Source organism: Microtus oregoni, unplaced genomic scaffold (assembly GCF_018167655.1).
Source record: "Microtus oregoni isolate MIOR12 unplaced genomic scaffold, Mior012 000026F_ref0000081, whole genome shotgun sequence".
Classification (NCBI taxonomy): Eukaryota; Metazoa; Chordata; class Mammalia; order Rodentia; family Cricetidae; genus Microtus; species Microtus oregoni.
Genome location: NW_024543085.1, coordinates 30,603,264 through 30,725,866, shown reverse-complemented (window position 1 = coordinate 30,725,866; position 122,603 = coordinate 30,603,264). Strand labels below are relative to the sequence as shown.

General features: G+C 41.8%; 2 protein-coding genes and 1 pseudogene across 4 annotated transcripts; all 3 read right to left on the bottom strand.

Annotated features, from left to right (window-relative positions):
* Nucleotides 1-5,180: 5,180 nt before the first annotated feature.
* Nucleotides 5,181-18,687, bottom strand: Stmp1 (short transmembrane mitochondrial protein 1). Of its 2 annotated transcripts, none has more exons than XR_005976440.1 (3): nucleotides 18,562-18,687; nucleotides 6,726-6,779; nucleotides 5,181-5,642 (listed from the first exon to the last, which is right to left on the bottom strand). XR_005976440.1 is itself a non-coding variant. In XM_041675659.1 (3 exons), exons 1-3 carry the CDS (start codon nucleotides 18,574-18,576, stop codon nucleotides 5,568-5,570), a joined length of 177 nt encoding a protein of 58 aa, XP_041531593.1. In that variant the 5' UTR covers nucleotides 18,577-18,687; the 3' UTR covers nucleotides 5,181-5,567. The 2 variants fall into 2 exon arrangements, 1 of the variants encoding a protein (XP_041531593.1); XM_041675659.1 differs by having other exon boundaries at nucleotides 5,181-5,658; nucleotides 6,709-6,779.
* A 6,842-nt stretch (nucleotides 18,688-25,529) lies between these two features.
* Nucleotides 25,530-98,695, bottom strand: Nup205 (nucleoporin 205). Of its 2 annotated transcripts, none has more exons than XM_041675657.1 (43): nucleotides 98,494-98,695; nucleotides 92,727-92,869; nucleotides 89,758-89,929; nucleotides 87,758-87,902; nucleotides 87,276-87,435; nucleotides 85,766-85,994; nucleotides 85,257-85,421; nucleotides 75,982-76,157; nucleotides 72,568-72,684; nucleotides 72,257-72,394; nucleotides 71,827-71,977; nucleotides 69,859-70,064; nucleotides 68,418-68,600; nucleotides 64,735-64,785; nucleotides 64,002-64,211; nucleotides 61,499-61,598; nucleotides 60,810-60,947; nucleotides 59,784-59,973; nucleotides 58,116-58,236; nucleotides 55,872-55,953; nucleotides 55,446-55,610; nucleotides 55,019-55,143; nucleotides 52,687-52,801; nucleotides 48,641-48,790; nucleotides 47,647-47,718; nucleotides 47,179-47,336; nucleotides 46,618-46,698; nucleotides 45,958-46,149; nucleotides 45,051-45,318; nucleotides 44,857-44,955; nucleotides 42,356-42,504; nucleotides 40,825-41,016; nucleotides 39,943-40,064; nucleotides 38,241-38,379; nucleotides 36,240-36,402; nucleotides 34,130-34,206; nucleotides 31,256-31,384; nucleotides 30,954-31,080; nucleotides 28,757-28,923; nucleotides 27,949-28,072; nucleotides 27,413-27,541; nucleotides 26,844-26,917; nucleotides 25,530-25,873 (listed from the first exon to the last, which is right to left on the bottom strand). In XM_041675657.1, exons 1-43 carry the CDS (start codon nucleotides 98,519-98,521, stop codon nucleotides 25,721-25,723), a joined length of 6,075 nt encoding a protein of 2,024 aa, XP_041531591.1. In that variant the 5' UTR covers nucleotides 98,522-98,695; the 3' UTR covers nucleotides 25,530-25,720. The 2 variants fall into 2 exon arrangements, with proteins under 2 accessions (XP_041531591.1, XP_041531592.1); XM_041675658.1 differs by having other exon boundaries at nucleotides 36,240-36,366.
* Nucleotides 28,992-29,140, bottom strand: LOC121463538 (annotated as a pseudogene).
* Nucleotides 98,696-122,603: the final 23,908 nt, after the last annotated feature.

Genomic DNA, 122,603 nt, shown 5'->3' with positions numbered 1-122,603 from the left:
AAGCACACATGTAGCTTACCACGTGTCTGAGTTGTGAAGTCCCTTGTGTGTCAGCCGATGCTTCCAGACGCCACAGAATGTGACCGACCAGGTTTAACCAGGAAGACGACCAGTTAGTTCTACCTTACTAATTAGCACAGCCAGTATTTGGCCAATCACAACAGTGAAGATTTCACAAGCCTATCCACCATGCCAATAGTATAGCTGGCTTGAGAGCAGTGGCATCCCAAAGCAATTTGCTTCAAAGTGTTTTTGAGTCAGGGTGTTTCTCCTATTGCTGGGACGGCTCATCACAGTTCTGAACCATTACAGAACTCCTAGACCCTGGGTTAGACAAGAAAAGTACTGGTGACGTGATTCAGGGAGTAGAGGAGGTAAAAAGACAGAGAAAAGTTGGCTCAAGCAAGCGCAATTGGAATTGCTGGCCACCTTCCATGATCTGAGTCTTCCTCGGGGAAAGCAATGGGTGCTCCCGCAGCAGCTGCTGCCAGGGTCTCCATTAGCAGATGCCCTCAACCATCACGGTCCAACATAACAGTGCTCAGAACAGCACCTTCTTCCCTAACCCAGATTCGGGCCAAACATGACTGCCCACCTCGACAATGGAGCGGCAGATGTGGTTAACTTCCAGGCGTCTAAAAGCACTTCACTTGCAGTCCATCTCTTTGTAATATCACATAGTAGCTGTGAAAACACAATCATCTTCCAGCTGGTGAAACAGAGACAAGGATATTAAGTACGGCTGAATCTTATTCTTAAGTTGCATATCAAGTTGCTCAAAACTGCCTTTGAAATCCCTTTAAGTCACCCATGTCACGGTTATCTTCGGTTATCAACTTAACACATCTGAAGTGAAGCATTGTCCGCATCGATTGGCTAGTGGGCATGTCTATGCAGTGTTTCCTTAATCACTAATTGGCATAGGGGGGCCTACCCCTCTGTAGGCTGTGCCTTCCCTGGGCAGATGAACCAGGGCTGTGAAGGCGGCTGAGCAAGCCATGGGAAGGGAGCCAGTGAGCAGCACTCCTCCTTGGCCTCTGCTTCAGTTTCTGCCTCTAGGTTCCTACCTTGAGCTCCGGGGTCCCCTTGGTGACGGACTGTAACCTGCGAGCAAAATAAACTCCTGGCTCCACCAGTTGCTTTTGCTCAGTGTTTCCTCACAGGCACGGAAGGGAAACTAGGACCCAGCAGCAGAGAGCAGGAGGATGATCTCCCACACTCGGCATTTACATGTCACGAAGACTTAAATCCATTGCCGTGGTTTGCAAAAACCTCCACTCAGCCTTCCACGGAGGGTTATGTGTCAGCTACATACAGATGCATCCATGGGACAAGGGACTGGAGCATCTCAGATCTTGCTATCTACAGGGGGCCTGGAGCTGATCCCCTGTGAACACCAAAGACGGCACAGTTAATTTCGCATGCAGAGATGCTACTGTTGGTATCTTAAATGCTAGAATCACTGTCAGTACCGCAAGTTGCTTGACCCCAGTGACACGAAGGGGCCAAAGCTCAGTGAGCACTGAGTGAACGCTGTATCTTATACTGTACTTTCTGTCCCCGCCCTGTGCGTCTGTACATGTGAGACAACACAGCTCACCAGACCTTTTCCACTATCCAGCCACTGTGGCAGTGACTCAGCCAGTGCTCCACCCTGGGCTCTTTTCCATAAGATCCCTCCCAGGTCTTTTTTTGCTCCCACTGTGCCTTATAAAACTGTCATCCATTAAGCACATCCCCTTACTTGGCTGAGTATGTTGCGACCAGACTCAGGAGAAGTATATACTGAACCCCTAGAATTCTAAGTACCACAAACTCCCATAAAGAACAAGCAAGATCTTAAAATATTTTCCCTTCACTGCCCTGTTCCTTTCCAGAAGGCAAGGCTCTAAGAGCAGGGAAAGAAAGAATTGATTGATAGGTGTCAGGAGCAAACCCAAGGCTGGGAGCTTAAGAAAGGCTTCATTTGCTACAGTACAGTGTAGTGTTCTTTCACAGGGAGAACCTTTAAAGTAAGTTTTAAAATGTAAGAGAGCTCAAGAAAACAAACACCAGCACAGTATCCAGGGCGTGATTTCCCCGGTGGAAATGAAAACATTACACACGCGGACGTGTGCACCATGACCAGCAGGACAGACGACGAGGAAAAGCACACATCTCACTTTTCTCTGCAGCTGTGGGAATGAAAATCGAGTTAGAGAAAAAGAAATGAGATTTCTCCTCCTTTCCATCAGAAGTCGGTATCTGCTTAACTCCATAAAGCAATTCGGAAGTCTAAAGATACCACTCCAATGACTCAGAAAACGGCACCCTTCGCGAATATTAAACATTGGGTGGCTTTTTTCTCTAGGTTTACAGTCTGAGGATGAGTCTTTCAAGTTTAGTGTACCGATTACATTTCTAACAATCACGCCAGGTGGTGGTGGCACACACCTTCAATCCCAGCACTCTGGAGGCAGAAGCAGAGGCAGGCGGATCTCCAAGGCCAGCCTGGTCCAGGACAGCCAGGGCTACAGAGAGAAACCCTGTCTCGAGAAAAATAAATCAATACATACATACACAATACATACATACATACATAAAATAATTGCAACAATCCCGAAGTCTTCCATCTCGTGTCAGAGGAAGCTGCGGTAGTATTTTCAGTGGCTCTCTTGCACTCACCCAAGGCAGTTTTCTTAAAATATATCCCCAGAATTTTCAAGTGCTTTTTTAGATGGAGACAGGGGGGAGCCATCTCCTGGCGATGGGTCTTCACAATCACAACCCCACTCACATGACCAATCTCTAATCCCTGCCCCTTACAACTCAGAAGAGTTCCAGACTCTCAGCATTTATGACATTGGCAAATGTCATACCCAAGAGCTGAGCTGCCTTTCACTGCTACAGAAGGGAAAGCCAGGGCTGGGGCTGTGACTCTGCAGCAGAGCACTGCCCAGCATGTGCACAATCACAACAACACACCGGGAGACTGCACCTGAAGAGTAAACCTGCAACTAGCCGGTATTTACTGCGTGCCGATTTCTATGGTGGAGCAGAAATTAAGGCAGGGCCCCGTATAGAAACAACCCTATCAGTACAGCTAAGTGTCACTCCTGAGGGAAGCTCTTGAACCCCCAAGAGTTTGACTATGTAATATAATGTAAGAAGACCTTGGGACTGAAGAGATGGCCCAGCAGTTAAGAGTACTTGCTGCTTGTCCAGAGGTCCAGGGTTTGGCTCCCAGGAGCTGGAGAGATGGCTCAGCAGTTAAGAGCACTGTCTGCTCTTCCAGAGGTCCTGAGTTCAGTTCCCAACAACTACATGGTGGCTCACAACCATCTATAGTGGGATCTGATGCCCTTCTTCTGGCATAAAGTCATACATGCGGCCAGAGTATTCATACATATAAATAAATCTTTAAAAGAATAATATGGGAGCTGGAGAGATGGTTTAGAGGTTAAGAATACCAGCACAGCATAACAGAGCACATACATCATCTCAACTGCTTCCCATGAAACCCTCATGAGGTAGGTGTTACAAAGTTTCAGAAGAAAACACCACTTGCCCACTCCCCACTGCTAGGGAGAAGTCAGTGACTTGCTCATCCTCTGTCTCCCATCAAAGGATGGCTTTTACAGGGATAAAATGCACCTCCAAGTAGGAGCACCGTGTTCTGACTCCCATATGGAGTCAGTGTCACCCCTTATGCAAACAGGTATCTCTTAAGTAATCCTTGTACCTGCTGTCCACTAAAATATCTTCAGAAAAGCACTGTCAGAGAGGCTGCCCAAAGAGCCCTCTGAAGCAAGACACTGTCTTTATGCAAACTTGACTTCTAGGGCTTTATCTTATAGCTTTACTTGGGTGGATATGGCCAGCAGGTTCATTGCTATCACCACGACAGCAAAAGAACAATCTAAACATTCATCTGGAATGTCCATTCAATAGAATCTTACATAGCGAACAGAGGAGTTAGGTTCCCTGTTCTCTTAATTTATTTATTCATTTATTTATTTATTATTCACACAATATTCTGTGTGTATGTCTGCAGGCCAGAAGAGGGCACCAGACCTCATTACAGATGGTTGTGAGCCACCATGTGGTTGCCGGGAATTGAACTCAGGACCTTTGGAAGAGTAGGCAATGCTCTTAACCACTGAGCCATCTCTCCAGCCCCAGGTTCCCTGTTCTTAACATACTGACATGGAATGCATTCCACTAAGCATAAAAAAGCAAGTCAGGCAGTGGTGCACACCTTTAATCCCAGCAATCGGGAGGCAGAGGCTGGAGGATCAGAAGTTCAAAGTCATCCCTGACATATAAAGCACAGGCTTGGCACTGTGTGTCAAACAAACAAACAAACAAAAAAAAACAAACAAACAAAAGGAAGAGCCAAAAGGCAAAGAGTAGCATGTACAAGAAAAGAAAAAACAAAGCCACAATGTGCTTAGACACGCTCGAGGGTACCCAGGAACCTGACAATGAGGATCGCCTGAGGAACTGTATCTGGGAACAAGACGGACTCTGGAAAGGGCCTTCGTGGGAAATCACTTTCATGTCATCTCCTGGGGAAAAGTTAGGTACCTGTTAGAATATTCTTTACTTAAAAAGCTATGGACTAGACAGACACCGTGGTGCACACCTGCAGTCCCAGCACCCGGAGGTTAAGGAAGGAGGACTGCTTGAGCCCAGGAGTTCAAGACCACCCTGGGTAACTTAGGGAGACTGTTTAAAAAAAAAAAAAAGATGACGATGCTTGATGATCCATTCTGATGGGGGCAGGGGAGCTCCAACTGTGCCACGGTCCCATCTTATTGCATACTCGGACCATGCAGAATGTCCCCACGGTTTCATTTTTATCACACATCCGGACCTCATTTCTCTGTGAGGGAATCACTATAAAGTTAATACATAATTTAAAAAATTAACAGTCCTTTACCAACAGCTTCTCACCTATCCGCCTGCCATACAATGTCAAATGGGTCTTTGGACAGCAGAGTCAGAGCAAACACATCATCAAGGAAAAACACCCAGACTACATAGACTTTACTCAGACAACAGTAAGGTTGCATGTTTTAAAATTTCCAAGTTCTTACAGAATTCAGTTTCTTGGTTAATGATAAGCAAATGATTTATTGGTTAAATTACCAACCATGGAGCTCCTTGATAACAAAATAAATGGATAATTCACCAGAAACTGGCTTGAACGTATTGATTTTAATTACTTTGACAACAAAATTTAGTAACAAACATGTAACACACTCCTATTGTAACTGCTAGAGGGTGAAATCAGCTATCCGAATCCATTCATCCTTCTCTTGACAGCAGGGGGTAGCTCCCAGAGGACAGGTGGGTGAACACTAATGAAGATTGTGATTGCTAACCCAGCACCATATTCCAGTCTTAGGACTCAGAAGCAGCTGGACGGAAGTTACAGGAGGAAGGGAAGCTGCTGGTAACCTTGACTTCTGGCCCCATGTTGGTTCTAAGGCAACAGGCAAGGTCTGAGGCTGAGGAGGAACACAGCTTTGGGATGCGGCTATGAAGGAGGGAACTTGGGTCCAGAGTGCAGTGCTGGGCAGACATCAGGAACTAGGGGGTTTCTTCTTGGCTTCCAGGTCCTTTTTAATCTCTTCAAGTTTTTTGGCCAGGTTTGGCATCTTAATAAAAAAAAAAAAAAAACAAAAAAAAACCAGGAGCATTTAGTTTAGCATCTACCTATCCAATATTCCTTCACATCTCTTCCTTTAACAATGGCTTTGCAAGGTTTAGGCTTCCCCTGGAGGAGACCAGCTCAATAGTGGTTATTTCTTTGCTTTATACCTGCATACAAAAGCTATCAGTGTTAAGTTTATGTTCCCTCCCTGAAAGCCAGGCCCACCTTCTCCCTTTAGATACACACTCAGCCCTTCAACCCAGTATCAACTAAAAGATATACATCTGTATGCAACAAATGATAAAGTAATAAAGTCCCTTGGTGTGGGAAGTCCTTCTGCATATGTGATGCTTTTATTGGTTAACGAATAAAGCTGTTTCACCGAATGGCCTAGCAGATTAGAGTAAGGCAGGAATTCCAAGCAGATAAGGGAGGAAAGAAGGCGGAGTCAGAGAGAAAGATGCCCACATACTGGTACCGGTAAACCATGAGCCTTGTGGTAAAATATAAAATAACAGAAATGGGCTAATTTAAGATGTAAGAACTAGCTAGAAATACACTTAAGCTAATAGGCCAAGTGGTGTTTTAATTAATACAGTTTTTGTGTGATTATTTCAGGTCTGGGTGGCCGGGAATAAACAAGCGGCCTCGTCTACAGTCCCTGACTAGAGAACTAGATTCTAAAAGTAGGAATCCTTCTGTCACACTAAGATCTCTAGTACAGAAGAAGATATAATCCCATGTCTTCTAAAACACCTTTCAGGATTCCCATCCAGTTGTGACACCCAGTTTTCCACTCCTCATCCCTACAGGAAGGCTGATGTAACTCCCTACCCCATCAAACTCTCTTCCTTACATGAGCCACACTCCAATAAACCCACATCTACTATTCTCTTGTGATGATACGGGGACATACATGCTTCTGTGATCTCAATTATTTTTTCAAAAAACAGAAAAACTTTCTATAAAATTAAGGATTCATTCTTATGGACTTCATTTATGCTAGTAGGCAAACTTCACCTTGAGAGAGAAAAATAACAATGAAACAGGTACAGGGAGCAAGAAAGATGTAAATATGGCTACTTACGTCATAATTCTGAGCCAGATACATTCCAACCACGTTGCCCAAAGTAAATCCAAGCTGAAACAATAGAACAGGAGAATTATACTGCAGACAAAATCCATCGTGAGTCTGCGACCAATGCGAACACATGGGCTACATCTCCCCAAGATACATGGCAGGTGGATGCTCAGGTGCTTGGTGTAGGGCTGCATACTATGAACACAGGAGTCACATCTTTTCTCTATGAAACAATCCCACACATATATGCCACGCACCAAAGTTAGAAAGCCCAGAACAGAATAAATGGTGGCTATGAGTTAGTTTCCTTATCTGAAGAAGCCTCCATAAAGTCCTGAATGGAGGTCTAGAAACCCCAGCTAGGTTCTGATTCTGTTACCGAATGCCACTTGGGTCCTGCTAGGCCTCCTTAGCTTTATTCCCTGGGGAAAGGTGAGTGCACTATCTGCCTGTTCCGCAGCCCACAATGCAGGACTCAACAATCAGATGCAATAGGGAGTCAAGTCAAAGCAGGAACTCAGTTTATTACTGTGAGTGTTAGCTTATATAGGTTAAAGACATCATATGGGCTGATGTGATGTGGGGGTACCTCCAGCCAATGAGAGACAGCCAATGAGAGACTGGCTGGAGGGGTGTCTACCTAGATTTTGCTGTCTCGTCCTCACTGGGTAGCTTTGACTATCCTTCAAACTCAAGCCAGGCTTTTCTCTGTCCTACTGGCCTTGAGGTACAAGTCCTGAGATAATTTTGGCCCAACATCTCCCCCTTTTTGTTTTCTATCCCACACCCTCACCTCAGTCACCAAGCCTGAATAGCCCACAGATCAGGGCTACCCCCATCCGGAGTTTCAACCTGAATACCCTCAAATTGAGAGTTCATCTGTGGGGTGAGATGTACCAAGCCTATCATAATGTTCTTGAAGGGCCATGAGTTGTACCTGTTGTAACATGAGGGCCTGCTTGTTGGGGTTTCTGTCCCGCCCAGTTCCCACAGCTGGTAAGCCCCAAAGAAAATCACAGAGTCTGCATTAGTTATAAACTGATTGGGCCATTAGCTCAGGCTTCTTATTAGCCCATTATTCTAGTACATGTTAGCCACATGGCTCGGTACCTTTTTCAGTGGGGCAGGTCACATCTTCCTTCTTTGGTGTCTGGACAGGACTAGGGAGGAATGAGCTTCCTCCTTCCCAGAATTCCGTTCTCACTGACCCGCCTCTACTTCCTGTCTGGTTGTCCTGCCTATACTTCCTGCCTGACTACTGGCCAATCAGCATTTATTTATAACATAATTGACAGAATATAGACAATCATCCTGCACCAGTATCTGCTTTTGGAATGGTTGTTTCAGCCTTTGGAGAATGCATGGGACAAAAAAGACTATCAATAAACAAATACCTATCAGCCCAATTAGGGACGAGATGAGTGTGGTAAGTCATAGGGACCAATTAAACCAGGTCTCATAGGGAGTCCTTGACTTAAATGAATCAATATCTTTTCTTAACTCATTTAGGGTTCTTGTAACTATCCTGGAAAGGTCCTCATAGAAGTGACATTCTTCCCCAAGTGCCCTGCCAATTCCTCCTTGTTCCATAAACAGCAAGTCCAAGCCTCTCCTATTTTGTAAGGTTACCCTTGCTAAGGAATCCAAAGACTTTTGTAAATAATATAATGCAGTCTCTGTCTTTTCTAAGATCACTGTCAACTGTGAGCGAATTATTCCCATTTCCTGTTGTAAAAGCACCAGGGATGAGGTGTCCAGGGCAGTCCTGGCCACCCCTAGCCCTATCAATATGGTGATGGCCAGGGCCATTAGGGACTCTCTCTTATGCTTTTGGGCCAGGAATTTTTCTTGTGTGTGGTAAAGCACATGAGGTAAAATTAATGCAAGCAGGCAAGTATCATTATACTGAATGATCAGTGGGTCAGACAGGCAGGGAGTAACCTCCATCTCTTGACAGATCCAAAATTACCATGATCTTTGGGCACCCTCCATGAAGCTATAGACCCATTATCCACATCACAAGTGAGGTTAAGAAGAAAGTGTCTGGTGTATGAGACACAAGCTGCATGTGACATCTGCCAAAGGGGGAGTCAATCAGACATCTCCATTTCAGGTTTTCCCATCTACAAATATCAGCTGTATCTAGTATTTCTTAGGAGCCATTTACCCCAAAGGCTTCAAAGTAGCGGAGTAGTGACTGTAAGCAAAGCCAACAGGCCTCAGTGGCTTCAGGGTGGGTAAGGTTTAAAGCCATAAAGGTGAGGCTTCTAATCCCCCTACACCTCTAGGTGGTTTGGTGAAGGATACCTTAGGGGTAGATGGGGGGGGGGGGTTGAGGTATGTAAAGTTGAGGTATATATATAGGCATGTTCCCCATGGGCATTAGCTTGGAAGCAGGCCCCAGCATCCGAGGAGGGTCCTCAGGAAGTATCTCCATTCAAAGCATGAAGATAAGGCCATGATCATATCCCTTTTGGTATAGCCTTACTCCCTACATCTTCCCAGATAACCAGGATAGATCCCTCTTCTTCCCCTGATCTGTAAACCTTAGTATCGGAGGGTTACATCTAAATCGAGTGCATCTTCCACATAGGGGGTTCCAGGACAGGGGTACCTGGGAGACCCTGGAGATCATTATATCTCCATGCTGTTTTATCCAATGTCCAGTTCCAGTCTGCTCACATCTCCAAGGAAGAACAATAGTAAACAGAAGAGCCTCCCCTCCCCTGCAGTTTCTAATAGCTGAGGCTCAACTATGTTCATAGCAGCATTGTTTGTCATAGCCAGAACCTGGATACAGCCTAAATGCCCCTCAACCGATAAGGATAATGTGGTACATTTCCACAATGGAGTACTACACAGCAGAAAAAATAATGACATCTTGAAACTTGCAGGCAAATGGATGGAGCTAGAAAACACCATATTGAGTGAGGTAACCTAGACCAGAAAGACAAATATCAATGTACTCACTCATAAATGGTTTTTAAACATAAAGCAAAGAAAACCAGCCTACAAATCACAATCCCAGAGAACCTAGACAACAATGAGGACCCTAAGAGAGACACACATGAATCTAATCTACATGGGTAGTAGAAAATGACAAGATCTCCTAAATAGATTGGGAGCATGGGGACCATGGGAAAGGGTAGAAGGGGAGGGCAGAGACAGGAAAAGGAGCAGAGAAAAATGTATAGATCAATAAAATAAAATGAAAATAAGGGGACTCTCAAAGTTGAGTGTCTCCATATTTCAAAAGAACGAAAGTGGCCTGCCCATGGTTATTCACAAAAGCAGCACAGGACAGCTTGAGTTGCTTGGAAACTCAGATCACAAGGGCAGAAAGAACAGGAGCCTCTGACACATGGCTGAGCAGAGCGCAATGCCAAGGGCGGACTAGCGGGCAGAACACTACAGGTCTGTGGGGAACATGGCTCCCACTCAATGACAAAGGGGACAAGAACAACTTTTAGAGAACTGGAAAAGCTTATCCCACTGGGTGAGTATTTTCCTGAGAATTTAGAGTACTCTCTATACACAAATGAGAAAGTTTCTCAGCGCTTGCATTTTAGTGATGGTAATTCTGTTTTTCCCAGTGACTTTTTACTTCAGAGTTCCCAAGTGCAGGCTAATTTCTAACTTAATACTTTCAAAGTGGCATCTACCTTTCCCCCATCATTTTGTTTAAACAGCGTTGCTTCAGCTCCATCTCAATAGAGAAGTCAAAACAGAAGTCAAAGAGCACTTATTATGTCATCAATCACACACGAGGTCCCTGTCTAATCTCTACCTAGACGCAGATGGGGTCCTGGAGAGATGGCTCAGCAGCTGAGAGCACATACTCTTGCAGAGGACCAGGGTTCAGTTGCCATCACTCATGTTAGGCAGCTCACAACTGAGTCCAGCTCCAGGGAACCAATCTCATTCCGCCGTCTGCAGGCACGCACACCTCAGTGTACATGCTGCCACCTCCAATAAAAACCGTAAAATAAACCCTACAGGGGAAAACACAACTGGGTCTCTCCTCTACTTAACCTTTAAATTCCAAGGGCAATTTTAAATTGGTTTGTTGTTGGCAAGAAGCATAACAAGGCTATCTAGTTTCTAATCGCTGACCATTTTCTGAGGCTTTTTAAAAACCATTACCAAGGTGGCACCAAGAAGCAGAATTATTTCTTTTTTTCACTCTAGTAGATTCAAACCATAAGTTCTTGAAAATCAGAAAGATCGTTAAATTTGAGACAAAATTTAAAAGAGCAAAGATGTAAAAAATAAAAAAAATCCTTGAGGATACTAATCCTAATATCTTAACAACAGGAAAATGGGGCCGAGAAGATGTCAAGAAACGACAGAACGAGAACTCTGGTTGTCTGAGCCATCTGTGCCTTCAGGTGAGCCACTCACCCTGCCCCAGCTTTGCTGAGCCTCCTGGACTCTTAAAATAGCCTGATACTGAATTGTTCCAGCTCAGACTTAAAAGTCTTGGTTCTTACTACGCATGTCTCAAAATAAACACAGGCTATCTAGTGTGGCTCTATCTTGGCAACATCACCAAGCACTGGAGCACACGAGAAGGGAACAGTTATTTTAAAACACAAAACAAAACCAAATCATGGGCCTCTATAAACAACACCCTGTTCCAGCTTCAGAATACTACCAGATTCTACACTGACTATAAGGCATTTCAAACATGGTACGTACACAGCACAATCTGAGAGGGGTCACCCTGTCAGAGAAATGATGGGGAAACCAGGAGGGTCAGGAAAACATGCATGCTGTTCAGTAGCTGTCAACAGGCAGGAAAAGTAAAATCTAAACGTGACCTCTGGCCTCTCATATGTACAGGCAAGCAGACCTATATATATTCATGTGTACACACACTACACACACAAAATAAATAATTTTAAATGTCTGCCTTTCAAATAATACCATCAAAAAGAAAGCACAAACCACAGAATAGATTTGCAAATCATATATCTGTTAGCATTTGTCATTTTATCTAATATCGGCGTAAATAAATGCAATGCAGATATTAAAGAATATTTACAACTTTAATGATAAACTTACAGAACCTAGGTTCCCGCATTGCCCAGGAGGTAGGAAAGAAAAAAGGGAGGAGCCGCCTCCCAAGTGCCCATTTATCGGTATGCAAACCCTCCTCCTCAAGGGGCTGGCTTAACCCTACAATCTAAAATAAAGATCTTTCACAATTAAATGACAGAGAAACATAATTCAATAAAAACAAAAATGGACAAAAGCTTTGAGTGGTTTTCTCCAAAGAAGGTACACAGTCAACAAGCCCATGAGATGTCTGGCATCAGTTAGTTGTTGAGGAAAAGTACATTAAAACCATGAAGAACCATGACACACCCACTAAGATGGCTTTATTGAAAAGAAAAACAAAAACAGAGGACACCCAGCCCCCACCCTGTAGCACAGAACCAATGTGGGAGGGATGGGAAGACAGAGTACACAGCGGAGCGATGTCCGCCTGCTGGGGAACTGGAGCAGGCAGATGAAGTGGGGCCTGCGCAGCCACTGACGGCCATGCCTAGGTCCCTGGCCCTACTGCAGCCGGTGTTGATGTCTGTGGCCCATGCTGCCACCTGAAGCCATGGTCCTACTGCAGCTAGGGTCTATGTTGATGCCCGTGGCCAGTATTAACACCAAAGGTCATGCGGATGTCTGGAGTCTTGGGCTGCCTCCAGTGGCCATACTGATCTGAGTAACCTGTGCTACCACCTGAGTCCATGGTGATGTCCGGACCTGTGTTGCCACTGGGGGCCATGTCTGGGTTGGTCTGAGGCCATTCCGATATCTGTGGTCTGGGCTACTGCCTGAAGCTATGTAGCATTGTGCTGGCTGGCCCGGGCCTTCACCAGTCATGGAGGGCTAGCCCTACCCCTCACAGGCTACACATGGGAGAGCTGGCCACAGCAGCAGTGTAGGCAGTAGTGGGAATGCAGGGAAGCTCCCTGGGGGAGGGAAGGGTCAGCAGAGACCCAGGTTGACCAGATCAGCCACCACCCAAGCCCAGACGCAGGGCCACCCCAACACCTACCCCATCTGTGAGCTACTAGAGCACAAGAAGGGGCAGGTCCTACAGAACCACAGCTACAGGATCTCCGTGAAGGCCGTAACAGCAGGACACCCGCGGACACGGTGACAGGAGATAGACCAGTGACTGTCTGGGTTGGAGAAGGGGTGAGAAATGAATCCTAACATGATACAGCTCCGTTTTTACATAAAACAAGACAGATGATGGCTACACAATCTCTAGGCACACTAAAACCTCCAAATTACAGACATTAGACGGGAATTTTTGTCTCAAAGCCATAAAACAAAACAGGGGGGGGGGAGCGCAAGTACTAATATTTGGTGAAATGATGTCAGCTACCTGGGATGAAACGGAAGAGACCAAAGACAACTTCATGGCTTCCACACTGGACTTTGTTAGAAAGAATGAAATGCCAGAGGAGCAAAGGAAAGTCAGTCAGATAGACGGTACAGCCTGCACACAAGAAATCTAAAAATTTCTCAATGTACTTTTTTATTAACACATGAACAGATCGGCCAACAATACTTTATCGCACCGAGTGTATAAAGGAACTCTTCCAAATCAGAGGCGGCTGATCTCCCCCTTCAGAAAGCTGCTGTGTCTGGAGGTCAGCAAAGGAAGCTACAGCATTTATCTGGGGAGGGCTCCTGGCATGAGCCCAAAGTGGCTGACAAGTCCAAACTATGACTCATCAAATTATATTTTCAAAAATAACATAGCCAAGCTCACAGTTACTGACAAGGGTTTAAGGATCTAAAAAGAAGGTTCAGCAGCTCGGAGCACGTACCTATTCTTGCAGAGGATGAGAGTTCAGTTCCTAGCACATCGGGCAGCTCACAACTGCCTATAACTCACCAGGGAATCTAACACCTCTACACACACACGCACACACAAAACAAACACACACACTTACAATAATAAAAATCTTTAAAAAAAATATTAAGTGTCTGGGCGGTGGTGGCGCACACCTTTAATCCCAGCACTCGGGAGGCATAGACAGGCACATCTCTGTGAGTTCGAGGCCAGCCTGGTCTACAAGAGCTAGCTCCAGGACAGGCTCCAAAGCTACAGAGAAACCCTGTCTCAAAAAACAAACAAAAAATATTATGCAAATATAGCTACACGCTATCATTGAAAAGGAAGCCTAAAAATATTTGGTCTACGGTGAAAACATCTATATCTCAAAACTAGACGTTAACTGACTAGAATAAAAAGCTAAGTTGATAACAGTATTTAAAGGTTATTTATTTTTATCTGAATGGGTGTTCTGCCTACATTTATAATGTACACCACTTTCGGGCGGTGCCCACAGAAGCCAAAAGAGGACAAGCATCCCCTCGAATTAGAGTTAGTGATGTTGAGAACCACTGTGTGTGCAGCAAATCAAACACACACCCTTTGGAAGAGCAGCCAGTGCTCTCCAGCCAAGGTGTCTCTCCAGTCCTGTTAACAGGACTCAAAAGAAGACATGAGAAGGCCTTCCAAGGAGGCATGGACCCACGCCACCATTTCTGTGTCTTACTGTTCTAACTTGATGTGAAGACTATCACAAGAAGTTTAGCGGCTTCTTCAAGCAGTGAAAATATCCATATTCTATGCATCCGAACAAAAGCCTGCTAGGGATAAAAACTAAAACCCTTCTGTGCTTCCTAGAAAAGCATTTCCTTAAGAGGTGAGCTATGGCTGGGTGCGGTGGCACATGTCTTTAGTTCCAGCATTCAGGAGGCAGAGGCAGGCGGATCTCTGTGAGTCGGAAGCCAGTCTGGTCTACAGAGGGAGCTCCAGAACAGAGAAACCCTGTCTTGGAAAATCAAAAGAGGTAAGTTGTGCTTTATATTCAGTAATACTGCTTAGATTATAAATGAAGAAATAAAAACAAAATTAGAAAAATCATTAACTCCTTAAGTGTGCCAACATTCATCGGGGGCTCATGAAAATCCTCTGGGAAGGGTGTACTGGTCTCCCGGCTCTCAAAGAAGCTGGTGCAACTATTTAACTATCTTATAACCAAAAGTAATAATGAAGTGAAAAGGGAAGACCTAAAATTAATGAGGGAACCCATTCCAAGGCACCCCACACACTAACATCTGTAGCTGTTCAAGTTAGTTATTCAACTGCACAGAAACCCCCACCCATGCCCCTGACACCCTAACCCTCTAGACTACTCAGAGCCTACTGCCATGTAAGGCCACAGACAGTCCACCCCACTGTACTGCTTAAGAATGTCAAGGAAAAATGGTACACACGCAATACATACGCAATTATTTCCAGTATTTCCCATCCACAGATGGGCCCAGCAATATGAAGAACTGACTGTAGCTGTCTTAGTCACTAAGTATTATATGTTCCCACACTAAATCCCTTAGCAGTGAGGGAGGATAAGCAGCAGCATGTCGGTCAGGCTGGAGGGTCCGTCTAGCTCACAACCTGAAGTCCACAGCAGCCAGCTGAAGGACGCAAGCTTCGCTGATCAGCACGCAGACCTTACGGCCTACGTGAGAGGAAGCGCCTGCCTCTTTCATTAACTCTTACAACCTTATAAAACTATTATTGCCCAGATCTACGCTGGGAAAACTGAAGCACGGAGCAGTGAAAGATCCTGGGCAAGATTACACAGCAGGTCTGGCCTGGAAAATGGCTCCACAGGTAAAACGCCCTTGCCACCAAGCCTGGCAACCTGAGTTCAATCCCCAGAACCCATATGGGGAAGAAGAAGCAATTCCTAAAAGCTGCCCTCTGACCTCTTCATGTGCATGCCCCACAGTAGAGACATGTGCAGAGACAGATGAAGACATATGCAGAGACAGATAGACAGACAGATGTGATTTAAGAAAGAAATTTACTATAAGGAAGATACATCTACTATATCACATGATTTTAAGAAAAGATTACGTAAACAAGTGACTATACACGCCAAGCATATGACACCAACAATGAAACAGTTTTAATGACTAAAATAAATAAAAGAAAAAAATCAAAGATTATGTCAATGTTTCAAACGTGGGAGTTAAATGTGGGGACAGGATTGGGAACACAGGAAGGAACAGTCAATCCAGATGAGTAGGGTCTGAGAGAAAGGTGAAGAAGAGAAGCTGACAGTTGACAGAAGGATCTGGAACACACAGAAAAGGCCTCAAGGTTGTCAAGGAAGCTGTCAGTGAAGACTTGAATGGTGACAGCTCCATAAAAAATGCATTCCCTAAGGGTAATGGAGAGAGCACAGTGGCTCAAGGCCCAGGCTTGAGCCATCCACAGCAACCAAGAGCAGAGGGAGGCAGCCAGGAGAAACAGGAAAGATTAGAGAGGCAGGGAGTGGCCCATCTGCTGCACCCAGATAAGTCCACTCTCCGAACAGTGGCCAGTCGCCCTCGCTCTGCAATTCTGAGTTTTAACACGACAGAGCCCAAGCAGTACAGTACACAGGCCCCAAAGCTGAAAGGACACAGGTGAGGAAGATGTGAGTGAATGGCTGCTGGGGGCTCACGAGGTAAGAGGGCCAGACACTGTAGCAGGTGCCGAGAACCGGTACGAGGGACAGACACTGTAGCAGGACCACAGGTGCCGTGAGCCGCCGCCGCAGGGCTTGCAGTAGACTGCCCATCTAAGTGTTCCCTGAGATAACTCAGCCAAGCTGAGGGCAAGGTGTGGATGAAGTGTGGAAAGAGGGATGATGAGTGCCCATTTTTTTTTAAAAAGATTTATTTATTTATTATATATACAACATTCCGTCCATGTATGCTTGTGTGCCAGAAGAGGGCACCAGATCTCATTACAGATGGTTGTGAGCCACCATGTGGTTGCTGGGAATTGAACTCAGGACCTCTGGAAGAGCAGTCAGTGCTCTTAACCACTGAGCCATCTCTCCAGCCCCGATGAGTGCCCATTTTAACCCGAACACAATCATATACACAAGTTTTTCGATAGCCCCCTAGGCAACAACCGAGGACACATTTCAGAGGGTTACAAAGTGTGCCGCGGCGGGTCACAAACTGAGACTGGGATCATTCCTTCCCACCCAACCCTCTCCTAATTCCCATTTCTGATACCTGACACAAGAGGGGGCAGTATCTCTATCTTTAGTAAGTGCCATCATTAAAGTGTTTATGTATTGGCTCCTTTTGAAACCTCACAAAGAGCAAACTGAACCACCGAAAATTTAAATGATTTGCCCAACCTCCGCTGCTTAAGAGTAACAAGAATAGGGTACAAATTCAAGTGTGATTCTTAAGTCTAAACTTTTTTTCCCCCCTCAAGACAGGGTTTCTCTGTGTAGCCCTGGCTGTTCTGGAACTCACTCTGTAGACCAGGCTGACCCTGAAGTCAGAGATCAGCCAGACTCTGCCTTCTGAGTGCTGGGACTAAAGGCCAGCGCCACCACAACCCTGTGATGGAATCTAAACTCTTAAGCATTAGGCCATAATGGCCAGTGTTTCCTAGATGAAAGGGTTAACGTAGAGACCAAGACCTGCAGAAGTTAACAGTGTTTCACCAAGTCTACAACATGAAAGTGGATTCCACCTCTGCCCACCATCTTTCCCCAACAGAAGCAATGAAGAGGAGACAGACCCAGGGCAAGAGAACACCAGTGATTGGGTGCCCAGTTACACCTGTGCTAAGCATCTAACGGTCGGCTTCAACATCTTTCCTTAAAGGTTGAAAGTTTTGAATTCTCAAATCAAAACTCCACGTTAGTACAGAGCAATTTAGTCCCGCACAAAATACACCACCCATTCAGCAAAAGCACGGAAAATGTGGTGGAAATTGAATTAATGTTCTCCCTAGTTACCAAGGAGCATCAGATGCAGTGGAAGGGCAAGTCATATCATCTTACACCAGCTGATACTGCTTTTAAAAGTGATTCCTAACAAGTGAACGACAGTTAAGGACTCCTAGCTCCTAAGCTAGCGCACAGTTAGGACACTGGAGAAACCCCCAGAGGCATGAGAGACGCAGGCTTGTCTGTGGGCCAGTTTGTGTCAACAATCCGGTTTGGGCTAACTGGATTAGGAGCAACTCCTTCCCCGAGCACCAGGTGGCCACTGACCATGGGAAAGAGAGAGGACATCTGCTTTATTAGAAGTAGAGGATGAAACATCAAGTTGGAAAACTTGCGTGTGAAAACTGGTCTGGCAACTTCTCCTGCAATCCTCAACGGGCAATTTTTGAAAGACCTGATGTTTGCCAGAAAACGTGCTAATTCAAAACAGAGAACTGGGATAATTTGTTTTTGATTTTCATTTTACACTCCCCTCCCCAAAAAGAGGAATTCTATTATGAGCTACTTGTGGGTCAATCTGTCTCATTCCTCAAAGCGTGCAAACTGTTAAGGTCTGAAGAGGGCTCCGTGAGTCTCTCGCTCCAGCCTCGTGAGGTGGCTGACTAACGTATGACTTGTGAAAGGCACTCTTGGGGCTTCAAAACTGCCAACTATCAGGCTGAGTATGAGTATGGGATGGGGGTCGGGAGGGGGAGGGGGGAGGGGGGCAGGAGACAAATCATTAAGGACCTCTCTGACCAAACTTTTACGAACTGGGATTACACAATAAACTCACAGCAAGTGGCTTTGAAAACTTATCAATCTCCCCGACACCTCAAAGTTTTCAGAACTTGAATGACGGCAAAGAAACCCACGCAAAGGATCAAAAGACTTGGGAGAAGGCAGGAGAAGAGCCGCGCGAGCTACCCCGAGGGGGCGAACACCGGCTCGAGCCCCAAGTTCAGAGCCGTGCACCGCCGACCCGGGACCCCGAGAGAATGAGGCGACCCATCCTCGGAGGCTCCACTCACCAGGAACTGGAGCATGTTGTCGGTAGGGAGGGCGAGAAGGGTGTGAAAGGGGCTTCAGTTTGCTCCCGGACTCCTCCCCAGCGCGAGGGCGGAACCCGCCGTCAGGTTCCGGTTTACGCCCCGCCCCACCCTCTCCATGCCCGGAAACGACTTGCGGTGCTGCAGCGCCCCCTGACAGTCATCGCGGGAAGCAGTACAAGCTTAGTCTTAGAACCAAGGCCTCTGTAAAGCTGAGGCCCGGGAATTTAAGTTCTTTTAATTACGCTGGCAATTGTGATAACACAGTCCGACTTGGGGCTTCCTGGCCTACTCAACCAGGATGAGGGTGAGGTGGCAGGTCCCATGCCAGGTGAGCAGCTGACTCTTTGCAAAGAATCACGCTAGTCGCCCCCACAGTGGACTCTCAGACTGAGAGGGGGGAAAGGGCCCATTTTTCAAAAGCCTAAGTCAGCACAGTCCTCAGACCCATGATAGAGGACGGAGAGAGATCTTCGAAGTCTGGCACAGCTGGATCGAAGTAGTGATTGTTGGCAGCCACCAGCAACTGCCTAATCTATCTGAAGTTCACTAAAGGCCTAAGTGGAGCTTGCATCTGGCCCTGTCTTACTGCTGGTTGCCTCCTTCGTACACAGTCACAAGGAGAGCACTCTTTGCACTGCCCTCAGTCTTCAAATTCAATTTCATCTGCCTAAGTGAAACTCTGCTTTCAAGTAACAGAAAAACAAATCTGTAGCTGGGTCTACCAGCACTCCAAAGGCAGAGCAGGTGGATCTCTGTGAGTTCGAGGCCAGCCTGGTCTACAGCATGAGTTCCAGGTCAGCCAGGACAACACAGAGAAACTGTCTTGAAAGAAAAAAAAAATGCAGCTATAGGGCATTTTCTTAATAAGCAACTGATGGAGGAGAACCCAGCCCACTGTGGGTGGTGCCATCCCAGAGCTGGTGGTCCTGGGTTCTATAAGAAAGCAGATTGAGCAAACCATGAGGAGTGTGTAGTAAGCAGTATTCCTTCATAGTCTCTGCATCAGCTCCTGACTACAGGTTCCTGCCCTGTTTGAGTTCCTGCACTGACTTCCTTAGATGATGAACAGTTGTGTGGAAGTATAAGCCATATAAATCTTTTCTTCCCAATGTCCCTTTTTGTCATGGTGTTTTATCACAGCAATAGAAGCCTAAGTAAGACAAGTTGGTACCAGGATAATGGGGTATTGCTGTGACAGACCGAGTATGAGTTTTGAGAATTGTGGAAGGACTTGGGAACTTTGTGCAAGAAAAGTCATTGAGTCTTCAGTGCTCAGTTCTGTATGGCTTGGAAGATAAGAATGTTGAGGGCAATACAGACAATGGAGGCCTGGCTTGTGAAGTTTCAGAGGGAAGTTTAAAGATTCTATCGGGGCTGTTTGTTATTTTGAATTAAGATGCTGTGGTTCTGGTCAGTAGAGACTGAAAATTATCCATGATTAACAAGACAGCACCATTGAAGTGAAACCTTTCCTTTACTGGGACAATTGATGCTAGTTAACTGGAGCTGAGAAGTTAGCAGTGATTGAAAATAGACCAGCATCAGCTGGGCTTGGTGGTGCATGCCTCTAATCCCAGCACTCAGGAGGCAGAGGTAGGCTGTGAGTTTGAGGCCAGCCTGGTCTACAGTGTGAGTTCCAGGACAGCCAGAGCTATAGAGAGAAACTCTATCTCAAAAACCAAAAGTAAATAAATAAGTAAATAAACAAATAAAATTTAAAAAATAAAAAATATACCAGGATCAATCTGAGCTTGAGGGAGTTCACAGTCTCTGGACCGACATCTAGGGGACTTGCATGGGACCAAGCCATGTGGGTGACAGTTGTGTAGCTTGGTCTGTTTGTGGAGCTCCTAGCAGTGGGATCAGGACCTGTCCCTGGCGCTTGAGATGGCTTTTGGGAACATCATGCTGGGATGCTTTGCCCAGCCTTGAATCTGGGGGATTAATTTTGATTTTTATAGGAGGCCACAGGAATTGAGAGACTTTGAACTTTTAAAAGAGATTTTGGATTTTTAAAGAGATTGGATTATTCTAAGCTGGGTGTGGTGGCGTATGCCTTCAATCCCAGCACTCAGGAGTCAGAGGCAGGTGGATCTCCAAGTTCGAGGCCAGTCTTCTCTACAGATTGAGCTCCAGGACAGCTAAGGCTACATGGAGAGACAAAGGGAGAGAGAAAGGAGAGATTGGATATTTTAAAGAGACTAAACTTTTTAATGTAATTAAAATTGTAAGGACTATTGGACATTAAAGCTATTTATATTTTATATTATAGTATTAATATTAACAGTCCATCCTGGGGCTAAATGAAAAAGGAAAAGTTCTAACTGAAAAGCGATATGTTTGTGTGTCAGGTTGACAAGGGTTCAGTTGTACTGGCTAGTTCTATGTCAAATTGACACAAGCTAGTCATCAGAGAGGGGGGAATCTTGATTGAGAAAATGCTTTCATAAGATTCAGGAGTAAGGAATTTTCTTAATCAGTGATCAATAGGAAGGGCTCAGCCCAGCCCATTGTGGGCAGTGCCACTCCTGGGCTGGTGGTCCTGAGTTCTATAAGAAAGCAGGTTGAGCAAGCCAAGCTGAGCAATCAGTCAGTAAGCAGCGCCCCTCCATGGCCTATGCATCAGCTCCTGCCTCCTGCTTGAGTTCCTGTCCTAACTTCCTTCGATGATGAAAAATGATATGGAAATATAAGTCAACTAAACCATTTCCTACCCAACTTGCCTTTTGTCATGGTGTTTCATCGCAGCAATAGAAACCCTAATACATCCAACAAAGGGGGAAAAATTAAACATACAAGCAGAAAGAATAGCTATAATAATGCACAACCCAAACCAACCGAGACACCACTTTACATCCACCAGCGATTGGTTTTTTCATTTATTTTTTAAGTGCAGCAATTAGGGCTGGGGAGACGGCTCAGTCAGCAAAGTGCTTGCCACACAAGCATGAGGCCGAGTTCCGGTGCGGGGAAGATAGACTGAAAACTCTGGGGTTTGCTAGCCAGCCTAGCCTAAACCTGTGGGTTCCGGGCCAGTGAGACTCCGTTTCAAAACGGATGACATCTAAGACTAATCTTCGCTCTCCACTCACACAGACGCACACATTATTGGTAACAATCAGAGGTGTGGAAATACTAGACCTCTTACCCTGCAGGTGAGAGTATAGTGGGGAAACACTAAGAAAAAGAGCAATGTCTAGCAAAAACAGGGCTCTTAACCTCTCAAGCAGGATTTCCACTTCTGGCTACATAATGTGCAGAAACCCTCTTACATGGCATACGTCTCACCAAGGAGATGTGTATATATAATCAGCACTCCAGTTCACAAACTATTGGGACCTAAATGTCTGCGAATCCCATTACAGCATAAGGCAGAAATTAGAGTGTTTGCACAACGGGATACTGTAACCATTCTATTATAAAAATGCAAAACTATCAGAAAGCATGCTGCATGAAAAGCAATTTATATAGTTGTTTCATAATGTGCCAAAACAGATAACTGCATTTTACTCTGCAAAGTAATACTACTTAATGCCTGTGAACATACACTCAGAAGTAACAAGCATGGGTCAGAAGAAGCAATGAATTAAGAAGTGACTTCCGGGAGGGAAGCAAGGAAGTAGGCTCACTGGATCATGGGAGCCTAACCCTGCCCACCATACTTTTGTCACACAGGGCCTGGAGCAAATGACTCACTACAATTCACTGTAAGCATCTATCTGTGTAGGTGTGTGCCTGTGTAAGCAGAAGCCACAGGAGGGCATCGGGAGTCCAGTGCTATTTGTTACCTGCCAACTTCTTCCCACCAGGAACTAGGATGATGAAAGACTAGCAAGCCCCGGGAAGCCTCCTTCCTATCTCTGCCCCCACAGCACTGGGGTTATTGGCACCTATGTGCAGCGGTTCCTGGGTCCAAACTGCAGCGGTCATGCTTGTAGAGCAAGGGCCATTCTCCAGCCTGAACTGAGTTAAGGTATAAAATTAGGTGTATGACGTCAAAGACCGGATATCCAGGTTTGTTGTCCTTTAAGCATTTTTAATTGAAATGGCATGCAGTTTTTAAATATTCTAATTGGAAGGATTCATGAAATGATTAAAGGTTTCCCTGGACACAGATATTCAGTCTGAAAGTATCACCCCACCAATTACTTACTCCAATGGGAAATGACCTTCATCTCACTAAATGATCACAGGCCACACTGTTGAGATACGCCACCGGCATAATATCACCTGTGAAGCTGATTCTGGTGGAAAATATTCAACATGAATCTAATCAAAAGACAAGAACAGATGCTCTTTCCAAACAGCCAAAACCTGTCAACTTCTCCTCTTAGCAAAAGGGGAGAGGCAAGGTGTGATTAGATGAGGAAGATACATGTACCATGTGATTCTCTTTCTCTCTCTCTCTTTTTCAAGACAGTTTTCTGTGTCCTAGAACTCGCACCTAACTTCCTGTGGTTCCTAATTTGATCTTAGGGTCTTTTTTAAAAAAAGTTTTGGGGGCTGGAGAGATGGCTCGGCGGTTAAGAGCATTGCCTGCTCTTCCAAAGGTCCTGAGTTCAATTCCCAGCAGCCACATGGTGGCTCACAACCATCTGTAATGAGGTCTGGTGCCCTCTTCTGGCCTTCAGGCATACACGCAGAAAGATTGTAATTGTATATTGTAATATTGTAATTGTAATATTGTAATAAATAAATATTTTTTAAAAAGTTTTAAAGACAACTGAGGAAATTTGGATATGGAACGCATGTAACGTTTTGCATTTTATAGTAAAAGGTCTGAAACATGGAAATGTTACTGGTTAGGAATCATCTGGGCACGGGTAACAACTGAAGAAAAAACCCAGAATGCATACACATTAAAGAGAAAGCAAATGTGCACACCGTTCACAACTAGTGGTCTAAGTTAAAGGGAGGCACTTGCCACACTCTGCTCCCAACTCTTCAGAAGGTCCAAATTTTTCACAATAACTTGGGGAAAGTGGTATTTAGAAAAGACTAAATTCATGCCTTGTACCGAACAAACAGTTTGTCAAAGCTACAATAGTAGTAATTATGAAGAGAACATGCCTTTTTTAATTACCAGCTCCAGTATACTGATTAACACAGGGAGAATGAATTAAAAGCCCTACATTAGCTTAGTCCTTTCTAAGGAATAGAAAGCCTTTCCTATAAATGCTAAAACTTTAAGTCAAAGTACCTAAAACCTGCTTCTTTTCCCTTTGCTTTGCAGAGGACCCAGATAACCTTTCTCTCCAAGCCTCATGCACCATCAGGCCCTCCAATTCATGAAGAAGCAATTCTGGTCAGCCGTACTGCTGATGCTAACGGCATCACTCCCTCCCACACACTTTCCCACAGCCCTGCTGACCTCTGAGTCAGCCCCCTGCACTCCTGGAAGAACTGAAGAGAACAAAAAGGGCCAGTAAGGGGGCTCAGTGTGTAAAGTCTCTTGCCACCAAGCTCACTAACCTGAGACCCTCAAGGTGAAAAGAAAACCAACTCTCCAAGCTGTTCTCTGAACCCTGTGCAAGCTATCCTTTCCTTCGGAAGCTTCTTAGGTATGGATGGTCAGTAGGTTCACATCTACTTATCTGTATGTGGGTACTCTCGTGCCACCATGCACACAAGGACAACATGCTAGCGTGAGTTCCCTACCTCCACCAAGTATGTTCCAAAACTCAAACTCAGGCAATCATCAGTCTTGGCAGAAAACACTTTTATGCATGGAGCCATCTTGCTGCTGGCCCAATGCTGTGTTCTTGGTGACAGACAATGGGCTGGAGGGAGAGGTCAGTGGCAGATCATTTGCTACCAAGAGTGAGACCCTAGGTTCACCCTAGGATCGTAAAAGACAGAAGAGGCCCAGTGCAGCGGCAGGCAGGAGGCTGGCATTCTGCACCCAATTATATGCTCCCTCATCGCCCTAGACTTGTGCCTACTAACAGGACATTTCCTAGTTATTGCTAGTGTGCAGCTGGTGGGCAGACAACCACTTTCAACATCTAACAGTGATGTGGGAGTGTCATATATCAATCTGTTGATTTCATTGGTTAAGCAATAAACTGCTTGGCCCTCATAGGTTAAAACATAGGTGGGTGGAGTAAACAGAACAGAATGCTGGGAGAAAGAAGCTGAGTCAAGGAGTCGCTATGATTCTCCCACTCCAGACAGACGTAGGCTAGAATCTCCCTGGTAAGTGTACCTCGTGGTGTTACATAGATTAATAGAAATGGGTTAAGAGGCTGAAACTAAGGGGCCAAGCAGTGTTTAAAAGAATACAGTTTCCGTGTAATTATTTTGGGGCATAAGCTAAAGCTAGCTGTGCAGGCGGCGGGGGTGCCGGGGACGCAGCCCCGCCGCTCCAATTATTACAACATAACAATGACCAAGTCTTTTAATGAAAATGCTTAAAGCTGGAGAAATTATATTGTAAGATTTCAAAACAAAAGACATCAACTCTAACACCATGGACTGACAGCAATGCTCTGCACCCATGTGAGAGCCTCAGCCCTCCTGCAGCCTCTTGTGTAGAAGGCTAAAAGTGTAGGGGGAAGGGAAACTGCACCTCCAGTGGTGGACACGGGAGAGCAGTGATTATGCAATCTTTTCCTCGGTGCTAACCACACTAATGAGAATAGATGTGGATGATTAATTTGGAAACTGTCACACTCCTTTCAAAGAAACCAAGATGGATTGTGCTGCCATTTGAAATGCAGGAAAGAAAGGCAAAAGCTAACTTCGGGAGATAGCGCAATGTTTTTGAGGCATTTCTGTTTGCACAGCATGAACGTGGCTGTAGTTCACGATCCACTCTGCTGCGGAGACCTGAACATCACAAAGGCTCAAAACAAACTGCTTTAACTGTGTGTTCAGAATCTCTCCAGGGGAAAACCATGAATATCAAAACGTTTTTATGTCAAAAGGCTGACCATACATTTGTTTTGTTATTTTTTAAAAAGTATTTTATTGTTCACAAGTAAGGGTGAAATAAGGCAGGTTTACAGAAAAGATGTCCATATATCAAGAAAGAAATAGCAAAATATCTTTTGGTCATAATTTAGAAATAAAGTCATCTATAAAAAGGAGATGGTTTTCCTCAGTTCATCTCTTCCACAGAAGAGCATAAACATGGCTCTCAACTCCTCGATATCCTCAGCAGGCCACGGATGCGTCTGACAAGGGCCTGGATGAAACTGTAGCGGGAGCGAACTTTGGAATATAACCCTTCAATGTCCAGCAGCTTCTTTTGTAGTGATTCTCCAAAAGCATTGATGGCATCAGACTGAAGCTGGAGGTAACACAGACACCTTTTATTATTATGTTGCTTTCTCTGGTATATCATTCTGTGTCTTTCCACTTAAAACACTGACATACTACTCTAATGTGGTCTTTCGTATATAAAAAAAAGGTGGGCATATACTTCAGGGGCAGACTAGCATGTGCAAGGATGCCCACCTCACCCACACATAAATTCAGAAAAGGCACTTCCCTAATGTAAAACACTATCAGATTTTTGTAATGGGGTACCAAATTAATTAAAAATTTACATTCCTATCTTAGAATGTTTTTGTGGTTTTTATTCCTGTACAAATATATATAAGTTAAAGGTATATCTTAAATAGCAACAATTGTTGATGCTGATAAACAGACAAGACATATAAAAAATGGCTCCTAAAAGTCATACTAAAAGTTATTAAGGGACTAGAGAGATGGCTCAATGGTCAGGAGCATTCACTGGCTGCTCTTCCAGGGGACCTAAGTTCAATTCCCCAGCACCAGCATGGCAGCTCACAACCATCTGAAACTTCAGTTCTAGGGGACTTGATGCCCTTTTGTAACCTCTGTGGGTATCAGGAGCACACATGGTACACAGACACACGTGCAAACAAGACACCCACAAGTAAAATAAAAATAAGTATTTTAAGTTGTTGAGCAAGTGCCAGGCTAGTGATGGGTAAGCTGTTAAGAGCACTTGCTACATTTACAGAGAAACAAAGCTCAATTTCCAGCACCCATATCAGGTAGCTCACAGTCACGTCCTCTAACTCCAGTTCCAGGGGATCTGAAGCCTTCTTCTGGCCTACTCGGGTACCAGGCATGCACACGGTGCACATACATATACCCAGACAAAGAATTCTTTAAAACAAAAAAGGAGTGAAGTGTCTTTAGGGAATAAAAAGAAACTTTTACTTTCTATTTTTATCAACAAACTAGATTTCCCTTTTACAGAGAAAAGTATATGAGGACAAAAACCTTACCTGGTCTATATCATGTTGGCTCACTACAGCCAGCCCGCTTCTGAAGTCCAGGTTGGGTTCTGAAGAAAAGGAATCTGGAGAGGAGAGGCAGAGTGAGGAGCTCGGCAAGCACGCGTCTACTGCACAGCAGAGTGACCCGCCAGCAGTGGAACATGGCTCAGCTTTAAGCACTGGACGCCTGGCGGGCACATCCCAGTCCAGGACAGGTCTCAGCCTTCCTTTAGGAGTCTAATGTGTGTTCATCCATTCCAGAGCCATTATGCTCCAGAATAATTTCCCAAGGGCAAAAAGTAAAACACAAAAACAGCTGTGTTGATTATTTAGCTCTCCAGCCCCCGATTCCAAGTACTCTGAAACATAAAACTTAAGGTCGCTTGGAGTAGTTAGTGGTGTGCATCCACCATCTAGTTACTCAGGAGTCTGGATCAACTGAGCCCTGACTGGGAAATAAAACAAGATCTTGCTGCAAACAAACAAACAAACGAACAAAAATAGAAAGAAGTAGCTGGCTTTTCAGGGCTGAAAACTGTAGATGCATTCCTGGCTCATTTCTTTTGAGAGCAGCTTACCTTGTAGTCTTCTGCTTTTAAATAAAGTTCTAGAGGCAAACAGCGAATCTTGGGAATCCGTTGGAGTGCAGTGTAACAAGTAGTACTCCAGATGGCGCCAAAGAATAAACAGGCAGGTCTCTATGATAACTGGAGTCAGATTAAAGAAGAATCTCATCACGTGCATTTTACAAACCAGTTTCCAAGGGGGAGGAAAGAAGAGCCTGTGCTTGATTATGCACCATGAACGCTCTCACAGACAGGGATGAAGTTCCACTGAACATGGTCCAGAAAGAGCTCCAATGTGAACTGTGGCAGGCGAGGCCTACAGGCTACTGTGCCAGCAGCCTCTTGCCACACAGAAAGCATCTGCAGATTTATAGCACTCTAGAAAGTGAGAATAAAAATAGCAATATGGAACTACCTCAGGTGTTCACTGGGCAAAAGAGAGGCCACAAAACAGGAATTATGTCCTTTCCAAAATGGTTTTGGTAACTCAGAGGAAGCACCGCCACCCTTTAAGGTTTGCACTTTGGGCTGTGGCTGCAGAAGGATACAGGAGCAGAGGGACAGCAGCTTGGCACGATTATTGATCAGTTTCACCAGACGGCGCCTCGCTAAGACACACTTCTGCGCACTAGAGATTTTATCGAGACCAGCAGGCATCACAGACTGGCACAGCTAAGTAAGAGAAAGAGTATAAATGATAACAACTTAAACAAAATAATATACTATCAACAGGTCATTATAGTAAGAACTGTGAAAACACTCAAATGTATTTATATAGCTTTGTGGACAAGTTTATCATCCAAAAACTGGGAGTTAAAGAAGCAGTCAATTCCCACATGAATGTTTACTTGCTGTCTTTGAAAATCTGTTTGACAGACAGACACTGCCAACCCACAAGTGTCCCACCAGCCCTTAGTGTCCTATTAGATGAAAACAAACAGCCCTTTCAAAGCAGTAGATAAAAAGACTGCATGGATTGTCAGTTAGCTTCAGGAGAAAATAGAATGGTGGATCAGGACTGACATGGAAATTCAGTACAACATGAAGATGCTGAACAGACCAAGTTCTACTGCAAAAACATATGCAATAGGAAGCCCCATTTCTCTGCGGCTTTGAAGAGATTATTGGAAGCTCTTTACAGGGGCAGCCACCCTCCCATTTTCTTAAGAAGGAGATACTTGGCTGGTTCTGAAATCAAGAGGTCCATGCTTCTGAGGTGCATACAAAGGAAAGTAAGTGCAGATCCTTTAGTAGCACTGAGTCTATCTTCTTTACTCCCGAGCCCAAGCCTCATACCTGGGCCCTTGTTGGTACAGCAACAACTTCAAGTCCCACAGCTCATTACAAGGTTCATACCTCTTTTATCTCATCTGGGGGAAGTTGCTCTACATTCTGTAGCTTGTTGAGACTGCGTCGGTGGCTGTCATAATAGCTAAAGAAATCACTGGCACTCTGTTTCAGCAGGTAGACAATAATGCCCAAGCCAGGCAGGCGCCAATATGGAACCACTGGAACCTGGGTATCTAATAGGTAAGAGAAAACAGTGTTCCACTTACACACATTTTCTATGGATTCCGTTTGTTTGTGTTAAAAGGGGAGAACATGAATGCAGTCCTCTACTACCACAAATTACACAGTGAGTTGGGGAACTCACAGGGGTCAGCATACCTAGAGATCAATGGATGAGCCTCACCCTGGAAAAACAACCTTCTATGAGTTTAAGTCATCTGTAAAAATTACAGATGCTCTATAATTTAGGTCATGTAGACTATAATTAATAACCCAAGACCACAGTTAAACACTACTGCTGGAGCCGGAGAGATGGTTCAGTAGCGAAAAGCACTGGCTGCTACTCGCAGGGGTATCCAGTTCAGTTCCCAGCACCCACATAGTGGCTCACAACTGCCTTCGGATGCAGAAGATCTGATGTCTCTCCTGGCCTCCAAAGGCAGTGCACACAAATGGTACAGGCAAAACACCCATGCACACAAAATAAAAAGCGATCTCAAAGTTAATAAATAAACACCCCTGCTAAAACACAAGTAATTAAGGGCTTCTGTAGTCACATGATTACCACTGGACTCCTTGACAAGGTAAAGAAAACAGCTAGTGAGCACCCTTTATTAGGTGGAAATCAAGGCTTTATAAAAATTACACACCCACCCAACCACATGTGCTTTTCAAAGGCTTATGTATATGAGTGTTTTGCCTTCATGTATGAATGTGCACATGGCATGCCTATGGATGGTGCGAGCCACCATGTAGGTGCTGTGAACTGAACCTGAGTCCTCTTCAAGAACAGTGGTATCTGCTCAGCCCCAGTCCCAAACCATAAACACACACACACACACACACACACACACACACACACACTTTTAGGTGTTCTTGACCGAAAGTGAAACAACTTACACCTCATTCAATGGTTGCAGTTACAAGTATTTACCTCTAATCTGCACTGTTCTGGTTGCTGAACTGACAGCTTTAAGTCATTCTTCCTAAGAAATACCTGAAAAATTAACTGGATTCCATTTTAACCTGTCTCACTACAACAGCTCCCTCTGGTAGCAAAACACAGCAACTTACCTTTTACTTGGCTGCTTTTTAGTGAGGGTACTAAGAAACAGTTTAGGAATAGCCTGAGCTACAAATTAGTTTTAAGAATAGCCTAGGGTACATAGGAAACACTGTCTCAAAGAACAGAAATAAAGTCACTGGTGGGTGACTTTAAATCAAAAGGGGACAGGATTCCTAAATATTCTATACCCAAACTAGTTAAGCAACCTGGACTTCTTGAAGCAAGTAAGACTCCTTGGAAATCACCAACTTCCATTATCGCTAAACCAGTATTCAACAGCTTTATCTTTTGTGTGATCCACAGGATGGTAACCTTACCTTCACTACTGGCTTGTGAAGACAACAGAGGCTAAGTCAGCCTACCTAGCACCTACAAGTTTATTATCATGTGACAAAAATGTGGAGCATACACGACCCACTTAGACACTGAATCACTGAATTCAGCATGAACTGGTTTAGCACACAAAGCTAACTTACTGAGTGAGCATACATTCCACCCAGCTAGCTTCCTCTCAATACTAAGGGCTTTCTTTGGGGTCTCTGGTATTATTTAAAACTACACTCTCTTACATGGCTTTTCTAGTTTTAGGCTTAAAAATCCAAGACTTTCCTTATTCTCTGTGCTTCCGGCCTCACAGACAGATCTAAAATGGTACCCCCGACACTTTCTTTAAAAAGTCATTTTAAACCAAGTGGTGGTTTCACATGCCAGCACACAGGAGGAAAAAGCAGGTGGGTCTCTGAGTTTGAGGCCAGCATGGTCCACAGAGTGAGTTCCAGGACAGTCGGGGCTACACAGAGAAACCCAGTCTCAAAAAAACCAAAAACACAGGGGGGAAAGTTTTAAAAATTTTTAAAAATTTCCCATTAGTAATTCATCAAGAATAAACCGTGTCTCATTGGAGGCAAGATGCAGAGCTGCATCCTACTCCTAACGATGCTGTTCCTCAGATATGGTAAACAAAAACCCCCGGCTCACCTTGCCGTGGCCCATCTCTGTTAATGGTCTCTGAGAGGCTAGGGGTGAAGAGACACACAGCATTCTGGAAGGTAGGGGAGCTCTGTAGCATGAGTGATTGGCAATATTCCATTACATTGGCACAAATCTACAATGGAAGAAAAGGAATGACTAAAATGTTAGCCTAAAAATTCCCCAAAGTCACAAAAATTTAGAGTACAGAACAAGGTCATAAATCAATATGTAAAATTACATACAACTGTTATTTTTATCAAAATTTCCAAAACCATAAAAACTCCAGGTGCCATTTTTTCCCTTCTTACCTGCTGCATGGCCAGCTCTATCTCATCTTTCTTGTTTACCCGATCTCCCTCCACATTATCGTCCTGAAATTTAAACTGCCGCAGTCGGTCAGAGCCACCAAAGCGGCTCAGCAGTCCTAAGCACTGGCGCTAAGGAAGAAAGACACGCTGTTCACTCCGGGATGAAGGAATTTAACATCAGTTACCCCATTTTACTTGAGGTAGAAGGGGGAAAAATTCAGTGGGGAGCAGAATTATTCTTGAAATCATCTGATAGCTTATTTCCTACTAAGACAACTAAGGTAAGCGTGCTAAAATTCACCGCTTTTCAAAGGGAATTTTTTTCCCCACAAAATATCCCCAATATAACCTAAATGTCTCTTGAAGAAAATTTATGTCCTATATAAAAATATTCACTAATCCTTTCTGAGACAGTTATAAAAAGAAATACAAGTTAATGAACAAATGCAAACTGCAATAAGAAGGCAATGACAAGACGGTCAGTAACAAACCCCACACATAGTCTTACCAGGACTAAAGACGGTCAGTAACAAACCCCACACATAGTCTTACCAGGACTAAAGACGGTCAGTAACAAACCCCACACATAGTCTTACCAGGACTAAAGACGGTCAGTAACAAACCCCACACATAGTCTTACCAGGACTAAAGACGGTCAGTAACAAACCCCATACATAGTCTTACCAGGACTAAAGATGGTCGGTAACAAACCCCACACATAGTCTTACCAGGACTAAAGACGGTCAGTAACAAACCCCACACATAGTCTTACCAGGACTAAAGAGGGTCAGTAACAAACCCTACACATAGTCTTACCAGGACTAAAGACGGTCAGTAACAAACCCCACACATAGTCTTACCAGAACTCAAACTTAAAGACGGTCAGTAACAAACCCCATACATAGTCTTACCAGGACTAAAGACGGTCAGTAACAAACCCCACACATAGTCTTACCAGGACTAAAGACGGTCAGTAACAAACCCCACACATAGTCTTACCAGGACTAAAGACGGTCAGTAACAAACCCCACACATAGTCTTACCAGGACGCAAACTTAAAGACGGTCAGTAACAAACCCCACACATAGTCTTACCAGGACTAAAGACGGTCAGTAACAAACCCCATACTCTTACCAGGACTAAAGACGGTCAGTAACAAACCCCATACTCTTACCAGGACTAAAGACGGTCAGTAACAAACCCCATACTCTTACCAGGACTCAAACTTAAAGGTGAGACTCCATTTTCTGGGGACTCCCTGAGAGGTTAGGAATTTACAGGCAGACAACATGCAAGTGTAAGGGCCTGGATGGCTCCTCAGTAGGTAAAGGCCAAGCCTGACAACCTGGGCTTGACCCCTGGGGCCTATGTATAGGAGGACAGACTCCCTCCCATAAGTTGTCCTCCGACATCCAGGTGTACACAATGGCACATGTGTGTGCATATACAAACACAATAAACAAAGTAATAATTTTAAGAATTCAATGTAAATATTGCCAGCTTAAGTACTTTCCCCTGTGTTTTCTGCTTTTACAGATAAAACAGACCTGTTCCAATATTCCCAGAGGCTACCTAAAAGGTCTTTTTCTCCCTTTTGATGAAAAAAAGTACAAAAGGTGAAAACTGGGTGTGTGTGTGTGTGTGTGTGTGTGTGTGTGTGTGTGTGTTATGTCCTTCTGGAAAGTTATTTAATAATATGATGTCAAAACATACCATGTGTATGTACTTGAACCTAACTACATGTAATTTGAACAGGTACATGAGTTAGGACTAGGACTTCAAATTCAGTGCCTTGCACAAGCTAGAAAAGCACTCTTTTATTGAGCCCTGACATTTTTTTTTTAAAAAAAACTTGGAAAAATAGATTATGAAAAGGTAACTGGTTAAGAAGATTATTATATAAAAACAGAATGTAAAGTCTTACATGTAATTATTTTATAGCTAGTAAGAGGGGACAATGTTTAGGTCAAAGCAGACCAGTAGGCTCTTAAAAAGTCTTTCATAAAATATCTAATTGATGAACTAATACATTTCAATATGCTAAAAGAAGATTATATGCATGAAGAATTTCGGGATAAACTAGTAATAATAAACACACACACACACACACACAAAACAACACTTTCTTTTTTTTTTTTTGAGACAGGGTTTCTCTGTAGCTTTGGAGCCTGTCCTGGAACTAGCTCTTATAGACCAGGTTGGCCTCGAACTCACAGAGATCGGCCTGCCTCTGCCTCCCAAGTGCTGGGCTTAAAGGCATGTGTAGCAACTTTTAAAAAGGCAAAGCATTTAGTAGGTGAAGGCAGGAAGAACAACAGTTTAAGGCCTGACTGCCTCAAAAAGTCTGCCCCAGAGCAGGAGGGTAGGGTCAGCTGTCAACTGTAGAAAAACAAAACGCTGCAAAAAAACCTGACACAGCTTTGTAGATCCAGGGCTGGAAGCAAAGGAATGAGGACTGCTACAAGTTCAAGGCCAGCCTCATCCACATAGAAAGTCCCAGGCCAGCCAGGGCCACACAGCAAAAACCAACCAAACAAACAAACAAGATAGTAAAATTAACAGTTGCTCATAGCTTACTCATCAACAACATTTAATCATAATAGCAAAACACTGAACATTAATATAAAAACCCTGTGATACAGTTGTGTTAAAGCTTTAGCAGTGTGTTCCAGGAAATGCTGGAAGAAGAGCAGGGCTAAAGAACTAAATCTTCACCTGCAGTAGAAAAGTCAGAAGGTGATTCTGGGAACATCAAGTAATTGAATGGCACAGGTCATTCAGAGTCATCAAAGGACCCATGAAACAGCGGAAAGGGCAGCTCTAGTCTAGGGGACAGCATCTTAAAATGACTATTTCAAGAAATAAGTCAGTTACCTGAAATCTTCCAATATGTCCCTGGAGCTCCATTAAGGATCCTTCATTTACGTCAACATCGAGTTCACTTAACATACCTGTAAAACATGGCCTATGTGTAAGGTAGCTAGTGTTATAATAAAAACACTATAGAGTGCTTCTGGAATTTATATCCTCTACATGCACAAGCAGACTCCTGCCATCAAAGTTGGGAGAAACAGAATTTTCCAAAGGCTGAGCATCTTTCATAGATTAGCAACACTAGCACAAGGGCATTCACACTACCTAAAACCTACGAAGGTACTTTCAAAGGTGTTTTTAACAGTTTAAGAAAAACCTTTATTTAAAACTTTCAGGAGGAGAAGAAGGAGGGGAAACTGTGGTCAGTATGTAAAATAAATGAAAAGAATCCAAAAAGAAAAAAACCTTCAAACTTTCTAAAATCAGCAATCAGTACTTCCTATTAAGCAGTGAGAGCTTAGACTTACAAGATGAATGAACTTTAACCCTCCTCCTAACAATGAAGTGGAGGAGGAGCTAACTTACGCCGTAAACACAAAGGAGAATAAGCTGCAGGACAAGCTCTGAGCCTCAGCTCAGGACCTGGCTGCTCCCTGGGAAGCAGCATGGAGGAATGAGGATAAATTCATGGAACACGTGCGGACCCTAAGCATACTGAGGAGTTAAGACTGGGGAAAATCAGGAGGAGGCCCTTGCAATACCTGCACTACACCATGGGATGTGGTAGAGGCAGGAAGGGGGACTGTCCTGGAGTCAAACTCTGACCTCCACTACTGAGAAGACCCCAATCCCCTCAGAGCAGCAAGGCTCCAAGTATTCTGAGAGGAACTGCACCCAGTCTTAATCAACTCTCCCACCCAGAGGGCTCAAATACAGACACAGCCACAAAGAGGCAAAGTGCTAGAGACAGCAGACCAGGGGCTGTCTCACAGAAATAGAGGAAGTGTAGTTAAGTGTACAGGCTCCGAATGCACACTGCCTGGGACTCTGTAACAGTCCCGTGCTTCAAATCCCTCACCTATAAATAACGACAGCCCAACCTCTCAAGAGCCTTGCATACTCGAGCTGACCACCATGCTGGGGAAAGCAGCGCCAGCACGTACCTAAGGAACATGTTACAGGGTCCCAGGCATTGCATGTGCTGAGGGGACAAGCCTCATCACCTGCGCTATCATTCAAGATCACTGGCAGCACCAAGCAACCTTAAACACAAGGGGACCCAGTGAATATACCTTCTCCTTCAGAGAAGAGGCCTGCAGTGAAAATTTAAAACACCAAGACTGACTTTAGGGTGCTGGCTTTAGAATTTACATAGTATAGAAATTATACTTAAGAACAAAAGTGACAAAAAATTCATCATTTCCTAGCATTTTTCTTAATCATGGCAACCTCTTAATAACTAGTTTTCCTATACTCTTTATTTTATTTTTGGTTTTTCAAGACAGGGTTTCTCTGTAGCTTTGGTGCCTATCCTGGAACTAGCTCCTGTAGACCAGGCCTGCCTCTGCCTCCCAAGTGCTAAGATTAAAGGTGTGCACCGCCACAGCCCGACTTAATTTTTTTCTACACTCGTGAAATATTTCTAGAATTAAAAGAAATTCCTCTTATTTCTCTTTAATAAGCAGCCCTGGCTTTCCTGGAACTCGCTCTGTAGACTAGACTGGCCTCAAACTCACAAAGATCCTCCTGTCTCTGCCTCCCGAGTACTGAGATTAAAGGTGTGCACTACCACCACCCAGCTTTCAATAAGCTTTTAATCCATTAAATGCATGTAAAATTCTTCTAAACCAGCAAATTGAAGGGTAATACTGCGCTCGTCTATCACCTCTGCATGCTGCGATCCCAATACATGCAGTGCAGTGTCTGCAAAGCTATTTACCAAATGCAGGTAATGAGACCCTGATGCTTTTTAATTATCTCCTTGAACTTTTTGATTATTTTGAGTATATGGTTGGTATAAGTATAAACTTATTACTTAATAAAGGTAGTCGAATGTCTCCGGTACCAAGTTCAAGTCAGTTGCATGGTAACTGCAGAGTAATAGAAACGTCTCTCCTCAGTCTGTGCCAGTCTGTAGAGAATTAACTTGCGCTCAACATAACCAACTCACCAGGAAGTGCTGCTTTACTTATGATTCCTGTCAGCAGAGCTAATTCCTGCAAGGAGCCGGCGCTAACATCATGACAGCGCAGGATCGCCTGGATGGTGTCGGAATGCGAAATGAGAAACTGCAGCACCTGAGCGGCCCAAGATGGAGGAGGAAGAGAAGAAAACTACATCATATGTATAATTCATCTTTTCAGCAAGGAACTGTATGCAATGAAGAACGAGAGAAGCAGCTGCTTTCTCAACTTAAACAGCTCATTCCCTCACAAAGCAAAATATAACCACACCTTACCACAAAGCTCAACTAGTCAAAGTTTGCATATTAACACAGCAGAGCTATCTGTAGAAGACCATGACTTAGAAACACTGCGTGAAAACACCTATTTTACTTCTTTTGCTTTATTTAAAAGGAATCAAGAGAATTTCATATGAATGGGCATAAAATGGTCACTAAACTCAAAGAAGTCACTCTTTGTAAGCCTGACTCGGGTAGCATGCTTCAACCATGAAAGCTCTTGTTACATTGATAAAGCAAGAACGAAAGCGACAGATTCTTCCGTCCTTCTTCTGCCTTTGTTATTGTCTGCAACACTCCCGAGGAAAAGTGGAGGTGCGGGAGTGTGCGGGTAGAAGTGGGGAAGGATCACTTAATCTAGTAAGGAAGCAGTCCAGGAAACCCCGAGTTTAAAGCATGAGCTCAAAGCCATTCTGAGTACCAAAGGATGTCCCTTGGGCTGCTGCAGGGCAAATAAGGCATCGCTGTAGAAACCACAACCACTACCTGGGGAGCCAACTCTGACTGCAATGTAGGAAAACACAAAATATCAGAAGCAAAAGCAACTCATTACCTCATGCTGTTAAAAAAAAATCACGTGTAAATATGATACTTTATTTTATACTTTTTATTTTTGTTGGAAACAGGGTCTCATAGAGTCCAAGAAGGCCTTGAACTAGCCACCTAGCTGTGGAAGACCTTGAACTCTTGATCCTCCTGCCTTACTTCCTAAGTGTTTGGATGACAGGAATGTATAGCCATACCCAGTTTTAGGGGCTTTGTTTTCATTATTTTGAGACAGAATTTCACTGCATAGCCAGGCTAATTCATTTTATGGCCTCAGCCTCCCTAGCACTGGACTTATAAATACACACTACTACACAAGGTTCCTCTTTTGTATTTTCTATAGACCTTGTGGTGGTTTGGATGAAAATGACCCCATAAGCTTATATGTTTGAATACTTGGCCCCAGTTGGGGTAACTGTTTAGAAAGAATGGCCTTGTAGGAAGAGGTGTGTCACTGAGGGAGGGTCTGGAGGCTTGAAAAGATACACACCATTCCCAGTGTGCTCTCTCTCTCTCTCTGCCTCCTACAAGATGTGAGTTCTCAGCTGCCCCTGTGGCCATGCCTTTGCTCTGCCATCGTGGACTCTAACCCCCTGAAACTGCAAGCTCAATTAAACCCTCTTTTTTAAGTTGCCTTGGCCTTGGTCATGTGTTTGCCAAAGCAATAGAGGTGGTGCAGACCTTTAATCCCAGCACTCAGGAGGCAGAGGCAGGTGGATCTGAGAGTTCGAGGCTAGTCTGGTCTACAAGAGCTAGTTCCAGGACAGCTAGGGCTGTTCACAGAGAAACTCTTGTCTCAAAAAAACAAATAAAAAAATAAGAAAGAAAAGAAAAAGAAAAATGAAAAGCAACTAAGACAGGCCTACTATACCCTCTCTAAATCCCTGGCTAAAATACATCTTAAATGTCATCTTATTCCTATCAGGATAACTGCTTACTTTTCTACAGAAATAAATTTCAATCTCTTGTTTTCCATCTCAGGATTCTACTAAGCAGCTACAATGTTCACTCACACAAGATTACAAAAACTGGTCAGATGCTTTATACTCTGCTTTGCCACTAACAGGATGGACATGACTTCACGTGAGCTTTCCATCTACAGAATCTCTGCATTTCTAAATGTAGGCTCTGCATTAGTGACTTCTGTACAAGTGTTCACCTTACCTGTCCTGCTGCCTGCAAGTGCTGGGCTATACTCGACGTGAGGATGACCTGGCATAGCTGGAGGGCTGGAAGAAGAATTTGTCGGTATCGATCCACGGGCGTTGGGATGAACATCGGGGGGTCTCTCATACCAAACATGCTTGATTCATTTCAAACAACAAGGAGAGAGCAATACTGCATTTAAGATAGGGTCCTAAAAATTCACTATTATTTACATGCTAAATTATAAACACTTATATGTTAAAATCTTTAAACAAAATAAAATGAGTGGAACAGAAGCAGAACACAAAAAGATGCTTTATGTAGACAAGGGATTCTATGTCAGGATCTAAAAGTATTTAACTCAAAACTCTCTTTACAGACAAAGAAATAGTTAACTTTCGTGTTTAAAACTTGTAGTTTAGGGGGCTGGAGTGATGGCTCAGCGGTTAAGAGCATTGCCTGCTCTTCCAAAGTACCCAAGTTCTATTCCCAGCAACCACATGGTGGCTCACAACCATCTGTAATGAGGTCTGGTGTCCTCTTCTGGCCTGCAGGCACATATGCAAACAGAATATTGTATCCATAATAAATAAGTAAATATTAAAAAAAAAGATTTAAAAGAAACCCTTGTAGTTTAGTATGAGAATATCCTTTCTCCTGAGTAAAACAGTTCTGTATTTAGCCTAAATAAGCTTAGACACTAATTTGCCAATGGCTTTTCTTTGAGTTTAAGCAATAACTAAGCTCACCTTAAGTAACTGTTATTGCTAGGAAGATATGCTGATTGCCTATCAATGCTGCCATCCTGTACACTGTGGGAGGGGGAACCAGAGCTCATGGGAAGATTCAGCTCTAAAAGTGTTTGTGTGACTTACAAACCTGACAACCAGATCTCAATCCCTAGATCCCACACTGAAAGGAGAGAAGCAACTTCCAAAAGTTGTTCTCAGACCTCCACACACACTGTAGTGCCTGCAAGCCACACACACCCCAAATAAATAAAATTAAATTTAAAAAACCAAATTTAAAAATTAAATTTAAAAAACTGAATGACTAAACTGACATCTGCTGAAAAACTTGAAACTTAAGGCTGGGCAGTAGTAGTGCACGCCTTTAATCCCAACACTCAGGAGGTAGAGTTTAGGGGGATCTCTGTGAGTTCAAGGCCTATAGATTGGTCTATAATGGGAATTTCAGGACAGGTAGAGATGTTACACAGAGAAACCCTGTCTTAAAAAAACCAACCAACCAAACAAACAAAAAAAAAACCATCCTGAAACTTTTCTTCTCCGTGATTTTGTTCCTTATACAACCCAGGCTAGCCTCAAGCTCACAATCCTCCTGCCTCAGTCTCCCAAGTGCTAGTCTTACAAGCAGACGTGTACTACCACACCTACCAACAAGGTTTAAGTGTACTATTATTTTAGAAGGCCCCTGACTAGAAACAAGTATCTATAGAACTCATATAAAATAAGGCTGGCAAGGTAACACGGGCTAACAGAATTTTCACCCTCTCTCTCACACACAGCACACTACTCCTCTGAAATGGAAAGAATTGGTCCCACCTACTTTTTACTATCTTGGGAACTTCCACTTACAAGAAAATGACAAAGGCATGCAACACTCCCTAACCCTTAGGAAAATTATCTTTGTGATTTCCATTATTCCTTTACAATCCTTTGCTAGGAGTGTAAACAAGCTGGTTCGTGTGGACACTTACCCATGTGGGTCCATCTCTGGGCGCATGTCATATACCTGGCACTGTGCTAGCCTCACAACCACCCCAGACCTTAGGAGCTCCAGTGCACCTTGCTGTAACTTAGCCACTCTTGTGAGAAACGCCTGCAAAGTTAAGAAAGGACGCATCAGTGCTGAAATCATGGCCAAGGGCCTCACAGCAACACAAGACACTCATACACATTCCTTATTAATCACTAATGAGGGGGAAATCCTGATTTGTCTATAAAAATACATCATATCTTTCTCCTAAGATATTTTATGGTAACTCAGAGGTAAATATTGTACATTTATACTACTGTACATGTATTATTGTTGCAAATCGTACATTATTATTGTGAATTATTCAATTCAAATATAGTTTACATCAACAGGTCTGTTGAGTTTGCTGTGCTCACTTCTAGTGTGGCTTTAGTATATTAAATATTTAGCAAATATCTAGGAATAAATGGGTGAAAAGAAAAAGACTCTAAGACTTCCACGATTGTGACAGACATAAAATATTTAACATGGGGAAATTCTAACAGATCTGGAGGGAAGGAAATGACAAAGCAGACACTACGTTTAAGTTGCTGCTCCTTCCATGAACCCTGGCTTTCATGCCACTCTCAGGAGCGTCCTGAGTAAGCAAGCAGCAGGATATGACCCTTGAACCTTCTCAGGATAATTCCAGCACACCTTCACACACAGAAAATGCGTTCCTAGCACAAATTCCCAGATGTTAAGCTCTTAAAATAACAACAGTTTGTATAACAGAAATACTCAGGGTGCAGCAGTAGCCCAGTGGAAAGCACAGCAGCCTTCCAATACACTCCTCCGGGCCCTAAAGACCTGATGACCTAATGCCAATGTCCACAACCCTTACCATTTTGGATTCATAGGTATAAAGGGCTTTTAAGAGAGGAGGCTGTGGAGTCAGCAAGCTCTGCAGAGTACGGTCATCTTCCACCAAGCTATCCACAAGGACCTTCAAATAGCCACTGTTGGAAAGGTACAGGAGCCATTGCTGCTGCTTGTCCACAGAGACAATCCGATCAAGAAGAGCCAGGGCCAGCATCTAAAGGAAGAAGGAATCAGAATCAAAGGCCCAATATGTGAATGGCTACCAAACCACCGACAGCCACTGCCTTTACTTGAGGTACTAAGAATGTTTATAATAAAATTTCGATGTTTTTTTGAGAATTTGGAACTGTATGTAACTAGAATCTCAATTTCTTGATATAAAGAGAATTTTCAGTTTCAACTTTTAAATCTGAAGCAAAACCTGTATTAAATATAATTTATATTTTAGCCAGAACCAGGCACTACTTGTTTAAAAGAACAGAAAACTAATTTCTTAAAAATGTTCGTGTGCATGCCTGTGTGAGATTACAAGCATTATAAAAGCCAGAAAAGGCATTGGATTCCCTGGAATTGAAGTTACAGACATTGTGAGTTGCCCAGTGCAGGTGCTGGGAGGTGAACTCAGATCCTCCCCAACAACAGTAAGCACTCTTCACTGCCGAGCCACCTCTCCAGCTCCCATGTTTTCTTTTAACTGTTACTTCTAATTCTAAAATTTTATGTGTTATTTAGAGGAATCTCAGAAAAGTATTAAAAATACATGTAAACTAATAAACACAGTTAAACCCATTTTGATCTATTTCCTCCCAGTGTTTTATTATATATATAAAAGTATTTTAAATTTTTAAGCATAATTGAGGGGTTGCTCTCTAGTTTGTATTTTATCCTATTTCTTAAGTTTTTTTTTCTTCCATGGCCTTGAAATAAACCACGTAAGTGCTACAGGATTGTCCAGTGGGATGAAATCCTCTCACCGTGTCATCAGGATGCCACGATGCTTTACTGAAGGGAAAAATGCAAGCTGCCTTCATAAGGTATCATATAAAAGAGAACACAATCATGTCCAGCAGTAGACAGACCAAAGATCTATAAGGCAGGATTTTTGTTGTTTCTATCCGTGTTGTTCTACTTGCAAACCTCAAACTTAGCATATGTAATTAAGAAGAAATTCTGAAAGCCAGGCGGTGGTGGCGCACGCCTTTAATCCCAGCACTCGGGAGGCAGAGGCAGGCGGATCTCTGGGAGTTCGAGGCCAGCCTGGTCTACAAGAGCTAGTTCCAGGACAGGAACCAAAAGCTACGGAGAAACCCTGTCTCGAAAAATCAAAAAAAAAAAAAAAAAAAAAAAAGAAGAAGAAATTCTGAGTTAAGATTCCACACAAAACAGAGTAACAAAACAGAAGCTACAATCATAGCAGATGAGCAAACTCACTATAAAATAATATAGAAAATAATTCTCCACCTGCAACATACATTTTAAAAGTTGATTCAGTATACACCTTCATAAATGCACAATACTTATTCAGTAGCAGTTCTAAACAATTGTTATTTTACCCTTCCAATCTCGTGGCCATCACAAGCATCTCGACAGACCACTTCCATGAGGGCAGCACCATAACTTTCAATGATAGCCATATTTTCTCGTTGTAATTTACTAAACACATCTTCAGGGGCTGTCAGCCTTTCCCACATGGTTTTCTTAGCTGCAAGTATTAAAATATAAAAAAATCCAATGAAAATCAGTTCAGCAACTCTATCTCATATCCCATAACAAAAGAAATCCATTACTACATGCATACAAAAGACCAGATCAATGAGTTCAGACGAATGAACTTTAAGAACACATCATGCACGTACACTAATAACACTCATAATGTATGGCTCTTTCAGAAAGTAAAATTAATTATGGATCCTAAGAGAACTGAAAACTTGTATTTACCCTGCTAATCAATTTGCTTTTATAGTTTGTTGTCATCTTTGAGTATTTGGCTAAGAAGAAACAGATACGATATAGAAAAAAACATCAGTCAAAAAGGAAAAACAGAAAGTTTTAGTCTTTGGGATTTTTTTTGGTTTGGTTTGGTTTTTTTTCAAAACAGGGTTTCTCTTTAGCTTTTGAGCCTGTCCTGGAACTAGCTCTTGTGTATCAGGCTGGCCTCGAACTCACAGAAATCTGCCTGCCTCTGCCCCCTGAGTGCTGGGATTAAAGGCGTATGCCACCACTGCCTGGCAATCTTTGGGATTTTTAAAATTGAAATATTTATTAAAGTTAAAAACATTATTTATAAGGGCAATTTAAACATAATAACCATTGGTAGTACAAACATATATTTCATTAAGAGTCATACAAACCTTATAAAACTTTCATAACCAAACAAAGCAACAATTTTTATTTCAAACTAATTTCATGATTTTCCTCCTTAGTTTCTGAACTACCATCTTTTTTGTTATTTTTCAAGGTAGGGTTTCTCTGTCCCAGAACTTGCTTTGTAGACCTGGACGACCTCAAACTCATAGAGGTTCACCTACTTCTGCTCCTGAGTGATGGGATTAACAGCACATGCCACCATACTCAGGTCTGAACTACCATTTTGAACCAGGCACACAGCACACACTTGAGATCACTGTACAAGACTCTGAGTTTGATTAGCCTGGGCTCTACAAAGATCCAATCAGTACAGAAACTGTCAGCTTGACGACTGTTCTAAGTGTGCTATAGACCTCCACCTAGTGGTTAACTAGTGTTTGCCACTTTGACTAAAGGAATATGAAAAATACTTTTTTAAGAGAAAAATATGGGAGTTATTGGGAATGAATAGTCCCAACTACATCTTTTTTTTTTAAATATTTATTTATTTATTTATTTATTTATTATTTATACAGTATTCTGTCTGCTTGTATGCCTGCAGGCCAGAAGAGGGCACCAGACCTCATCACAGATGGTTGTGAGCCACCATGTGGTTGCTGGGAATTGAACTCAGGACCCTTGGAAGAGCAGGCAGTGCTCTTAACCTCTGAGCCATCTCTCCAGCCCTACATCTTTTTTTTTAAGAGTCTGATTATTCAAAAAGATTCTTTAAACAATTTATTTTTCTTGACCTTAAAAATACCTGCATACTGGGACTGTACAGAGGTTAAGAGCACTGACTGCTCTTCCAGAGCACCTGGGTTGATCCCCAACTCTTACATGGTAGCTCATAACCATATGTAACTTCACTTCCAAGGGATCTGACATCTTCTTCTGGCCTGGGACATACTGTGCACAGATACACAGATATACATCCAGGCAAAACACCCAAACACAGAAAATTTTTTATAAACACATACACTAAGTAGGCGCTACGCCTCTATAAATCTACCATTGGTTGTTGTTATCTTTTAAGGTACCACGCATGAATGACAGCCACCATAACAATGAGGAACTGTATTAAAGGGTTGCAGTATTAGAAAGGCTTGGAACCACTGCCTTAATGAAGAAATCCTATCTTGAATTTATGTAAAACAATCTTCACACTAGTATAAAATACACATATACTACAGATGAGCATTTGTACTAGGTAAGACCATTTTTATACGGCCATGAAAAAAATCTATTAAAATAAAACTGCATACTGCTTCATATGGGAATTCTACCATAAATCTTCCTCTTGAAAAGGAGAGACATATGAGAATTTTGAGACAATATTTCTGTGATAGTAAAGTATTAGAATTTTTATGCCTATGAATAAGCAAACTGCTTAAAAGTTATGTTCTTACTATAGAGCCAATTTATAAGACTTCAGTAATTCAGTAAGTACGTACTGTGATGCAAGAAGAGACACTGTCCAAGTATATAAAGTATATACTGCGGTTCAAGTATATAAAACTACACATCATCTGAGACTCTTAAAAACTAAACATACACCCCAGCTTTATAGCAATCTAATGGTTATGTCAAGATTACTAATTGTAGATTGTAGTTGTACTGAGTCAAAAGATAGAGAACTGACATAGGTTTCAGAAGTTATCATCTTTAAAAATAGAACAGACTTGATTAGAAATCAATCTAACCTTACCAGCTTCTAATGTGTCTGGCTCATCTGGTCTCTGGGCAATCTGTAGGTAATAAAGTAGAGAGCCATACAGGTGAGTCCTCACACGCTGGAAACCACCACCTAGGAACACAAAAACATGCAGTCAAGTGAAAACTTTCTTTACCAATCAAATTCAGAACAAAATCATAATGTACAGAAGATGTCGATGGAAAAACCTGTCTTCAAAATAAAGTCTAGCAGTTTCTTCAATATGATGTGAAGCGAAGAATCTCCAATAGAAGCAAAACCCATTGGCCGGTTCTCTGCTGCAGGAGGTGAGGTCAAAGAACTATCAAGCATGAACGCGTAATGGGCCTCGCCAGATCCCGAGACGAGTGGCTGCTTCTGTTCTGTGCGGACAGCCTGGCTAAGGTGAGCGGTCAGGGTGAACACAGCGCCGGCCACCACTGGCATCAACTCCTGTGCTGCTTCATCATCCAGCACCTGAAAGTGCCCAGGGGATCAGAGTGAGACCCAGCATCATCATCCCTGTAACAAGCCTCACACACACACTAGGCTTTTCAACTACCTTAACAATACAAGAACTAAGCCACGCGGTGGTGGCGCACACCTCTAATTCCAGCACCCATGAGGTACAGACAGGTGGATCTCTGTGAGTTTGAGGCCAGCCTGGTCTACAGAGCAAGTTTCCAGGACAGCCAAGTTACACCATAAAACCCTGTCTCAAAATAAACAAACAAATAAATAAAAACAAAAAGAAGAATGTTAGAACTATTCAAAAGAAAAATATTGAACAACTGTATGTAACTAATTCTTATCAGAATTCCATGCAGATGTTTTTGCTCTGAGATACACACCCATGGTCTTCGCCACTGGGATCTGCCCATGCCTCTTTTTACAAAGCTTCCTGGATGGTTATGTAATACTCTAGCTCAGAGCTCCTACTGTACAGAATTCACCTTTCTCAAGGAAAGCTTTCACATCAGTATTATAAACTCTAGTTTGCTTCTAATTTAAAAACAAGAAAAAAATTATTTACTTAAAGGCAAATGCATATACCTATACTACACACTCATACATATAAATTTTTAGTCATATAAAATAACTTAGAAAGTAAATCACCTTATCATGTACATCTTGTAGAATGTCACGAATAATCAGTTGTCGATCTTCTGCCTGGATGAGCTCCTGAGGACAAGCAGTTAGTATAATCTCTACCAGCTGCCTCCATGATTCCAGCGCGTGTCGCTTTGCATGAAGACACTGCAGCAACTTGTTTCTTCCAACAACATACTGAAGAATAGTGCTGATTTCCTAAAGCCATAAATATTGAAACCGGTTAACACTCAGGGACACAGTACCTGTTTTAAACAATTTCCTATTTTTAATACTGTCATTTATTCAGAAAACTTACTTAAATTACATTTATTAATAAATAATATTGTGTAACCTTTAAAATTTCAATATTAAAAAAATTACAAAAAGACAAGATTCCATGAAGGTTTAATTCTATTTCATTTGTTGTGTGTGTTTGCCACAGGAAAAGTGCAGGGTTCAGCAGACAACTTCTGGGAGTACATTCTTTTCTTCTATCATTGCGTTCTGGAGAGCAAACTCAAGTCATCTAGCTTGACAACAACTTCAGTCTGATTACTGAGTCATTTCACTGGCCCTCATGAGAGCTTAATGTTTAAGTAGTTTACTAATCACACATGCATTTATTGCTTTTTAAGCAAGCAACTTAAGTAGTATAAATAGCCGAAAGTGTCAAACAGAGCTTACCTCCATCAGCAGAGGCCTCTGTCCTATGGCTGCCATACCCTGAAGAGCATTGACTTCAGCTACGAGAACCCTATGAAGAAGCTAAGTAATTAGTGAAAAAGAGAAAAACAATATCATCAGATGTCAGTAGGATAATACGCAGCAATTACCATAAACCACCCAGGTATCTCTGGACACAGTGTAGCAACAGTATGGTCCAATGTGCACAAAAACATTAGCCATCCCCCTCCTTCCACAAAGCAGTACCAAAGGGACTCGGGCAGCAATTTAATGCTGGGTGATCAGTATTGCTCTCACTTTGCTGAGGATGTCACCATTCACTTGGTAGAAAACTAAAAAGTGAAAACTACTTTGTAGTCTTAGCTGGGTGGGAAAATACCTAAAGGAAAGTCGATAAAACCTCTTAAAGAAAGTAGGGGCATTTATTAAGTTTTACTCCTCACTATTAGACAAAATAGCCCAATAAGCTATTAAGTTCCATGGAAGAATGAAAATACACACACACAATCACACTTTCCCGACAGTGGAAGTCTGACGCACGACTACTGATGGAACCCTCACCTTGACATTGCAGATCGTCTGTCCCCGTAAATTCTTGTGCTCACAGTTGGCAATGACTTGCTCAATCTGAGCACGGTCAAAAAAATCCAGCTGCAGAGGCTCAGGAATCTCCTGACTGAAGTCAATCGAATCAAGAATACTTAGAATCTTTCGACGGACTAGAAACAAGAAGGAAATGAACTGTACTCGAGGCACGGAAAAGAGAATAAACCACCATACAGAGCTCACTTTGAACATGCTATTCTCTGAAACCAAAGACCTTGCTGAAATCTAAACCTGACTTATTTCTGATATGGCCACTCACTAAGATATTTTCCCTCCGCTCTGTAAACCCAAGGCTACTGACAACAAATAATTCTTGACATAGCTTTTTTATGTAGGTTCAGGCTCCAGAGATATATGTAAATTATCTTACAGTTTTTAGCGATGTAATGTGTCTATAACATACTACAATTCCAAGGGCTTCACCTTTTGTGGCAGTGTCAAAATGAAGGAATCCAGAGACAGACCTAGTTTCGTCTTCTATTCCTCCTTCACCATCTGTTCGAGCACCAATAACAAAGATTAGAAAAGGAAAAACACACTTTGAAATTACATTTACTTAGAAATGGCAAACATACTGTATTTTGTTTCTGGTTCAAAGAGCCTTTTGTAAATGAATAATTAAGATGCAAAGATTATGAGTACTAACTAGCAATGTTCATCTAACTCCTTTCATCCCTATGGGACTCATCCATAACTCTGAAGGGGATAATTAGAATTTCAAAACTGGCAAGACCTCATCATACTAAGAAAATGATTAAAAAGAAGCTTATGGTTCATTTGCATGTATAATACACATTGAAATAGCTCCGGTCATGCTGGATCAGTGAGACAAATGTCACCATTTTGTATAAATTATGACTTGCAGATGCATTAAGAGGAAAATAAAATTACATCGAAGGACATTTTTGGGTTTGGGTGGGGTTTTTTTCCCCCCTTTTCTTTTTTTTTAAATATTTTTTAAATATTTATTTATTTATTATGTATACAATATTCTGTCTACATGTATGCCTGCAGGCCAGTAGAGGGCACCAGACCTCATTACAGATGGTTGTGAGCCACCATGTGGTAGCTGGGAATTGAACTCAGGACCTTTGGAAGAGCAGGCAATGCTCTTAACCACTGAGACATCTCTCCAGCTCCCCGCCTCCTTTTCTTTTTGAAACAGTCTCTCTACCTGTCCTGGAACTCGCTATTCAAAATCACAGAGTTCTACCTGCCCCTCCCCGTGTCTCCCAAGTGTTGGAATTAAAGGTATGAGCCACTATACCTGGCCAAACGACAATTTTTAATTTTGTGTTTTAAGGGTAACTATACTAAAGCCGGGAATAACCAGCTCTGTCTCAAGTGCCATCCTAAATGTAAGCTGTACACTCATCAAGAACAGTCAAGACACTGCACACGAAGTATGAGCACTCACCTGAGTACGGCTTCACTGGCATGTCATCCAGGAGGAGGTGCAGAAGCCTCTGCGTATGTGACCGCTGGCGATTTAGAGAAGTCACTCTTAGTTCTATTGAGGCAGTCTTCATAAGCCACGACATTTGATTCAGCATAGAGATTTCATACTCTGGAATTTAAACAAATACATTTCATTTCCCATTGCTGTAACAAAAGGTCAGAAAATTCCACAAATCACCAGACACTTCCTTATGAAAGTCAGTAATTTCTGAATCTTACTATCAAGATCAGAACATGAAATTATGAAAGAAAAAACGACACAAATGAAAAAGAAGTTATTCTGTGTCCACGAGAGATGAGGAGAACAATACAATTTTTATTAGTGCCAGATGTGGTATATGCCTTTACTCTCAGCACTCAGGAGACAGGAGGGCTGTGAATTCCAGGCTAGCCTGATCTACATTGCAAGTTTCAGGCCAGCCAGATACATAACGAGGCACTGTCTCAAAAAAAAAGGTTATTACCAGACTAGTTGCACAACAATTTTATAAGGCTCCCATAATTTAATATTAATGCCACTTTCTACTTTGTTTTTAAGTATAATTTTCAAGTATATAACAATTCATAAAAATCTTATTGTCATTCCATAAAACACACTTAAACTCACATACATAATTTTATGATAGATGATAAAATAGCTGGTGGAGCTCTTGCCTTCATATATAATCAGAGCTATAAATTCCATATATAAAAGAAACTTAAAGGGGCTGGAGAGACTTCTCCATAGTTAAGAGCACTTCCTACTCTTGTAGAGGACCCTGATTTAATCCCCAGCACCCACAAGGCAGCTCACAACTCCCTATAACTCAAGTTCCAGAGAACCTGACACTCTTCTCTTCTGGGCTCCATAGTTTCCTGCAGGCACATGGTATATAAAAATTAAAAATAAATCTTTCAAAAGAAGTTTTCATATTCAGTATTATTATGCTTTGAAATAGTCTTGCAATATAACCAAGGCAAGTCTCAAACACAGTCCACCTGCCTCAGCCTCCTAATGCTGCAATTGTAGGCATGTGTGACCATTCCTGGCTCAGTATTTTTTTTTAAAGATTTTACTTATTTATTAAGCATACGATGTACTGCTGGCAAAGGCGGCACCAGGTCTCATTACAGATGGTTGTGAGCCACCATGTGGTTGCTGGGAATTGAACTTGGGACCTCTGGAAGAGCAGCCAGTGCTCTTACCCTCTGAGCCATCTCTCCAACCCCCCTGGCTCAGTATTTTTATGCTTGATGGATCCTGTGCTTTGAAGTACTAAATGATGGTAACGCAAACATAATGACCAAGCAATAATATTAAGAGATGTCAGTCTATCCTGGTTGTTCTTTGTGTCAACCCGACATAGGAGAAAGTGCCTCGTTCAGATCACAGACATATTAGGCACATCTGTGAGGCATTTTCTTAGAGATTGAAGTGGGAGGGCCTGGTCCATTGCAGGATGCCACCCTGGGTTCCTGGCCTGGACGGTGTAAGAAAGTAGGCTGAGCAAGCCAGTTAGCAGTGCTCAAGGTTTCTGCTTCAGTTCCTGCCTCCAAACACCAACCTTGAGTTTCTGACTGACTCCTCTCAGTGATACAGAGTGTGACCTGACTAGTAAGATAAAATAAACCCTTTCCTCCCCAGGTTGCTTTTGGTTATGGTGTTTATCACAGCAATAGAAGCTATAACTAAGATACAGGCCAAGCTAAGTCAATCTTTACAACACATATATCATAAGCCAGACAGTGACTATTCTTTTGTATATACTCATGTATAAAATTTTAAAGTTTCTATAATGTTTTTAAGCAAACCCTCAATTAAAAATGAGAAAATTATAACACTGTCAATTAGATAATTCCCAAGGATCTTACAGTTTTCTGAGAAAATGAGAAAGCTGACAATTACTAGTACTAGAAATGTGTAACAGAATGTATGGACCTTGGTTTCAAACTATGATGATATAAGGTAAGCTTCAGGCCTATATACGACAGTGCAGGTCTGTGGGTTCAGTCGCTCAGGAGGTTGAGGCGTGGAGAATAGCCTAAACGCAGAAATTCAAGACACCCTTGGGTTGGCTGTAACATGGCTCAGGAGATAAGGGTACCTGCACCAGGCCCAACTACCTGAGACTGATCCCTAGGAACTGTGTGGCGAAAGGAGAGAACCACCCCCTAAAAACTGTCCTTTAATCTCTACAGGCATGCTGTTGTGCAAAATATAATAAAAAATAATAATAAATTCTACTATATGTGTAAGAGATTAACACAAAAACATGGAGAAAAAAGTTTGCAAATAGTTCAGCAGAAGAAAATAAAAGCCAGGCAGTAGTGGTGCATGTCTTTAATCCCAGCACTCCATGGGTAGAGAGGCAGGTGGATCTCTGTGAACTCAAGGCCAGCCTGGTCTATAAAGTGAGTTGAAGAATAGCCTGGATTGTTAAACAGAGAAAGCTTATCTTGAAAAACCACACACAAAAAAGAAAAAAGCCAGAGAGAGAGGGAGAGAGAGAGAGAGAGAGAGAGAGAGAAGGAGGAGGAGGAGGAGGAGGAGGAGGGGAGGAGGGGAGGGGAGCGAAGGGGAGGGAGGAGGAGGAGGAGGGGAGGGGAGGGAAGGGGAGGGGAGGGGAGAGGAGAGGAGAGGAGAGGAGAAGAGAGGAGAGGAGAGAGGAGAAAAAGCCAGGTGGTGGTGGCGCACACCTTTAATCTCAGCACTCAGGAGGCAGAGGCAGGGGGATCTCTGAGTTTGAGACCAACCTGATCTAGGACGAGTTCTAAGACAGCAAGTTCCAAGACAGCCAGGGCAACACAGAGAAACCCTGTCTTGACAGACAGACAGACAGACAGACAGACAGACAAGACACATGCCCGCGTGCGCACCAACCAACCAAAGAGGCTGGGGAGATAAGACTTCCTGCCTTCATGAACACCAAGCATACACATATGATGCACAGATACATACATGCAGGGGAAAACACAAACTTGTTTTAAATATGTTTTCTAATTTTAAAAAGGAAAAACAATCTTGATAAAGTTTAAATTAGACTAGAAACAGTTCGTAGTCATGTCAATAAACTAGATTTATAATTTCCTTTAAAATTACTTTTGAGAGTTTTATTTCAAGACAATTTGACTAGTTTCGAATATATATAAGACACAAATGTAAATCAGAAATTTTTCTAAGAAATATTCATTCACAAGCAGGCAAGATGTCTTAGAAGGTAAAAGCCCTGCCACACAAGCCTGATGCGCTGAGTTCAAACCACAGCTCTGACTCGTGTAAGATGGAAGGAGACAGGAAAAGTTGTTCTCTCATCTCCACATGTGCACACCCACGCACAAATAACACACACACAGAGGAAGAGAGAGAATATCCAATTTCAGTGATCTTGTCCTCCAACATAGCCTTTAAGTTTTGTTAGTAAAGAACCAAATTCCCTCATTCAGATTAGACTCGTGTATTTTACACTAGAAGTGAAAACAGGAATTTCTCAAGCAGAAATTACAAAAGCACCCAGAGTACCAGTAGCAAGGAAACAAATGAGGTCCACAGCCCGCTGCTCTAAACTTTGTGCTAATAAAGCCAGGCAACAGCAGGGTAGGCATCGGTTACACAATAAGACCAATCCTAAGCTGAAAACACAAAACCCGACATGTTCGAAACCCCAAGATTCCTAAGTGCCCACATACCACAAGCAGAAAAGTCTACGTCTGACCTCACATGACAGGTTGCAGACAAAATGAAGGCACGCTAAAAATCTGTGGTAAAATGAACTTCAGGCTATTCCTATAAGGTTTGCATACACACATGAACTTCGTGTTTAGAATTGGGTACAGTCCCCAGGGTTGTGTGGTGTACACCTTTAATCCCAGCTGAGGAAGAGTACATCAAAGGCCAAGCTCAGGTCCAGATAAAGAGCCTATCAACCAACTCATCAGTCAAATATTCAAATTCTGAAACATTTCTTATTCCAAGCCATTCAGGTAAGAGTTCTCATCTTATAGTAATAAAGCAATATAATGTCCTACCTTTGTTAGAGAAAGGAAGATGTTGCAACTGAGAAAACAAGAAATCCTGGCTGGTTCTCAAGTACCTCATAGTAGGACCAGATGTATCAGAACACGCACATAACTGATAGATCACCTAATAAAATAAAAGCTCTCAGTCAGCACTGACTTGAAGATAGAAAAATATGAATGTAAAGAATTAAGATGCATCAATAATCCAAGCAAATGGAAAATCACATGTATAAAAAAATGTAAGCTTATACTTTAAAAAACTTACTCATGTATTTTATGTTTATGAGTACTCTCTATCCATATGAACACATGCATGTTAGGAGAGGGTATAGGATTCCATTATAGATGGTTGTGAGCCACCATGTGGTTGATGGGAAATAAACTCAGGACCTCTGGAGGAGCAGTCAGTGCTCTTAACTGCTGAGCTATCTCTCTCTCCAGTCCCATAAGCTTAGGTTTCCAACCCCAGGTCCTTGGTGTGCCAGCTCAAGAATACACACTGAAACCCAGTTCAAAGTACTGACATTTGCAGAGGTGGCCTATAATCCCATAACTAAGGAAGCTGAAGCAGAGTAATCAGTAGTTCAAGCCCAGCCTAGGTTACATAGCAAGACCCTGCATTCAAAATAAAAATAAAAAAAGTTTTATATGACAGCACTAAATCTTGAAATCATTCTAAACATATTTATTAATACAAACACAAAATTAATTAAGCTTTAATATTTTAATTAGTAGTAGTACTACCTAGTAGCCACTTCTGAAAAATCATAATTATTTCATCTCAACTTCAAGAAAACCCAGTAAAACTTAGTAGAATTCAAACAGTCACTATTTAAAAAAATCACAAAGTAGTTCAACAGTGAATCAACATGTGGCTGAAAGAGGCAACATGACCTGAGAAGCAGAGTCTTCACATGGGTGGATGGGTTTGAATCAACGCTAGCAATACACTTCTGTGACTATAGAAGAGTATTTGTTCTCCTAGCCAATCTGAGGTCACTGGTAATAACAGTCTATGACTATCTTGGCACAAGCATAGACTATGACTAAACAGAAACTATTTAAAAAGTTGAACCCAAATTTTTCATGTATTTTATTCAAATAAATAAAACTTCATAATAAAATAAAATAATTACAAAGATTTGCGAACTTCACTATATTACAAATAGAAGCTCTGAATACAACTTTAACAGAACAGTAAATTTGAGGGGGAAGCATTTATATCAATCTAAGAAAAACTGAGGTCTGATAAATATACAAAGATCTCCATTATGTACATGATTATCAGAAATACCTAAATAGACAAAATGGCATAAACATGAAAATCACTCAAAATAAACTAAGAGTCCATCTGTTTTTATTAACAGACAATAATTAAGTCAGTTGTGGTGGTCAAGTAACCAGTCCCAGCTCTTTGGAAAGCTGAAGAAGACAACTTGAACGCACCAGTCTGAATCTCGGCTGGCAGACAAAGAAAGAGTCAAATATGTCTCTTAAAAATACACATCCCTGACGCAGATGATAAGCTTTTCAACTACTTCTGCATATATATCAGATTCCATAACATTGAGCTTCAATTACCTCAGATCTCTCATTAAAGAAGATCTAATTCAGATTCAAAGAAGAATGAATGTTTGGGAAAACCAGAGTACAAAAGTGAATACTGAAAATCACAAAGATAAACATGAAAATAACAGATATGTCTCCATTACACTGGGAGAATAATCCTACTTTTTAAGCCATGAAATGTGAATCATAGTGCTCTTGATCTTAAGTTGAAGAATTAGTCACGAATTATAAAGTCTAGTTCTCAGAACACTTGTAAATTGAGTAAAACAAGACACAAACACAAGGGAAAGTTCTCAAGCAAATCTGAACTCTAATCAGATTCTGCCATCTCCACAGCTGAGGACTTCCTTCTTTATAGGCTTCTTCAAAGGTGCCGCTTGGACTGACACACTATGCCTCGGCAATCTATTTCACTGATGGAAAATTCAACACCAGAGAAGCTACATAGCATGCCCAAGATGGCTCAACCTGCCAGGGGACACAGATGGCGACCAGGGATCTTTTGACCCAAGCCCACTCTAGAACGCCCCCAAAACATACTTTAAATACAGCACCACTGGTAAAATCCACAAAAACACCCAGTAGTTCTCATTTCGCCCACTGTCAGGAACTGCACATCTGCAGGATTTTGTTTATGCCTCATGGATTTTATCCATAAAGACTGGAGAAATTGTTAAATGAACTCATTTCTATCCTAAATGCCCCTCTTCCATCTATGAACTCAGTTGCCCAAGTTTCTGTTCCGTTCCTCAGAGTGCTATCCACCACGCACCTGGTAGCACAGCTCGGCCAGCTGAGGATACTCCTGCACAGCCACAGGGCCAGTTCTCCCTTCTGTCCCTTTCTCCAGGATGTTGAGGATGGCGTGCAGGCAGGTCCGAGGGCAGCCTAACACTCCTACATGGAACCAAAAGGAAATGCAAGTTTTCTCAGGGTTTCTGCATCACAAAATCTGAGACTCCCTTTATCACAGTCTAATTTTAGAAATACATGCTCAACTGTGATTTGCTACAGGAAATAGTGATACAGGAAATTGACAAATCTCAATTCTCTAAATCTTTGATCTTAATGTCTGACCTACAATACTTTTCAAATGTCATTTTCTAAGTGAATTGCCGTGTGAACACAGAATTTAATAAATGAAAACTTACATCAACAAACACATAAGAAATAGATGCCCATGTGTGGTACAACTATACCTGGGTCTTGCAGGTTCGTAGTACTGATGGGTTTCTTCAATTCAAAGCCCAACAGGTAGAGAGCAAGATTGGGTGGATTGCGTTCTAGAGATGTAATGAGAAGATTCAAGATGTGGATTCTCGTTTCATGGCGGATTGCAGCTAACTTCTTTTCATATTCTGAACCTGAATACAGAAACCACAGAACAAAATCACATATCAACAGAAGGAAAGCACACCAAACTTTAAAGAAGCGTGTACTCAAAACCCCAAATCTACTTAATTCTTGACTGACCACTAAAAATGCTTTGATTTAAACAATCTTAAAACTATTTATTCTAGCAAATTCTCAATTTCTCTTACATGAGCACCAGATGTTTCAAAGTTTTTCTCTTTATATTGCATATGTATATAAAATAAAAGCACATCTGTTAATCAGAGCCATACCCTCTTCAACACGAACAAATTCTTCTGTGTCTTCACTATCCAAGCACTCTACGAATCCAGCCATCAGCTTCTGGCTCACACTCTGAAGTCACAAACAGAAAAATGATGAATTAATAAAACTCTACACATTAGACAACCAATGGTAAACACGGCCCATCTATTCACCTGTGAAAACAAAGCCAAATCTGCCCCAGTATTTAGGTTTGTTTTGTTTTGCATTTTATGTGTATGGGTATTTTGCCTGCATGTATGTCTGTGCACAAAGTGCATGCCTGGTGTCCAAGGAAGCCAGAAGAGTAGCCAGATCCCCTGGAACTGGAGTTACAAACAACTATGAGCTACCACACGGGTCCTGAGACTTAAACCCAGGTCTTCTGGAAGAGCAGTCAGTACTTTTAACCACCAATCTCAATCACTCTCCCCTCCCCCACTCCCGTCCCTAGATTTTAGTTGCTTTTAACTAAAAGAAAACTTAGCTATTTATATTTATATAGTCAAAGCAGACATAGTGGCATGCACCTGTAACCCAAACACTCAGGAAGCTGAGGAAGGATGATCCTAAATTTGAAGTCAGCTTGCTCTGAAAAGAGAAAGCAGACCAAGTGTGGTGAGACACCTCAATCCCAACCCTGAGAGGCAGAGGTAGACAGATCTAAGTTCAAGAGTCACTTGGTCTACACAGTGAGTTCCGCGCCAACTAAGGTTACATGAGACCCTTCCTCAAAAAATAAAAAGAAATGGGACAGAGGGAAACAGAAAAGAAACCTGGCAGGAAAGAGTATGCTCTGATCAGGAATGATAATTTGAACTTAATTTAAAGCTCAGCATAGTGGCTCACACCTGTGACCCAGCACTTAAGAGGGATAGGACATGCCTGGTGCCAAGTCTGAACCACATAGCCAGACCCATTCTCAAAAAGAGAAGTCACATCTGCAGCTCACAGTAGCTCTCAGCCTTGGTACTGCCATCATTCCAAGGGGACTCACAAAGATGTGAGGTCACTTTCATTTGCTACAACTGAGTGTACTCCTGACACAGTGGCAGGGAACCCAGTAATGTGAAAGGTCTTATAAGAGCTACAGCCAAATAATGATCTGGGGGCTTGTGAGATGTCTGAGTGAGTGCAGGTGCTTGCTGCTGAGCATAATGAATTAAATTCAAACCCCAGAACCCACAGGGGAAGGGGAAAACTGACTCCTCCAAGTTGTCCCCTGACCTCCAAACCCACTTCTGCAGGCCTTGTGCATGGAGATCCATTCCCTCTCTCTCCCTCTCACACACAAAACAAATAAAAACTTAAAAACAACAAATAAAATAAAGATCTATTTCATCTGAAGTGATAAAATGGCTCCTGTTTTGAAGCACTGTTGAGGAGATCCAGTAAAGGCCTGTATTTTAGTTAAGTACAGCCTCCTACAGACATAGATGTTTACAGATGAAACACAGCTGCAGTAATCCACAAAGGACAGCACAGCAGCCAGAGCTCAGAGCCCACCTGGACCAGCCAAGGCAACATAACACCATTTCAAATGAGAAAAGGAGAAACTCAACTATTAGGAACAGAAGAAAAAGGAGCATTTGAGCCCATATAGAACACAGGCCCAGAGTCAACCTCTCCACAGGAGGAGGCAGGAGGATCACTGAAACAACACAGTAACGGTCTCAGGAAGAAGAAAAAAAAGATCCTTAAAAACACTCTATAATAGCAAACATAGCACAACTGTGGATCACCAGAAAACCACAAAGGTAATTGGGTCAGCACACAGACGTGGCTACAAGATCAATGTCTTCAAATGCTAAGAGTGACGGCCATTTTGTAGACGACATAGTCACATACTAGAGCGCAAACACTCACAGAGCACACTGCAGAGGGTATCACGCTGCAAAGGATTAACTTCAAAGACAAACCACAAGCCGGGCGGTGGTGGTACAAGTCTTTAATCCCAGCACTCGGGAGGCAGAGGCAGGAGGATCTTTGTGAGTTTGAGGCCAGCCTGGTCTACAAGAGCTAGTTCCAGGACAGGCACCAAAAACTACAAAGAAACCCTGTCTCGAAAAACCAAAAAAAAAAAAAAACCAACCAAACAAACAAACAAAAAAACAAAGACAACAGTCGAGTGTACAGCTACTTCCTCACCTATCTCTTATGAATGCGCTTACTCTTTGAAGATCATTCCACAAACAACAATACAACTCATCCAGACACTGTAGCCGCTAGAACACATCAACAAGAGAATCAGTTACCTGGTCATGTGTGAAATCGCCAACCAATTTGATCTGAATGTTGGAATTGCAAGAGATACAGCAGAGGATCTTGGCACTTTCAAATGCCAATTCAGGATTACTGTTCCCATGATATAGATACCTTCAGAAGAAAACATTGAAAAACAATGTGATCAAGCTTGGCTTTTCACTGTTGTCAGAGAAGAAAATTTGGGGGTTTGAAGATGGCTATGGCTAAGCACGTTTGTGGAGGACCTGGTCTGGCTCTCAACACCAACATCTGCTTACAATTACCTCAAACTCCAGTTCTAGATGATTCAACCTCACCTCTGACCTCTGTAGGTGCACATACGCACAAGCAGGCACACACAAATACATATAAAAATTAAAAATAAATAACTCTTAAAAGAAAAAGAGAAAGAAAACTTAAAGTCTACAGTTCACCTACAATATAACACTTTCGGACAAATGAGAGAAAAGCGTCCCCCTTATTGCTACAAAAGAACCTCTTCTTACAAGTTGAGTAAGCCAAGTCATGCCTTCCAAAATACCTGTGTGAAAGTCTTAGTCTACAAATGACTATTTGAAAAAGGGCCTTTGTATATGTAGGAAATCAAGCACCCATAAGGTGATTAAGGAGGACTGTGCTGGCTGTGTTTGTCAACCTGACACAAACTAGAATCATTTTGGAAGAGGAAACCTCGATTGAGAAGATGTTCCCACCACACTGGGCTTTGGGCAGACAGTGATTTTTCTTGATTGACAGTTTATGTGTGAGGGCCCAGCTCACTACGGGCGGTGCCACCCCAGGGCTCATACACATGGGTACTATAAGAAGCTAAACAAGCCACGAGGAGCAGGCCAGTAAGCACCATTCTTCCATGGCCTCTGATTAAGTTTCTGATTCCAGATTTCTGCCTTGAATTCCTTCCTGACTTCAATCAGAGATGAAAGTGTGAGCCGAGAACTGTAAGATAAAAACTTTTCTCCTCAAGTTGTTTTTGATCACATTGTTTTATCAGAGCAATGGAAAACATAACTCAGACAAGGGTACAAGAAGACTGCCTTCAAAAAGGGTATGTGGACAGAAGCACTCCCAAAGATCACATATGAAGAAGCTAAGGTGCAACACCAAATCAGCAGAATGTCAGCAAATGTGCGTAAATCCATGTATGTATATAGGACTGGGGGTGGCTCTCTATCCCTACCCCTCAAATACTGAATTTCCCTATTCATTTGATTAATTAATCTTGCAGGATTAATTCCCTGCAAGAGCTGTTCCAAAGGAGAGACGATGAGAGCCAGCTGACTCTCTCTCAGAAGGTCCATGAAACGTTCTCCTTTTGCAGAGTGAGATTGAGAAGTGCTAAGCAATGCGGAACTGCTTTTTCCAGGTGTTTCTTCCCTGTAATCCCAAAGGAAGTTAGAATCTAAATCAATCTTGGATAGATTTCCTCTGTTCATTTTGAACCTAAACTTTTAGAACACAGAATGAGCTAGGTAGAGAAAAAAAAAAAAAAAGAAAAGGCATGATAAGGCTCAGAGTGATTGAAATAAAGGAGTGAAATTAGATAAGGTTAAAGTAGGCCAAACCCAATAATCTGTGATGTATTAAATATGCAACAAAAAAGAGAGACTAAAAACTGGAGACTCTGTCATTCTCTTGCTCTCCTGACAAATGTGCCTTACCTGGCAATGTTAACCACATTGTCAGCCTTCTTAGTTCTGGGATTAATTCCCTGCAAGAGCTGTTCCAAAGGAGAGACGATGAGAGCCAGCTGACTCTCTCTCAGAAGGTCCATGAAAAGGTTCTCCTTTTGCAGAGTGAGATTGAGAAGTGCTAAGCAATGCTGAACTGCTTTTTCCAGGTGTTTCTTCCCTGTAATCCCAAAGGAAGTTAGAATCTAAATCAATCTTGGAAATGAGAAAACAAACTTAAAAGACAGGTTTTAGTTTCAAAAAGTCCTTGTTTTTTTACAAACGTTTAACAGCACCCACCCAGTTATTTCTGTGGCCCAGGCTACTCAAATATTAGCTTCTCTTTTCTCTTTTCCATGATCCTCTAGAGCAGCGGTTCTCAACTTTCCTAATGCTGCAGCCTTTTAATACTGCTGCAGCCTCATGCTGTAGTGACCCCCAACCATAAAATTATTTTCACTGTTACTTCAAAACTGTAATTTTGCTGTTATGAATCATATTATAAATATCTGATATGCAGGATATCTAATATTTGATCCAAAGGGAGTCATGACCCACAGGTTGAGAACCACTGCTTTAGACAATGGCTCTCTGAATGGGTAATGTGTGCCCAGTGACCATTTGACAACACCTATAAACACTCATACTGTTCTCACTAGGAAGGTGTAACTGGAACCCAGCAGACAGAAGCATATAGCACACAGTACAGCACCCACAGCAGAGCAATCAAAACTGTCAATAGTGCTGAGTGAGGAAGAGACCAGCTTCAAGCAAGACACAACACAGGATTCAGATTCAGAGTTAAGCATGTTAAAGATGTGAAAGCGAAAGAAACATTTGAATTATCTGCAGAAGACCCTGCAATGAGATAGTAACAATGAACCAGTCTCAGTGATTCAGTCTGTTTTCACTCATAATGACTCACTGGAAATACCACTGTTGTTGAAGAGACTCTTACACTACAAAAGCCAAAGATGTCACCAGTTCTGAAGTCACACAAGACTTTCGGGCACATACCAGGGAAAGGCGCGTAGGTATCTAGCTGCTTAACTCCTTCTTCCAGTAAACTGAGAGCAAGTTCCAACATCGGTGACTCATTCAGAAGATGATACATCAGACTGAAGCCAGGTGGCTTATAGGCTATGATTTCTTCTCCTAAATAGGACACAGTGCAACAGATGATGAGCCAGCATTGGCTTAAAACTATTTGATATCATGTGTGAGTGTGTGTGTGCACGTGCATGTGTCTGTATGCACACGTGCGTCCAAGTGCATGTTCAGAACATAACTTGCTGGAGTCAGTTCTCTTCTACTGTAAATTCCAGGGATTTAACGGAGACCACGCAAGTGAGTGTCCATCTCACTGGCCCCTCAGTCACAACTTCTGTCAGACTCTCTGTTTCTGTGAAATGTATATCACTGTAACTTCAACAGGATGAGGTGAAGGCAAGCCTAAAGCTGCGACAGTGACACAAGCCGTTGAGGGCATCAGTCCCACAGAGAAATGGCGCCTGTGCATGGGGACCAGGGCCCACCATCAAAACAAGTGAACTCATGGAAGGAACTATGACCTGAGTACTGAGGAAAATCCTATTTTCTTTTTCACAGAACATGATTAAAACAGTAAAGCAAAGATTAAATTTTAATTTTAATCATAAATTTTAACTAACATTTATATAGTCAGTAAATCAAACTCTGACACTTACCTTGTAGCTCCACAAACTGATCTACAAAATCTTCAAGCTGAGGCTCATAATCTCTCAGTAGCTTATAAAATACTTCCAAGACAACCTCAGCAACTTCCCACTACAGAAAAAAAAAAAAAATTCAGCAACAGTGAACGGTCCAAGGTGGGAATTGGCAAGTTTCTATTCCCTCCACTCTGCTCTCCAGAAAAGAGACAAAGTTCTTAATTCACAATGTCATCTGTCAAAGGATAACAGGTTGGCTTTTTTACAGATAGAACATGTTTTAGATGTTATTTAAGAAGTGTCTCTTCAGTCAAAGTTTGAGCTCTTTTACAAGTTTAAGGTACTGAGCATCTGACCATGTTCACTTTATAATTATACAATATCAGATTTCTATAAAGTTCAAATAGTTTGCATTTTCTCTAGGAAGCTTCATATGAAGCTCAGCAAAGTGACCTAAACCCTCAACCACATGGCTCAGAGCAGGGTTCTCTGCCCAACAACCAGCCAAAATGCCCCAAATGCCCCCATAACCATCTGACTGTTAAAGATGGACTTAAAATAGTTTATATGGAAGGACACGTAAGTACAGCTACATACTCAGCGAAATTTAAACTTTGCTTTAAAATCCATTGCAGAGAGTATTTTATTACCTATTTCCTTTTGTGATGGTGGAGACTGAGCCCAACTGCACTTGCAAGCCACTGCTCTCCCTTACAGCACAGCTGCAACCCTTACACAGAGGTCTGGTTACGCTGCTTTTTTAAATGATTGTTTTGAAGTCATTAAACTATTCAATTTTATCAGGGCTGAGTTTTAGAATGGGACTACACTCTGGCCTTTTGGATTTTCAAAAAAAGACATCACCTCACAGATTTGAAGACTGTTAAATCTACTACCTCTAAATGCTATAGTATTAATCTCAATCTATACTGTAGTCTTGAGAATTCACTGTCTTAAGATGTAGTTACCTAAATTAAACTAAAGAAAGTTTCGAGTAAATAACATTATAAAAATTGACAAAAATTTTTCAGGAAAAAAAACAGGAAGCAGCAAGGAAAGCACCAATGTCTGCAGGGGAACTCAGATGGGGAAACTATCTGGAGAGCGGGTGGGTGACGGGAGCTGCAAACACTGTGGTCACAATGACCTTGTGCAGACGTCTAAACACACTGTTTAACAGGAGTCATTCTGGGAAAAGACTGTGATGAGCACACACGCACTGCTCATCTCAATGACATTTAATGAAGCAAGGTTGCTATTAATATTTCAGAAGATCAGGACATTTATGTTAAAAGGGGATTCTAGAGACTAAATAAAATGTATCCCCTTGAATTTATCATCACTAAAAAATAAATTATAAAGCAAAGAGAACTTCAGTTTCTGTGACTAAATATTACATCATCACATGCCCCCTGGTGATGAACACGCAAATAATCAGACTATGCAGGTATAGATTTAAGGAATGTATACTATGCAGCCATCTAAAGGCCATTTTTTAAGTGAACCTTTCTAATTACTTGAAATCTCCATGATACTATACGACAAACAATACAAAGTAATAAGGTATTTTGTCTAGTGATATTTAAATGGGTGTACAAGAAAAAAAAGACAAGAAATAATTATTTTTCTTTTAGTAACAGGGCTGGAGGTGATAAAATTTCTTAAGTTCTGAATTGTCCAATATTAGAATGAACGGAGTTCTTTCTATAATTATTAATATAACAAAACATTCCACAGGCTAAGCAAACAACAAATGAAGCAGAGATATCCCTATAAACTATACCCAAGGGCATTCTGTGAGACAAACAGTATTATACACTAAAGGCAAACTACGTAAGAACCTGGGAGGGTCTCTTACATAGCTTAGTGGTTACGAGCTTGGATCTGAGGACAGAGTCCTATATTCAAACCCTGGTCCTGGACCTTGGGCAAGTTCTGTAACTTTGCCAAGCCTCCCTCTGTAAAATTGGAACATTAATAGTACTTGCCTCAAGGTAATACTAGAATTACATAAACCAATATATACGATAAGCTCAGTGGGGTCTAACAGTAGAGCCAAGATGAGCAGAAACATCATTGCCCTCAGCAATCAGCCACGGTAGCTAAGTGACCAGTTCACACCACAGCTTCCCTCTGGGTGAGAACTAGCAAGGCAGCTTGAATTGATACAAATCCTAATCTAAAACATCCCATTTGTTTCCAACAAGGGTGAAAATAGATTTTAATTCAATTTTAGTTAAAAATCTGCTCAATGAGACATGATGAGATTTTTATCTCAAAAAGGTGCTCAGTTAAGGACTGTGAACTCCTGTCAGAAAACTCATTGATCATTAAAGTGTGTTGATTTTAATGCCCAAACTTATTTGTAAGACACATGAATAATCCAAGGTATTACAGAATTAGGACTATAAATTTCACTAACTTCCAAGAGCTGAACTGAATTTATATTCCCTTACACCTTGGTTGAAGAAAGTGACAATGAGTTCAAAGGAGAGAAAGGGTTTGCTCTAAACATAACCTTTTCAGCTGCTCTCCGGTAAGCTCGCGTACGGAATCTGAGAAACACAGAATCTCTGAGGAACTGCAAATAAGGGTCAAAGCCAGGGGGACGCAGGCCAGCGCCCAGATTGGAAGGGAATGAGCTCTCCACCAGGGTACTGATCAACTGGCAAAAGGCTCGAGTCAAGGGGTATTCTTCACAACGTGACTCTATTTCATTGAGTTCAACCTTTAAAGAAAAGAATAAAAAAAATTAGCAATACAAATATGAAGTACAAAGCATTTTGATAACACTAAGTCATTAATAATGATATATCACCACACAAAAAATTAACAAAGTACTTCCTACTTAGCAGAAAAGACAAAGTGTATCAATCACATATTATCTCAGCCTTGAAATAAAGTTTACACGCTTCTTTTAAAAATAAGGAGACAGCACACCAACTGGTTATACATATGAGTGACATTATACAGACTGAGCACATTAGATTTAGGAATATACATGTATATACATAAACCTTCTGACCTCCACACACATACCAAGGGTCATGTGTGCCTAGGCATACACATTACCATACAGTAAATAAATAATGATAAAAAGAGTTCTGTTTCTATTTCAGCACTCTAAAAGTAAATATATTCAATTTAAAAATTACAGAAATTTAATAGTCTACAAATAACCTCTCACAATCTTATTTTGGCACTAATGTAAGAATTAATGAATACAGTGTTGAAACTAAAGAAAACCTTACCTCAATACCAATAGCTTGCCTCTGGCTTGGAACCCTGACAGTCTGCAGTATCTGGAAGGAAGAAGAAACGCATGTCAGGACCATCCTTGTTCATCAATAAGCAGTAATGGCACTGCACAGTTACACATCTCACCCACCATTCCCATAGGCATCACTCTATCTACAGGAGTGATCACCGAGGAGTCCCTGACCAACTAACTCTTCAGCAGTTCTGGCAGATAGAATTCTAACAAACAGAAAACTGTAAAGATCTAAGAGCACACAATTCACTTTTCTCAGCAAATTCCTCTCAGATATTCTGGAATTTGCTCTTGAAAAGAACCAGAGAACCATACCCATGTTTAAGACACTCTGCTCACAGCCAGTCATACATAACCAAGAAATAGCTTGAGAAGAGGCAAGTTTGTGATCAGTTCTTCCTGACCATACCACAGGCCTTCAGTGTTCTACAGTAGAATAAACCACACTTATTCATGATACTTCACTTGTCTGACAGTTAAGGGGCTACTACTATGTAGATTACAAACAACAACGAACAAAAAGTAGCTGACCTTTAGAAAAGAAATCATTCACTGAGATGTCAAATATCAGGCAACCCTAACCCTACCCTTCTGTGAGGGTGTAAATGGTGGAAGTCAAAGGAGTTCCTGCTATCACACTGCCCTTTCTGCCCAATATGAGCCTTTATGTCCACCAGGGAAAAATCATCCAGCTGCTGTCAAAATTTCTGTAAACCTTATCAAACAGCTGGATGGCCCTTTAATAGCTAAAGCCATAAAAACAGAAAGCTACTTAAATACTCCACTTTGGGCAGGAAAGGCACAGAGGAAAAGGAAGAGTATAGAAAACATGAATATCTATTTCCTGCATTTAATGGGTAGAGATATGTCAGAAGGCTGGTCTAAAGACAACCATGGCCAGCTGCATTATAATGGGCCATGTAAAGATGGAAAATACAGCCGAACAGTGGTGGCGCACGCCTTTAGTCCCAGCACTAAGGAGGCAGAAACAAGCAGATCTCTGTGAGTTCGAGGCCAGCCTGGTCTATAAGAGCTGATTCCAGGACAGGCTCCAAAAGCTACAGAGAAACCCTGTATAGAAGATAAGAAGAAAAAAAAAAGATGGAAAATACAGAAAGAGTCTGGATTACATACTATTGTGTTTTCTTTAAATTTTTTGACTGTACATGAGCTAACTACAGTAAAACTTTATTATGAAGGCTATTAAGTTAAACTAACATTAAGTTTTCTTGAATTAGAATTTTGAGTCTAAGGATGTATTGCTTTGGAAAAGAGGTTCTGCTTTTATTTCCACAGAATATGAGAATCTATGGATTGCTTCCATATTAATATGATTTAATCACACAATACCCCTTGAAACAATGGCCCATTTAATACAGCATCCACGACAGCTCCAGGACTGCTAACTGAGATGAGTCAACACACAGGATACCCCAATCAAGATTTAACCATAATTCTACATTTTATCAAGATCCCCATAAAATTAACAATGCCCCTTATCAGCAGGAAGCAATATAGAAAACTACAACCAAATATCCCAAAATATTGTTTATAAATGTTTGTTTTCATTTAAAGGGTTTTGGTTGTAAATGATTAGTAATCATAGTCAATCTCTTTCAAAAGAAAAAAAGAGGGATACAATATAGAAATGATGAAAAAAAGGTAGATCATTGAACATTGAATCTATGTTAATTCAAAAAAAATTTTAATCTCAAAATACTTTATACTGGTATGGATTTTGGTTTATTGATACAAACTTAAGGCCAATTTTGTTATACTGTATGTATATTTTCTACTCTTGTTTAAGGTATTATGTTTATGTACCTTATTTAAAAACATAATATATAGTTAAGAGACACAATTTAATAGTCATCTATAATAGTCAAACTTATAGCAATGCTAGATTTTTAAGGTAATACAAAGATTATTTCAGATAGAAAATCTTCAAACACTTCAAAAACCTACAGAATATGGCATTTAAAATGTTTTAAGAACTTAGACTTTTCTCAAGAGTGAGCCACGTCTGCTTCTGGCACACGAATTACTTCAAGACGAAGATGAGCATCGAAGAAGCTCCTTATGGAGTTTGCTTTCAATTTGGCAAGGCTAGCCATTTGGGTAAGAAACTGCTCTTGCCTGGACTTCTTGACTGTATGCTGTATAAACTGGACATGCAGGACCCACAGGAAAATGATCACTAAACTTTGCCAAAACAAGGCAGGATGGTCCTTCAGAGTTCCTGCTTCACAGAAGAAACTGCCAGACATTCTGCAGGACACAGAAGAAAATGACTGACAATCTGCAAATATAGACAGGACAGTCTTTCAAATTTCCTGCTTCACTGAAAAGTCTGCCAGACACTATGAAAATGGATGTCCCAACATTATGAGAGAACTCTGGGTGACTGTCCAGGCAGTCAGATATCACTGTCATTTCTAGAGTTTTGGAAGTTGCTTACAATGCACTTCCCAGATACTTGGCAATATTATATCCTACTGGGGTCGTTGATGGAGTTGAAGACTAAATAGTTATAATTAATATAGTTTGTATATAATTATATAGTTTTCCTTCATTATGATAAACAATAAATTAAATATAAAACTTTAGACTCACAAAGATAGGATAGATAAAAGAACTTTTCCCCCTATGACAGGGTTTCTCTGTATAGCACTAGTTGTCCTGGAACTAGCTCCTGGAAACCAGGATGGCCTTGAACTCAGAGATCTGCCTGCCTCTGCCTTCCAAGTGCTGGGCTTAAAGGCGTTTGCCACCATCACCTGCCTTAGAATATTTTCTTTAATCTTGCCAAATACAAATAGACTAAATACCATAACTTTATGTATATTACATTCTTACTCGATAATTGTTTTATATAATTTTACTACGTTAAAGTTAATTAAACAGAAAAGGGGAAATGATGCATGCTGTGAATACATTTTATTACCAATAGTTAATAAAAAAGCTTATTTGGCCAACAGGCAGGTAGAACAGAGCCAGACGGGAGATCCAAGCAAAAATAAAGGGAAAAGGAGACACCATTCTCAGGGGAAGCAAGATATGAGGTAACAAGCCACAAGCCTCTTGGTAAATAATAAAAAGGAGTTATTTTAGGTTGTAATAAGCCCGATGCCAAGCAGTGGTGACACACACCTTTATTTCCAGCACTCAGGAAACAAAGGCAGGCATTTCTGTAAATTCAAGGACAGTCTGGTCTACAGCCCAGTCTAAAGAATGAGTTCTAGAACAGGCTCCAATGCTACAAAGAAACCCTGTCTCAGAAAAAAATAAATAATAATAATAATAATAATAATAATTATAATAAGTCTGAGCTAATAGGCCAAACAGCTTGTAATTAATATTAAGCCTCTGAGTAGTTATCTGGGAACTGGTAGGCAGGAGAGGAAGTTCCAGTTACAGTAGTATCTCACTGACCTTGGGAAATAAGATTTTTAAAGTTACTGAAAGAACCTACCTTCAGAAACTTAGTAAGGTTGTAAACCATAAGAAAATAACCCAGACTATATGTTTTTAATGCTATGCTTGGCTCCCAAGCCCTAACTTCCTACATGGGAATGCCCTGGAACACTGCTCCAACCAGATGCTCTTGCTTCTACAGTATAATCATTCTCCAAATCATACAAATAAGAGAGTTCATGGCACTACCTGAGTGTATTCCAACGACTGCCAAAGTGAAGCAGCAATTTCAGGAGACTTTCCAAAGGCTGCAAGTGTCTTCAGTAGCTCAGCTTTGAGAACTGGGGGAATACTGCACTGCAGGAGCCCCAGAATCACCACGACAGGCGTCCACTGCGGATGCTCACAAAGCGCCAAGCGAGCATTTTCACTCTGAGATTTGAACACAAAACAAGAAAGCTATTTTACTTGTTTATCTAGGGTTTTCTGTTTGGTTTTATGAGATGTCTCTCACTATGCTGCCTATACTCCACCTCCACTAACTCAAGCCATCTTCCTGACTTGGCCTCCTGAACAGATGTCAATAGAGGAACCTACTACCAAGTCTGGTACATTTAATACATACTAAAACAAAGAGAGTCCATCATTTAGCTTGAAGCCTATTGGTAGATTAAATTAGATTCCTCATGGAAGGAATGGAAGATAAATTTCAGAAAATTTCGTTGGCAGACCGAGGAGCTGAAAATACTACTATAAACAGATAAATAGTCTGTCTACTAGGGTGACATAAATCTTAGGCACTTTTAAGTTCTTTCTACATACAGTATTATGACACTAAAATATATCTGATTCTGATTCATGAATGAATCAACAAATACTTTTCCTGAGAAAAAGAATGAAAAATATTTTATAAATGATAACTATGCTTTATTTCAATAAGACATTATAATAAATTTGATATTTAATGCACAATAACACCAAATATGATTAGAAAATCAAAACCTAAAATTTCATTTCTATATTCCAGACAAAATGTCAACCTGAGCAGTTTATTTTGCTCTGGTAATCAACACGTATTTCTAAGTTGTGAAAATGATTAGATAACTGTAACTTTCTTTTAATGAAAACTATTCTTGTTGAACAAATAAATATCAATACACGTGTCTATCTCAGAACCTCTACTAGAATTACTTTCTAGAACTCTGGTTCTCAACTGTCCTAATGCTGTGACCGATCCTTTAATATAGCTACTCACATTGTGGTGATCCCCAACTATAAAATTATTTTCATTGTTACTTCCTAACTGTAATTTTGCTATTAAATGGAAATATACTTGTGTTTTCCAATAGTCTTAGGAGACCCCTGTGAAATGGTTGTTCAACTCCCCCAAAGGGATTGCAACCCGGTTTCAGAACCACTGTTCTAGAAGGATGCACATACAACTGACTACTTTCCTCTCTTGACTACTTTCTTACGTGTTCCGGCTATAATTTTCAAATTAAGACTGTGCTAGTGAACAGAACTAGCAAAAATTATGTCCTCTGAAGTCTAGAAAACAAGAGCATAAGGATGAATGCTACGTATGTACTAAATACATCATAACATTAACCACTAAAGGAAAATGCTCGGCCACCTACGATGTCACCAGGCTACAGCATAAAACAGATCATTCCATGGATGGACTACCTACCCAAGTAATAATAGTAGATGTTAGCTGCAGAAAAGCAATCAGTCCATCCTGCTCCTTCTGGGTGATACCACGTGAAGGAAGGTGACGGTACTGGACACTATCTGCACTTGGCAGGTCCTTTCGGAGATGTTCATGATAAAGCAGTAAGGAGTGAAAGAAATGCTCCCAGGATACAGGACTGCCGCCCGCTCCCTGAATGTTTTCAACTGAAAAGAAAAGCAACATAGAGTTTTCTGGGGTTTTTTTTGTTTTTTTGTTTTTGTTTTTTTGTTTTTTTCGAGACAGGGTTTCTCTGTAGCTTTGGAGCCTGTCCTGGAACTCCCTTTGTAGATCTGCCTGCCTCTGCCTCCCGAGTGCTGGGATTATAGGCGTGCGCCACCACCGCCCGGCTAGAGTTTTCTTTTAAAAATCGCCTATTTGGACTCAAAGGTAGAAGTCTGCCTACCGCATGAGAGGCAGCAGGGCGAAAGGCTAGTCCTCTACGAAAGGTCCAGCAGTTTGCTTGGAGTCCAAGAATAATTTAATTTATAATGACATTAGTCTGCCTCTGTCCTAAATCATCAGCGTTGCTCTGCCCAGGTAAGTAGTATGCTGAAAGGGGTCAGAATTCTTTTTGGTTCTTTCTTGACTAGACCTAAGGATGGGGTAGAGCCCAAAGAAAGTGACTTTGCATGCCATTTACCTGCTTCCTACCCAGAAGTTCTCGATGCTGTAAATGTAAGAAAACTGCTACTTTTTCGGACCAAATAATTCACAAGGGACGAGCTTGAGTGCTCATAAAAAACAGCTGTAGGGCCGGGCGATGGTGGCACATGCCTTTAATCCCAGCACTCGGGAGGCAGAGGCAGGCGGATCTCTGTGAGTTCGAGACCAGCCTGGTCTACAGAGCTAGTTCCAGGACAGGCTCCAAAGCCACAGAGAAACCCTGTCTCGAAAAAACAAAAAAAAAAAAACAAACAAAAAAAAAACAGCTGTAGCACAAATCTATAAATTATACTATATCCACAAATAAGACAAGCAAGCCCTGACAGAGTAGCCAATATGCTGGCTTGGGAGACAGGCATGTCTTTTTTAATCGTGGCTCCCTCAACTTGTCACCAGGGGTATTTTAAAGCTTAACTTCTCCAAACTTATCTTCTCCACAAACACACAGCAGATATTTAGTTTCTTTTCCCTTTTAGCAGTATATCTGGCTTAATTTAGGTCTAAAATTAAATTAAGCCTGAAATATATCTGGCTTAATTTAAGTCATTCTAAAAATTAGTAATAAGAAAATAAGTAGGGGGCTGGAGAGAAGGCTCAGAGTTTAAGAGCACTGCCTGCTCCTCTAAAGGTCCTGAGTTCAATTCCCAGCAACCACATGGTGGCTCACAACCATCCGTAATGAGGTCTGGTGCCCTCTTCTGGCCTTCAGGCATAACGCAGAAAGAATATTGTATACATAATAAATAAATAAATAAATAAATAAATAAATAAATATTAAAAAAAAGAAAATAAGTATTGATGAGGGCAAATTACAAAAATCAAATTTAGTTATTATACATGATGACTTATACCTGTAACTCTAGTAGTCTGAAGGCTGAGGGAGGAGGATGGTGACAGGTCTGGGGCCATCCTGGGCTTTCAACCGAGTTCTAAGACAGCTTAGGCTATGGAGTGAGACCCCATCTTAAAACAAAGTAAAGCCAAACAAAAACCTCCACTGCAAGGAAATATACTTGGTCTTTATGTGTTCTCAGAGAACAACATATATGGCTTCAGACTTGTTACACTTAACTGTATTTAACAAGACAAATGGCAAAATCCCCCAATCTAAGACCATAATCAAAGTATTACCATGCATAAAAATGACCAGTGTAACTCTTCCCCTCAGTATTATAAATGCAATTTATACCTATGGTAGAATCTACACATCAGTACAAGAACATAAGAGTGTAAAAACAAATCCGGCATGTAGACTGCCCTTACCGTGACCGCTACCATTGACTTTGAGTAGGCTAAAACAGTAGTGGGCACACTGAGGTCCATTGGCCAAGCCCTGGAGCATTTTTAAATAAGGAATATAAATAGTTGGCGGCAACAGGTCACCCATTTGTCTCACAAACTTTGACAAGACAACCTGAAATTAAGAAAAAAAAGCTTATAGAAAACGTACCTTAACTTTAAGGTAACATGGACAGCTAATAAAAACCACATAAAAACTAAAACAAATTCAGGGCTATGATTTAATTCATTGCCACAAAAAAACAAAAGTAACTGCTATTTTATTTATGAAAAACTTAAATATATTTCTTAAATAAAAGAAGAAAAGTGATGACTTCTAAATAACTTATTACCTGTGTTCAAATCTCTTCAACGGCCAAATCAGAGAGTAAAAATAAAAAGCTCTAAAACTCACCTGGCGCTGAGGGGGTCGCTGATGAGCCACTCCCAGGTAGGAGCCCATGATCGTTGGAGTCTGCAGGGGCTCTGAGGGACACCAGTATTCCAGAGCAAGCTCCAAATGGAAAGGGTTCTTTTTATATAGTTCACCAATCTGCAAAGAATAAGCAAAAACTATAGAGAAATGTTTACAACAAAAAATTACAGAAATATAAAAGCACCTTAGTATTGAATTCTTCTGCAAAAATTTTCCAAGGTTCAAGAAAAATAATGGAACAGAAAAGAGATTTTAAAAGAAAAAATTCTCTCTCCAGCAGAATTACTTACCAGGAGCATTAAGTGTTCCAGGTCCCTCCTAAGTGAGATAGGGGGCTCGTTTCCCATCTGGATGCTCATGTGAATCATTCGAGCATCTTCATCCGCCCGATTCTTCAGCTGCTTCACCTTTGTATATATTAGACAAGGCTTAATGCAAATATCTTATGTATTGGTTAATAATAAAATCAAGAAACTAGGTAACTAAGAGTAACAATATATAAGAAACATCACTTAAACACCTGTATATTTTAGCAATATAAAAAATACAATAGGAATTTCACTAAAATACTTAAGATTATAATATCTTAAGTATCACAGGGAACCAAAGAGATGGTTCAATAAGTAAAGACGCCTGTGCCAAGTCTGCCCACCACAAGATGATGGAAAGAACCAACTCCTACAGGCTGTCCTGATTTCTACTCCTCCCTATCCTGTCTATTATAACATGCTCATGTCCACATACACACACACGATAAATAAATAACAAAATGTAAAAAAAAAGTTACCACAGAATTTTCCACTTCACAGAAATTGAGATTAATGTCTCTCAAGAGAGACATCACTATCATTTGGCGTGGATCATCTCCAGTGAAGTATTATCCTAAATACTGAATGAAACTTCACATCCCTAGAACTACTAAGAACATGTTACCGTGATGTAACAAGCAAAACTTAAAACCCAGCATGCTGTTAACACTACAATCTGGCTGAAAAAGTAAACTAATGCTAATGAAACAAGAAATTACTTTGTTCTGGGGGACAAAACAAAAACACATTTATAGCTGCAAGTTCCACTATTCCTTTCTCAATATTCAATAGAAAATAGGCAAAGCATGGAAAGACTTGAATAACAATTCCAGCTAATTATTGATGAACAATCCATAAAGTAGGTATCTTTCATTTTCACAGACCATATTACTAAGAAAGGCCACAGTAAATGCTTCAAAGCAAACCTCAACATTAAAGCAATCCAGTGAAGTATATTCTCTGACTCTGAGGATCTGACTAGAAACTAGTAAAAGAGGAATGACTGAAAGTCTCCTAAGTATTTAAAAATTAAATCTCAATCTCTCTCCCCCCTCCCCTCCCCCCCCTCCCCCAGTGACCAAAGTCAACTCAGGGAAAATGCAAAAAGAAATTAAACGGGGCTAGGCAGTAGTGGCGCACACCTTTAATCCCAGCACTTGGGAAAAAGGCAGAGGCAGGCAGATCTCTGTGAGTTAGAGGTCAGCCTGGTCTATAAGAGTTAGTTCCAGAACAGGCTCCAAAGCTACAATGAACCCGTCTCAAAAAAGCAAAAAACAAAAACAAACAAACAAACAGGAAAAAAAAAACCTTAAATCATCTTATATCTATTAAAGTAAATTATAGTATTCAAGAACTGGGTGATTAGCCGGGCGGTGGTGGCGCACGCCTTTAATCCCAGCACTTGGGAGGCAGAGGCAGGCGGTTGTCTGTGAGTTCGAGACCAGACTGGTCTACAGAGCTAGTTCCAGGACAGGCTCCAAAACCACAGAGAAACCCTGTCTCGGAAAAAAAAAAAAAAAGAACTGGGTGATTAAATTGTTTCCCTTGCCCAAAACATTCTGACTCTTCTACCACAATTCCCTCAACTCTCACCTTCTCACAATCATCATCTCTCCACAATCAAATACTCAAGTAGATATTAATTAGAAGAAATTTCAACCTTAGCCTTTCTAAGTGTTCCTTTCCCCAGATATGAAATAAAAGCATGAGCAGGCTTCTTCCCACTTCAACTTTGTTTGCTTACCTTCATCTTTAGAGTTGCTGGAGTCTCGACTTACCTGCTCATCCTGACCATTCTAGCCCTTCACTTAGCTACCCTTAGCCTACAGAAACCTACTGTCATTTACTGCCTGATCTGCGAGGAGGTGCAACTGCAGTCTACACATTTCTTCATATACAATTTGTCTATGAGGATGAGAGTGCCTCATTTGGCTGCTTAATGTTTCTTTTCTTTGTCCTTTTCTCTTTTGAGAAGAGGGGTTCAGAGCGCTCCATGTACACGATCTCGCCCTATCTGTTTGCTTCACACCTAGCACAGTACCCGGACCACAGAAGAAACACAACAAACAGGTGCTGAGATGACAGGTCCGTGCCACCCCATCTGGCTATGTTCATTTCCTCATATGTACATCCTTACATGTACACTGAGGTTCATCTGCATACCACAAATTAAAAGTCTAAACAATTATCTATAAAAAGAGATTTTCTACTATGCCTCTTCCAAATCAAGTATAAAAATACTGTAGTCCCTTGAAATTCATGAACAATTTCAACACCACCTGAGGATACCAAGAATCTATGGATACTCAAGTCCCTTATACAAAATAACAAAGTAGTTGAATACATCATACATACATTTTCCCATATACTCTTTAAGCCATCTCAAGATGGCTTAAAATACCTAACATAAATAATAGAAACAGTTGCTATTCTATATTGTTTAGGAAATAATGGGGGGGGGGAGTCTATATAGTTTCAGCATAGACATTTTTGTTTTGTTCTCTGTGTAACAGCCCTGGTTGCCTTGGAACTCTTTGTAGACCACCTAGAACTCATGGAAATCCACCTGTCTCTGCCTCTAGAGTGCTGGGGACCAAAGGTATGAGCCACCATGCCCAGCTTAGACACAATCCTTCTGAGCCTGAAAATTTCAAGTCAAAGCTGGCTGATTCTGAAGACACAGAACACATGGAAAACCAAGACTATTAGCAAGGCACCTTCAGCACTAGGGTACCTGCTGCCCAGGGCACTAGAAATGAACAGTAATCACCTACCCACAGAGGGATTTTCATCAACCTACTACTTCTGTGTTCTCAGTGTCCAACGCTCCTTCTGAAAGGGTTATATCGTTTCACTGTACCGTCCAAACTGCACTTGTAATACATCACTGCCGGATCTTAGTCTGCACTGACCTTATTATCTGAAGTTAGTCAAAACAGTTTTTTTTTGTTTGTTTGTTTGTTTTTCGAGACAGGGTTTCTCTGTGGTTTTGGAGCCTGTCCTGGAACTAGCTCTTGTAGACCAGGCTGGTCTCGAACTCACAGAGATCCGCCTGCCTCTGCCTCCCGAGTGCTGGGATTAAAGGTGTGCGCCACCATTGCCCGGCTTAGTCAAAACAGTTTTAAACTGTTTTTCTTTTCTTTATATATATATTTTATCTTTGTGTTTTTTTTTCTTTTTTTTAAAGATTTATTTATTTATTGTGTATACAGTATTCTGCCTGCCTGCAGACCAGAAGAGGGCATCAGATCTCATTACAGAAGATTGTAATCCACCATGTGGTTGCTGGGAATTGAACTCAGGACCTTTAGAAGAGCAGGCAGTGCTCTTAACCACTGATCCATCTCTCCAGCCCTAAACTGTCTTAAAAAGCTCATTTTATACTGTTATACTTACTTTCATTGGCATAAATGCAAGGAAGTCTGTAATGAGATTATGGATTCTGCGAATGTAAAATTCTTCCTGATAGAAGTTTTCGGATAGCACCACAGACTCGGTGAGGAACAAGAAGACGCTATCGGCAATGGCAAGTTCAGCAATTGCTTCATCAGCTTCCGTGAACTCAGCCAGGGCTAGAAAGATTTAGAATATAAAAAGCAAACTGAGAAAAAGTCTTTAACTCAAGTTCTATCCCATGACATTTTTCCAGCCTCCTAACCGGTGCTATGCACAAAATGAGATTACACAGAATTGTCATGAACTCACAAACTCCAAATATACTGAAAGAGTACTCTGAAACACATGAAGCTGGGTGCGGTGGTTCACATTTTTAGTCCTAGCACTCAGTAGGCAGAGGTTGGTGGATCTCTATGAGCTTCAGGCTAACCTGGTCTACATAGCAAGCTGCGGGCCAGTCAAAACTACATAGTGAGAACTTGCCTCAAAATAAACAAACAAACAAACAAATAAAAAAATGAATGAATAAAGGGGAGCGAACATGTTCTTCCTATGAGTGACCTCTGACCTGTTAGTTAGGAGATGAATAATGTTACACTGATGTAGTCAGAGAGCTCTTATGCAAGCATTAGCATCCTAAAACAATACAAGAGCTTTAATTCTACTGAAATCTCCAGGTCATACAGGAACAAAGGAAAAGTCATGAATGAGGAACAAAACCTAGACATGACTGATTTCCTTACTCTACTCATCTGGCAATCTACAAATAAAAGCTTAAATCGTAATTCAAAGATGTATGGTAGTCTACTTGGGATTTTTTTAAACATCTGGATATTTCCAAGCTGTCCATAAACAGACAGACAAGAATGAGCCTTACCACACATGGTCGTCACGTCATTCTAGACTGACACTTCATCTCAACTATACTGGTCAATTTTCCACACATACTAAATTACAGAAATCCCAATTTAACACTTTATAAGTGTTTAATATGCAACTCAAAAGATACTAAAAATAATAAAATAAAAAATTATATATAAAAAATACCATTATCATATCTTTCAAAATAATTCTTCAGTTTCAAATATACAATGGTCAAACACAGCTGTGTCATCCAGACTGTGAAATGTCTTGATTTGGTTTGGAGTTTCATTGTTTTGTTTGGGCTCTGTAATTTTTTGCAGACTGTTTGAACTGGGAACTAGATACAGTCTACAAACCGCAGTTAACTAACACACCACAGCGACCCCGTGTCCCTTTTGTTTTTGTCTCAGCCTTTACATGCTGCAGTTTTCCATCATGTGACATGGTGCTGCTTCCAGTGGTACATGTCATCTTGTCATAATGTGACATGGTGTTGCTTCCAGTGGTACATGTCATCTTGTCATAATGTGACATGGTGTTGCTTCCAGTGGTACATGTCATCTTGTCATAATGTGACATCTTGTCATAATGTGACATGGTGTTGCTTCCAGTGGTACATGTCATCTTGCCCACTCTGAAATGCTACAACTTGGTAGAGTTTCATTTAGAGATGTTGATAAGATGTCAAATTATCATGGGGGCTGCAGAGATGGCTCTGAGGTTAAGGGCACCGGATGATCTTCCAAAAGACTCGGGTTCAACTGGCAGCACCACATGACAGCTCACAACTGCCTGTAACTCCAGTTCCAGGGGACCCGACACCCTCACACAGAAAAAACACAGACAAAACACTAATATTCTGTAGACAGAAGTTTCTATAAGGTTAATATATATTAAACATTTGTCATATTAGTAATAATATAGAGTACTAACTCTAGAAAAAGGTTTCATCTACCTTCCTGTACATGATTTTGGGTTTGTGCAGTGAACCATGAGCACGCCTAATGAAGTCTCCAAAAGGAGGCTGGGACCCCACAATGACAATTCCTCTAGGACTATGATATCACCACTAAGCTGAAAAACACCACCTAATGATCAGCTTTGGACTATAAACTGCTCAGAACAATTTCAAGGTGGCTATCTGAGACGATCCAGACTTACAGACTACTCTAGCCAGGAATTTAGACAAGCCCTGCACTTTCCCATTACACAGAGACTGGACAACAAACGATACAGATACCTCTCCCAGGACTTGACAATTAACCCTAAAATTTTCTCTTCCAGATCCCCTAAAGATACCATTGCCCCCAGATAGCAGGAATTAAATTTGAAAATACAATGTCTACATTCCTGAGGGATAGGATGTGTAGGTTCTGGTCATTCAATGGGTTATGGATATTTGTCATTTATAGGGGGGTTGGTTACAAATTGTTATTGGTAATGGTTAGAAAAAAAGCTAAACAAAGGAAAATTAGATTCAAGATTCTTGTTTTGAAAAAAGGGAGGATACAGACATAAGATTAAAAGGTATACTATTGAATCTACTTTTAAAAAGCAACTACTAATTTTAAATGTTTTACACTGCATTAGATTTTTGTATATTGTATACAAATTTTGTATATTGATACAAATTTGAGATTCATTTTGTTAGAATATACTGTACATACATTTCTACTCTTGTTCAAGGTATTGTACCTATACAACTCATTTAACAACGTAATGCAAATTTCTGGTCCTTGAAAATTATTACCAACTGTTTAGGATAATAAAAAATGCAGGCTAGCCGGGCGGTGGTGGCGCATGCCTTTAATCCCAGCACTCGGGAGGCAGAGGCAGGCGGATCTCTGTGAGTTCGAGACCAGCCTGGTCTACAGAGCTAGTTCCAGGACAGGCTCCAAAAACCACAGAGAAACCCTGTCTCGAAAAACAAAAAAAAAAAAAACAAAGAAACAAAAAACAAAAAAAAAATGCAGGCTAATAGCTAATCTCCTATTATAATCAAACTTGTAATCACATAGGGTATGTTTTCAAGGTCAAACAAAGATATATTTTAGATAGTTCACCTTCAAACACTTCAGAGATCTATAGAATGTGGCATTTAAGATGTATTAATAACATAGGTTCTTTTCTCGTTTTTATGACAATGAGACATGTCTGCTTCTGGCAGTACCAATCTACTTCAGAGAAGATGACGGGCATCAAAGGAACTCCACATGGAGCTTGCTTTCTTTGTAGCAAAAAATAAGCCACTGGGAAAGACAGTGCCATTTGTTCAACTGCTGTCCTAATTGGACAAGCAGGACACAAAAGAGAGTGACTACCAAACCTTGCCCAGACAAGTCCTTCAAAAACCCTGCTTCACAGAAAAGTCTGTCAGATATTCTAGGCTTGTAGGTTAAAGATGGATGCCCCAACATTGCAGAAGAACTTTGGGTGGCTGTCCAGGCAGCCAGCTGTTTCGGTCATTTGTTACATGTTTTGGGAAGTTGCTTGCTTGGACTTCCTGCTTACTCAGTTTATATTATTTCCTTCTTTGGTCTCTGAGGGAGTTGAAGACTAGATAATAATAGTTAAAAATTTCCTTGTCTACCTGATGCAGAAAACAAGTTGTGATAGAAAGTAAATTCAGTACAAGACTTTGGACTCACTAAGAAGGGATAGATATGGAGTATTTTCTCTGAATTTGTCAAATGTAAATGGACTAGACATTGCTGATACTATTTATTGCCTGTATATATCGTATACAGTCATTGTACTTATTGTGTATAGTTTTTCTTATGCTTCCTTTTATTTTAGACAAAAAATGGGAAATGTAGTGATATTTTGTTTGTATTCTAATAAATAAAGCTTGACTGAAGTTCAGAGAGTAAAACAGCCACACTGGTTAGCCATACAGACCAGGCAGTGGTGACACACACCTATTAATACCAGTAGCCACACTAGTTAGCCATAGAAGTGATGCAATGGTGGCTCATGCCTTTAATCCCAGCACTTGGGAGGCAGAGGTAGGTTGATCTCTGTGAGTTCAAGGCCAGGCTGGTCTTCAGAGTGAGTTCCAGCATAGTCAGAGATACACAGAGAAACCATGCCTGGAAAAAACAACAAAAAGACTGGGGAAAACCTGCTATGTAGTTTATTCTGTCCCACGGTCCTAGAGACCAAATACATAGTCTGCTGCTAAGTATATTTTCAGTGTCATCTGTAAGATTAAGAATACATAAGGAGATTCTGGCCTTTTCCATGATGACGGTGTAAGCTGTGTCAGTTTTATTCCTCGCGACTCCGTTCCAGCTGGGTTAGGGAATTTATGTTGGACCCTCACAGGCTCCGACAGTTCACCTATCTTGCAACGGAGGCATCTCTTCACTAGCATTAGAGCCTGCCTCTTCAGGACTCTGACGTAAACTGCAGACCAGCTGAGACATCAGCCTCATGGACCAAACTGCTGGGTCCTTGGACTTTGCCCCAGGACGCAGCCATTGCTGGCCCGGCTGGAGCACAGCCTGCAAACCACGGTTGTAGGGACACTGACTACAGAAGGCTCCCACCCTGACTCCTGGATGATAGACTACAGGGGTGAGGTGAAATAGACCCTTTCCTCTCCAAGCAGATTTTGGCTGTGGTGTTTCATAAACACTAAGACAGCAGCAGTATTTTAGGTTTCATAGCAAACAGTTAATGCCACTCAGATCGCCGAGTACTCAGGAAAAACAGCCACAATGTAAGGCATGCTCAAGTTAAAATAACCTACATTCTGTTTTTGATTATGTGTATCTTGCTGTATGTGTGTGCAGCAAATTACAGGTGCTCAGAGAGGCCAGGAGTGGGTGCGGGATGCCTGGTTGTGAGCTGCCTGATGTGGGTGCTGAGAGTACACACTCAGCTGCTGAGCCAGCTGTCAGCCCCAGCATGTTCCAATTATTTACAGATTAGGCTTTGAATTTCATGATTCTTCTCATTAAATAGTCTTCCTATGGGTTTTTGTTATAACTACTTAAAAATGCAAATACCACCAAGTATGCACACACCTTCAGTCCTAGCCCTGTGAAAGCAGAGGCAGGTGAATCTCTTGAGTTCGAGGTCTGCCTGCTCTACAAGAGTTCTGTGCCAGCCAAGGTTACAGAGTGAGCTCTTTTCTCAAACAAGTCAAAACAACAACAACAAAAAACCACCCCAGCTTTTATCATGATTATTGCTTTTCTCCCCCCTTCCATTTTGTTTTTTCAAGACAGGGTCTGAAAAACCTGTGTAGCCCTGGCTGTCCTGGAACTTGGTTGATAGACCATGTTAGCCTTGAACTCTCAATCTTCCAGAGTGATGGGATTTAGGTGTGTGCAGCCATATCCAGTCAGTTATGTACATATACAATAAATATTGTATATTAAAAGCAAAAAAAAAAAGAATACATAAGGAACAGAGTCTCATTAAGAGGAAAATGAATTAGCTGGTTTTCTTTCTTATAAGCTCCTCTATGTAGCCCTGGCTAGCTTTAGACATGCAATCTGTCTGCCTCTGCCCAAAGAGTTGTACATATAAGTAAGTGTAAGGGTAAAACTAGTTAGGTTTTGGGAGTTCTCTTGTTTCTTTTTGAAGATTTATATTTTATTTTCAACTCTGTGTATGGAGGACTAAGCACCGAGTGCAGGGACCCAGAGGCACTGAATTCCTTAGAGTAAGCTGCCCCAAATGGCTGCTGGAAACTCAAGTCTTCTACAAGAACAGCACAAGTCTTAACTACTGAGCCATCTCTTTAGTCCTCGTTTGTCTTTTTATTTTATATTTTGAAATAAATTCTATATACCCACCATAGCATTTGAACTAGAAAACAAAGTATATCATTCTTGAAAAGAAGTTAGCATTAAAAGTACAAGGGTTTAGTACTGCGTTTCTCAGATGTGTCAATACACTTTGCTTATTTATTCCCCACTTAACTATACATTCCCCTGCATCTCTACTGTTGGTTCCCTTCCTGCCCTTACTCCATGTTTTCGTGTCAAGTGAATTCCACTACCTATGCCATGGCCTGCACTATTCCTTCTACTTTCAATACACACGCGCAGGCACACACATACCCCTAAATGTTTTCATTTGAGAGTTTGTAATATTTTGCTTATCATAATAGTTCTATCCATTTTCCTACAAATGTCATGATTTTGCTTTTCTTTATAGCTGAAAAACAATCCCATGGTTTTTCATGGTCTATACGCACATTTTATAAAACAATATTCTTAAATCCTTATAACTAATAGTGATACTAATGTTTAAAAAAAATCATTAACAGGGGACTGGAAAAATGGCTCAGTGGCTGCTGTTCCAGAGCACCCAAGTTCAATTCTCAGCACTTGCATGGTGGCTCACTTCAGTTTCAGGAGATCTGACACACCTGTACATGGACATGCATGCAGGCAAAATATCAATGTACATTAAAAAAAAAAAAAGTAACAACTCAGTTTAAAATGCTTAGGATGGTAATAAAGTTGAGTAGAGAGAACATGCTAAACAAGCCCAAAGCCTCGATCGAATTCAGCTCTGAGAACCGTAAGAGTACTGACTGTTAAAACTGATAAGAATATGAACATGAAACCTAAGAGGTTTAAGTAGCAAAAGACCTGGTACTAGAAACTGGGACCGTAATTCCTAGGCTATCCTTACACATTACTCTATTGTGCCTCTTAGGATTGGGAATAAAAAGCTGGAGCGATGCCTCAGTGGCTAAGAGCACTTGCTGCTCTTTCAGAGAGGGCTGGAGTTCAATTCCCAGCACCAAGTCAGACAGAACCCAACTGCTTTTAAGTCCGGCTCCAGGGGACCCAACACCTTCTTTTGACCTCTGCACACACATGCACATATATACACAGACATACACACATATGCATAAATAAATAAAGATTAGATTTGAAAAATTATGGTATAAAAATATGACCATCATGGTTATCAAAATGGATCAGCAGGTAAAGGCACCTGCTGCCAAACCTGATGACCTAAGATGATCCCTGAGACTCACAAAGTGGAGAGAAGTAACTCCTACAAGTTGTTATTTGGCCTTGTGTGAATAGATACACACTCATACACATATATATGCATGTACACAAAAAAAATAATTCTTTATAAAAAATTCTGATAATACACCTACTTAAAGTTGGTTAATTTTGTGTCATAGAAATAGTAAATTAAAGAATTAGAAATGAAAAAGATGTAATATGTAGGTAAGAAAAGAAATTTGTAGATAAATATAAAAATCTAATCAGTTATCTACTCACTGTAATTTTTTTTTTAATAAACTGTACAAAGAAAAGACTCCTAACAGCAGAGACTGTTTTCTGCAAACCCCTTGGAAACAACGTAATACTGATGGACAAAATGTAAAATGATGTGACCGATAGGATAATGATACCTACTGAAACACAGGCTGGGAAAGTGGGTGAAGCCGTGCCCTAGCATTGGTGAGTCAGGCTCTGGGTTCACTCAACTGCCAGTATCAGAACAAAACACGGACATGGGTGTAAAATGTCAACTTGATTGGAGTTGGAATCAGAGAAACAACTCTGGGCATGTCTTTTGAGGACATTTCCAGAGTGGCTTTCTTGTTGTTTTGATTTGGTTTGGGTTTGGTTATTGAGCATCATCACTACGACATCCCTGACTGGCCTGGAACTCACTTTGTAAATCAGGCTGACCTTGAACAAGAGATCCGCCCTCCAAAACACTGGGACTAACTCCAGAGTTTAGCTGAGGAAAGACCCACCTTAAATGTGGAAGAACCATACCACAGGCTAGGAGAAAAGACAGCAAACTGGCACATGCCACAGTGCCCCCCTCGTCTGGACTGCAGACAGGCCATCAGTTCGTCCTCCTGCTGCTGTGCCCTATCTGCCACAACTGCATCCTCACGAGCTACAGGAACCAGATACCCTTCTTCCCTTCAACTGCACCTTGGTCAGTCACCAATACACAGACACTACCAATGAATCCTGCAGAAGTGACTTTTTTTGTATTTCAAGTTAAAATGGAAGCATAGCTTGCATTTGACAAGGGAAACCACTTAAATCATAGTATCAAGAAAGTAGACAGCAAAATAGGATGCCCTGTATAGTAACACAGGTTTAAGCCAACTCCCCTATCTATGCTTGATTGATCCAAATTATCTCCTTTCCAACACACCGAATTTACAAAACTAAATTTTCAGTTGGATACAATGTGGAAAAGCTTGTAAACAAAATCAAGAATGAAAATGAAAAAAAAAGATTTTAAAAATAGCAATTAGATGGTTGTGGTGGTAAACACTTAATAATCCAGCACTCTGAAGGAAGAGCCAGAAGGATCAGCAGTTCAAGCACACCCTCGGTTACATAGCTTGGGGCCAGCCTGAAGTACACGAAGCCCTGTTTAAAAAAGAACTAGGAAAGTAGCTTACTGGCAGAACCCTTATCTAGCACACATGAAGAAGATTCTAAGTTCAATCATCAGCACCCAAGAAAGAAACAAAAATCGGTGTGACTCGACCTGCTGGAATTTTCAACTTTTAACTTACTCTGAAGGTTAAAGAGCTCTGCCACTAGATCCAAGAAAGGAAAGTAACCTATGAAGTTCTTCTCTGAGATAGCGAAAAATAGTGAGTCTCGGGACTTCTTTATAAGGTTTTGAGGGGTTTTTGTTGTTGTTTTTGATATAATATACATTGCCCTGGCTAACCTGGAGCTCACTCTATAGACCAGACTGACCAAAAACTCACAGAGATCCTCCTGCCTCTGCCTCCCAAGTGCTGGGATTAAAGTGCTAGCACATGCCACTGTTCCTGGCTTACAAACTTTTATCAACAGAACTTATATTTTCTCAAGCTCATATTTACACATGTTCTCTCCCCAATTTAAAATATGATATTTGAAAATAAATACACTTGAGGCTGGAGAGATGGCTCAGTGGTTAAGACCACTGGCTGTTCTGTTCTTCAGGTTTCATTCCCAGCACCCATGTGATAGCTAGAAATCATTGCTAACTCCACAGGACTCTTGGGTCTCAGGGAAAATAAGATACACATGTGGTATACAGACATATATGAAGACAAAACATTAGAACACTTAAACCTAAAAAAAAAATTTTTAAGATTTATATTTATTATGTATACAGTGTTCTGCCTGCACGTGTCCCTACAGGCCAGAAAAGGGCACCAGATCTCATTACATACATGGTGGTTGCAAGCCACCTTGCCACCATATGGTTACTGGGAATTGAACTCAGGACCTCTGGAAGAGCAGTCAATGCTCTTAACCTCTGAGCCATCTCGCCAAAGTTTTTAAAGGAAGATAACAAAAATCTTGCTAGGTGTGGTGGCTCAAGCCAATTATCTCAAACTTTCATTCGCTGATGATACATCCCTTCTCCTAACAATAACAAGATCACCTACAATTTACCTGTTACATCAGGTAGCTGGGATATTCCCCTCAATGCCAGTGCCCAGGCAAGTCTAACAGTGGCCTGCAGCCCAGGAAGCTTCCAAGGTTGTGAGTCCTGGAGACGAGAATGAATTGTTGCAATGTACTGTCTCTCTGTCAACAGTGGAAGCTGATGAATCATATCTGAAAACACAAAAATAGACCACTTCACCAAAACAGAACAGAAATAAACTCTCACTTCTGATATACAGGAATATCTACAAGTCAAAAACACTCAGCATTTTCAAAGGGAATTATGACTAACTAACATTATTATTTGACAAAACAAAATCCACACTACAGTTAAGTATGATACAAACAGACCTGGCAACCTAAGTCTACCTCTTGGACTCATATGGCAATTAACTCCTGAAAGTTTTCTTCTAACACACACACACACACACACAGACACACACACACCCTGGATCACACAGTGAGACTCAAGGAAAAAGGCAGCCTTAAGCGGTATAAATACAAAAATGCAATACCATCTCGTTCCTCTGTGCTTTGTTCTATAAAGCTGGTATCAAAACAGTAGAGAAGAGCCATAAGGAGAGCCAGATTCACTGCGTCCAGGGAGCCGTTAGCCTCAACCGTTACTCTTTCCAAATGTCCAATAAGGAGGAGGGTGTCATCTTTGGCGAATGGTGACTGACAAGCCCAGGCAAAAAGACTTTCTGCCAGAGATTGCTTGCACTCCTTGATGAGATCAGAAACCTACAAGTGAAAACATAATTGTGATATAAATTTTATCAACCTGATGTTGCAAAATGTAGACTATCTCCCATAAAAGTCAACAAAAACCGCTAACTAGAATCCATGAGTGATGTTAAAATTATCAGAATTCTGAAGAAATTCTAGGGTTTAGTCGTCCTCTCTTTTCAATTCCTTAAGAAATTGTGGTGACCAATTCCTTCAACAATTCATTCCAGAAATAACTAGACAACACGTAAACACTGACAGAGTAACTGGAATAACTACAAACCAATTCCATGAGCAGAGCAGGGTTTCCATAGGAGTGGCTGCTCATACCTTGACTTCCAGAGGCAGGTTGGAGGCTAGCCTGGTCTAAATAGCAAGTTCCAGACCAGTCAAATACTACCTAGTGAGCTCCTGTCTCAAAAAAGGGGGAGTGGGTGGGAGGCAGTGATGGTGCACACCTTTAATCCCAGCACTTGAAAGGCAGAGGAAGGTGGATCTCTGTAAGTTCAAGGCCAGCCTGGTCTACAAAGTGAGTGACAGGACAGCCTGAAAAACCCTATCTCAAAAAACAAAAAACAAAACAAGAACCTCTGTTTTATGGGGCTGGAGAGGTAGCTCAGTGGTTAAGAGCACTGGCTGGTTTTCCAAAGTACGCCTAGCACACACAGAGGCTCACTCACAACCTTCTATAACTACAATTCCAGGGGATCCTCTACCCTTTTGTGATCATGAAGGTACTGCACACACATGGTGCATAGACAGATAGGCAGGCTAAATAAACACACACATATTCAAATAAGTAAGTAAATATAAAAGGGGGGAAGGATGGGAGAAATGGCTCAGTGGTTGAGAGCACTGTCTACTCTTCCAGAGGACCCGGGTTCAATTTCTAGTACCCAAATCATGGCTCATAAGTGTCTGCAACTTCAGTTCCAAGGAATCTGACACCCTCACAGAGACATACAGGTAGACAAATGATCAATGCACACAAAATAAAATAGATAAGTAATTAAAAAAGGTAGTAATGATGATGATAAAACACAGAACTTTCTTCTGCCTAGGTGAAATTAATGTTTCATATTTTTTTTTTTTTTTTGGTTTTTCAAGACAGGGTTTCTCTGTGGTTTTGGAGCCTGTCCTGGAACTAGCTCTTGTAGACCAGGCTGGTCTCGAACTCACAGAGATCCGCCTGCCTCTGCCTCCCAAGTGCTGGGATTAAAGGCGTGCGCCACCACCGCCCGGCAATGTTTCATATTTGACAAAGATTCCCATTAAATCATTTTATAGAACCCTTGCCTCTTTGCGGTGTTTCTCACTGCCCAAACCTCTCTCTCTCTGTAGTTTCTCAAACTCATTATTCACGTCAATCTGTGACACCAAAGTAAGAACTTTGTAAGTCAATCCTTGTTCCATCAGCTCATCTGTAAAGCGTGTTGTCATGGAAACCAACTCTGGACTGTAATGAAAAGAAATAAACAATATATGAACAAAAATACTGTCTTGACAGCAGCCTATTACTATAAACAACCAGGAGGAATTAGTTTTGTTCTATTCACCCTCTCTCTCTCAGTCAGTTCAATAAGGCTCTAAGTGATTTCTCATGTGCAAACAAGGCAGGTTTAAACAAACTCATCACTCTGCAAAGAGCAGTGCAGTGTATTATTCACCTGAGGTCACAGTTTACTGAAACTGGATATACTAAGGGGAAATTGTTATTTCCCAAATTCAAATTCAAGTAGTTTTACATTAACCCCTTAAATCCCAAAGAGCAAACAGACCTGAGTTCCAATGTCCATGTCTTCCCTCGTCTAGACTGTATTAGGGTTTTAAGAGAATTTGCAATGCACCGCTTTCCATCCCAATATAAAAGGACAGCTACCAATCCTCTGGTGAGGCCAGGGAAGTGCGGCTGCTGATGTTCTCCTAGAAAAGGAATTGATTGTTTAGTAATGAAGTCCAGACGTGTTTGAACTGGAACACAAATCCTTACTCCAAAATTTATTCAAATAAGCAGAGTCTCAGAGTTAAGGGGACCCGGAGGACCCCTGCTCCCTGAATTCCTGGCATAGCAGACTCAGGGCCACCCACTATATATATGTTAGGACGAACCCGAGCAAAAAGAACAAGAAACCATCACTTTCCAAACTCAGTTCCATCTGATTTCCTACACTGTGCCCTCTTTTCTTCACTCATATGAACTCTTGAAATGTTTTCAAGTTTCCTCCTTTCAAGGTCACTCTCCTCTAATCTGCACCACCTCCTGCCAAAACCTTCCCACCTCTTTCCATGAGACTGTGCTCCTTCACACTAAAGGAGGCTATACTCACCTTCATTTTACACAAGTCTTCTCAGAGTAACTAGAACACAGTGATAGAGGGTATGTGTATTAAATTAGCCTTCTGGGCTGGGAACCTGGTTAAGTGGGTAGTGTTTGCCTGCCAAGCTAAGGCCCTGGTTCTATCTCTAGCTCTGCCAGGAAAAAAAAAAGCACAAAGTCCTGAAATGAATTTAAAACTCAAGTGCATTAAGACAACATCCCCACACACAAGGGAAAACTATCTTCACCCTCTTTGAAATTACTATTCAACTAAGATGTCTGTATTTCCTTTGCATGACTCCTTGTGATCACTAATAAACTGCGTGTTTTATGGAAATACTGATCTTTACATAGTAGCCACAAACTAATTTTTTTTTCCAAAACAGGATTTCTCTGTGTATCTCTGGCTGTCCAGAAACTCACTCTGTAGACCAGGCTGGCTTCGAACTCACAAAGATCTGCCTGCCTCTGCCTCCTGAGTGCTGGGATTAAAGGCATGCACCACAACCACTTGGCTTACAGAATAATTTTTAAGTTATCTGGGATTATATATGTTTGTGCTAATCCTCTAGTAGTACCTTATTACTGCCATGAGAATAAAGTCCAAACATCTGCACTTTCCTCCGCTAGCCCCTATTCACCAGGTTCCAGGCTCAGGAGTCTTCTTCCCTTTAACGTGTATTTATTCAGACCGGAAGCACATGTCTTTGTACCTCTATCAGCCTTCCCCAAGAAGTCTGGGTGTCTGGGATTCACAGGCCTCAGGTCAAATGTCCTCACCTTGGAGAGGCCTTGACTAAGCCCACTAATCAGACTATCTTAACAGTCCTGATATCCCTATGCCCCATGCCCACCCAGTTTATTTTCTTCCTAGTATTATTATTAAAATTACCTAATTTTTCACCTAGATGCCCATCATCTACCTAGCCTCCTCCAGAAGACAGTCCAAAACAGCAGTAAACCTTGCCCTCCTACTCATTGCATGAAAGGACTTGCCTTGAGCCATGCAATTCTAGAGATGTAACTTAATCTTTGCTAGTAAATTACTATGTCAAGATCTACCTTAAGGCAGTTCATCAACAACTGGGATCACTAAGCTTGCCCTTTAATCCAGATAAATTAAATATTTTGAATCATTCTGTCAAATAAATGATATCTTTAAAAACAATCTGCTAGGGGGCTAGACAGATGGCTCAGCAGTTAAGAGCATTTCCCAGCACCCACAAAGTGGTCCACAATCACCAGTAACTCAAGCTGCGGGATCTAACACCCTCTTCTGACCTCCCACAGCACTCAAATGAGTATGGTGCCCATACACACACCAGGTACACACACATGCATAAAATAAACAAATAAACATTTTAAACCCATTTGTTACCCCAGCATTAAATTCTAAGTCAGGAGTACATACCTTCATGATTCTGTACTACGTACCAGAGTTTCACCCAAATGTCAACTTACCAGCAAGGAGAAGCTCAACAGCTGACAACTCCCCAATATCAAAAAGGTCACTGATGATAAAAGCTTCTTTAATGAGCTGCTCAGGGAGAAGTCTGGTTCCTTGTTGCCCCTGGATGGCAACACCCTCTGTACTGGCTTTCTGAACCTTCTCATGCTGTTGAACGTTTTTTGGCTAGAATGATAAAATAATAATCAAGCAATGAAAACAGTATATTGGAGGCAAGGTCCTACAAGTGCTCCTAGCACGTCTTTTCACGATAATGCAGCCTGACTTGCCATGGCGCACAGACCTCTAATCCTAACACTCAGAGGCCAGGTAAGCAGAGTCAAGGCCAGCCTGGGTGAAAACAAAAACAACACAGCCTGGTAGCATACCAAACTGAAGTGTTTCTTATCTAGTAATCTAGAACTGGAGGATATGAGGCAACACTTGGCACCACCTTCAACTTTTTAATTCAGTACTACCTTCTCAAAACTTCTACAAAGCTAGAAAACCCAGAGAAAACACAAATAATACTACTCTGTTTTCCACATGTTCAAGCGACTTTTCTAGTTACATACCAATAATCCAAACAGACACATAAGCTGTATTAAATAATGAGCAATAGCATTACTTTGTAGAGTTAATCGTGGATTTTATTTGCTATAAAATCTTTCTCTGTGTGTGGTGGTGGGGATGTAACCCACAGATAGAAAGATGGTAGGCAAATGCCCTAGCACTGAGTTACCTCATTAGCTCCCCCTAAAGACTCCTTGACTGAAATATTTACAAAAGACACAGAGAAGTCTCTGCCAGATAACAAACTGTCAAAGTTCAGATCCTAAAGAACTGCCTGGGTCATTTAGCACAGCGCCTCTACCAAACAGAAATGGCACCAAGGTAAGTTAGGTAACTTGTTTGAGATCATGAGGTGGTGTAGGAGGCCCTTCTGTATTTGTATTGCTTTCATTGGTTGAATAAAGAAACTGCCTTGGCCTTTTGATAGGGCAGACTTAGATAGGCAGAGTAAACAGAGCAGAATTCTGAGAAGAAGAAAGCAGAGACAGGCAGACACCATGATTCTCCTGCCTGAGACTGACACTGGTTAGCATCTCTCCCAGTAAGCCATGACCTTGTGGTGCTACACAGATTACTAGATATGGGTTAAAAGAGGATGTGAGAGTTAGCCAAGAAGAGGCTAGATATAATGGGCCAGGCAGTAATTTAATTAATACAATTTCTCTGTGGTTATTTCGGGGGCTAAGCTAGCCGGGCAGCCAGACGAAAAGCAGGCCCACTCCTCATACTACAATGAGGGAGAGTCAAGATAGAAGATTCAGCAGAGTTGACTCCCAGCTCCAAGTCAGGGCTCCTTCTACTAAGGAAAATCACAAGAAAGACAGGCCTGGTGGAACAGGCCCACATCCCAGCTAGCTACTCAGGATAGTAGGTCCAAGGCCAGCCTGGGTAAACTGAAAAGTTTCGAAAATAAAAAGACTGTTAAAAATAAAGTACAAAAAGGGCTGGTAATACACCTCACGGTAGAATGCTTTCATAGTATGCACAAGAGCACAAGATTTAATCTCTAGAAACACGACCCACTCCCAAACACACACAAGCAAGAAAAAAAAGGAAAAGCAAAAGAACTGAAAAGCAAAACGCCAAACTAGTGAAATGGCTTACTGCAATAAGGAACTTGCTGTCCCATGCCTGGAGACGGAAGTTCAATCCCTAGAACCCACAGTGAAAACAGCAGACTCACCCACCAAAAGTCGTCTCCTGACCTCACTCATGCACTATGCACACCCACACAAGATAAATGCTTTTTTTAAAAAAAAGCAGTAACTCACTTCTTGTAGCACAATGTTGTAAATCTTACATCATCATACTAGTACATTAAAAAAAAAACTGTCAGACAGATATGACTGTTCATGTCATTTCTATAATCTCTGTATTCCAGAGGCTGAGACAGGAGGATAAAAGCCAACCTGAGCTACACAGAGTTCCAAGCTAGCCTTAGATACAGACACAGCTGATTACTCTTATGAACTACCTCAAACAAACAACCAGAAAATTGCCCAGGAGCAAAGGAAGGAGTTTGTAAACTCAAATCCCTCAACTGTAGTACCTTCCTACTTGAGAAGGTGTCAAGATACAGTAATGATATGTAAAAAATAATTCAGTTAATACAATTTACATTACACTATGGAGACTTAAAATTCAGAAGGGTATCTGGAAATTCATAATCAGTGAAAGTCAGGGTACTAGGAGAGGCAGAAACTATAAGGCACCAGCATTTGTGGGATATACTGCATTTCCTAAGTCATCTTTAGATACTACACTTACCACTTTGCTGGAGATAAATTCAATAGTAAGTTCCATGAAAAATAAAAAGACAATAAACTGTTTGGGAAAGGGGCATTTTGAAAAAGTCTGAATTGCACAGCACACTTCAAGCACCAATGTTTACACACTGAGAGTTCACATGTCTCTTTTTTTTTAAGATTTATTCATTTATTTACTATACATATAGTATTCTGCCTGTATGTATACCTGCACCCCAAAAGAGGGCACTAGATCTCATTATAGATGGCTGTGAGCCACCATGTGGTTGTTGGGAATTGAAGTCAGGAGCTCTGGAAGAGGAATCAGTGCTCTTAATCGCTGAGCCATCTCTCCAGTCCCTGGTTTTTTTTCTTTAAAAAACAAACAAAACTGTGTTGGTGAGGTGGTTGAGCAGTGAAGTCTCCTGCCACCCTGCCTGAGGTCAAGTCCTGGGTCCCATGCACTGGAGAGAACTCACTACTGAAGTTGCCCTCTTCCCTTCATCTTTGGACCATAACATGCTCATGCCCACACCCCACATAATCAATCAATCAATCAATGTGACTAAAAAGATAATCACTCTCCAGATCTAATTTTTTAGAAAAAAAAATTAAAGGAGAAGAAGAAGAAGCAAATCTAAGAAGCAAAGAAGAAAATTTCCTACTGGGTTTTTAAACAGTGAGATGAAGTCCGGTTTGTGTTTCTTCAAAATCATGTCAAGAAGGTGGACAGCTTCAGGTTGTCTTCTCCAAAGAGCATTTACGACTGTGTGCCAAATGTCTTTGTAGGGCCCCCATAGGCTGGCAGCTTAAAGAAAAATAAAACCATCATGAAATAATGCATGTCATCTACATGTTAGTCATACTCACACCTACTTTTTAGTACACAATTACCAAAGGAAGTATTAATGGCCATTCTTAATATAAAAAGATACATATGTTACATATATACACCAGCCAAAAACATAATAGTACAGTTCATTAGAATTCTTTGGCAACAATATAAACTTGCTGTCTAACAAGAATAAAAAAAAAATCAAACAAACTTAAAGTGGATTGTCAGTCAGCTGAACTTGGCATTTAGCATAGCAAATAAGGAAGTTAGGACTGATCTATGTAGGTTAAGCCTGCCTAAACCCAGACAGACCGTTTATTCAAAAATCACAGCAAGGGGAACCACAGGCAGTAAGACAAACAAGCTGGGCCTTTTAAGTGTTGCGAGAGGGAGGGACAGGGCAACTCTCAGTAGTAGAGCACGTGCTCAGCGTGTGGGGACCTTGGAATCAGCCCAATGCACACACACAAACACTAACAGAAGTTGTGAACAGGAGAGCCTGGGACCACAAGTGTATCTTGGCAGTGGAAGACAAGCTTATCGTGCAAAATGCCTGGCTCAATCTCCAGGACCAGAAGCACTGTGTCAGGTCTTCTATGTGAGGATGTGGAGAATAGGAGTCAACACATCTCAATCTTCCTTAGCAAGTATCATTCAACTTCCTGCTTTGCTTCTACTTCAATCCCGTTTGCCAATCTTTTGATTACAAGTATAGCTTTTTGTCAGCCAGATGTAGTGGCACAAACCTACAACAAATATCAGCTATGCGGTCAGATGAGGTAGAACTCCTGAGTGAGATATGCCTGGACAGCCTCAAGATCCCATTCCAAAACAAACTGTAACTTGTCAGGCGACCCTCTCCAGTGAAGAGCCTGCTGACAGAGCTGCCACAAGTACCCACACACACATACTGCTACCACCATCAATGCATTAGAGTGCAGGTTTGCCTATGGGTCTTTCCTGAATTTTATTAAAGAAGTCAATCAACAGGACCTAGTTACAGCTAGACACACTGACAAAAGTCACTTCTGAGCCTACCGAACTGACCCTTGGCCCTGGTAACTTCTCTCAGGACCATTTTCTTGACCCTCTCTTTGTAAAGGTAAAGGACAGCATAGGTTTGAGCTTTGGATTGCAGCACAGACTAAAAAGTTTGAGCAGTACCGTGAGGCTCAAAAAGTTTCATACTCTAAGTCAGGGTTACTCAACTAGTACACTCCATGCAATTATACCCTCCAAAAAAACATACAGTTTTGGTCTCAGCTATTAAAACAAGTGGGGTTCAACCTGTAGTTTGTGACCCCAAAACAAAACAAATAAAGCCAGACCCCAAACATACAACTAGCAGAGTGGACAATGATATTCCAGGGCATGGGTACTGGACTAGGAAGTGTTGGGAAGCCAAGGTAATAGGTAGGTAAGGCGGTAATGGAAGCTACACTAAGGTGAGGACAGTAAAACAGGAAGGGCCTGTAGGAGTAGAAAGGAATTAGAACTGGCAACTGAGTGGGTACAGGATCCAAGGAAAAGTCTCCAAACTGACCCAGGGTGGCTCAGTGTATAACTCAAAGCCCTGAGTTCAATCCCTGTGGCGGGGGCGGGGGGGGGGGGGGGGAGTAATGGGGGAGTTTCAGGAAAACCGAAAAAAGTCTTATCACAGAGATTTTAGAAACAGCCATGAAGGCACAAACACATCTGTAATCCCAATCCTCAGAAGGCTGAGGCAGGAGAAAAATTTGAGGCCAAACTAGGCTATACTGTAAAACACACACATACATACAATACACACACACACACACACACACACAGCAGGTTCCTGTGGAGTCCAGAAAAGGGCATTAGAGCCACTGGAGCTGGAGCTGCAGGTGCTGAGCCTGACGTGAGGGCTAGAAGCCTAACTTGGGCCCTGTGTAAGAAGAGCACTCAGCCACCGACCCACCTCTCCAGCCCCAAATTCAGTGAGCTTTCAGGGCAAAAACCAGAATCCTAAGAACCCTGCAAAGGGTGGCAATGGCCTACCTTGTCAGATCTATTTGCTGTACCCCTGCCGTCTTGATCTTTAGGTCTTTGAAAGTGCAGTCTTTTCTCCCGACTGTGGAACCTACCCGGTATACTCACATCCTTAAATACTTATCTTACCTCATAGACATCAGTCCATTCTCAATTTTTTTTTCAATATTAGTTCATTCATACTTCCCAAATCCTTCCCTCCCCCGACCTCCCCAGCTAGGTCAAATACCCTTACTATGAACCCTCTTGCCTTGATTACCTTTCAGACCACTTAGGCAACTGAGTTTGTTTTCTTATTGAACTGAACTTACCAGTGTCTCATACATGGTGAATGAGTAAATGTGATATCCTAGAAGTATTCCAAAACATTAAAAGAAATAAATATACTTCTCAAGGTTAGTAAATTATATTAAAAATACACATTTAGAAGTTTGGAAAAATGTAATGCTCTTCATTTCTTACTGGTAAAAGGATAATTACTGAAATTGCGAAACTAAATAAATCTTATATACTTATGTTTGTTGATGTGTTGAGATTCATCATCAACTGAGAAGACCAGTTGTGATTTGTGTGCATAATTTTGATCTGTTACTGACAGACTCATTAACAGGAAAACACCCAAACTTTTCTATGTAATTTACTGAGCTTGTACACTAATCATGTGTAGTTCATAGACAGTTATTAGTTCTTCAGAAGTCTTTTTAAAATATTTACCTTCTTCAATTACATGTATGCATGTGTATGTCTGCACAGTAGTGCGTTGCTCATGGAGACCAGAAGAGAGCATTGTATCTCCTGGAATAACAGACTGTTGTGTGGGAGCGGTAAGGATAGATGTTGGGAGGAACACACACACACACAATTAAAAATCTGTTAAATTTGGTGAACTATGTAACATAGAACCCTAATCAGAGCTGTTTAGAAGGACAGAAACAAACCAAATGCTTACAACCTTAGGAGGCATAGAAACAAAGGGAGACAGTGAGTGCATACCTAATCTCCTACAAGGTTTGACAATGGAGAAGCAAGAGAAATGGTAAATAAACTGAACATGAGATCAAGGTAAAGACAGGCTACTCTGTGGATCTCTGTGAGTTCAAGACCAGCCTGGTCTACAGATTAAGTTCCAAGTACACAACAGGTGCCAAAGCTACAGAGAAACCCTGTCTTGAAAAACTTAAAAAAAAGAAAGAAAGAAAGAAAGAAAAGAAAATGGAGCGAGAGGAAGCCACACAAAAGAGGGAAAGAGTAACAGTGGAAGAACAAAAAGGGTGGGATTTACCTTGGGCAAGGTCACAGAAGGAAGCTAAGTGCAAAGGTATCTAGATTCTCAGGCAAGGGAGTGAAAAGATGCCTGCTGGCTTTTCTTTCTCTAGGTCCACTGGAGGGTAAAGGTTTGAGAAGCGGAAAAGGTATGAAAGAGTCATCACTGTGAATAAAGCAGGGTGACCAGGTAGCCTGGCATGTCGGTGGCTACTTACAAGCTTGTTTGTGAGTGGATCTCCTCAGCAGGCATGGCAGTCACAACAGTGAGAGCCATTCGGTCCAACCCCGACAGGTATAAGAATTCTAGCCGTCAACCACCCTTTCCTCCTCCACCCTATTGTATGTTTAAGCTTTTGTTGTGAATAGAGAAATAATAGAAAAAATGGCAAAAGACAGCACTCTTGTGAACAGCAGCATCAAGCATATTCACACAGTTGTTGTAACATAGTGTTACCTTTCCAATGCTGCAAAGCTGAAACGCTGAGGCAGGCCTAGAGCTTCATGCCTGTAGCCTGTAACCTGTAACCACACAGCACTTGGGAGACTGACGGAGGTTATTCTGGGATACACAGGTAATTGCAGGCTAGCCTATGCTACATCATGAGACTGCTCCCCCCACGCACACATTTCTCTGCAATCTGAAACTTTATACTCACCACTACCACCTTTCACTGTTCTAGCCCCTGGCAACTGCCATTCTAAGCCCACTTTTTTAAACTTCTTTTTAGTGTAGCTAACTAGGTAAGTATAGCTGTTTTGTTTTTGTTGTTTTGAGTGTGTGTGTGTGTGTGTGTGTGTGTGTGTGTGTGGCATATTCCACAATGTCCTCAAAGGTCATACAACATGTATCATTGACAAGATCTTCTTCTTAGTATACATGTCATATTCCACTTATCCATTCACCCATCATCCATTCAGCCATGGATGCTTAAGTTCTTCCCAAAGATGATAAATAAAAAGAAAATAACTCTCTTGACTACTGGCTTTTTCAAATGCATTCTTTTCTTGCTGCCAATTAAAGCTCTCCTGTACAATGTCCACTCCTGGGAGCTACTGACAACTAACTGCTTCTTTCCCTTCATGGCTTGTGTTTAAGAGTAAGGATATTATGTGCTAAAAATAGATGTAACACAACTACCACATGGAAGTCATGCCTTTTAAAAATTTTAGTAATATAATATTTATCTATGGGGGGCGTGATGTGACGTCACAAAATCAACAAAACTGTGCTTAAAACCATTAACGGTTTAATCTTAGATAAATTTAACCTCTACAAGTCTTTACTTCAAAATTAAATCTGAGATATTTAACCACATTACTCCATGGGTTAGAAAGGAATTAAATGAGATAAAGCAAGGCTAATACTTGACCCAGTGCTGAGGCATAGTACGTGTCCAATAAACAGAAAATTTCATCTCTACAGAACAATTTATCATACCACTTCTGAGATAGTTTAATGTTCAAAACTCAGATTTGGGCAGTTTTCAAAACTATTAGTAACGTGGCAAGAACCGGTATCAAAATAAACAGTTTAGAAACCAAACACTCAAGAGTGCTCCTGAACGACACTGCAAGCATTTGTTTTACTGACTCTTAAACTGCACTCGTGAATCAAGTGTCTAAATCTGATTTCGGGAGTGCCACGCCTCATGCAGAATGTTTGACATCTACGTCCTCCCTGCTAATGGCCAGCAATGTGCTCCAGGAACACGTCAAAAGCCATCCCCTTTTTCAAGCATCTCTGGGGGTTCGAATCACCAAACTATGACCCGCCCCAACCTTTCCATAGCTCCGTCACTATCCGGGTCGGCAGTTACGAAGGTGCAGGAGGGGCGACACCCGCAGGGTTAGGAGGTATCTGCTGAACCCCTGGCACCCCCTTGCCGGGCACCTTCTGTAAGGTGCTTGCCGCTCGCACAATGTCAGTCCCCACCCTGTGCCCGCCCGGCCCACAGCCTGCTTTGCGCTTCCTTCCACCCTAGGCTCGGCCTCAGTGACCGAGACTGCAGCCATACCGCGGCGAAAGCTGGGCTGCACACGCACGAAGGACACGAGGTGGGAGGAAGCAGGCTCAGGGCCGCACGCCCGGCTCTCCGCCTCCACTTCCAACACCCATCTCCTCCCGGGCAAAGCGGCAGCCGCGCCGCGCGCCATTCAAACTGGGAGGCGCGGAGCTGCAGGCCAGAACGCGGAGAGAGCAGGCGTCGCGCACAGACCCGCGCCCGCACTCCGAAGAGCCTTCCCGCGCGGGCGCTCCCTCCAGGCCGGCCCCGCCCTGCCCCGTGGGTCCCCGCGGGTCCCCCACGGCCCTGCGCGCTCACCCGAATTTACCGCCAACAGCGCCGCCATCTTGGAGGAGGACTGTCGGAGCTCTCCTGCCGCAGGGAGGACCCCGGACCGGAGGGCCTGGCCGCGGCGACGCCTGAACAGAAAGGCGCCCCGGGTCCCCCTGAGAACCGCGTGCGGGGCTCAAGCAGGTGTGCGCAAAACTCCGGACTCGGCTCTAACCCATAGTTATCGATTCTCACTCAGACCATTCCCGTTCAAATAAGGCGAGGGCAGCCGGTTCGGAGACTAATCGTGCACTGCATCCTGGGACTTGTAGTTTATTTCTAGTGAGACGCGAAGTTAGCTAGTATGGAAAACGTACATCACTGGAATAGTAAAAAAAAGTTCTTCGAAAGACGCCCACCTATGGTTTTATAAAATCCTTAAAAACAAATCGTTACCTTCATTTCAATTTAAATTGTATTTGACTCTCTTCCTTACCTTGAGGGAGTAGAACGAAGTGAGTCTTAAGTGATTATGGCATTTCTATTTAGTAAGCATATTGTGTAGACATAGTCACACTGTATTATGAAATTTTCAGACATCTGCAAAATTAGAATACGATCTGCCCGGTTTAAAAAATGTCACCCATTTGCTTCCTCATCCCCAAAAGATTATTTTGAAGTAAATTCCAGACACAATTTCATAATAACCAAGTGTTTTTCTACCTGAACGACCAAAACACTAAACTCACTTGTTAAATTTTTATTTGCTAACTTTTATGTTTTTACATGTGTTTAATTTTACAGTACTGGGGATTCAACCTACGGCCTGGCTCATGTTATACCCAAAGCCCTTTTAAAACTCTTTCTTATTATTTTACTTTATGAGTATGATGTTCTGCCTGCTGCATGTTAAGTCTGTGCGTGGTGTATGTATGTGCCTGGTGCCATAAGAGGTCAGGAGAGAGCTTCAGATCCCAGAACAAGAGTTACGGATGATTGTGAGGGGCCACTGAGACAGATTAGAGAGAACCGCTTCTTCCTTGGCACGTGGGTGCGGGAGTGAATCACTGTTAAGTATTATTAAATACTATCGCGTAACTCTTTTAAAAGCTCAACAACAATTTTATTAGAATTAAAGAGAAAAACATAGTACAGGTTTAGTGAAAATCCCATCAGCCACCAGGAGAGCCAGAGAAAACAGTCATGCCTTTTAAGTCAATCATGGACTAGAAACAGACGTCTTAATAAGAAAGGGAAAGGACACAGAGGCACACACCTTTAATCTCAGCATTCAGAAGGCAGAGGCAGAGGGATCTCTGTGAATTCAAAGACAGCCTGGTCTACAAACTGAGCTCCAGAACGCCCAGGGCTCTGTTACACAGAGAAAGCCTGTAGGGGGAGGGGACTGAGGGAAGGGAGGGAGGGAGGGAGGGGAAAAAAAGAAAGGAAAAGCACTTCGAAGAATGGAAGTGGGCTAGCGAGTGGGGAAAAGAGCCCAAAAAAGCCCACTAACTAACTTCTAAGTGCTATTAGAATTGTTATTTCCGACTCCAGCTTTCATTAAGTGTATTGTAAAATCCGTGTAATTTTCTGCGGATGATTGCAACTGTCAAGAATGGACTTTTTGACAGTTCTTCACTTAGACTTGGGAGCCTTCAACGGAGAGCTGGGAGTCCAACAGCCTTTTACTGGCAGCGGCCCAGACTGCCGGTACAGCAGCCCCACTATTTTGGAGCGTGTACAGTCACCCTAAGGATCCTCTAGCATCTACACAGCTGAAGACATGCTCCTGCCATGGTCACTCCAGACAGCCTAGACTGGCCATTGCATGTACTGTAATAAGAACTCTAAATGACCCTGTAGTCATTTTCACCCGGGCTACAGGAGGTGCACTCTTCCTGGTGTTGGCTCATCAGAGGGTTTGGAATTGATGCAGATCATAAATCCTTGTATGCATGAAGGACTGTGTCATGATTGGTGCAAACACCCCTACTGCATATCCTTTCTGGTTATATAAGCAGACTGGCTCTCATTTCAAGTCAGCTGGGAGGCACCCTTTTTGTACTGCCCCTGCTGTTGCATCCTTAAGACCACTAAAAGGCTTCTCTCAAAAAAAATAAAGAAAAAGTCTATTTCTTTAAAATTAGTATGGCATGCTGAGCTGGTAACATAAAGACAGGACAGTTGAGGTGGCAGCGAGCAGTGAACGAAGCAAAGGTGGCAGGGGAAGGCAATAGCAGCAACAGCAGCAGTTTCAGCAACAGAGGTTCCCCAGGGGGATGGGGTACCGAAATCCTAAGACATGACAGAGACGAGAATGGATGGTGGCAATCTAAAGAAGTCAAGAGAGGACAGATCCTCAACGCTAAAGATAGAAGACCATGAAGAACCAGAGGGGATGGGAAACTGTGGACTTTTGTTGGTGGAAGGGAGAGGTCTAGGAAGCTGCTAAACCTATGGTCCTGAGACTCTCGGCCTGAGAGCTGAAATACTTTGACAATGACTATGGACCTGACACCTAGACCCGAGAGCTGTGGCACTAATGGACACTACTTGCTGCTGCCTCCTGGTGCTGCTTGCTACTTCTAGAAGCCAAGAATTACCATAGTCCCTGATTGGCAGAAACATGGATGGTATGGCGGTCAGTATTATCAAGTAGACGGAATCTAGCCCCAGCCGTGAGAATGCCTGCAGATGGTTCTTTCGCTTGTTTATTGAGACAGGATAAAGGGCCACTGTGGGCGGCACCATTCCCTGGCCACGAGTGGAGCGGGGGAGCTGAGCAGCAGCACGCATGAATTCCTCACACTCTGCTTCCTGAGGACGGATGTGATATACCCAGTTACTTCAGGCTCCTGCTGTCGAGACTCCCCAGCCATGAGAGCTTGTATCCTTGCACTGAGTGGAAATAAATCCGTACTCTCTTGAGCAGTGTTTGTCAGAGTGTTTTTATCACAGCAACAGGAGAACAGACAAAGATGGAGGGGAAAGGTAAGAGCAGTAAGTCTCGAGCCAGAGTACTTTGAATAAGTTTCTAACTTCAAAATTCTGGAGCAATAAGTCTTTACTTCCAGGGCCGGGAACTGTCAACTTCTGGTCTTCTGCTCTAAATCCTAGGTCTTGGGTCCTCAAGCACTACAAACTGTCACACTGAAAGAACTCCACCACCCACTTGAGATTCCTATGTTGGAACAACAGGACTCTTACCCAGGTGTACAACCATCCTTAGCCACAAAAACACCAAAGTCAGAAACATGAGAGTCATTCCATGAGTCTTCTTCGTCCTCCTGGGAGAAGGTAATTCTTGAGTCGCGTACCAACCAAGGCATCTGCGTGTCTGAATTGCCTTTTCCTCCCTTTCCTGCCCGCTGAGAAGTGCTCACTAACTGATCCTCTAATCACAGCACTTCTCCAAGGCAAAGGGTCTGTGTTAGTGGAAACTGCACAAAGCCATCCTCAATCCCTCCCTACTGCCACAGCTGACTCGGGCTTCTCTACTGGTAACCCCATCGCCCTGTTTTACCTCTCTGTGTGATAGTCCTATGCCCCCTGACACTTGCCTTCTCACTCAAACTATTAGCTTATTGGAGCCAATGGGTATTAAAAGGCTCTGCCTCTGAGAAATCCCTGCCCTGGAATACTGTTAGTCTTGTGGGGGAGAAGGAAGTACATTCACTTTAGATCCCCCATCCCAGGGACTGACAATCATAATGAAGCAAACGGGCCATGTGAAAAGGCGACTTTCCATACGCTGGGCTCTTCCAGCCCATCCTTACGTCCCCAGTCCTGCTTATTTCCAATCCATCTTCCATCCTGTAACCCGCTTCTTCCTAAAACCCTTCCTCTTCTCTTTGTTCCCCATCTTCTTTCTCCCTGAATGTCTGCTGATATGGTCTTTGTAGAGCATCCGTTCTTCATCTCGTTACTCTTCTTTGGCCTTCAGGTCTCAACTCAGGCATTATCCCATTACCCTATTATCTCACCCCAATCCTAACCCAGGTTGGGATAAAATCCCCTCCTGTGCTCTCCCACAATGTACAGTTTTTTTGTAACTTCTTCCTTCTGAACAGAAATATCCACATAGAGTAGTGCCCAGTAACTAATGAATAAAAGTTTGTTGGATGAGTGGGACTGAGCAAAAGAAAGCTGCTATCTTCCTCAATGCCATCGATGGGTCTCTCTTTGTAGCCCTCCCTGACCATGGTGGGACTGAGCAAAAGAAAGCTGCTATCTTCCTCAATGCCATCGATGGGTCTCTCTTTATAGCCCTCCCTGACCATCATGGAACCCACTGTGTAGACCAGGCTGGCCTCAAACACATGGAGATCCACCTGCCTCTGCCTCTGAGTTCTGGGATTAAAGGCGTGTACCATCCCTCCTGGTTTTACTTGGATTTTAAATGTCCCCCAAAGCTCATGTGCTGAAAAACTTGTTCCCCAGTGCAGCAGCATTCAGAAGCAAGGCCTTTGGGACTGACTGGGTAGTGAGAGCTCTGATTTCATGGATGAATTAATTTACTTTTGGACCTGTGGCCTAATATGTTTAGGAGGCAAGACTTGGTTATAAACGCAAGCCCTCTCTCAGTTTCCTAGACACCGTGAGGTGAGCAGTCATGCCCTACTCCACACCACCACCATGAGGTGTTGCCTCCCCACAGGCCCAAAGCAAAGGAGCCATGTGACCATAGACTAAAGTCTTTAAAAATCTAAGCTAAAGTAAATCTTCTCACTAATTTTGTTGCCTTGCGCATTTTGTCACAATGACAGAAAACTAACAAAAATCCATTGCCAGAGTGTACCACGGGCTTATTGAAGACAGGTTCATAAGCAGCTCGCTCTCTCTCCCTCTCTCCCTCTCTCCCTCCCTTCCTCTCTCCCTCTTTCCCTCCCTCCCTCCCTCCCTCCCTCCCTCCCTCCCTCCCTCTCTCTCAGTTTTGTTTTTGGTTTTGAGACAGGATATTTCTTTGTATAGACTTGTCTGTCCTAGAACTCCACTTTAAACCAGACTGGCCTCAAACTCTTTCACCTACCTCTTCCGGGATTAAAAGTGTCTGCCACCACACCTGGCTGTGAAGATATTCTCTTGAGAGTATCTGAAAACTCTGGAATTAGGATGATGAGTTAATACCAGGTTGTCCAGTGTGGATATGAAAAAGGTGGGTCACACCATATTTCCTCCCGTGTCAAATCTCTGGTCCCAACAAGGGTATGAACCATAATTACTTAGCCTAAAACAAAACACTAGGTTGTGCAGAGTAAAACTTCTATTTTGAAATCAATCAAATGATCCAAAAGAGTCTGGACTGGAAGCTTCAGGGACGGCTCAGCAGTGGCTCAGAGCCCTGGATGCTCTTGCAGGGTACTTGGGTTCAATTCCCAGAACTTCCATGGAGGCTGACAACCTGCTGTTACTCCAGTTCCAGGGAATCACAAGCCATCTTCTGGCCTCTGTGGGCACACACGTGGTGCATGTACTTACGTGCAGGTGAAATACATACACATTAAATAAATAAATTTCTTTTTCATTCTTTTCCAGGTGCTCAAGATGTTGAATAAAAGACATGGTGGGTTCTCCAGAGGGAATATCTGGATTTCTCTGAGTCTTCCGGTGGGAGCTATGATTGACCATGCTGGCAACATCATGTCTGTGAAGGGAATCAAGGGATGGCTGGACAGACTTCCTCCTGCTGGTGGATGACATAGTGATGGACACAGTTAAGCAAGGTAAATCAGAGCCAGATGTGGTGGCACGTGCTTTTAGTCCCACCATGATGGAGGCAGAAGTAGGGTGATCTCTTTGAGTTTGAGGTCAGCCTGGTCTAAAAGGTGAGTTCCAGGATAACTAAGAATGTTACACAGAGAAGTGTAGCGATGAAGTGAGCAGGCCTGCTTTTCGTCCCGCCCAGCTCCCGCACAGCTAGCTTTACACCCGAAATAAGAACACACAAATTGTATTCATTTAAACACTGCCTGGCCCATTAGTTTCAGCCTCTTGTTGGCTTAATCTTGTTGATTAACCCATTTGTAATAATCTGTGTAGCACCACGAGGTGGTGGCTTACCGGGGAAGATTCAGCATGTGTAACCTGGCGGCTGGCTCCATGACATCTGACCAACTACGCTTTCTTTCTCCCAGCATTCTGTTCTGTCTACTCCACCTATCTAAATCCTGCCCTATCAAAAAGCCAAGGCAGTTTCTTTATTAACCAATGAGAGTAACACATAGACAGATGACCCGCCTCCATCATTTCCCCTTTTTCTGTTTAAACAAAAAAGAAAGGCTTTAACTTTAACATAGTAAAATTATATATAGCAAAACAGTTATCAAGCAAGAATTACAGTTACAATATTTATATCTACTTTATCTTTTATCATAACTAAGGAAAACAATAACTATCTATTCTTCAACTCCATCAAAGACTCCAGAAGGATATAGTACTACCTAAGTAAACAAGAAATAAGCAACTTCCAAATCTCTAAAAATGACAGAGATATCTCGCTATCACCCAAAATTCTTTTGTACTGTTAGGGCATCCATCTTCAGCCTACAGGGCCATAGTTTCCAGCAGATATTTCCATGAAGCAGGAAATTTCAAAGGCAGTTCAGTCACTATCTGCTGTGTCCTGCAGAATGTCTCGCAGACTCTTTCATGAATCAGGAACTCCGAAAGACCATCTCACCTTTAGGCAAGTTCAGCAGCCCTTTCCCTGTGGGTTCTTTGTGTCCAGTTTATGCAACAGTCCAGGCAAGAGCAGTTTCTTGCCCAAATGACTAACCAACTCCATAGGGAGCCTCTTCAATGCCCATCTTCCTCTTGAAGTAGATTGGTGCTGCCAGGAACAGACATGTCTCATTGTCATGAAAAGCCCTAAGTTATTAAAACATTTAAAATGCCATATTCTGTGGTCTTTGAAAGATATGAAGAATGCCTATTTAACTGACATATATCTCTATATATCTAGAAAATCTAACTAACATGACTACAAGCTTGACTATTTTTGACGATTATCCATTAACAACCTATATTTCCTAATTATACATTACATTTTAAAAATTAACTACACAATCACAATACCTTAATCAAGATCAGAAATACATATACATATAACAAAATTGACCTTAAAATCCATACCAATACAAATTATTAATATCTATATCAAAGAAGCCTAATATCTATATCAGAAAAGAAAAGAGTTCATCCAGCTATGCTAATTGACAAGATAGGGTGTTTATTTATTTTGGAGATATTGCAGAAGGAAACCAAGGGGAGAAGAAAGGTTTTGCCATCACAGATCAGTTACAAGGAATGTACAGACAACACTGAATGGTTCTCTAGTGCCTTTATAAAATTTATCCATTAAAAAGTCTTTACTCAAAAAAAAAAAAAAACCTCTCTTTTTTTTAAGAGTCTGGACTGTGTTCTGGGAATAGCATAACTGTGTGACTCTGGCCTGGTGTATGAGGTCCTTCTGTCTGTGTGTTGCTTTCATTGGTTAATAAAGAAACTGCCTTGGCCTGTAGATAGGGCAGAACTTAGGTAAGCGGGGAAGACAGAACTGATTTCTGGGAGGAAGAAAGCAGAGTCAGAGAGACGCCATCGAGCCTCCAGGGTCAGACATACTGAATCTTTGCCAGTAAGCCACTGCCGCGTGGTGAAATACAGATTACTAGAAATGGGTTAAACTAAGATGTAAAAGATAGCCAATAAGAAGTTAGAGCTAATGGGCCAAGCAGTGATTTAATTAATACAGTTTCTGTGTGATTATTTCGGGGCTAAACTAGCCATGCGACTGGGACAAACAAGTGTCTCCTTGTAAAACTGGGCCTGGACAGGCAGAAGATGGGGAGTGGCGGGCGGGGGGGAGGCTTCGATCTACAGGTAAGGAAAGAGCCAAACAGTCATCCTGAAGGTAAGGAAACAGGAACAAGGAAGCATCTGGATTAAAAGAAACTGCTAAACTGTCCACGGCATGATGAAAGCTCAAAAGCAAAGAACAAGAGAAAGAAAAAACATAAAGAAACTAAGTCAGAGGAAAAGAATTCTGAACTAACACAGAGCAGTCCCCTGTGTCCTTTTTTTTCTTCCCTTGGCTTAGGGTGACTCTTTGCCAGTGTGTATTTCGTGCCTTCTCTTCCCATTTCCCAAAGTGTTGAGATGTCAAGAAGAGAACGATAAACAATGGCAGCCATTGGGTGCTGGTGGAGTTGCAGAGACACCCCCAAACAAATTCCTCTGAACCTAACTTATAAATCACCAGGGACTTTGCTGTGTGATAGTGAGCAAGGTTTTTGACTTCCCGAGCCTAAGTTTCCTAACTAGTTGAAATAGAAACAATTCTTTCCTTGAGTTGCTATGAGGATTCAGTGAAATATGGCTTTAGAATAAAGCACTTAAAAAGTATACTTTTTATATATACTGAGGATAAAGCGTTTTTCTTAATTGAGAAAAAATGAAAGGGGGGCTACTGAATAAAGATGTATCAATTCAGCACTAAGCATCAATGAATTCTGTTGCTGGGGTTCTTGTGGCACTCTTGTTGCAACCATATGATTGAATTGTATTACACAGCTCCATACGTTTTCAAGTAACACACTGAATAAACAGAAAAGTAGTGATAAGGTGAATGCTTCTAAAATGAGACAGTCTGGAACTCAAGAGCAGAATTTTGTATTTCCATCTCTTCTGGGGTTGGGACTCTGTGATAGAGTACTGGCTTTGGCTGTGCGATGCCTTAGATTCGATCTGGAACAACACACATGTGCACAGATGCTCACTGACCATCTGCAGTCACAAGCGAGACAACTCAGAAGCAAGTCAATCTGTTTGTAGGGTCAGAGGTGGAGGAGGTAACTCTGTGATTAAAACGCTTGTTCTGTAAGTATAAGAACTGAAATTCAGAGTCCCTGAACCCACATGAATGCTGTGTGGTGCAGCGGCCAACCTGTGATTCCAGCTGTGTTAGTCAGTGTTCTCTAAAAAAAACAAAACTTAGAGAAAGTGTGTGTGTGTGTGTGTGTGTGTGTGTGTGTGTGTGTAGTATATTAGAGTGACTTAGAGGCGGTGGTCCATATAGTCTAACAATGGCTCTCTCCCAACAAAAAGGCAAAGAATCCAATAATGCTCAGGCCGTGAGACTGGGTGTCTCAGCAGTCCCAATCTGGTACGAGAGATCTAGAGGATTCCGATGAGACCTGCTGATCTTCAGTCCACGTTAGATTCCTAAGAAGAGCCCCTCGCGGTGGAATGCCTCAGCAGCAGAATAGATGAACTTGCCAGTGAGAGCAATGACAAGCAGGCAAAATGCAGAAGTTTTTTCTTCCATGCCCTTTTGTGGGGGCTGCCAGCAAAAGGTGTGGCCAAGATTTAGGGCGAGTCTTCCTATCTCAAATGATCTAGTCAAGAAAACACTTCACAGGCATGTCCAGACGCTTGAGTTTTAGTTGATTTCAGATGCAATCAACTGGACAAACAAGATTAGCCATCACATGAGCCTTAGAGGGTAGAGACAAGGTCCCACAGCAAGCTGGCAAGGGAGACCAGCCATATCATTGAGATCTGAGTTTGATATTGTCCCGTTGAATAAAGTGGAAGTGAAATCCAGAATTATTCCCATCATCAATCTCAGGCCTTTATCTTCACGTTCACAGAAGTGCACACACATGCTCACACACATATGCCCACAGGCATATAAGCATGGATATACGTAACTATATAAAGAGGGAGGAAATGGGAAGCAGACAAAAAAAAAAGTGGGGTAAAGAGGCTGGGATTGAACTCGGTGCCTTGCAAATGATGAGTGTGCTCTTATAATCAGCATGAAATATAAACGGGATGCTCGTGAGGACAGTTGCTGCTGCGGCCCCAGCACTACCATTCCCATCCTGTTGCCATCCCAGCCTTCTCTACTTGTGATTGAGGCCACAAATGGACAAGAAAAAAAATTAAAGAGAGGATACGTTTTTGAGCCCAACACTGAGAGATATTCAGGGCAGCACACGGAAGATGACCTGCTTGGTTACATCGCCAGAAAGAGTGCGTCAAGTGTGCGACATGCAGATGTGTTCTGCACCAATCACAGCACAGATAACTTTCAACCACAAGCCTTATGCAATGACTAATCACAAACACTGATTTTCATAAACCACAGGCATTCTTTGGAGTCGGGAATGTCAGGAGTGCGACCCCCTCAATGCCATATGAGTAAAAGTAGTTACAGAGTGAGCAGGGCCAGTCTGGAGAGATGTCTTCCAAAGCCAGGGTACTTTTTCTGGGATGCCAGTGACTGGAGTAAAGCCTCCGGAAACAGAAGTCACGGTCAGTAGCTGAGGCAGCAGTATTCCCTGGCATCTGAAGGGCAGTTTCTTCTCAGCGTCTATGAAGAGTTCAAACCAGCTAGGACGCTGTGATGATAGTCAGGGGACTGGTTTGTTCATAGCTTCCTGTTCATGGTAGCCAGGCACTTCAGTGTCCTCTGGGGCAGGAGCTATGGGTCGGTGGTAGCGTGCTTGGCACGCTTATGCCCTGCCATGGGTTCTAGCACCAACAAACCAGAGATCTGTGAACTGTATGGATTGTAATTTGCAAACCTGCGCTCTCAACTGTGAGTTTGCAGAATCGCTCCTGTCTTAGGCTTCCTGAGTAAGGACTTGGTGACAGGGCCTGGAGAGAGGGCTCAGTGGTCAAGAGCAGTCACTGATTTGTCTTGAGAACCAGAATTGGGTTCCCAACAATGACATCAAGCCACTTATAACAGCCTGTAACCACAGCTTTAGGGGATCCTAAAGTCCTCTTCTGGCCTCCACTGACATTAGCATGCATGTTTGCAAACACATGCAGACACTCACGTACTCACATACACAATAAGTGACATTAAATTTTCTTCATAAAGGACCTTCAAAAATATAAGCCAAATATAGGACAAAGTTTAATACCGATAAATACCTAAAATTAAAACTGGCTTTAAAAAAAAAGAAAAGAAAACCAGGACTTGTAATTGTTATCTTTATACGCTATCTTGATTTCTTGGTGGAAGAAGGAATTTCCTGATATTAATTTCAAAGAATCTGGATTAATGAAAGATTTCTGCAAGTTTTTGTTACCTTTATTATATGCTACTGAGTTCAACTGTGCCTGTGATTAAACACAGGCAGGAAAGAAAATGTATTACAGACAAACCCATCCCTGGCAAAGGTTGAAAATACTCAGACATTCCCCCAGTGGTGCTTTGCAATTCTTTGTATGTTGCATTTTTTCCCTTAACAAAGACCCTAGTCTGCAGCCGGCACGATTTCACTCCCTCAAAAGTCTCTGAACAAAACTGTCTGGATTCAGATCTCTATTTTTAACCCCCTTGAAAACTCCCTTGAGTAAATCACTTGATCTAAGTGTGTGAAATGCGCTCTGAGCTCGGAATAGCTTCAATCATATTAGAGTCTCTTCAGGTAAATTCAGTGCATTTATTAAGTCCCCCACTAAGGAAAACAAATGAAAAAAGGAAAGAGGTTTAGTTCTAGTGATAGATGCATTCCCACATAGTCACACTCCAGCATAGAGAGCTGCAGAGAAGACTCAGCAGTGAAAAGCACGTGCTGCTCCATCATGAGGCCTGAAGTCTGGATTCCTGGACCCACAAATGTCTGTAACTCCAGTTCCAAGGGATCTGATGTCCTCTTCTGACCTCTGTGGACACCTGCACACACATGCACATACAGTCATATGGATGGACACACCCATACACACACGATAAAAAGTAAATAAACAAAATAAAACATCATAGAAATTTAGATAGGGCCGGGCGGTGGTGGCGCACGCCTTTAATCCCAGCACTTGAGAGGCAGAGGCAGGCGGATCTCTGTGAGTTCGAGACCAGCCTGGTCTACAAGAGCTAGTTCCAGGACAGGCTCCAAAACCACAGAGAAACCCTGTCTTGAAAAAAACAAAAAAAAAAACAAAAACAAAAAAAAAAAACAAAAAAAAAGAAAAGAAAAGAAAAAAAGAAAGAAATTTAGATAGGAACATGGAAATAAAATGCTTTTTGCCTCTTTTTTTTCATTGAATGAGTAGAGGAAGGGGTTTCAAGAAGTGAAGGAGAGAGGGGAGAAAGAGAATGGGGTAAAAAAGAAACAAAAAGAATACTTTCAGGGGTTTTTCTTGAATTCACAATCCCCACCACCACCACCAACCAATAATTTAAACTCTTGGTAGACTTCTTGGATTGATGTGGAGTTAAAGCAAGGAGCCAAAGTTTTGGCACAGGTAGCTTAGGACTCATGGGGCAATATGAATAGCTAATGGAAGTGGCCAGCGACAAAGAAAAGTCAACCAGGTAACGTAACAGACAAATGTGTGTGACTGTATTTCCAAATGATTAGATCTTTGTAGGATCCTTCTGCAAGTGTAGGAAGATAAGGCCTACAAGGCCAAGAGATGAGCCAACCTGGAATCTGGCTGAGGGCCTAGCAACAGGCGCTGTCAGAGATCCTGATCATGCCTAGCCAATGAGAGGCAACCAAGCAATGTCAATGGATCAGAAAGCAACCTGGCTGCTGGGAGGAGGGAATATAAGGAAGGCTGATGATCCCCACTGATGAATAAATGAGACTGCTGTTTGCCTTTTACCTGACTCCTGGTGTCTCTGCCGTTGGTGCCATGCCTTCTCACCCCTTCCCCCAAGGGAGCCATTAGTACCCAGCAACATGCTTATATTGTCTTATTTTTCCTCATAGTGGCTCAATAAATGACCATTTCACAGGTAGGTAAACTTTGGGTCAGACAAGTCAATTGGCCTGTCTAAGATCATTCAGGAAGTAACACGCTAGACAAAGCCTACAAGATCCAACTGTAAGGTCAGTGTTCCCTCTAGGAAGAAGAAAGTTGAAATCCTTTATAAGTGATGCTGGTATTATCTGTGCATTGAAGAAGCCCTAGAGTCTAGACTGCACTTTCGTATTTCCACAAAGGTCTCTTTTAAATCTTCTACTAAAGGCTAGACGGAAGGGAAATAAAGAGAGAGGTTGCAACACTGATGTAAGCAAAAGAGGCAAGAAAATTACCATGCTCCAGGTACTGCTGAGGTGTGGCTCAATGGTAGAGGCTGACTAGCAAGATAAGTCCCTGAATTCAGTCTCCAGTAAGCTCCTCTACAAGCCCCCCCCCCAAAATGTATATTGTTCTAAAATGTTTACCATTCTCACGAAAGGTAAAAGAGGAAGTGGTTTTTCTAGTTAAAGAAGAAAGACAGACAAAATTGACAGCATCGACATTATGGCGTTATTATTCCATTATCACATGAAGTAGTGCTTGTTCTTGTGTATTAGTATCTAATACTCATCACATGGGTGGTATTTGTCACGTCATATTCTACATAGCGTTCTGTCTGAGAACCACAAGCTCATTTAATCCTCACTCCTTAAGAGTCAAGTGATGCAGTTGGCATCATGCAGTGGCACTCATGCAGAAAGCTGGGCTTCTCAGGATCTCTTAACTGTAGACTACATCTTCTTAGGTGCCTGCCAAACTCCTTCTGAAAACAGGGAGACCTCCATGTGACCTTGGTTAGAAGTATCTCCCGATGGGGGCTGGAGAGATGGCTCAGTGGTTAAGAGCATTGCCTGCTCTTCCAAAGGTTCTGAGTTCAATTCCCAGAAACCACATGGTGGCTCACAACCATCTATAATGAGGTCTGGTGCCCTCTTTTGGCCTGCAGACATACACATAGACAGAATATTGTATACATAATAAATAAATACATTTAAAAAATAAAAAAAGAAGTATCTCCTGTTCTGTGTTCTCATAACGCCTTTCTCTCCCGCCATCAAAACACTAAACATTTTATTCAGGCATGTAGTCACATCTTAAACAGTCTGTCTCTATGGGCTCCAAGTTATGGAAGCAGATTCTGTGACCATCTCATTCACCATCATATCCAAGCACCCGACTCAACGTGTGGACCACAGTCCTCAATGTGTAATCTATTAAGCTAATTAACAGACAAATATTAAACAACTCTAGGACGTATTAAAATTCTACAGTTAAAAAAAGGAAGCTGAACACACAGTGGTTGAATAATTGGATCAAGGTCACAGTGGTAATAGGTAGCAAAGCCAGGATTAAAACCCAGGTCGTCTGGCTCCAGAGTCTATGTCCAGAACTACTAAGTGAATAAATGATTGACTGAATGAATAAATGAATGAAAAGAAAGGGAGAAAACAACTAAACAGAAAGACACTCCAATGGACGTGGAGGCTCTTGACAGCTTCCTTTGAGGCTCAGGTTGGTCATTTTTCACAGGCCTTCCCCACTGGACAGGTGGTAAGCATTAGAATTGCAGCTCGGCTGAGCAAAGCGCCATATACCTCTGTCTTCACTTGGTTTGCCATTTTGTTTAGAGCTACAATTGGCTCAAGGTGGAAATGGTTGTCTACATCTTTAGAAAAGAGTTGAAGATTGGGCTGGAGAGATAGTTCAGTGGATAAGAGTGCTGGCTACTCATCCAAAAGACCTGAGTTCACTTCCCAGCAACCACATGTGGCTCACAACCATCTACCATTGACTCATATACATAAATAAATCTTTTTTTGAAACCAACAAATCTAGATCCGCACAGCATTGCTAGATGTCAGTAGAGTGCCAAATTAGAGAACAGGGGCTAAAAGGATGATTTTATTTACAAATCTGAAACATCATCTTGTTGGGGGCAAGTTTTGAGGTCTTTTTCTCAAGCTTCACTCAGTGTGACAATCAATCAACCTCCTGTTGCCTGTCTATCAAGATGCAAGGACTCCCAGCTCCAGCTCCACATTTGTCTGCCGGCTGCCATGCTCCATGGCATGATGATAATCGACGGAACCTCTAAAACTGCACGGGAGCCATCCCAATTAAATGTTTTCTTTATAAGAGTTGCCATGGTCATGGTGTCTCTTCACAGCAATAGAAACTCTAAGACAGAGTGCATGATGTGAAGTTCTCAAGTAGTCAATACAAATATTATGTTGGAAAAAAGAAGGTAGATGGGGCTAAACATACACAATTCTCAAATCTTTTTACTGCTATTTCAAGAATTTAATTTGAAGTGTTCTTTTTTGTTTTTGTTTTGTTGTTTGTTTGTAATAAGGTGAGCCCACGCTGGACTCAAACTCACTATGTAGCTGAGGATGTCCTTCTGATTATCCTCTCTCCACTGCCCAAGTGCTGGGATTATAGGCTCACCACTTCCAGTTTATGTGATATTGGAGATCAAATCCAGGGCTGCACATAGTAGCACTCTATCTAAGCTATATGCCAAGCAAGAAATTGGGATAAGATCTCACAGAACTATGCTCTCAACGACAGAGCGAGAGTTAGCCTTGTTCACGATGCGAAGCTAGTGAGATGCTTCAGAGGACTACGGCCAAACCTGAAAACCTGAGTTTCATCCCCAGGATCCACATGGGAAAAGGAGAAAACCAATTCCATAAATGTCTGACCTCTGACCCCCACACATGTGCCTAAGCATGCAGGTTATCACCTGATACCTTTTCACAATATAAATAAATGTGGAATAATCTTTTGTACACTGTGAAGATGAGTCTTAGCCAAGGCACCTTCTGATTGGTTTAATAAAGAGCTGAATGACCAATAGCTAGGCAGGAAAAAGTGAGACTTCCAGACAGAAAGAGAAGAACAGATGAATCTAGGAGAGGAAACAGGAGGCACAAGATGGAAGAGAGGTAAAAAGCCATGAAGTAAAACTTAGATTAATATGAATGGGTTAATTTAAATTATTAAGAGCTAGTGGGAAAAGCGTAAGCTACAGCTGAGTTTTCATAATTAATAATAAGTCTCCATGTCATTTTTTGTGAGCTAGTCCGCGCCCCACCTCGGCCAGCAAGGATGACGCGACCACAGGAGCTCTTCTCACTGCAGTTTATTCCAGGACCTTTATTCACTCTCTCTCTCTCTCTTCCTCTCTTCCCCTCTCTCTCCGTTGACCTCTCTCCTCTCTCCTTTTTTCCTCTCTCTTTGGGCAAACCTCTCCCAGCCCTTAAGTAGGCATGGGCTGCCAATCCTGGATTGCTAGGTAGGCACTGCCCATAGGTTCATGCATATGCAGGCAGCTGATAATCATTGCGTGATCATAGCATAGGTCAGGCCTTAGCCATCTCAGGAGTTGATTATACATCTCCATCAGGTGTGACACCACGCAGCTCGCTACAAGCTAGTGGCTCAAAAAATCTACCTACCAAATAAATGCTATTTTTTCCCAAAGTTACCATAATTTCTTTTTTTCCCTTTTATTTTTTTTTCTCACTAGAGGCTCCAAAACCTACTTATAGTGAGTGTATAAGACATCACAATGTGGAGTATTGATTCTGGACCCATAGATAACCAGTATTTGCTGAACAAGTAAATTACATAAAAGTGGGGATACAGGTTCATATCCAATGTCTGTGCCTTAAAATACTCAAAAATGCAAATTAGAACTGGGGTACAGCTCAAAGGTACAGCACTCACCCAACACAGTAAAGTCTAGATTTAACTCTTAGCACCAAAGGAAAAGAAAAGAAAAACACAGGCCAGCTTCTCCAGAAGCCCAAACTGAAATTACAGAACTTACTTTCCTCCCAAAGCCTTATGGCAATGAAACTGATAGGGGGAAAAAAATCAGAAAATATTTAACTTCTGAACCAAATGATTTTTGAATAGAGTGCTTTTTCAAGGTCTTTCATATGAATCATAAATTAGTACAATGTTTGTCAATGCCTCTGGATTTCCCCTAGTAGGAACAAAAAAAAAAGGATCCTATTTTGGTACCATACTGAGGCTCCAGGGAAAACAGTTTCTCCCAACAGACTACCTCTTCAGAGGTAAACACTGTGATGAACTCCCTGTGTACCCTTCTGGAATCAGTGTTTGCATGTATGACTGTTTTCACAAATGTAAATAGACCATACACCCACTTCTGACCCATTCCTCTTCCATATGGTTTCGGGCCAGTCTATATGAACCTGCATCATTCGTTTATGCAGTTGCATAGGACTCTATTGTATGAAAGTGTCACAATTTCTTCAGCCAGTCTTCTGTCGTTCAAGATTTAGATCTTATTTTTGTCATTATAAACAAAATTAAAAAAAATAAACCTAAGCCAACAGACCATAAAAATTAGGGTTTGTGAGGTGCAGGCCATGTGAACCAGAAGAATAGATAGGCTGTCTGGGTGCCCACAGAACCCTCCCATACCCTCAGTTCAAATCCCAAAGATCCAGCTCACTGCCATACTTCCCCATCCACCCCCACTGCCATACCTTCACCCCCACCTTGGACTGATAAGTACTGTTGAGGTGTAGGCCATGCTAGTCTGACAAACTGACAGACAAACTCAGGGAGGACTCACTGCTGAACTAGACGTCATGCCAGCCATAAGGACTCCAGCCACCAACTCTGGCAGACCTTCCCTACTGAGCCAGAGACAACACCAGGCACCAGAACTCCATATAGTCAGCCCACCCACAAACCTTCTCCATTTGCTCAGTGTCTACCCCTAATATCCCCACTGTCCTTCTCATCATCCTGCCCCACCCCTCCCCCTCCCAATTCAAGCAGAGACCCCCTGCTGGACCAAAGGCCATACTAGCTGCCAGAGGTCCATTTCCCAACTCAAAAAAGACTTCCTGCTGGAGCAGAGGTCATACCAACTGCCAGAACTGCAGGTCACAAAGACTACATGATGAAAGAAGAAACAGAAACAAAGGAACAAACTACTCATCCAACAAAGACAAATTCAGAAATCAGCACCTAGACCTATAATTACCCCCAAACACAGAAGCTTAGATGCCAGTGTAAGAACACAATCAACATCAGCCAGGACAATGTCACTAGAGTCCATCTATCCTATTACAAGCCTTGACTATGCCAACACAGCTGAAGCACAAGAAAATGACCTTAAATTCAAATTTATGAAGATGATAGAGGTCCTTAAAGAGGAAATAAACAAATCCCTTAAAGAAATAGAGAAAAAATAAATTGGAGGAAATCAATAAACCCTTTAAAGAAAGCCAAGAAAAAAAAACAGTTGAAGAAAATGAATAAAACCTGTTCAAGACCTGAAAATGGAAATAGAAGCAATATCGAAAACATAAACTGAGAGAATTCTGTGTAGAAGGCACTGCGGGCAGGCCTGCTTTTCGTCCTGCCTGGCTCCTGCATGGCTAGCTTGACACCTGAAATAACAACACACAAATTGTATTCATTTAACCACTGCCTGGCCCATTATACCTATCCTCTTCTTGGCTAACTCTCATATCTTGCTTAATCCATATTTAGTAATCTGTGTAGCACCACGAGGTGGTTTCTTACCGGGAAAGATTCAGCATGTCTGACCTGGCAGCTTGCTCCATCGCATCTGACCAGAGAGGAGAGGCATTGTGTCTGGCTCACTTCCCTTCTTCCCAGCATTCTGTTCTGTCTACTCCACCTACCTAATTTTCTGACCTATTAGCCCAAGCAGTTTTCTTTATTGATTAACCAATGAAACAACAGATTGACAAATGACCTTCCCACATCAATTCTGGAAATGGAAAAATCTAGGTAAGTGAACAAGAACTGCAGATATAAGTATCACTGACAGAATACAAGAGATGGAAGAGAGACCCTCAGGTGTTGAAGATATGATAAAAGAAATAGATACATCAGTCAAAGAAAATGTTAAATCTAAAAAATTCCCAACACAAAACACCCAGAGGATTTGGAACACTATTAAAATATCTAACTTAAGAATAATAGGAATATAAGAAGGAGAAGAATTTCTGCTCAAAGGCCCAGAAACTATTTTTAACAAAATCATAGATGAACAATTTCCTAACCTAAAGAAGGACAAGCTTATAAAGGTACAAGAAGCTTACAGAACACCAAATAGATTGGATCAGAAAATAAAGTCCCCTTGCCACATAATAATCAAAATATTAAACATACAGAGGAAAGGAAGAATATTAAAAGTTGCCAGGGAAAAGGCCAAGTAACATACAGAGTCAGGCCTATTAGAATTACACCTGACTTCTCAACCAAGATTCTAGAAGCCAGGGGACCAGGACAGACGTTCTGCAGATTCTACGAGACCAGAAATGCCAGCACAGACTACTATCTTTCAATCAGCATAGATGAAGGAAACAAAATATTTCATGAAAAAGTCACATATAAGCACTATCTAAACTCCAGCTCCAGGAGTTCTGAAACCTTCACACAGATACATAGGCAGACAAAACATCAAATAAAAATAAATAACAAGAACAAACGATATCTATCCACAAATCTAGTCCTAAAGAAGGAAAAACTCCAACCCAAGGAGGTAGTTAACACAGGATATAAGTAATCTCACTCCAAAAAAAAAAAGAAGGGAAACACACACACTCCCATGATGTGGGATGCCTTTCTGTATGCTACGAATATGTTTAATTACCATTGGTTAATAAGGAAGCTACTTTGGCCTGTGGCAGGCCAGAATAGAGCTAGGTGGGAAATCCAAGCAGAGATACAGAGAAAGAAGATAGAGTCTTGGAGATGCCATCAGCCATTAGGGAAGTAAGATGTGAGATAACAAGACACCAGCCTCATGGTAAAATATAAGCTAATAGAAATGGGTTAATTTAAGTTGTATGAGCTAGTTAATAATAAGCCTGAGCTATTAGGCCAAACAGTATGTAAGTAATATTAGTCTTCTGAGTGGTTATTATAAAAGTGGCTGTAAGACCAGGCAGGATGAAAAATCTCCAGTTACACTACCACCACCACCAACAACAAAATTACAGAAATTAACAAGCATTGGCCATTAATATCTTTCAATATCAATAGACTCAATTTCCCAAGAAAAAGAAACAGGTTAAGAGAATGGATACAATAAAAGGATCTATGCCACATAGAAGAAACATAACTCAACATCAAAGATAGACATTATCTCCGAGTAAAGAGTTGGGAAAAGATTTTCTAAGCAAATGGACCCAAGAAGCAAGCTGGGACAGGTATCCTAATATCTATCAAAATAGACCTCAAACGAAAATTAATTAAAAGAGATGCAGAAAGACACTTCATACTCATCAAAGGAAATATTCTTAACATCTATGCCCCAAACACATGGGCACCCACATTTGTAAAAGAAATATTACTAAAGGTGAAATCATACATCAAACTTCACACATTAATAGGGGGACGTGAATATCCACTCTCACCAATGGGCAGGTCATCCAGACAAAAACAATAGAGAAATAATGGAGTTAACACACATTATGGGCCTAACAGACATCTACAGAACATTTCACCTAAACGTAAAGAATACACCTTCTTCTCAGCACCTCATGGAACATTCTCCAAAACTGACCATATAATTGGTCACAAAAGCAAGTCTCAGCAGATACAGGAAAACTGAAATAACCACCTACCCTATCAGACCACCACAGGTTAAAGCTGGCTTTCAACAACAACAACAAAAACAACAGAATGCCTACAAACTCATGGAAACTGAACTTCTCTCTACTTAATGACTACTGGGTCAAGGCAAAAATAAAAAAAGAAATATAATTCTTCCTATAATTCAATGAAGATAAAATGCAAAACATATGCAAACTTACGGAACACAACGAAAGCAGTGCTAATTCTTGCTGCAACACACAACAAAAACTATAGCCAACATCAAATTAAATGGAGAGAAATGTAAAATGATTCCACTAAAATCAGGAACAAGACAAGTCCACTCTTTCCATACCTATTCAATATAGTAGTTGAAGTTCTAGCTAGAGCAATAAGACAACTTAAGGAGATCAAGGAAATATAAACTAGAAAGGTAAGAAGTCAAAGTATCATTATTTTCAGATGATATAATAGCATACATAAGAGACCCCAAAAATTCTATTAGGGAACTCCTACAGTTGATTAAAAAAAAACCTTCATTGATATGGCTGGATACAAAACTAACTCAAAAAAATCAGTAGCCCTCCTATATACAAACAACAAATGGGCTGAGAAGAAAATCAGGAAAAACACCCTTTACAATAGCCAAAAATAATATAAAATATCTTGGTGTAACTCTAACCAAGCAAATGAAAGAGTTGTATGACAATAACTTCAAGTCTTTAAAGAAAGAAATTGAAGAAGATATCAGAAGATGGAAATTTCCCAAGCTCATGAATCAGTAGGATTAACGTAGCAAAAATGATCATCTTACCAAAAGCAATCTATAGAGTCAATACAATCTCCATCAAAATTTCAACACAATTCTTTATAGTCCTTGAAAGAACAATACTCAATTTCACATGGAAAAACAAACAAACAAACAAAAACCCAGAATAACTAAAACAAAAGAACTTTAGGAGATATCACCATCCCTTATTCCAAGCTGTACTACAGAGTTATTGTAATAAAAAACTATGTGATATTGGCATTAAAAATAGATAGATTAATCAATGGAATCTAATCAAAGACCCAGACATAGATCCACACACCTATGGACAAAATCATTTTGATAAAGAAGCCAGAAATAAACAATGGAAAAAAGAAAGCATCTTCAACAAATGGTTCTTGCCTAACTGGATAACTGCTTGTAGAAGAATGCAAATAAATCCATTTCTATCACCCTGCATGAAACTCAAGTCCAAGAGGATAAAAGACTTCAACATAAAACCAGATACGTTAAACCGGATAGAATAAATGGGACCTCATAAAACTGACAACTTCTATAAGGTGAAGGACACCATCAATAGAACAAAAAGGCAGCCTACAGAATGGGAAAAGATGTTGGCCAACTCCACATCTGACAGAGGACTAATATCCAAAATACATAAAGAACTCAAGAAACTAGACATAAACCAAATAATCCAATTAAAAAATGGTTACAGCCCGGGAGTAGTGGTGGTGGTGCATGCCTTTAAAACTAGCACTGAGGAGGAAGAGACAGGCAGACCTCTGTGAGTTCGAGGCCAGCCTGGTCTACAGAACTAATTCTAGGACAGCCAGGGCTACACAGAAAAACCCAAAGAATGTTCATTTGAGAGACCCAGGCCCTGATCTGTAGCCCCAACACAGACCCCTAACGGCTAGGATGCAAGTCCTGGCCCAGGGAAAGAAACAACTTGAAAGGAGTCAGGAGTCTCAGGAGTTGACACTTTGTCCCCAAAGCTGGAGCAGGAGAAAAGTCCCTGAACCCTGAAACTAGAAACAAAAGAATGCACCAAGTTCCTACATTCAGGACATGCCAAAGACATTTGCCTTGGCCTCAAAATTAGGGTTAAAAAGGTAGAAAGAACTAGAAAAAGAAACACAGTTGGACCCCAGAAATGGAACCGTTTCTGCCCCTGACTTGAAACCAGCCAATCCCGGAGCAGGGAAAATGGACCAATCAGAGCTTCAGGCAGTGCCTGGCAGTTGGGAATTCCCCCTCAGACCTAGAAAGCCCCTTACCTCATTGGAAAGCAGCCAATCCTAAACCTGAAAGCCTGGAATTTCCCCTCATGCCACTAAGGGTTCAGCCAATCACAAGCCCTGAAGCTTGGAATTCCCTCTCCCAGCCTCTGCCCCTATATAAACCCTTGTTGTTGTTGTTGTTGTTTTTCTCTGTTCTGGGTCCCTCTCCGGCACTCTTCGTGGTTGCTGGTGCTGTTGTTGCTGCCATTGCTGCTTTGGACAGACGGAGGGACCCAGTAGTTAACTTGTGAATAAAAACTTTTTTTTTTTTTTTTATCAAAGGCAGTCTCATGGTGGTGATTCGGGTGCCAGAATCAGTAGTAACACAATTCTACACAACTGTGTTCAACTATGTTCATAATAGCTTTATTCATAATATCCAGAAACTGGAAACAATCTGGCTGTCACTCAACCAAAGAATGGATAAAGAAAATGTATTACATTTACACAATGGAGTATTATTACTCAGCTGTTAAAAACATGACATTATGAAATTTACTGTCAAATGGATGGAACTAGAAAAAAAAAGTCATCCTGAGTGAGATAATCCAGACTCAGAAAGACAAACATGGTATGTACTCACTCATAAGGAGATACAAGCTCTAAGTAAAAGATAATCATGCTACAATCCATAGACCCAGGCAGGCTAAGTAACAAGAAGGGCTCAAGGGGTTGCATGGATTTCCCTGGGAAGGGCAAATAGATTTTTTTGGGTGGACTGAGGATGGAGGATGGGTGGAGATGGGAACAGCAGGGATGGGGGGAGAAATGGAGAGAGAGAGAGAGAGAGAGAGAGAGAGAGAGAGAGAGAGAGAATTGCAATGGGAGCATTTTGGGGACGAGGTAGAAACCTATTGTAATGGAAACTCCCTAGAATCTATGAGGGTGACCCTAGTAAGGACTCCTAGTAAAGGGGGATACGGGGCTTGAACTGGCTATCTCCTGTAACCAGGCAAGGCCTCCAGAAGTGGACTGGGCACCGACCCAGCCACAAAACCTTCGCCCTACAGTCTGTCCTGCCTGCAAGATGTGCTAGGGTACAGGTGGTGCAGAACTTGTGGGAGTGCCCAGCCAATGACTGGTCTACCTTGAGACCCATGCCAGGAGAGAGGATCCATGACTGACACTGCCTGAATGGCCCAGAGACCTCAAAAGAAAGTCAATGAAATGATTCCTGATGGTATTCTGCTACACGGTAGAATGGTTCCTAGCCCAACTGTCATCAGAAAGGCTTCACCCAGCAACTGATGGTAGCTAATGCAGAGACCCAAAGCCAAATATTAGGTGGAGCTCAGAGAACTGCAAGGAAGACAGGGGAGGAAGGATTGTAGGAGCCAGACAGGTCAAGGATACCACAAAATCATGGCCCACAGAATTAACTAACCAGGGTTTTTAGAGAGTCACAGAGACTGGAAAGACAATCAGGAAGCCTGTATGGGTCTGATCTAGATCCTCTGTGTATATGTTATGGTTGTGAAGCTTGGTGTTCCTGTGGGACTCCTAACAGTGGGAGTGGGGAGTTGTAGAATATTAACTGAAGATATGTTACATTCTTTTATGCTATGAAATATTTATTTAATGATGCAAATATGTGTTGCATTCTTTTATGCTGCATTTGTGAAACTCTGTGAAGCTGTGAGTGTTTGCCTGTCTAAAACACCTGATGGATCTAATAAAGAGGTGAATGGCTAGTAGCTAAGCAGGAGAAAGGATAGGCGGGCTGGCATGCAGGG

What these genes read in the sequence shown, in the direction of transcription:
- Stmp1 (XM_041675659.1), bottom strand. An exon ending in GACGTAAGTAGCCATATTTA is followed by an intron (nt 5,659 to 6,708) that starts CATCTTTCTTGC and finishes TTTTTGTTTTTT; the next exon opens with TTTTTTTTTTATTAAGATGC.
- Nup205 (XM_041675657.1), bottom strand. Translation starts at nt 98,521, where the DNA reads ATGGCGGCGCTGTTGGCGGTAAATTCGG. An exon ending in ATTTGTTCGTGTTGAAGAGG is followed by an intron (nt 55,611 to 55,871) that starts GTATGGCTCTGA and finishes TTCTGTATTCAG; the next exon opens with GTTCAGAATATGAAAAGAAG. An exon ending in TAAAAGCAGAAGACTACAAG is followed by an intron (nt 26,918 to 27,412) that starts GTAAGCTGCTCT and finishes TCTCCTCTCCAG; the next exon opens with ATTCCTTTTCTTCAGAACCC.